The sequence below is a fragment of the Drosophila hydei genome, unplaced genomic scaffold (assembly GCF_003285905.1).
Source record: "Drosophila hydei strain 15085-1641.00,03,60 unplaced genomic scaffold, DhydRS2 tig00008150-arrow-arrow-pilon, whole genome shotgun sequence".
In the NCBI taxonomy this organism is placed as follows: Eukaryota; Metazoa; Arthropoda; class Insecta; order Diptera; family Drosophilidae; genus Drosophila; species Drosophila hydei.
In genome coordinates this window covers 201,245-336,362 of record NW_022045854.1, presented here as the reverse complement: position 1 = coordinate 336,362, position 135,118 = coordinate 201,245, and the positions used below count along the sequence as shown (strand labels likewise).

The 135,118-nt window shown below is 36.4% G+C and overlaps 8 protein-coding genes and 1 long non-coding RNA gene across 26 annotated transcripts; all 9 read left to right on the top strand.

Moving 5' to 3' along the window:
* Positions 1-15,763: 15,763 nt before the first annotated feature.
* On the top strand, positions 15,764-28,065 carry LOC111592370 (sushi, von Willebrand factor type A, EGF and pentraxin domain-containing protein 1). Its single transcript, XM_023304536.2, has 15 exons — positions 15,764-15,799; positions 17,314-17,469; positions 22,479-22,741; positions 22,802-23,276; positions 23,350-23,502; positions 23,570-23,719; positions 23,788-23,964; positions 24,021-24,316; positions 24,650-25,058; positions 25,122-25,301; positions 25,372-25,498; positions 26,062-26,174; positions 26,231-26,584; positions 26,662-27,177; positions 27,236-28,065. The coding sequence occupies exons 2-15, from the start codon at positions 17,337-17,339 to the stop codon at positions 27,367-27,369; spliced, it is 3,480 nt and encodes a 1,159-aa protein (XP_023160304.1). The 5' UTR covers positions 15,764-15,799; positions 17,314-17,336; the 3' UTR covers positions 27,370-28,065.
* Positions 28,066-29,162: 1,097 nt separating this feature from the next.
* On the top strand, positions 29,163-31,802 carry LOC111592356 (fibrous sheath CABYR-binding protein). The gene is made up of 6 exons (XM_023304512.2): positions 29,163-29,402; positions 29,465-29,568; positions 29,630-29,701; positions 29,768-30,407; positions 30,477-31,255; positions 31,329-31,802. The coding sequence occupies exons 1-6, from the start codon at positions 29,312-29,314 to the stop codon at positions 31,704-31,706; spliced, it is 2,064 nt and encodes a 687-aa protein (XP_023160280.1). The 5' UTR covers positions 29,163-29,311; the 3' UTR covers positions 31,707-31,802.
* Positions 31,803-33,394: 1,592 nt separating this feature from the next.
* LOC111592352 (serine protease gd) lies at positions 33,395-36,103 on the top strand. The gene is made up of 5 exons (XM_023304509.2): positions 33,395-33,624; positions 33,679-33,829; positions 33,886-34,063; positions 34,168-34,764; positions 35,257-36,103. Exons 1-5 carry the CDS (start codon positions 33,415-33,417, stop codon positions 35,765-35,767), a joined length of 1,647 nt encoding a protein of 548 aa, XP_023160277.2. The 5' UTR covers positions 33,395-33,414; the 3' UTR covers positions 35,768-36,103.
* Positions 36,104-36,139: 36 nt separating this feature from the next.
* Positions 36,140-36,964, top strand: LOC111592353 (protein twisted gastrulation). The gene has a single exon (XM_023304510.2). It carries the CDS (start codon positions 36,158-36,160, stop codon positions 36,875-36,877), a length of 720 nt encoding a protein of 239 aa, XP_023160278.1. The 5' UTR covers positions 36,140-36,157; the 3' UTR covers positions 36,878-36,964.
* Positions 36,965-37,781: 817 nt separating this feature from the next.
* On the top strand, positions 37,782-98,159 carry LOC111592349 (voltage-dependent calcium channel type A subunit alpha-1). 16 transcript variants are annotated; one of them, XM_030225918.1, is made up of 38 exons: positions 37,782-37,857; positions 38,043-38,143; positions 38,235-38,468; positions 43,748-44,066; positions 44,777-44,916; positions 48,108-48,208; positions 48,644-48,799; positions 48,881-49,101; positions 49,170-49,273; positions 51,300-51,415; positions 52,581-52,640; positions 52,711-52,815; positions 55,328-55,525; positions 55,597-56,110; positions 57,660-57,995; positions 59,349-59,912; positions 63,546-63,689; positions 63,926-64,127; positions 66,275-66,439; positions 66,901-67,011; positions 67,604-67,687; positions 69,604-69,609; positions 72,911-72,913; positions 75,548-75,730; positions 77,895-77,989; positions 81,415-81,696; positions 82,452-82,654; positions 82,722-82,930; positions 83,858-83,869; positions 85,568-85,627; positions 88,931-89,142; positions 90,352-90,361; positions 93,430-93,551; positions 93,658-93,821; positions 94,642-94,842; positions 96,951-97,102; positions 97,703-97,929; positions 97,988-98,159. In XM_030225918.1, the coding sequence occupies exons 3-38, from the start codon at positions 38,236-38,238 to the stop codon at positions 98,136-98,138; spliced, it is 6,165 nt and encodes a 2,054-aa protein (XP_030081778.1). In that variant the 5' UTR covers positions 37,782-37,857; positions 38,043-38,143; position 38,235; the 3' UTR covers positions 98,139-98,159. The 16 variants fall into 16 exon arrangements, with proteins under 16 accessions (XP_030081778.1, XP_030081775.1, XP_030081776.1 ...); XM_030225915.1 differs by lacking the exon at positions 48,108-48,208 and adding an exon at positions 45,534-45,634 and having other exon boundaries at positions 90,352-90,388; XM_030225916.1 differs by lacking the exons at positions 69,604-69,609; positions 72,911-72,913 and having other exon boundaries at positions 90,352-90,388.
* LOC111592351 lies at positions 39,443-43,047 on the top strand. Its single transcript, XR_002750935.2, has 3 exons — positions 39,443-39,845; positions 42,836-42,920; positions 43,027-43,047. It is a non-coding gene; the product is annotated as an uncharacterized LOC111592351 (long non-coding RNA).
* Positions 98,160-104,344: 6,185 nt separating the features above from the next.
* Positions 104,345-108,321, top strand: LOC111592360 (PDZ domain-containing protein 8). The gene is made up of 8 exons (XM_023304518.2): positions 104,345-104,805; positions 104,865-105,107; positions 105,183-105,375; positions 105,441-106,716; positions 106,779-106,928; positions 106,987-107,580; positions 107,645-107,879; positions 107,941-108,321. The coding sequence occupies exons 1-8, from the start codon at positions 104,641-104,643 to the stop codon at positions 108,157-108,159; spliced, it is 3,075 nt and encodes a 1,024-aa protein (XP_023160286.2). The 5' UTR covers positions 104,345-104,640; the 3' UTR covers positions 108,160-108,321.
* Positions 108,322-117,202: 8,881 nt separating this feature from the next.
* LOC111592363 (leucine-rich repeat-containing protein 20) lies at positions 117,203-122,258 on the top strand. Of its 2 annotated transcripts, none has more exons than XM_023304524.2 (4): positions 117,203-117,663; positions 121,589-121,732; positions 121,803-121,970; positions 122,039-122,258. In XM_023304524.2, exons 1-4 carry the CDS (start codon positions 117,366-117,368, stop codon positions 122,188-122,190), a joined length of 762 nt encoding a protein of 253 aa, XP_023160292.1. In that variant the 5' UTR covers positions 117,203-117,365; the 3' UTR covers positions 122,191-122,258. The 2 variants fall into 2 exon arrangements, with proteins under 2 accessions (XP_023160292.1, XP_023160293.1); XM_023304525.2 differs by lacking the exon at positions 117,203-117,663 and adding an exon at positions 120,540-120,845 and having other exon boundaries at positions 122,039-122,256.
* Positions 122,259-125,303: 3,045 nt separating this feature from the next.
* Positions 125,304-134,046, top strand: LOC111592369. Of its 2 annotated transcripts, none has more exons than XM_023304534.2 (7): positions 125,304-125,396; positions 129,229-129,414; positions 131,048-131,131; positions 131,198-131,335; positions 131,404-131,543; positions 131,607-133,812; positions 133,875-134,046. In XM_023304534.2, exons 1-7 carry the CDS (start codon positions 125,319-125,321, stop codon positions 134,010-134,012), a joined length of 2,970 nt encoding a protein of 989 aa, XP_023160302.2. In that variant the 5' UTR covers positions 125,304-125,318; the 3' UTR covers positions 134,013-134,046. The 2 variants fall into 2 exon arrangements, with proteins under 2 accessions (XP_023160302.2, XP_023160303.2); XM_023304535.2 differs by lacking the exon at positions 125,304-125,396 and adding an exon at positions 125,503-125,690.
* Positions 134,047-135,118: the final 1,072 nt, after the last annotated feature.

The following is a 135,118-nucleotide window of genomic DNA, read 5'->3' as shown; positions in this document are numbered from 1 at the left end:
TAGTAGATAGTCAGGTATTTCGTCAACAAAGCATATGAAATTACCGGGTCACAGACCATTGCATTCTTCGTATTATGAATTGTCTTCGCATGAATTGGAAAAGTTGCGAAACTTTTACTGTGTATGCATATAGTGCACCATTACTATAGTAATTTTTTATTATCTTTTTTATTTTAAAAGATATTTCTACATGCGGACTTAGACATATTATACTCTAAATAATTCCATTTGTCCGTCTGTCTGAAACTATGGATGCCGCAATTTAAAAACCTTAAAAAGCAAAAAAAAGAAATTTCCTAAAAATTTTCTTCTATAGGAAATCAAGAATGTTGCGATTCGTCAGTAAACTTCATTTATTTATCCACATCGGTTTCAAAACAAGATTTACTAGATTTCGCATTTTAGGTCCACATAAGTTGAGAGTCTCCAACTTTTTGACTCCAAAAGCTACGTCACTTCCATAGTGACGAAAACTTAAGGATCCAAGAAACAATTCAGAGATATGATTGATTTGAGAAGCATACAACTTTAGATAAGCGCAAATTTTTATAAATACTGTAATATAGGATTGATTGAACTCATCTGAATAGGTTTCAGAACCTTAACAGTAACTTCAGATTCATTGATATATTGTAAGCATATCTCTTTTTTTGAATATTTTAAAAATTGAAGTAAGTATTAATAAATATTTTGAAAAAAAAAAAAATATGGAAGGGAATGGAAACATTTGAGCGACTTTTAAATAGGTCCACATAAAGGGTATTTTGAATCAGGTCCTAAACTCCAAGAAATAGCTCACAGTATTGATAATTTTCTCGCTATTGATGAAAAATGTGAAAAGATGAAGAAATATGTAGAAGAAAGAGCAGATGAAATCAGATGGAAAAACGGAATAAAGCGAACTATTCGTGGTGCCATACCACAACTCTCTAGAATTTTAAATGTTTTGTGAATCTAAAATGCAAAATACACAGAGTCTCTGCATTTATTACAGACGACTGTAAAATTATCGATTTTTATCGATAATAAGGAAATAGGATGAGTTATCAAGAAAAAACTGTTTTGCGTATGGTATACACGAGCTGTGTTCCCACATGGCTTGATCGACAGGGCTCTGGGTCTTTATTATGAATATACACTTTATGGGGTCTACCACGCCTTCTTATACCTGTTACAAACAAAACCGTTATCCCGTGATTTTTCATGTTAAATGAGCTTATTGTATAACAAGTAAGAAAGCTCTAGTCAGGGTGCCCGAGTAGGAGATACCCTGATTCCAGTCCTATTTGCGTTTATTAATATTTTCGGTAGTTTGTATCGAGTATTAAAAAAAAAAGAAAATAAATAAAAAAACGATATTACGAGACCTGGATTCGAACCTGGATTGTTTGCGCAACGTGCACCAACTCTAGCAACACTGCAACTTCATAATTAAAAAAAAAAACGAAACAGGGAAAAGTGTCTCGTCCCCGCGAGGATTGAACCCAGGACCAACCGCTAACAGACGCCGTCTCTAACAACTCAGCCACTTCATTGGCTGATCAATAAGTTGCAAATTTGAAGTAAAGCTAATAATTCAGCACAATTCACCCGCAATTTCGATTCTTCGAATTGAAAAGAATACTCGCATTTGAATGTTTATGTGCACACGCATAGGAAAAATCATGTTTTTATTTGATAACAATTAAATGCGAATAGTTATCGAATATTTGAAAGAAACTTGACCTGCGCCTACTATACACGGACCTACAAAAAATTTCAAGTGTCTAGCTCTTATAGATGCTAAGATCCACGCGTTCACACACATGGACAGACGGACGGACAGACAGACGGCCAGGGCTCAATCGACCTGATTTCCCATTTTCAATGGGATCAGGGTATACAAATGATAGAAATAAAATAAGTTAATGCATAAAGGACACATTTTTTAACATTCTGTGTATGCTCCCTTATTCTTATAATCTTATCAAGTATACGCACGTATAATAATATCAAGTATACGCATTGGTAACAAATTGAATGTATTTAGTTTTATGTATATTTTATGTAATTTTGATTTTTGTTGGATTTTGGGTACTCCAAATTTCGCCAAATTCCTAAAATTTAAGTTCTACGAAGCCAATAAAATATGTAGAGCATATGCTGTCAATTTCATTAAAATCCATTAAGTAAAACAGAAGTTATTAAACAAAACGTTTGGCCAATTTGCAAAAGCACATGTCAGCAGCGCAACGCGCACGCAGTTTTCCTATGCGTCTGCACACATGCATTCAAATGCGTATATTCTTTTCTATTCGAAGAATCGAAATTGCGATTGAATTGTGCTGAATTATTAGCTGCTACTTAACTTCAAATTTGAAACTCCTCTTGACAGAGGTGTAGTGGGTGCGTTGGTAGTGGCGGCGCTTGTATGCTGCTAGGCCTAGGTTTCGAGACCGGTGGAGATAAAATATTTTTTATTGTTTTATTTATTTTTTTTTTTTGTAAATTTTGAAGTGGTGGTGTTGGCAGAGTTGGTGCACGTTCCGCAAAGAATCCGGGTTCAAATCCTGGTCTCGTAATGTCGTTTTTTATTTGTTTCCTTTTTTTTTTTGAATACTCGATACAAACTACGGAAAATATTAATAAACGCAAATAGGACTGGGATCAGGATATCTCCTAGTCGGGCACCCCGACTAGAGCTTTCTTTCTTGTTATATATAAGTTATCGGTTGCAGCTTAATGATATTATTTATCAGCCAAATATTTTGTGGGTTGATGTGTATATATTGACCAATCAGAAGTTTTAATTATATTATTTGCTTCAATTCCTTTTTTGTGAGGAAGGAAGTTTGATCATTTTTGTAAGTTTTTGCACGTTCATTCTGTACGAGCTTGATTTGGGATGCTTGTTATACATGTAATTCATAATTTTTTATGTTAAAAAATATATTTCTTCGGTTAAAATATTTTGAGTACCTTCCGAATAGGCAAATCATCTCACAGACTGAGATTTCTTTCATCTACCTTGGTATGTTTGAACTGCTTAATATTTTTATTTGAATAGGATTTTAACGAACTGTACGAATTTATATTAAATATATTAGTTATGAATTTGTATTTCTTAAATTATTGTTTTAGTAAATTTGGGTTCAAAATTCGTGACCTTGTGATTTGCATGCTCATTTCTATATCGTCTATGAATTCTGCGAAGTGCTCTAAGCATTGATACTTCTAGTTTGTTGTTGCTGATAGAATTTAGCATTTCGAGCCACTTATTAATGGTTTCTATTATTTGATTTAATTCATTTACTTGTATACTATTTTGTGCCAAGTTGCTAGCTCTTCTCTATAGAGCCTGCAGCATAATCCTACAGCCTACAGCATAATCCTCTAAATAATAGATCTAAGCTACATTAATGAATTCTTTGATTATTCAAATTCTTTTATTATTGAATTATATATAAGTAATAGTATTCAAAATGAATTATTAGCTCTACTACGTGGGCTTTGAGCTGTAAGTAATTGCTTTTCTTTGTGATAGGTGGATTATAGTGCGAATAGTATTATGTTGCTATGAACTCTTTATAAAATCTACATAAACCTAAAAATGATTTAATTTTATTTTGGCTTTTTGGTATTGGGAAATTAATTATGGTTTGAATTTACAGTTGTTATGAAATAACTAAGGAATTTAGTTTATTTTTCATTAATTCACATTTATCGACTTGAATTTTGAGTTTTGTGATGACTTGTGTTCCTTCAGTGAAGTGGAGAATATCATTGATGATAATCTAGGTATACCAAACTATCTTTCTAAAAAAGATATTCCAGAAGATTTTTCTAACATCTTTGCCACGTTGCTGCTGCATTTGTAAGACCAAATGATATACGTGTTAATTCGTAATGATCATGCTTAGTTGAGAAAGGTGTTTTTGATAAGGCTTTAGGATCCTTTTTAATTTGAAAAAGTCCTTTGGATAAGTCCATTGTTGTATAACTTCTCAACTATTTCGTCCATAACTGTGCGGCAATAGTCAATGACTAATCGGAATTTCTTCCTATTGGACGTGTCTGCTTTCCTTGGAACGATCCAAATTGGAACACAAAAGGATGGTTTCGATTTGAGAATCATTTCATTGATTAGACTTCTTCGTCAAATGCTTGAGGCTCTTTAATGGACGTTTATGAATAGGGCATTCGTGAGTGGTTTGAATTGAATGTTTTTTAGTACTAATGATGTCAGTAGTAGGGAAATATATGTTCTGGGATCATCCGGTCTAGATAAGAAATATGTTCTGGATACGAGATAAGGTTCAATGTCACAAAAAAATATATATATCTGGGATCAAAGAAAGTCATCTGCTTTCTTTTGCAAGATCAAGGTCACAAAATGCCGGGTGCGCAAGCTCAAGGTCAGTAAAACAGAAAGCTTGATAAGGGTGGAGGCGTTCTCATCCAAAATAAGAGTGTGGATCGTGGGAACATTTGGGGGTGATAAGCATGTGTATATACATACATAATACACCTTGTTATTTATTATAGTTATAGTTGAACAGAGCACTTAAAAAAATAAAAAAAGAATTAAACTGATATATACTTATGAAATGAAGAAGATGTACATTGAAGACTTTGCATTTAATTGCTGCTCAAGTGTGCAATATGAAGAAGAGCAGCTCACTAAGGAGTGGAGCAGGACCCTTGCTTCGCAGAAAAATTAGATTTACTGATCGACGAAAAGATAGTAAGCTTCTTGGAAGATGTTCATGTGAGCCATCTGATGAGGAAACTTGGGGAAGATGGACATGTGCGACACTTTTACTTTAATAGACTAAGTATGACGGCAATGTATAAAATTAGATTAAATACGAATTTAAATATAGGAAACGCAGAAAATGTAATTTCACAATATAAAATGTATCATAAATATACAAAGAAATTATGTAAGTATTTTTAAGTCAATGAAATAATCTGAAGTTGAGCATACCTTTGCTCTCTCAACAGTAAGGAAATACATGATATAAATACAGCATCCGCAATATAGCGCAGATCAGTTTAATTTAAAAGCTGAACAGCACAAGATATTAATAATCTTTTTATAATTAAAAGAAAAACAAGAAAAAACTAACAAAATATACTTACATCTAAAAAAAATACTTTTATAATAAATTGAAAAATATATAATTTTTTTTATTTGTTGCTCAAATGACATTTTTATTAAAATCATTCTTAATTCAAGTAATATGTACTTCAGCATAATGTCGTTGGCCCTCTGAATATGATTAAATACGAAGTGGCATGCGCATGTGTTTGGATATTCAGTGATTTCTTTTTGGAGACTTCCGCAGCAACTCAAATGCCTCTCATATTGTGCTCCAAGAAATTCTTGGTATTACGTTGCTCCCCTATCCGCAGGAGGAATAATATCCTCAAACCATTCTAAGAACTCCTCGATTTGTTGGATGATGTTAAAAACCATTTCTTATTCCTTTGCAGCTACTGAAGACGATGTACTGAACCGTTAAGCGGATTGTATTCAATTAAATGATCATGCATAAGAGTACAATAGGCTTCAGTATTTGGTGGACTTGTAGTTGATGATAAGTTGATGGAAATGTGTACGTCAATGGGGCCACTTTTAACACTTTCTTGCTGATGCGATAAGTCAATAACAATAATGGGCGCGTTATCAATGAATTCTTTGGGACTCAAGAGCGGTTGAGGCTCTTTCATGTGTAGCTCCAAGTGTGTTGTGTCCCATTAATGAGTGATGGATTCATATAGCAGTCCCAGCTACGGAATGCCGTAGGCAGGGAGCTGTGAGCTGCTTTTAATAATATTAAATATTTTTAACTTCGTCTGATCGCATAATGTTATATGTGGCATTTTCCATGTTATCTTGACAATATTTATTTTATGTTATTTTATCTTGAAAATATTTATTTTATATTTTATATATATTTATTTTATATGAGCTTGCACCGATTTTACTCTCGAAAGCATTCGCCATATTTTTGCTCATAAGCAACATTAGCTCGTGCTTACAATTGAGTATGAGTTTGTTAAAGTCTTCAGCAAACCCTAATAGCAATTTAAGTGGTATGACGAAATTGAAATACCCCTTGTCATTATGATCTGATAGTTTGTATTTATCTTGATTAAACCACCCAGCATATTGAAGCATATTACCTTCATGTTTATTTAGTCACTAGCTACCGAGGCACGTCCAGGGGTACCCAAACCAAACTTCGATCTTGGTGGATAGTTATCCAATAATGATTGATAGCTATCAATAGCAGGAGGAGCTGTAGATGAGCTTCCATTCTTAATTCGAGTGAAGACTGAAGAACGACTAATATAGCTTGTACTAAGCCTATCTTATAGCAGGCAAAAAATATACAATAAGCATATATTTTATCAAACATGTGTGGTTTATTTTTATTTTATTTTATTTTTTTTTTTTGTGTACAATCTTGCTTATTATGTTTTCGTTTTTAAAATTTTAACAAAGAGCAGATTAAATATTTTTTGGGGTTTCGTTTAAAATTCTATTCAACAGCAGATTTTCGTCTTTCTGCCCTTTGCTGGCGGCAGCAACCACTCTATATAATATTCGAAAACATTATGTATTCACGTAGATAGGAAGTATCTTCATCATGTGTATATATTGTACGATATTCTTCCATTGGGGATTATTTCTGCATCTGCATTACCCCATTCCCCTTCTCCCCTGTATCTCCTTCAGTCACTGTTACGAGTAGCGCCTTCGTAGCTTGTACCAACTAGTGTAATACATCCTCCGAGAACACTAAATGTAACATGCTGACATTGAGCGAATGAAAAGGTGACTGGAAACAAAAATGGTTGCGTTTCCCCACGTCTTAAAGAGAAAAGAAGAGTTTTCACACCCCCACGGGCGTCGTATACACCTGAAGTAGAGGTGCTATAGCTTGCGCTTGAACAATTTGAAATGTTTCCCAACCGCCCGAAATCCGTTGAATCCAAAACATGTTCTGTGTGTGCGTTTCTGCGATCGCCGAAGTGGACTTCATGAATATCAATGAAGTAGTAAAAACCTTAAGCATAAGTGTCCGCAATTATAACCATCAAATTTTTTAACTCTATGATAATTGTATCGTATATTGTTACCCAAATATTGTATGACCTCCATCTAGTGGCTGCAAATTTCCAAAATTGTCGAAATAATTTATTTCATTACCATTTTTAGTGTAAGCTACCCAGTGTGTACCACCCCCTCTTGATGAATCTTAATTAATAACCCCACATGCATTTCTCCATTGATCTTTACTCTAAAGTAGGGAGTCCCGCATAAATACGCCCCTAAAGTTCAGCATGTGTTTACGAGCGAATTTCAAATTATCAATATTTGAGAGAGGTTTGTTGGGTAGCTGCCTTAAAAGTTTTTTGTCGATGTGGTCGAAGGTAAAGCCCCTTTCCTCCATCTTTTGATTGTGTCGTTTGTTGTCCTCCTCCTACCTGCAGCTGTTGCTCAATCCCACGCTCGCTCTTATAATTGTGGGTCCGCTTTGTGTCGTTCAGCAAGCTCTTTGTTTTGGGAGTAAGCTATATCGTGTTCTCTACAGGCAGTATCCAATGGGTTTATACCCTTATCACCGCCTTCTAAACGCTTTTTAAGTTTGGTGCCTGGTCCACAGAATTGATAGCCAGGTATATGTAACTCGATGGGTAAACTATTAATAAGATTATTCACTAGACCTCCACCTCTATAGTGATACGTTTACAGTTTACAACAAAAACCTCTGGAGACCAATATTAGAAAGCAAACCGATTAGAAGTGTCGCAGTGAGCAGATCGTCATCATCATCATCATCATCACCGTCCTCATGTAGGAGGGCACTTACAACTGCGAATAAAGTGTTTTTAAAATCATTGGAGTTTAGTCTTCGGCGGCGGTAATGGAGAGCAATATCTTAAATGTGCGAGAAAAACCTTACGCTGATGATAGCATAATTAGCAAACAATATCACACTTATGCACCCTATCACCAATCCTTCAATCCTAATGATGAAGTTCGAATTACCATTCAAAATCAGGATCTTTATGTATTACCTCATGACAGCTTCCTTAATGTTGAGGGTTCAATCAGTTTAACTGATAAGAAGGTGGTCAATACGGGTGAACTCAAAAATAATTGTATGGCATATTTATTTGATGAAATAAAAAAGGAGCTCAATGGAGTTGAAATTGATATACGCTTCGATGGTGTGACTTCTACAATTAAAAACTACGTTTCCTTAAATAAACATGAATTAATCAAGATAAATACAAACTATCAGATCGCCATGACAAGAGGTGTTTCAATTTCGCCATACCACTTAAATTGCTATTAGGGTTTGCTGAAGACTTTAACAAACTCATACTCAACTGTAAGCATGAGCTAATGTTGCTTATGAGCAAAAATATGGCGAATGCTTTCGAGAGTAAAATCGGTGCAAGCTCATATAAAATAAATATATATAAAATATAAAATAAATATTTTCAAGATAAAATAACATAAAATAAATATTGTCAAGATAACATGGAAAATGCCACATATAACATTATGCGATCAGACGAAGTTAAAAATATTTAATATTATTAAAAGCAGCTCACAGCTCACTGCCTATGGCATTCCGTAGCTGGGACTGCTATATGAATCCATCACTCATTAATGGGACACAACACACTTGGAGCTACACATGAAAGAGCCTCAACCGCTCTTGAGTCCCAAAGAGTTCATTGATAACGCGCACATTATTGTTATTGACTTATCGCATCAGCAAGAAAGTGTTAAAAGTGGCCCCATTGACGTACACATTTCCATCAACTTATCATCAACTACAAGTCCACCAAATACTGAAGCCTATTGTACTCTTATGCATGGTCATTCTTTCTTATGCATGTTCCTACGATCCACACTCTTATTTAGCATGAGAACGCATCCACCCTTATCAAGCTTTCTGTTTTACTGACCTTGAGCTTGCGCACCCGGCATTTTGTGACCTTGATCTTGCAAAACAAAAAAATGTTGTTGTTAAGCAGCTGACTTTTTTTGATCCCAGAACATATTATTTTTTTTTTTTTTGTGACATTGAATCTTATCTCCTAATCGGCCGGATGATCCCAGAACATATTTCTTATCCTAGAACATACATATCCCTACTACTGATGTCAATGAATCACCTTCGCGTTAGTGAATATAATTCAATTCAAGTAAGATATTCTACATTTAAATGATCGGGTCTGTACTTATTGATCTTTGCTAGTTTATTAGTAATGACAAAGTAGGTTTGTAAGACTCCTGTTGTTAATGGATCCCAGCATTTAGGTTATCTAAAATGGGTCGCTTATTCACCTAACGTTACATAATCTTCTGCTCAGCTTATCTGTGCTTTGCATACTTCTGGCAAATTTCGGAATATAATATTTTTGATGATAGACAAATCATGATGGAGGCTAATCCAATTGCTTCTTTGAATCAATTATACCATTTATATTGTTGAAATTTATATTATTATAAGTTTTATAGGGGAGATATTTCTTCGCATGATGTGTGTCCAAGAGCTTGTATTGATACTGCATTTCAGACTTGTATTATTCATAATTGCTCCGATGAATGAATGGGCTGTTTCTAACATTTAAGGCAAGTTGATCAGTCTTTTCCATTGTATCTAGTCTACTAGCTCCACTGTTACTTTCCCTAAGTCTTTTCATAGGCTGGCTTGAGGTTTTATTGTAAGAATAAATTTTCTGCTGATTATTCACAGAGTTGATTTAGCTCTGCTGAAATTCCTGATGCAGTTGTTGACTGTCTTCTTGACTATTTTGATTTTTTATTTTGACAACTATTACTTGAATTCCGGCGAGTATTAATCGCAGAAGACTTACCTTTTCTGGTTAGTTTGGCTTTAATTGTATCTTCTTGTTTAATACATTGTTTTCATACAGCCCTTTCCTTTGATCTACTCATTTAGAATATCTAATCTAGCTTATATTATAATATAAATAATATATTTTATTGTGGTTTTGAGGCCATTTGTATATAATATAGTATTGTTTTGGTCGCTTGCAAGACTAAGTTTGTTTGCTATAATGTAAGACTTATTCTCTAATTCTTCAATAGGCTTACGAAGATTTCAAGTGCAACGAATGTTGTAAAGTCGTGTTCTCAATACTTCATATGGCATTAGCGCTCTTAGTTTAATTTGCCTGTGACAACTGGGAAATTCTTCAAGCTTCTTTAGCTAATTGCATCTCGATGTGCTGAGATTTTGTGAGGTACCGTCATAGGTTGCCACATGCTACAATGAGGACAGCGCGTGATTTAAATGGGCTACTGAGATCTCAAAATTCATCTTCAGTTTGCTGCTTATTTAGTCTTGAAATGTTGATAATTTTTGATTTTCTTTCATGTATGGTATTGTGTTGAAATTCACTTTGCTTTGCACACATATACATATATATATATATGTGTTTATATAGATAATTATATATGGGTAGATATGTATTCGAAATCGGAAGTGGTCAAAAGAGAATGAGAGAATTTGCATAAAAGAAAAAGTAAAATTTGAATTAATGCGTGCCGTTAGCAATAAGCCAAACAAAGAACAAATGAAAAGTAAAAACAAACCTCGACCTGTCTTGCGCAGTATACCCTGGGCCCACTTAGAAAGGTAGACTGGGTATATTGGCCGTGGGCAAATGTATGTCACAGGCAGGTCAGTTCGACCTGATACAACATAACTGTGTCTGGCTGTCTGAGTGGTGCATCTAACAGCAAAGTTAAGCCAACCTAAACACAGTCGTATGGAAGGCTAAGAGGACGAGTCGAACAGTGAGTGTGTGTGTGTGTGCAGTGGCATCTTTTCAGTATTTTTGGTATTTTTTGTATATTTATATTATCCAACTTACTCAGAGAAGCAATCCAAAGTAGAGCTGGACTTGGGAAAAGACGAGATAAATGATACTATGTTAATGATCATTGAGCTAATCATAATTAAGTAAAATGTCCTTAAGATACTAATGAATAAGTTAATAGTAAGCATAGTGATAACTAAGAACTGTTAATAATAATGGTAATGACAATTATTAAAGAACGAATGAGACATTTGATGAACTGATGAGACATTTGTGTCTGTTTATCTAATAATAAATGTGTCTAGTATATGTGTCACAGATGTTATATAGAAAACCAAATTCGAGTACTCCAAAAAACCTTCTTTGTCTTATGCTGCATCCCATTTTATAGTCCGCATCTCCTACGTTGTCTAGTTGAGCTTTTGTTTCAGTATTACTGCGTCCAGGCTTCAGTTTTTCTACCGCAAAGCCTTTTCGGCGCTGTCACTGACTGCTCTCCAAGCATCGTTGTCTTTGCACATTTGCTCCATTATGGTCTCTACCTTGATTTCACCGATAGTTTGTGCCAGGTCGGTGCCCCCTTCTGTACACCTTTCGCAATAGAAGAAAGTCTGCTCTCCGTTAGTAGATTTATAATGTGGATGATGGCATTGATAATGATATTCATGTGAGTGATGATAATCATACTGATTACAATTATCTAACTGATAAAGTACATCATGATAATTAAGTCGTTTATGATAATAATGATGATAATGATGAAGATAATACTGAAGACCTTAGGTGCTAGAAAGATTTTGTATTCATGATGAGCATCATAATCAGCTTTAGATATAATTTCTCAAGTAATGTACACAGCTTAAAGACATGTTGATGGGCTAAGGGTATCTTTAGGTCGGACACTCCCTACTAGAACACTCTTTTTTGTTTTTTCTATTCATTATTGTCTTTTGCTTTTGTTTTTATTTGCTTTTTTTGGCTGCTTATAAGTTGCATCATCGTCATGATTGCCGGCCATGCTCACGCACGACTGCCGATTGACACGATCTACATAAAGATAGTGTATATATGGATGTATCTATTTCAGTTATTTATTTGTATATATGTTTATGATCTACTGATTTGTTGTAGCCATAGTTGCCTCTGAGTTCTTGCTGTTCTTATGCCATATTGATTTTGTATATACATCTTAGATATACTCTTAGATTCTATATATACTAAATTTAGTTAAGTACTCGCGACTAGAAGATACCCTGCACCCACTAGCACTCAGAGCTGTCGTAACACACAGTTGAACTTTCTTTTATACATACAAATATACATTTGTATATACATATATACAGACATTCTTTCTCAAACACACACACACACACACACACACGCACACAGAGGCACGCACGACACAAGCTGCGCCACTTTATGCAGCGATTGTACTTTCTCTTTCCTATGCCCCAAACTATGGGACATGCATTCTTTGGTGTTTATACATCCGATCATTGTGAAACTTCTGAACATGATAAATATCCAAGTTAATTGTCGCCTCAAACACTGAGATCTTAGATTAAGCTTACAACTGCTTCATTTAGACATCTGAAGCTTGATCGATTATTCTAGTAAAACTCTGTTCAGATCTGTTTACCTGCATCTCAATTAGTTAGTATATATGATTATCATTGAATATATCTGTTTAGGTATATAGATAGGCATATACATTTCCCAATGCGTTCTAATAACACAGAAGTGCACAGTATGTTTGGCTCGGAAGCGGTCAAAGCAGAATGACGAATCTATAAAAAAAGAGCTTTATTTTTAGTGCTCGCCGTTAGGAATAAGCCAAATAAAGAACCGACACAAATGAAAACCACAAACAACTAGAGCTAGAGTCTTTGACTTCTGCTGTACGTCCACTCGCTGGCTAGCACCGGCGCGGCGTTGGTTGCATCACTCCGCCGTAAACGCTGGGCGACAGTCGTTGGCCATTTGGGCTCACGCGCGATCTACTTCACACACACACACACACATGCAGACGTACCTATTTGTACATATATGTGACAATGTATTTGCCACAGTTGACTGCGCTTACCTTTATTGACCATGCCAATTAATAGAATTAAACAGAACACGGCTTTTACTGTACTCCAGTTCATACAAAGTACGGTTTTATTTTCTTTAGCTCATTTCAAGCTGCTCTGTGAACTGGACGGCAGCAACATAAGCAGTAAGTCGGCTCTTGGCGGGTATGCGCGACGCAGAGTTTACCTATACCTTATTTTTATTGCACATTGAATCGTACTATGCGCTCTGTGTTACTTTTCTTACTCATACACGAAGTGAAGGGAGTTATTGATTGTGTGAAAGGCCCGATATTTGTCACATATAATCATATATATACGTTTGTCTTGTTAAGCTGCGACAAATCGGGAATTGGCATGCCTTTTAGAACGTAAGCGCTCTTACTTAAAGTCATTTTTGAGCTACAGACTATTCATTTAAGACATCATTGGGTACACAATCATCAGATAGTTAGAGCCCAACATATTTCTTTTGAATCATAGTAGACTCAGTACTCAAAATATTCTCTGAAATACACATATGTATAAAGCATATACGTCTGCTCCAGATGATATGAAGCCGGCGTGCAGAACAAACATACGAATATCATATAAAATTTATATAGGTCAGAAGAAGCTTCCATTTGGCTTAGTGCACATTAGCACATTTGCAAAGCTTTGAATACGCCCGGTGATACGCGTTTTAATGGGTACGGAGTATTAACACAGCTACACTAATAAATATTGTGCAAGTGCCTGGCAAGCACGACCAGTCGATGCTCTGTAAAATGCTTGAAAGTGTTTGAGCTTCATACTCTGCCTGAACCTTGACAAATATATAGGAAAATAGGCACACCTATAGAGGTGGACGTACCATATAAAATGAGCAAAAGACAAGCATCGAATTGGATTAACTTCTGAAGATTATCTGGAGGCTATGTAAGGTATTATTTAGAACTTTTTTTAGAATTGTTTAGTTAAGGCCCATATAGCCCTTTTGACCCATTTAAATGATTAAAGGGTATAAGCGAATCATGTGATATTCGAATGGAAAATACCCTGCATTCGTATACGTATTCCTCATTGTTCCCACAATGTACTAAGATTTTTCAGGAAAGATCCATGAAAGCTTTTTAAATTAGTTTTGCAATATTTCTATAATGTATTAAGTTAATTCAATATTGAAGCAGTAAATCTATATATGACTACAGATTGTAGAATTACTTATCATGTGAAACAAGATAATAAATGGATTGTTAGATAAATTCAATCTAATGTATATATTCTGTTATCTACAATGCTTATATGCTGTTTGAAGCCATCTGGCGCATACAATTGGTTATACATCATCTGTTATAAGCAACATGTCTTACAAAATATATTATATGCAGCCTGTTATATATAATATCTGTTATATAGCATATTTTATGCGCAATCTGTTATATACAATCTTGTATACACAATCTGTTATATACAATATTTTATACATAAGCTGTTATATACCATATGTTAAATATCTACAATCTGTTATACACAATCTGTCATATGTAAAATCTGTTATATACAATCCGTTCTATACATTCGTTATACTTTCTCATACCCCATATGCAGTATATGCAGGGTATATACAACTTTACGTCGTTAACAATGGGGTAGCAATGCCGGCACTTTTACACACCGGTTGCTTCAGTAGTTGCAAATGTGCTTGATGGAGGTCTTAGATATTACATGGTAAATACAAACTTAACATTTTATAAAAGCTAAGCTTTTAAAGCTAGCGTACTTTAAGAGCAGCAAAAATGTTTTATTATCTTTTGCATTAACGTCAAAGTATAATTAAAAGAACCAGTTTTTGCTGACTAATTCTACAAAAAAGAATAAAACTGAAGGCTACTAGTACAAAGTATAAGCTGAGTAGTAAGTATATTTATTTAAGAAAAAAAATTTAATTACTAATACTATAGATCTAAATAAGTGAAACTTATATTCTAATAGTATTAATAAAATAATCATTGATTTATTAGTGGAGAAAATTTTATTTAATTTAAATTTGAAATTTAATTAGGACTGAAAAAGAAACTGAAAATATAGTTTCAAAATGACTAATATTGACTGATTAATACAATTTGAATAAGCTTATACATTAAAAGGTAAATAGCTTTTATTTTTCTTTGTTTATATAAAATATTTCAAAGTTTTTCCTGTTCTTTAACATTGCACATTGCACACTCACATATCCATAAAAAATGGCAATAACTTATGTTACGATCCACCCTCGAACAAATTGTGTAAAGCTTTGCGATTGCGCAGCTTGCTTGTATTTCACGTCTGCAACAATGCCACAACAATGACAAACAGCTAACCGACCAACCGAGCAAGCGAGCTACCGGCCACCCGACCGCCCGACCGCCCGCACGACCGCATCAACAATCGTCCGAACAACCAAACGAACGACCGAACGGCCAATCGGCCAACCAAGAAACCAACAAGCCGAACAGCCATCAGCAAACCAATCAACCTTATGGTGACGGTGGTGGTCGGTCGCTCGTTCGTTCGGTCGCTCGGTCGCGCCGTCGGTCGCTCGGTCGGTCGCTGCACACGCGCATTGCTGCGAACTTCTGTAAGGCAAGCGCCAGCAGAAAACCAGTTATAAGTCAACTTTCATTCCAAGCAGACGTGTCAGGCGTACGGATCGGAGCGCGTTTTAGTGTGTTGTGTTTGGCAACAGCGAACTCCGTTAAAAATACATATAAAAAAATATATATATATATATATATATATATATATAAATTCATATATATATATATATATTGTATATGTAAATATGCACATGCATGTGTATATACACGTTTAATAAATTCACGCTCATAGATAACCATTCATTTCAAAAGGTGCTCGCCAGTCCAAAAAGTATCTTTTTATTTATTTATTTATTATTTTTTAAGTTGTTTTTTTTTCGTGCTGTTGTTAAATGAAACGACTTGATCTCCCACACTCAACCTCTGGGAAGAGTAAAAGTAGAACATTTCAAGAAAGCGAAATCAATAAATAGTATACCCATATTTGTACCTGGTATATAATCATAAATATATCTGCATACAATATGCGCTACATATATATATTGAAGTGTGTGTGCGTGTGTGAATAAGTGTGTGTGACATAAAAAAACTGAAATGTGGATTACGTTTTGAAGTGAATTGCGACTAGTGACTGTGTGCGTTTGCCTGGCTCGGATATTGGTTCGGATTCGTATTCGGATTCGGAATCGGAATCGGAATCGGATTAAGTTTTGAATTCGGCTTGAGCGCATTGTACTTTCTCATATGGATTCAATTAACACATCGTATATCGAATTCATGAAACACTAACCAAAAAACTAATGAACCACAGAGACTTGTGGGGTTTTTTGGCCAGTAGCTATCGACGCACAACAAAGGCAACATCGTTGATAATTAGTGAAAGATACTAGTTAGATGTAACGAAAGTTGGAGAAACCGGTCAACGAAATGCCTAACTCAATAACAATTTATGTATAGATATATATATATATGCCTTCGCAGCTATTGCAAGTGATCTATGGCTGCATATGACAGGCATTTCCTTTTGTTTATTGCCTTTTGACCTATTTCTAAATGTATAGATATATATATACATATATATATATAATGGATTTCTTGAATAGACCGTTAGACAATAATCATATTTCGCTTGCACAGCCTTGCCGCTATGTCAGACACAAACAAACATTTGAAGGCCATAGGTTGAGATTTCAAAATAGACTGCAAAGAGTTCAGACCATAAACAGCCAACTTAGCCAAGAATGTGATTCCCATGGCAAAATACAGAAACAAAAACCACAGACGCTGCATAAAGTAAATCCAGTAAAGTGGTTTTCAGGCCCCAACATTCACATAATGCATAATATCTATGTAAGTGCTTCCCAAGCCAATCTACTATTGGGGAAGCCAACATATATTCACACACATGTGTGTGCGTGTGTATATGTTAATACGTATGTATGTATGTGTGGCTGCACTTACATGTTGAATGAATTTTTGGTTTCAAATAGTTTTGAGCTTCAAAGTCATTGCCCGGTTATTGTGATTTTCCTCTGCTTCTTCTTCGTGTTTAAATGCATTTGTTGTTGCTTTTTATGCACCATTACATACACACACACACACACACTGATACACTCTTACACATTCATATTCATGACTATATCAAGTGAAAATTTCAGTGTGAATGCAAAATGAAAATCTTGTGAGAGAGATCAAACTCATGGTTCATACACAGCGAGGCTTAGTTAGTTGTTGTGAATATTAATTAAATACATATGCTGCACATGCAATTACATACATAAATAAGTTGAAAACTAACTGTATATACGACTGCAACTAATCAACAGCTAATAACAGCAAAGAGCAAGCCATGTTTCGCTTTAGCCAGAGGTTATTGTTCGACTCGTCGGCAAACGATTTGCATAGAGCCATGGCCTCTACGAAACACTCACTCCTGGTAATGATGATGATGATGTCGCTAATAACATACGGAAATTGTCACGGTAAGTTCCTTATCAGCAGCGATGATGACGATGATTAAATGATTGAGAAAATAGTTTTATAACAAAGCAAAATGCAGCGAAGTCCTTCAATTATTATCGACTATTTAATTGCTGTTAAGTTTGCTGCATAAATATTGTAAATTAAATACTTATTGTCTACAGATTTCGAAATAAATATGCAATATTTATAAATCATTACAGTTTGATTAAGATTCTGAAATTAAACATTTCCAATTTCATTCTCAAATATTTAATTGATCTAAACATATTTTGGCAGAAGCATGAGCCAGAGCCAAATCTAGAGCAGAACAATTAGACACAATTCATATATATAATCTTTATATATGGATATACATATAAGTTTGTATAAGTCAAGCCAGAATTTGACGCTTTTCAATCAAGCTCACAAACCGCAAATCAATTAATGCTAAATTAAAAATCAAATCAAGTCAAATGCTATATATATCTATATATATACATATATTAGTCGAATTAGTATGTATTTTGATGTACAGCCAGGTCTACGCATCGAGAATTAGGCCAGCAAATGTTTGGCTCCAGCAGCTAAAACTGCTTTGTTGTTGCTGGCTTAGGGGCCAATAGCCCAGACCTAAAGTACACCTGCTTCATCTATCTATAGAAAATTGGCAAAATACACTTTCCTCTATTACTTATACAAGATGCATTTTTCTTGACCCATTTTGTTGTTCGACTTTTTCCAATTGTTCAACATTATTTAAATAATTTTTATAACGCTTATAATTGCCTGGGGCAAACGCATTTCGAATTTTGTTGACGACTTTCAAACATTGCATACACCTATGTATGTGATATGTTTATAAATGTCGCTTTTGTGTCGTAACGGAATTTAGATTCAACCTACCTACCCAGCTAGCCAGCTAGCTAACTACCTGGCTACCTCTACCTGTGCTGGCTGCCCCAGTTAGCGCAAATGTGAAGGTAGTTCATCTGTCTTTCAGACTCGTTCACTGAAATAAAAGGGTATATTAGCTACTTGATTCGTTCGGAAAGGCATCGCCGTCTTAGACAGAGCTCGATAATTATCGATCATTATCAAGTTGCTCGACAGATCAATCCAAATTTGTTTGTTTCCATAGCTACTTATAGGTATAGCCACTCATGTATGCATATTCACTGAACTCCCCACACATTTCGTATAAAAACTTTAATTTCAAGTCATTGCCATATTTGTTTGATTGGCCAACAACACATGCCAACAGGAATTGCTAATTGAAACGTATAATTTTTATTTATGTTTTATTTTTGTTTATTGTATCGCAATTTGATTGATCTATTACGTCAAGTTATAGGGAATTTGTCAAAGTTATTATCAAAGATTTCGTATCTGAAAGAAGCAAATAGGGTCGTAAACCTAAAGCCTATTCTAGTTTCCAGCTAAGATTCAGTAAGCCAAAAATACTTTGAAGTGCAAGCTTATTCTTGGCTATCAAATTTTATTGACCTTTGATTTTCTTGGTATTCAATAGGAAACAAGTCTTATGCTCATTAAATCTTAGGTCCACTTATATCTATTGATAAGAACAAGCAGCTAGGACGATTTTGTCGTCATTCTTTCTGTTTATCCGTCTGCATGAACACATCTTTCGCTGATCCTAATGGAGCTAAGCACGCGCTTAGATAATCGATAACTTGAATGAACTCGATGAAATCGCATAGGTCGAATGTGGCATGACAATTACCATATTTAGTACTCAGAGTACTTCACTTTTTGCTTAACAACTTGAATCCGCAAAAATCAGAAAAACAAACGTATTTTTAAGCAACGACGCGCGGTTCCGGGTATCTGCTAGTCGAGACTGCCTCTCTCCCTGCTCGCCGCACTCCGACTTATTTAAAAAATAGATGAAGCCAATAAAAATTGTGGCCAGTTCCGTCCAATTTCACGTGTACGGGTTTTACATCTTAAGACTGTGGGCCGCATACGAATAATTACAGTAATTATAATTGCATGATCTGATCTCCGCTGCTCTCGGGCTCTGACATATGGCGACAAATATGTAAATATTTTATAACGTATTATTTGAAATTTTTTCTTCCTTTCATAAATTTGCAATCGCTTTGTGAAACTTACAAATTCCGATTTGATGAATAAAATTACTTAAGTGGACAATATTTTTTGAAGCAGATAAAAAGGAAAATGGAAAAGACTGATTTAACTGTTTGCCTAGAGCTTTAATACATTTTCCCTAAGCAAAGTTAAAGAAATTGTTATAAAAAGTTGTTCAAGTTGAGGAAGTTAAACGGACAAGGAAACAACTTTTATTACTCTCAAATCGTATCATACACATGCGTCCTATATACATATGCCCACACAAACTGAAAGACCCATTGAAGTCATTTTATTACGTGTATGTATAATTGTTTAATCTAGATTTATGCGAGGTCTTCCATGAGTGTTCAGAGTTCTCTAAAAGATTCTAATGGCAGCGAAAGGAAAATGGTTAATAGACCAAAGATCGTAACTAGCTAATTGAAGTGAAGACTTCTTCACTTATAGGTCTAAAACGGAGAGTGAACGACCCTTGAGGCTATAAGTCAGATGGATATATATGTGGATATTAGTTATAAAACAGAACTCGATTTATTTTCAAGCTGTCCAGGTCTTATAGAGCTGAATAATTGCCTGGGAAAGGAATAGAGCTAATTGCGAATGATATGTCATGTGTTTTTATTGCACGCACAATGCAACTGGCAACCCTCGTATAAGTATGGATATCATAAGCACTGGTAAAACCGGATAAAGGCGATTGTTGTCTCATAACAATAACTGCTTTTTATACGGCTCTTGGGCATAAGAGCGAAAAATAACAAAATCATTGAAGTTAGCAACACTTTGCACAATTGCAACGTCGAGAAGGGAGAAACCTGACATCAACAGCTGCAACAGCGAACAACAAATGAAAAATTGAAACAGCTTAAAAACGATGCCAAACCCAGCCAAGGAACATATGCATATCAAATTTAAATACATTCAGCAATTGATGATAAAATACTCTATTCTCGGCTAAGCGACTTCATAGCTCAAATCAGCCTTAACTTTTGACCTTTTCATCTTGTGCTCGCACTGACATGCGATATCTTTTGAGGGGCTTATAGCTAATAGATATTCTAGCACGGTAGATCGAAAAACTATAGGAGTTATTGATGGCCATATGCCAATTCCGTATCATATGTGAATAATTTAGAGTTTGATCTTGGACTGGACGTTGATCGTGCCAATTATTAATTATATATCCACTTAGTCTCTATATTTGTATGAACGACAGCTCATATATATATAGATATATAAATAAACACGTATGTAAAAATATATATATTCATATATTTTAGATATTTCTAAGAGTCCAACTCGGTTTGTGTGTGTGGGAGAAATTTCGATTTGTTTTCGATCAAATCGAAGCTTGAAACTTGTTTTCTGCTTTTGTAGGAAAATGTTGATGGTAACATGAAATGCGGATTCCAGATGGTATGGGAATGTTTTAATATCTTAATGGGCATAAAACCCAGCTGAAGTCTAAAGCGAAAGAAAAGGCGAAAATAATGTTACAGTCGGCTGCAATTGCCAATGTAATATTTGCACATAATATCTATGCCAATAATAGGGCCCATATAAAGCTTGTACATATATACATACATACATATATATATATATATATATATATATATATATATATATTTGTGTATATAAGGTAGATGGTAGATAACAATAATGAGAGTTTTATTCTTAAATTGTTACAAAATTTGAATAACAAATTTTCGGCTGGAATTTATAGGCATACAAACGTACACATAAAACTTGTGAATATTTTAGCATTATGGGAAAACTGTAGAAAGAAACGGAAAAACTTTTAATTTGTTCGTTTACAAATTATGGTCTCTGGGAAAAAAGCCCAAATTTAAGTGATTATATATTATATGCAAATTAATTGAGTTCTTGTGTTCTAACAAAGGGAAATCAAGAAGAAGAAAAATGGGTAGGCAGCTACTTTCAGGGCATTGTGAAATTGCTGGACATTTTTCTAGCCATAAAGTAGTCGAGTGTTCAAAGCATAACTCCATATTTCTTATTGCTGTTTTTTTCCAATTTCTTATTTGATATTTGACTTTATTTCTTTAGTTTACCTTTAGACCATTTCTGTATTTTCTCTAAATTTTCAGTATTGGAATATATTTGAGCTCTTACTATATAAATATAAATATATATAGATATAGCTTACATATAGATGTAGATTGCATAAACCTGAGAGCTTGATGCATAATGATACTCATTTTCATATAAATAAAAAGATTTGGCTAAAAGTTTAAGTTATGCAAAGGCTCAGCATATAATGCATATAATACCTTATTCAGGCTCTGCTACTAAATGATTCAAAATCGAAATTCGATCACCGAAATGAACGAATTATAAACAACTTTTGGCTTTACAATTTCAACAGGCAACAAACCAAGACTTACACATACAAGCAAATAAATATGTTGTAAGTGTAAATGTTCATGATCGACTTGAATATGGTTTTAAGACGCGTCAACTTTTTGATACCCTTTCCAAGTAGCATGATGTAAAAGCTTGCACTTTGTGTGAGCGCGACAAATTTTTTAAACATTTTGCAATACTCTTTTCTCCAAAGGGAAGAAAAGGGAAGAAGAAATTGTGCACAGCTGCTTGTGCAAATGTATGTATACACGCATACATACACTTGAGAGAGAAGGGAGAGTAAGAAAAAGAAAATGGTGCATTGTGTGACCTGATGAGAGCATCGGATCTCTCGCTCGATTGCACGACGGTAGAAGAGTGTCGGCTTAGCCTTCGCTTAGGTGAGAACGCAGGAGAGAAAGGGTCAGCAAATACTGAGTTGTGTCATGTTTAAGAAAGTGTGTTCTAGTTGTCGCATCTATGCTTGAATATACATATGCACATATGTAAGTATATAAGAGTAAATAACGGCCTTTTGTGTATATATTTTTAGTATGTGGACCGCCGGCAGTGCCGCTAAATGCCAAAGTTCGGACAGTGTCCGGTGAGACGGGCATATCGGAAGCCCATTACACATGCGATGCCGGTTACGAGCTGTTTGGATCGCCGACAGTCAAATGTGACTCGCGAACCGGCTGGGAGCGAGAGCTGCCCTTCTGTGGTGTCAATGTCGCCTACCGGAAGCCAGTTAATCAGAGCTCCTATACGCGCAGTGGACCGGCCAGCTATGCAAATGATGGCAAGCCAGGCAATAAGGTAATTTATTATACATATATACATAAGTCAAGGCTGAATCAGACGTGGTGTATCTCATAGAACCCAGATGGGCAGGAGTGCTCAGAAACGCAAAAGGAACCATCGCCATGGTGGCGTGTGGATCTCTTGGCACCGCAAGCGGTGCATGTGGTGCGCATTACAACGCGAGGCTGCTGCGGCCATCAACCGTTGCAGGATCTGGAGATACGTGTGGGCAATAGCAGCGCGGATTTGCAGCGCAATCCACTGTGCGCCTGGTACCCGGGCACACTCGACGAGGGCATTGTGAAGACTTTCACTTGTGCCCGACCGCTAGTTGGCCAATATGTGGCCATACAGCTGGTTGGTGTCGAGGGCAGCTTGAGTTTGTGTGAGGTGGAGACATTTACAAATGATGAATTTTCGGTTGATCGCTGCTTGAGTCCCAAAATTGGCGTTGATACCGTTGTGACAACATTCTCAAAGACATGCTACGACTTTCATGTAACGAAAGGAGAAAGCTTCGAAAAAGCTCAAGACATATGCAAGCAAACAGGCAAGTATGCAGCTGACAAAAACTATCGATAAAATTATTAACGATAGCCGCCATCCTTTTTTCTCTCAACCAGGTGGCAATCTCGTGCACGAGTTTCGTGGCGCTACAAGTCAATACATTTTATCGGAATTGGAGCGTCGAAAGTCCGAGCTGAAACCGCAGTTGGTTTGGATTGGCGCACAAAAGGAACCGGGCATTACGTCTCGCACCTGGAAATGGGTGAATGGTATGACATTAAAAATAACTAACTTTTCCACAATGTATGCAACACCTAATGGCAATGCGAATTACAGGTGAAGTAGTGCAGAAGCCGGCATGGGGCAAGGACCAGCCAAATAATTACAATGGCGAACAAAATTGCGTTGTCTTCGACGGCGGACGCAATTGGCTCTGGAACGATGTTGGCTGCAATCTGGATTATCTGCATTTCATATGCCAACACAGTATGTTCAGCTAAATTTGAACAGCCAGCAACTGTCTATATGATTTTTCTTCTATTTATTCTATTTAGCACCTTTGTCCTGCGGCTCCCCGGATGCGAAGCAAAACACAACGGTACTGGGCAAAAAGTTTACACTGGGCGAAAAGATTCAATACGACTGTCCAAAGGGCCACTCGCTGCTCGGCCACGCAGAGCGCGAGTGCAAAACCGATGGCACTTGGAGCAACTCGGCTCCAAGCTGTAAATGTGTGTAGACCTCACTCGCAGAAACGACTCGATGTACTAATGCATTTTCTTGGCAGATGTTGACTGCGGCGCACTGCCAGAACTCAAATTTGGCTCGATACATCTGTCTGAGGATCGCACCAGCTACGGCGTGGTGGCCACGTACAGCTGCCACGAAAACTACACGTTGATTGGCAACGAAAACCGAACATGCTTGCAGGATGGCTGGAATGGCAAGCAGCCCGAGTGCCTGGTCGACTGGTGTCCAGATCCACAGCTGATAACGGGCGGCCATGTGAAGTTCAATGACAAACGAGCTGGCTCCACGGCCACGTATGTGTGTGAACCGGGCTACGTGCTCGTTGGCGAGGCCGTAAGTAGCTCAAATTGAGTCAGTATAATTACTTTATATTCACGTTCACAATGTGATACGAGTGTATTGGCATTGTCCAATGTACGTCTTGCCGTCCATCCGATTGTCCAGAGACTGCAATTTCGGAGTAGATGCTCAGGTGTTGCCTGCTCTTATAAGGTCTCATTTACAATAAATGATCAAAGCCAAAAACTGTGGCAATTGCTGAAACTATATCTCCTCTGCAGCATCTGCAATTTTTATGGATGATCTCTGCTAGACCTATAACTAACATTGGGTCAGCGATCTTTGGTTTTCCATGCTTTTATGTTCATATATGTTCATATATTATAGATCATTTCCTGTGGATTGGGTGGCGAATGGTCGAGCAAAACGCCATCGTGCAGATTTGTTGATTGCGGCGCACCCGCTCGTCCGGATCGTGGTATATCGATTCTACTGAACGGCAGCACGACCGTCGACTCTGTGGTCAAATACGAGTGCGACGAGGATCACTGGCTAGACGGGCCGTCGGAGCTGTACTGTACTAGGGACGGCAAATGGTCGGGAGAGGCGCCCGTCTGTGAGCTAGTCACATGTGAAACGCCGCAAGTGCCAGCCGGCTCCTTTGTCATCGGCTACGACTATAATGTACACTCGAAGATACAGTACAACTGTGACCCGGGCTATATAATGCATGGGAATCCAGTGCTTGAGTGCCTCGACACTGGCGATTGGAGCTCCGACGCGCCCTACTGTGAATGTAAGTATTCCGTATTACGGTAATGCAAACAGAATTTAATTTGCCTTATATCTACTGTGGCAGATATCGACTGCGGCACCATATTGCCCATACCCTATGGCACCCTCAAATATGTGTCCAACACAACGCATGTCGGCTCAGAGGTGATTTTCAGCTGCACGACATCCCACAAGCTGAGCGGCCCGCTCAAACGGAAATGTCTCGAATCGGGCATCTGGAGCGAATCCTCGCCCAAATGCGAAGGTAGCACTCACTATGGAATCGCATTTGAACACACATTACATTTAATCATGCCTTTGTTTATGAACTCTAGAAATTCGCTGTCACGAACCAATGTTGCCTACGCATAGCCTGTTGTCCGTCACCGGCAATGATCGCATGTACGGCCGTACTCTTATACGGACAGCAGATTCCACACAGAATACGGCCCAAACATACAAGTGAGTTGTCAACTCGGGTGTGCTCAACTAGAAGAGATTCTAATACAGTAACCAACTATGGGAGCTAAATGACCCTAGATGTACGACTTTAATGAAATTGCCTAAGTGCAAGAGTCCAAGCTTTCAAATTAATAATTAGTAATGAGAGAAGCTATCCAAAATCTGAAATTATCATTAGCTTTGCACTCCTTACAAGAGCTCACAGAGTAAATTTAATATCTATAGGTCTAGGATAGAGTTGAAGTTGAAGAAGTTGACTAGGCTGACTCAGCTCGTTCTCTTGATCGACAATAAGCCACCTCTTTCTCTGGCTGTTACATACATTATGGTCCGCTCACTCATTTTCAATGAATAGAAAGTTCGTTTCATAAGATGAAGCGAATATGAACTTTAACATTCATCATGTTTCTGTGTAAAGTTAGGCTATCGACAGCAAAATCATTTTGCTGAAAATAACATTTGTATACAATTTATATATTGTCTCACTTTGAATATGGAATTTCGCGTGAAATCTTGTATTGAAACCTGTTTGCTGAAATGTAATCAAGTTGTTGGCATTTCAGAATTGGAGCGCTGGCAAAATACCGTTGTGAGCGTGGGTATAAAATGGTGGGCGAGGCACTGGCTACCTGTACGGATAATGGCCAGTGGAGCGGCATAATACCAGAGTGTGTTTGTAAGTATACAGAACAGAAAACATAAGCGAAATACATCATCATTGAACACTTTCAGATGTGGAGTGTGGAGCTCCCGAAAATATAACAAACGGCAAGGTCACATTGGCAACGAATGTCACCTACTATGGAGCAGCTGTCCTCTATGAATGTAATGTCAATTACAAGCTGAACGGCGTCTCGCGACGCTTGTGCACAGAGCATGGCAACTGGAGCCACGAGGCGCCCAAATGCGTGGAGGTTGTCTGTGATATGCCAAATGTAAGCGATAGTCTAATTGTTGAGGCAGACACTCGGGCTGTCGGCTCGATGGCTCTGTTCAAGTGTGCCAAGGGTCGCATCTTGATGGGCAATGATACGCGCATCTGCCAAAAGAATGGCAAATGGTCGGGCAAGAATCCGACATGCAGACGTAAGCATTATCGATTTAGCTGTTCTGTGCTGTCTTTACAATTTGTATTAATGTGCTTTATTTACCAACTGAAACAGCTGTCGACTGCGGACGACCATTAGCCATTGACAACGGTCGCGTCATCGTGGTCAACGATTCCACTCTATACGGCGGCTCTGCTGAGTATCACTGCATTCCCAACTATCAGCGCATTGGCCAGTATTTGCGTAAATGTACCGAGGAAGGTGCTTGGAGCGGAAAACAGCCGCATTGTGAGCTGGCAGCTGTCGAGGGCCAAGAGAGTTCGGAACTGGGCACAGGTGTGGCAATAGGCGCCACAGTTATCGTCGGCTTGCTCGTCATCTTTGGCCTCATATTCCTGTATCGCAACAAGGCGAGGCCGGTGAAAAACACAGAGAATATTCAGGCAGCCGAAACGAAAGATGAGCGCAACGCTGCCGTCATGTCCTATTCAACGCTGGAGGCAAACAATCGCATGCACATGGATAACAATCCATCGGCGACATTCAACACATTTCAAGGGGGAGCTGCGCATCGGGGAGCTCGCAGTAATGACAACGCAGTGGACGGCGAACGAGTGAACAATCGCTCAGGTGCCTATTAAGACAGTTATTCATAATTATTTATTAACTTATTGAAACGTCTTTGCAGAGAACATTTACGACCAAATACCAAATGAACAGTTTTATGATGCACCTTACGAGATGCGAACCAATGATGAGGTATACGAGCCTGAGCCAGTATCCAATAATGTGATCACAATCAATGGCATTTCAGTGCGATAAAGAGCATGTAACATAGTTAGATAGATGGCTGGCTCGTTATAAGCATCAATATGCGCATGCATGCATCATTAATGTTAACTTGTGTTTATATATGTATATAGTAATTTTAGAAAGGACGTGAATAATTCGAAGTATTCGAATGACCATTTATCGCCTACTACCCATGCCAGACACACTAGACAACTGTCAACTCTTGTAATTGTAACACAATCTAGTGCAGGATGCTTCTCTGACCCGATACTATCTAATTTTTAATCAGACATGTGCACATGTCTGTCCGTCTGTCTGTTGTTTAAATATTAGCTAATGCATTTGGAATGTATTGCTTGCAGTATTGATAGTTCCTTTCACTATCCAGTAATTGATTACTTAAGATCCAGATCGATTTACATTCTGCGCTCTTATCTATACCACTCCGCTTTATCATAAGCGCACATTTGGGTGCCATATTTAAGCCCTGAAGACTTGGATTGGACTAAAAGCTAATGCTGAGAGAAGAAGATCGAGAAACTCTGATTGTGTTTATGTAGAAATGGAATGCCCGTCTGGCTGGGTACAGGGTATCTGTTAGTCGGCCGCCATCGACTAGAGCACTCTTATTTGTTTTTTTTTTTAAATTATTACTATATATAAATTTACATATATATATAAAGCGAAATATGTATGATCGGAATGTACAACTTTGTTATGCAATGTGTAAGTACTCGCTAATGCTTAAGTGAAAGAAAGAAACTATGTTGTACTGAAATAAATATGTGGTTAACTAATTTATTACGGGTCAGATAAACTGAATGAATGCATATGGCCATAAAGATAACATAATTCATATATAAAATAATACATATTCAATACTGGGTCACAAGGCAGTATCTGCCAGATTTATCGTTCGCGAAATGAGCTTCAGTGTTCGTCGATCTGTTTTGAAATTCTACAATATAATATGTATACTCCACGAAGCAAACAGAGTTTATTGGTGCGTCTTGTCCAAGCGAGCCATGCGGCAAGAGACTTGAAATTTGGAGCATGTAATTTGGCTGGTTGCTGGTTGGTGGCTTCATCTAATAAAGGCCGTTGAGGGGCGTGGCAAATAGGTAACTGGTGTATAAGAATTGCGATTGCTTAGGACGTTAGGTTAATGACATTTCTAATGCTGCCCACTGCCCTTGGGGGCGTGGCAAATCGCTTAGGCTGTAGCAAAAGCACTCCCAAAGTTTGACCAAAAGGCCGTGTCTGCGTCTGCTCACGCCCCCAACGCAAATCGAAAAACAACTATATTTTACTACAGACTCAAAAAAAAAGGCCATGAACGAGGCTAATGCAGTTGCTGGTTAAACCTTTTTGCCTTCAAGTATATTGAGACTATATAGTTATGTCTATTCAAGGCAAATCGGGCAAGTCTCCGGATAGCATAGTTGGTGTTGGCGTAAAGGAATAAAACCTCGCACCTTGAAGGTGAGGCTGAGAGAGGGAAGGCTTTGCTCCTACAGTTCTATAGTTGGTGCCCTATATGGACAAATAAGTTAGTAACCAACCGGAAGGTGCTGCAACCGAGGAGCCGTTGGCGCCTGAAAGACTCACGTCGTGGGCTAAGGCTGGCCCTGACTCTACTGCCCTGGTTAAGCTGCTCTACAAATAACCCCATGATGCCCATCGAATAGATGGGAGCGTGAACGAGCATCTTGCAGTTGCCAGGACTCGACTGCATCGCTTCTAATTGTTGCGTCAGGCACTTTAAACAAAATTGTTTGATCAATATTTCCTTGAGAAAGTGCTGTGTAGCTGCTAGGCCTGTGCCCAGAACAATAAATAGTTGTTCAGAACACACATTTCAACTTACAATATGCTTGATGCTAACAGAAATTTGGCTCTTTTTCAAAATTATTCTAAAGTATTTGGATGTTGAATCGCTTATGTATAAGTTTGGACGTAGGCGGAGTAGACCATGGCGAGGAGAGCTGGAGCACAGCAGCTGCAAACTGAAATCAGTACTGACGAAGATCTTGAGAAGTTCCTAACCCGCCCGGGACTGCTCAGTATATACATATATTTATATGTAATAGCCAGGAAGTTGTATTAATCTGATATTGATTTGCAGTTTTGGAAGTCTACTCGGAGTGGTGTGGACCATGTCTGGGAATGGTTGGCACGTTGCGCCGAGTTAAAATGGAATTGGGAGGCGATTTCTTGAGCCTGGCAATTGTATGTAGTTGCAGACCTCAGTTTTAACAATTGATTAGCTTAGTAAAGCCATTGCCCACAGTGTAAAGCAGATACCGTGACAGCTCTGAGGCGCTTTTACAAAAAGAGTGAGCCGACCTGGCTGTTCGCAATGGTAAGTCTAAGTCTCTTGCACTCGTACTGAATGATGTCTAAGCCCTGTCTTTGTTGTCGTCCCAAGAATGGCAGAGCTGTTAATTTGTTCTACGGGTCCGATGCTCCAAAACTGGTCTCCCTCATAATCAAAGAGTTAGAGAAGGCGCAGGCAAACGTCCCGCGACCAACTTACTCCATTGACGCCTTGCAGCCGATCGAAGCGGAAGCACTTAAAATCAAGAATGATGCAATTGCCAAGGCTGATCGGATTGAGCGGGAGAAGCAACATAAGAAGCGATTGGATTACCTTACCCATTGTACGGATCTCATAATGGAGAATTTGCCAGATATTGGTGTGACAATCTTTGGGCCACAAGTCTCTCGCGATATGTTTAAGAAACTCGCCGAGCCAGCCGATCACCTTAAGATGCAGTGCAAGGATCGAAAGTATCTTGAAGTGACCGCAGCGGACTTTGAAATCATCAACTTCGCTTGCAAGAATCCGTTATCGACCGACATCTTAGAACAATTGTATGGCAAGGAAATGCTTATATGCTTCTGGAAAATAGACGAGTCCGCTGGACCCATACCCCATGTGCTGGCGACCTATGCCCATGAGCTAACTAAGGAACGCGTGGCACCGGCCGATGATGATCACCCTGCGCCTTATCCAATTCCACCTATCATCTCCCCCCTGAAGGTCAAGTTCGAGGTGGAAGTGGAAGGTATGTCGATCGGGATGAGTGAAACTTGCGAAATCTATTTGTTTTTATTTTGTATATTCCTTTTTGCAGACGGCGAAGTGTGGGTTGAGGAGATCAGCTCCTCAGAGGAGGCCAGGCAAAAAGCAGCCGAGAAGAAGGCGGCTGAAAAAGCAAAGGCCGCTGCCCAACAGGACGAAGGCCGAAAGGAAGAAGTAGAGGACGATGGCGAGGAGGAGGGTAGCGAGGAAGAGGAGGTTGTGCAAGCTGCTCAACCAGCATTCCCGGGCATGCAACTCGACATGGATTTGGGACTGGACGATAACGTTGTCACCGAAGAGGAGGTCGAGGAAGAAGAAGAAGAGCCCCCGAAGGCTCTAACGCGCACAAAACGAGTCAAAATACCGCCCATATGGGTGGCTAACAATCGTCGCACCCATGCAGCTTTGATCTATGTGTTCTTCCGCAGTCAGACAAACGGATTTTTGCCTCCGGATCCACCACCAGAGCCACCACACATCATAATGGCATTCGAGGCGTCTAAGCGCGATGATATTTTGGAAGTGATGGAATCCATAAAAGAAGATGTCCCATTATACGGCTTCTTCACGAACGACACGCCCGGCGACGCGAAACTAATAACCAACTCGATATTCCGATACGACGAGAGTAAGGAGCAGACACCAGCCGACCGATTTGTCCTCAAAGTTAACAAGGTGCAATCGTATACGATGCTCTCGTTAGTTCAGTTTGAGCCGACCTATTGCAGTAGCAATGTTGAAAGTGGTCGTTTGGATGCACTCAAGTTCTTCCCGGAGGACTATAGGACTGACGAGGAGATACCACCAGACGTGACGCCGAAGCCGAAGAAGGTAAAGTTTATTTGCTTTGATTTTGTTCTTTCTTTTCTTGACTAACTTACCCATTTGTCTATACTTTGTGCAGCAAAAGAAGAAGCAAATGGTCGCAGAACCAGAGACCAAGCCACATAGATCGCGTGATGCATCTAGGGTGAAATCCGTAATAGCTCCAGAAGCTGAGGCTGCGGCAGCCGCATCAGAGGCTGCATCCAAGCCACCAGATGGTGAGGCTGCACCAGCCGAGGCACCCGCGGCCGAAGCGGCGCCAACTGATGCACCACCAGCCGCTGAAGCGGCGGCACCTGCACCAACAGAGGACGCACCACAACCTGCCGAAGCAGCACCCGCACCTGCACCGGAACCACCCAAGGAAGAAGCCCCTGCTGAGGCACCAGAGCCACCTCCAGCAGAGGCTCCAGCCCCACCTCCAGAAGCCCCAGCCGAGCCAGCACCAGCCGAATAGTTTGTCTCACATAAATTAATATATTTATATATTCATGTGTTTCGTGGCGGTGTACTAAGCTTATTGTCAACAACTTGCAAAATATTCATGAAATAGTCCATATCTATATTGCTACTACCTTTATTCAAGTCTACTACTATTCCTGTCCAGCTACTCTTATTATTGTGCTGTTTCTGGTAGTCTACTACTATTCTCCCACTATTCGAGTCTAGCTACTCCTCGAAGTCGTGTTATTCCTGTCTAGCAATTCTGGCTCTACATCTTAGATGACTGTTACTAATCTGGCCTAGCTAGTTACTCTTCTTACTCTACTCATCCTGATAGTCTACTGCTATTTCTGTCTAGCTACTCCTGGAAGTCTCCTACACTTTGAGATCTACAATTATTCCTATTTAATTGCTCCCCTTACTTTACTACTCTTCGATAGTTAATACCATTCGTGTCTACTACTGTTCCTGAAGTCTATTAATATTCTTGCCTAGCTACTCCTCTAAATCGATTCCTGCCTAACTTCTGTTCTTACTCCACTAATATTTTTACTTTATTTATAATGTTACTCAACTACTATTCTCACTATTATCTTCAACTGATATCTATTACTAATCTAACTGTAGGACTAGGTTTCCCGTTTTAATCTACTACTCTTTTTTCTACTAGTATTCTAACTCCAGTAATATTCTTATTTAACTACTACTCATTCTCTACTATTACTATTATTCTACTACCAGTCTTAAGCTACCTATGTTACTGTACTAATACATATGTTACTGTGCTAATACTGGATTTTTACTGCTATTACCTGTCTACTACTATTCTACTACTATTTTACTACTATTCTATAACTACAATTCTATTATTATTCTACAACTCTTTAACTACTCTACTACTATTATGTTACTATTTTTCTACTGCTCTACTATTTTTCTACTAATATTTTACTGGAGTTCTACTACTAGTAGTATAGCTATTATACTACTATTCAACTATTCTTTTACTACTATTCTAATATTATTGTACTACTTTTGTCATTTTACTACTACTCTTTTACTAGTACTACTATTCCTTAAGATATATTTTTTATTCACAATATCCAATAAAATTTAAAGCACTCGTTTCCATTTGTTAATTATATACAGGGTATAAGAAGCGTCATATAAAGCCCCTAGATTAAGTGAGTAAACATCTAATGATCCAATATTGTATGCATGTATGTATGTATGTATGTATGTCTATTATGCTCAAAACGTAAACAGAGAACGAAGCACGCGGTCCACAGATAATAGGTTTTGCGAATAAATAGGCTGGCTCATTAGGGTGGCTCAGAATTGTGTGACATGTTAAAGCTGAAATGAAAAATATATAATTTCTTATTCATATGTTACTTGATTTAAGTTAAGTTAAGATGGATGTCAAATATTTTATTGAACCTTGAACGAATTGAATAAAAATAAATAAATAAATAATAAATAATAATATAAATAATAAATAAATATTGTTTATGGAAATGACGTTTTTAAAATTTATTTCATATATATATATATAAATATATATTTCAGTAGATAGCAAGACTTTCTCGTTCGTCATAAATTAAAAGGCAAACTGCTGTGGCGTTGAGCCACCCTAATGCATATGGACGCGCTGATGTGAATATGAATGCAGCGCGAACAGAGAGAAGTGAGAAACGCATGATAAAGACGAACAGGTGACGATGAAAATGCATTTCACTACAATTTTACTGATATGCATCGAGCAATTTACTAAGGCTCTGGCCCAGGGCATGCCGGTTAGTCCGTGTCCGAAGGTCTTTCAATACAGGTTCGATGGCAGCGAGTGGTTCGGTCTCGCAGCCATACGGAATCCGGATGTCCAGGCACTGCAGATCCGCATAACACTCTCCATGCGCGGCAAGCCAACGACGGTGGGTGCTTGAGATGCTTGAGTAGTGATTCGAATTCAGTTTGCTGCCTTTCAGAACTACCTAGGTGAGATTGAATTGCTGACTCGCGGAAGGTTTACAAGCAATGCGCCTGTGCTCTACAAGATTCGCTTTCCCAAACATCACTTTCCACCCAAGCTGGTGCTCATTTCGGCAAATAATCAAGTTATCTGCATTGGATCTGGCGGTACATAGTATTACGATATATACACATATGTGGCATTATTTATAGTCTATCTATAGATCACAGCATATTTATGACTCAAATTCAATTGGAGCACACGCGAAAGCTAACCTTTGTACCCGAGAGTAACTCGTCGGGTCTCATGATGCCGCCAGCCGTTGAGGGAGACTTTGGTATGGTTGTTGGCAAGGAGTTGCCGGGAAATCACAAGCCTCTGCCGCCCATTCAGTTCAAGAAGTATGCATTAGGCTCGTGGTCTGTTAAATGTATATGTGTACCTGTAGTCCCTCATGCAGCGTGCATGGGAGATTACAACTAGAAGTGCCTTAATATCGTTGCAGAAAAAAGTTTCATACTCCGGGCGAAGTCTGCGGCCGGGTGGATGAGACCCTTGACTTTCGTTTGCCTAAGCGAAGGCAACGGAAAATGGTCTCAAGTCCCACTGCTGAGCCACACGAACTGAATCATACGCTTCGCTTTGAAGCTGAACAGTCCGGACAGCTGCCAGTTTTTGACTCGGACTACGACGACGCTGTGGATGAGGATGAGGATGAGGATGAGGATGATTCCATCGTTCTTGTGGATGGTCAAAATGATGCGACTGGCAATGCGATGCTGCCCTCGTTAACGCGCGGTGCTTGGCCCTGGCTGGCGGCGATTTACGTCAACAATCAAACATCTCTGAACTATCAGTGCGGAGGTACTCTCGTCTCCGCGCGCGTTGTCATTAGCTCAGCCCATTGCTTCCAGATGTTCAATCAGCGGTACACGGCCAACGAGGTGCTCGTCTTTCTGGGCAGGCACAACCTGAAGAACTGGAACGAGGATGGCTCCCTGGCAGCCCCAGTCGATGGCATCTACATACACTCCGACTACAACGGACAGTTGAGCAACTACGACGCGGACATAGCTGTTATTCTACTCAAGAATGAAGTGCGGTAAGCGGTGATCTCGCCCTCTCTCCCCTCTCTTTCTAACTCTAACTAATATAAACTAATAATAAATAATTTAACCATCCCTAGCTAGCCAGCTTATCCCAGCGAACTAGTCGACTGCATCATGTCAAAACTGTAACAATTTCTAAGTCAATTGTCAGGTATAACTTGTTCGGAAATATCCGACTAGGACATACCTTCTAGGGCACCCCAATTCCTCTTCTTATTGATAGTATATTATAGTATAGATATTTATGATATCTCAAGCTCATTTTTATTATAACTTAAATGAATTTGCTGCTTTAATTTGTATAGTCTTGAAAGTCATGTCTGATCGATAATTAGTAAATGAGCTGAGAAACGAGGTCGGACGGACAGAAGGACATGGCTGAGACCCTCATCTTGATCATGAATATATATATACATGTCTGCTTTCTGTCGATCATTTGCTCAAAACGTATATACCCCTTTTGTGATATATTGTTTTCGTTTTAGCTTCAATACATTTATACAGCCCGTCTGCCTGTGGTCGGGCTCCAGCAAAATGGAATATATCGTGGGCGAGCACGGCATTGTGATTGGATGGAGTTTCGATAGATCTACAAATGAAACAGCCAACTCGAAAAGTCCAGCATCCACAGCTGAATCGAAGTCCATACCAATTGTGGTAAAGGCGCCAATCGTTGCCAATGCGGATTGCTTCAAGGCCAATGAACACTTTCGCAGCCTCTCGTCGAATCGCACTTTCTGCGCGGGTTTCCTGCTGGGTGGCCACCGAGTGAATGGGCGCAAGGAGCTAGAGAGGCGCGGAGCTGGCACGGGTATCTCTGGTGCCGGACTGATGATACTCAAGAACAATCGCTGGATGCTGCGTGGCACAGTGTCGGCTGCCCTGCCCAGCGAAAAGAGCCCCAGCGGCGCATCAGCTCAATGCTGTATTAGTCAATATATAATCTACGCAGACGTCGCCAAGTTTATTGATTGGATAATGGCTTTTGTTATTTAATTTGTGTATGTATGTGTGAGAGAGTCTCTGGTCTAATGTAATGTAACGTGTGCCCGATTCAAATGCTAAGTTGAGTTTGAAGTAAATAACTGCTGTGATAACCCTCGATGGACGACATGCTACCAACTTGACACGTGATCAGGGCTACCTTGACCGCCCTGGGTGGGTTCGCAACGATCCCTTCTTACCTAAACAAACAAAGCCTGGGCTTAACTTCTTTTAAATTGCTTTTATGACCAGCTAATCCACTACCTAGCAAAGCCACAGGCCCGCGGGTTGCTTTACCTGACTGGGCACTGATTGTCAGGTGTGCGGTTGGCGCATATATAAATTTGAGTCGCAATATCCAATATTGCATCATTGTTAGTTTGAGCCTTGATTACTGCAGTAATGCTGAAGTTGGTGTTAATAATAGTTGGATTCGTTTCGGTGGCCGCCAACGATGATGGCTGCAATGAGATGGTCTGCGGCTCAGTGGTATCCAAGTGCCTGCTCACCCAGAGCTGTCAGTGCAAGCTGAACGACTGCCATTGCTGCAAGGATTGCTTGAATTGCTTGGGCGAACTGTATACGGAGTGTTGCGGCTGCTTGGATATGTGTCCGAAGCACAAGGACGTCTCGGCCGCATTGACGCTTCGCTCGGAGATAGGCGACGTCGATGGTGTACCCGAGCTGTTTGACACCCTAACTGCCGAGGACGACGATCAATGGTCGACCATTCGCATACCAATGCGTGTTGGCTTCAAGCAGCGCATGGAAGGTGAATCCAATCTGATCAGTCTGCCCAGGCACCGGCCAGCCGACACCGTCAACTGCACTGTCATCTATGTCAACTCGTGCATCCGATCGAACAAATGCAAGCAGCAGTGCGAGAGCATGGGTGCCAATAGCTATCGCTGGTTCCACGACGGCTGCTGCGAGTGCGTGGGTGCTCATTGTCTGAACTATGGCATCAACGAGAGCCGTTGCAGCTCCTGTCCGGAGCAGGATCTGCTCACAGCGGATGCTGCCAGCTCGGATGCTGAACAGGATCTGGAGCGCATATTTGGCTTTGAAGATGATGCGCCCAACGACATGTGGGACTATGTCGAGGACGAGGACATGGATTAGATTATGCCTAGCTGTTTCATTAACTGTTTTCTACTCATTTACACTGTCCAACAAATTGTACATAACCAAATAAACCAAACTTTTATCTCCTGCATATTGTATGAATGTTCTTCGTTATGTTTTTATAGCTAGAGACACACAAAATTTGTATCGGGCATTGTCAACTTCGAGCTAAACGGCCAATCTGGGCACATAATTGGGGTGTAGAGTATGAAGAAGTGACAGAACACTCATGTATTTCATATATATTCTTGAGCAGGCCAAGCTGAGTCGCTCTGACTGAAGCATTGAGGAATCATAAGCATAGATTCTTATGGAGTGCAAGCTTATCGCAGTCATTTTCTTAAAATCGATCAAAAATAGATAAAAATCGATAAGAAAAATTGATGAAAATCTATAAAAATCGATATATCTAATTGGTTTCCAGAGTATATCTTGAAAATTATAAAATATGAAGCTAATTTCATGAGCTATCTGATTCCCTTTATTCATACTCAAAAATTTGATTGACGAATAAAAAAATTGAAGTTTTGATCTTTTCAAATGGATATTTAATGAGTCAGTCAGTCAAAATTTATCGAAAGTCTAAGATTATAGAACTTATATATATATATAAATATATATATTTATATTGTGATGCAATCGATTCATTGAAACTTAAAATTCGAATCTGTCAAGTTTCGCTTTGTTAATTTGTCATTCGTTTTATTTTTTTTTTTATTTTATTATTACGTTTAATTACCTGGCTTTAATTTAGGCTTTTGCTTAAGTTTTAAACTCAGGTCACATAAAATAAGTAGCACAAGCACTTCCAGGCGCTAACTAATTAATGCGCATATGCTCGATGCTATCGAGCACGTCATCCTCCGCATCATCATCTGCTGTCCTCCGTCTGTTCGCTATTGTCATCATCAAAGCCCGCTACGTACATGCGCAAGTCTATCTCTATGTCTGTGGCGATGTGTGTGTGTGGGGCTCAGGTAAGTCGGCATGCCTTGCTGTACAGGTAGCACATCAGTTGAGCCCGAAAGGTGCCAGAGAATGCATCCAGCATCGGTCGCGTTTCAGATACGAATATGTTTGGTCTTTGGCTAAGGCTGATGCCAGATGCAGATCGTTTCAGTGCCTAAAAAATTATATTAAATATTATGATGTTTGGCAAAAGGGTTTTGGCCAGTGCAGTGCGTGGTACGTGTAGCAATAGTCGAGAACGGGTTCGGATACTAACGCATTGATCTCGGGGCAGGGCTTCCTCTATAAGAAACAGTAAGCTCTGTCATCTTTCATAGTCGTGTTGTCTTGTAATGTTTAATTAGTTTGGGGTGCGTGTGTGTTTTTTTTTTTTTTGAACTGTCAGGATGCTGGGTGGAGTGGGTGCTCGACGCGGTAGGGTCTCATCCCCGATGGGACGTTTGGCAAACGCAAATACCTTTAGTCTGGATGACAACATTGCCATCATTGGAGATGGCGTCACCAGGGGCGGCACACCGCCGGGTTCGCACCCACTTAACAAGCGCCGACGACCCCTAACAGCCGCTGGCCCGGACAATTGTGCACCATTACCAGCGCGTCTCAATTTGGGTGATATTATGTAAGTATGATCCATTTTGCCTTAAAACCATCCCTAAACCTACTGTGATTGCATCATATTTTATTAAAGATCTCGAATCCATTCGGTCGATACTTTGCTTCGTATATTTTTTACTTGAATCTCGTATATTTATTTGTTGAATATCGTATAATATCGTATATTTATCATTAGATTATGTTTCATTAAGCCCAATGTCTCAGTTGAAGTTGATCGACTTTTGGATTTCAATTCTAATCTAATTGAACAAAACTTGAACGTTCCAGGGATTTAAACTTTTCCAAAAATTATTACAAAATCGTATGAAAACTATTCGAATCTGTGCAAAAAGCAACCCAAAATAATAAATTCAAATGTTAAAATAAGAATCGAAAGCTTTCGGAACCAAGTTTTAGTCTAAGCGGTTAGTTAAAATCAATTTGATTTTTCGAAAAATATTTGAAATCTCAGTAAAAAATTTGAATTTTAGAAATAATATTTTGCTATTGGAGGAGCAGCCTTACGTCAAGTTAAGAATCGTATAGTTATGTTTGTACGTGGCAAATCGAATAAAACTATATCTTCTATAGTTTTGGAACTAGATCAAGCGGATTAAGTGTAAACCTCCCCTTTGTAGACTTCCATTACATAAAGTAATTGTTACACTCTTCACTATGCGCAGATTTCAAATTCACAAATTCTAATACATGACAAAGTTGTGTTGTTTCTTCATCTGAGTCAGATGGTCGACCCATTTATATGAGTTTGTACTGTACATTTGTTAAGTTTTGCTTTTGGTTTTTGGCAAATGGCCAAAACGCGCCACTTAACTGAATCTGTAGCTTGCAAGTTTTGCCAATAGATGGCGCCTTAGCATCAGCAGCCCTGGCCGAAAGTTAGTTGAGTAAATCGATAAGCGACTAGCGAGCATAATTGCTTGCCAGCTGTCAACATGCTTTGTTTTTTTGTGTTTCCTTTTTTGGTGAATCGTATGGCGTTTAGAGAGACCCTAAAACTGTGCGCCGAATTGCACGAATGGTGGATGAAAGCATCATGCGAAAGCTTAAAGCTCACGTCAATGCCATATGAGCAATAGAACAGGCACTATTGAGCATTGCTCTCGGGAAAGAACGCACAGCTATAGTAACGGCTCATATATGCATCTCTTTTGGTCGCACGCCGCAACGAAGACAGCGTCTTGGTTACATCAAGTGATGTGCAGTTTATTTGCGGCGGCAGTGCCTGCAAGTTCCGTGTGAAGCTTTTTTTTATGTTCGATCCAAAGCGCAGGACTGTTTGGTTAGCTGGCTGTGCGTGTAGTTGTAGTGTGTGTGTGTAATGTGTAAAGTGTAATACAAAGTCTTCATCGACTTGCGTTTGTTAAGTTTTTTCGTCCAACTGGTGAGACAAAGTCGGTAACTGGTCCGGAAAACATAGCGGTTTTTGTTTTTTATTTTTTGTAAACGAAAATCGAGCCTAGATAACGTCTACAGCCGCATTTAAAGTGCAAGATAAATTCATAAAACAAGCATTTTGGCCATTTATTTTAATTGGGGCTGAAAAACTCGACTTTTCGTGGTGGCATGTAGTCAAAAAAAAAAAAAAAAAAAAAAAAAAATCGGGTCGAGTGGTGAATATAAAGTTAGAAAAAGTTCAACCGAATAATTGCGAAATTGAAATTGAAATGGAAGCCATGAAATATACCTATGTATATATGAATATGTATATGTATATGTATATGTAATTGAAGTGAAATCGACGGAGAAGTGAATCCAAAGAAAATCATGCATTAATAATATTCGCTCGCCGCCCATTAAACAGTTCACAACCGCATCCATACACACACGCACACATACACTCACATATAAACCCAAACACAAGCACAAGCACAGCACCTGCTATTCCGAATAGCCGTAGCCGTAGCCGTTGCCGTTGCCGTTGCCGTTGCCGTTGCCGTCGCCTTTGCCTTTGCCGTACATCTTCAACAATGTTTGTCGCGCATCGTTCGTTGGTGTCGCTCAGTTGCTGTAATTGTTGAGTTGTCGCTAACATTTACAGTTAAATAGCCTCAATATACGCACTTGACGTGCATATATTCGTATATATATATCTATATATATGCCCACATATTTATGTATGCATATACATACATACATCCAGTTACAAATGCGGCTGTGAATGCGACAGTATGTGCGCGCATTTCCATGTGTGCGTGCGTGCCAGCCTGCCTGTGCGTCTGTGTGTGTGGGTAAATTGAGCTTGGGACTGGGTCAGCGGGTTGGTAGCACAACGGGTGGAATGTTGCGTGGGTGGTAACGGCGTCAGAGCCAGCGTCAGCGACAGTTTTTGACAACGCCAAGTGAATTTTTGTTTCTGTTTCGGTTTCTGGTTCGATTACAGCGGTTTTATGTTGTGACGCGTATGCGTCGCAAGGTGAATGAATTGTATTTAGCACCAGCAAAAGCAGAACACAAGCAGCAGCATCAAATTATTTACATTTATTACATGTATAAGTGCTTGTCTCTAAAATGGCTATAACCTATTTATATACATATGTAGTACATGTTCACTCATACATACAAATGTCAATATGCTAAGAAGAAGAAGAAGAAGCAAAAGAGTTAAGGCTAATTTTTGTTGTTTTTTGAATAGCCTCGAGAATGAAAATTGTATTTTCTGTGCTAATGGGATTTGTATAGCCATACAAATACACGCACATCCAAACATACACACATGCATACGTACATACATATGTTTACGTACATGCATACATACATAGATGTGCAGAAGCGCGTTAAATGAAAACAAAATTCAATAGCTTTTTCTGGCATGAGTAGGAATGTTATTATATATGCATTTACACTAGACAACAAGGCTGCGCTTGCCAAAATGTTAAATACTTTTTCCAGCGATTTTGCATCAAAGCGAAACGCGAAAGCGCAAATTGGCACCGTTACGTTTTTACATGCATATGTTTGTATGCGTGTGTGTATATATATATATATATACACTGCCCACATGCATATAAATATGTACTTGTGCATGCGTGCTATATATGTATGTATGTATGTATGTATGTATGTATTTATGCCTGTATGTATTTATGTACATGGTTGCAGGAGCAGTTGTTTGTGTTTATTTTGTTTTGTAGGCTTAAGTTGTTCTCTCTGTTCTGTTTTTGCCATTTCATGTTTTCTCGTTTGTCTTCCAGAGAAAAGGAAACACACAAAAAAGTAGATAACACGATGACGTCACTAAATGACATTTATTTGGTATTTCGTAGCCAGCATAGCACAACGAATTAGCTATTTTTAGTCGTACACTTAATATATGGATAATTCCAAGCCAATTATTTGCCTGACAATTTTCAGAAACTTGCGTTAGGAACTGTTAAGTTTTGCGCTCTATTCCAGTTACCAGAAATACTTCAAACATGAAGACTTCAAACAACAGAGAGAAAAGTAAAGTCTACTTTTCAGCGCTGGTATTTGATATAGAAAGTATCTCAATTTATCACTAATTTGCCACTTCGACAAATACCATGTACACATCAGTTAATAGTTTCTTCTTCTTCCTCTTTGTATATATTTAAATTTTTAATTTACATAGTACAAAGATTGCTTACACACGCATACCTTATTGGATGCAATAGTAAATTCTCTATATGGCGACAATTATTGGAAATTTGAAGGCATATTCGTTTTTATATTCATGTTCTCAGCATATATATGTATATATGGGTATATTAAAAAGTGTTAATTATAGAATTCATCGTTGTCCAAGGCGCCGCTGCTTATCCAAGCTCTTCCTTCATGCTCGCAGTAGCAGCGCAGTCACAGAATTTTTTTTCTGTTATTTACCATTCCACCCAACTCACCACAGCGTGTTGAACTTTTTCATGACCACACTTACGTATGTATGTACGTATGTCTGTGTCCGTTCGTGTGTCTGTTGGCGTGCTTGTGTATGGGTATGCAAGTGCCGAACGTTTCATCCCCTAACTTTTCATTCATATCGTGCTCCAGTAATAAAATGTTATACTGATGCCTCAAACTTTATTTACGTACATACAAAATTATACAGTGAACCACAAAACAAAAAGTGAAATGTTTTCTTATTATGAATTGATTTCATGTTATTTTTAACTGTGCTTGGACTCACACATACATGTATACATAATACAAAGCCACTCACATGCGTGTATTTTTGCAGTCTGTTCATGTGTCAAATGACATACATATATGCCTGCATATATACGAATGCATGCAAACGTGCATATACATATGTAGGTATGTATGTATGTATGTAGGCAAGCCTGCATATGTTTGGTGTGTGTATTTCGATAGGTCATGAACTGAATTGACCCGAACAAAAACAAAACCATCTTGCAGCGTGACATACTCATTAGTCCGAGTGAGCTGTTCTTCAATAACAAAAGGGATAAATAAATAGCTAAGCACAAATAATCAGAGCAATGTGATTAAAAAACCAAAACCGGTCTAATATCTGTGAACAAAAGTTAATGAAATCCAATTTCATTTGAAAAAATTCAATCCATTTTATGTGTCTCCCTGCAAATTAGCATTTCGTGCGATGATATAAAATATTACAAATAATAATAGTAAAAACAAGTTGAAAGCAAAAAGCAATAAGTAAATAAAAAAAGAAAAAGAAAAGTGAAGAAAGAGAAACAGGAAGAGAATATTGTGACCAAAAAGCTGACGAGTGAAATGCGCCTTGATATTATTACATATACGTACATACATACATAAGTACACACATACATACACACGTGTATATATATATATATACATACATATATATATATATATATACATTTATATATATATATATATATAAATATATATGTATATGTATATGTATATGTATATGTATATATATATATAACGGACAACCAAACCGGCCATTGCGAAATTATTGTGCAGCCTTTGGCTACCCAACTAAATGTCCGGTTGCCACATTTGTGCCATGCGGACGGCGTGTCACATCCGACAAATGCGTATTGTTGTTCATCTTGTGTAATATAATTATGGCCGAGCGGTCGTTACAAAAGTATCAAAAATTGGATATAGTGACGGTATGTATCATCAGCCGACAATATATATTATAGTATTTAAGGCAATGTTCTCTAGTGTCCCTAGAGATCTGTGAAAGATCGAATGCAACTTCATTCCTTAATTGTTTTTATCTTATATATATATATATATGACATAAATATATATATATATATTTATATACATATATATATATATTGAATGACTTATAAATGTGTTAAATTGTAGGTTGGAAGCAGCTCAGGAAGCAGTGCTAGCAGGGCATCAACAGGACTCCTTAGGCGGGGGGCACTTGGGTCGAAAGGGAGCCCATCGCTTAGCTGATAGAATGGGTGGCCCGAAAAAAGAGGAAAACCCACCAGGTGGTGGTCCGACGTCATTGTTTATCCTAACCGAGGATAACCCAATTAGAAAGTACACACGATTCATCATTGAATGGCCGCCCTTTGAGTACGCTGTGTTATTGACAATCATAGCCAACTGTGTTGTGTTGGCATTAGAAGAGCATTTGCCAGAGGGCGACAAGACAGTATTGGCTCAAAAATTGGTAAGAAATGTCTCTGTAATTTCGTTACGTAAATAATATAATACAAAACAAAAACACTAAATAATAATAATAACAATAATATTAATCAAAATTATAATAGCCGTAGTCATCATCGTAATAATATGTATTTTATTTATACATATCATTAATTCTCTGAATTCCTATGTTAACTATATATATTACTTCATTTGTGTATTCCTCTGCTAAAATTCAAAATAATAATAAATATTATTATTGATTAAACGTTACTCGACCTACATTTATGATACTTTTAAAGTATTCCTTATAAAGCTTAAAAAATTTTAGATATTAAAAAACTATTTTACGTTATTTTAATAATATTAAAATTAAGATCCATTAATACTTATAAAGGAAGAAAAATACATTTTGCTCAAAATTTCTTAAAAAATATTTTATTATGATTTATTTATTATAATTAGTTTATTCACTCATAATCAATATACAACAATTAAATTAAAACGAAAAAAAAATATAACAAACCGAAATATATAAATACCAATTAAAAAATACGAAATATAACTAATAAAGTAGCAGATAATATGATGTATATGATATATATTATATATATGATATACATATATTATATTTTATAATATATATTATATAAAATAACATTCGATTCTGAAATTCAAATAAATTCTCCTATAATTCCGAATATATACATATATTGTTTTTTAATCTTTGTTTAGGAAAAAACGGAGGCCTATTTTTTATGCATTTTCTGTGTAGAAGCATCGCTCAAGATCCTTGCCTTAGGGCTTGTTCTGCATAAACACTCCTATCTCAGGAATATTTGGAACATCATGGATTTTTTCGTTGTAGTGACGGGGTAAATATGTATTTTAATTGCTAAGCAGCAACAGCAAAACAGAACCATATATCTCTTAAATAATTACTGGTTCTGGCCATTATCAATTGTGGCCAAATCAAATGCAATTATTATTTCTTATTGTTAATTATTGTTTCAAATGTATTTATTCAGTTGCTCTTTAATAATTATTAAAATCAAATCAAAAAAACATTTCAAAACGCGCAACGTGGATAAAGTCGATATATTTATGGATATTAAATAGCTTGAAATGCCAGGATCTACAGAATCCATTATAAAACTGGGCGGTTTTAAGTGGTTTTTATTTTTAATTTTGAAAGGATCTTAAATCTTATTCGAAAGTAAATCAAAAATGTATAGTTTATTATAAATAATTTGAATATTTTTAAGAGTAATTTAAGAAAAAGCAAGCATTAAGAACTTTCGGAGAGCATTCTGCCACGCAAATGAATATGTCGGGCATATTAAGAGCTATCTCTATAAGTTAAGAAAAGTAGCATCTTTGCTGTAGTTTGACCCATTTGAAATGTGCAGCTTGATGGCTAGTTAATTAATTTGTTGTTCACACATATATATGTATATACCGACTTTTATATGGCAACTCCAATGCCGAACAGCGCCATGACGATATTTGCCGAGGCCAATATTGATGTTGACCTACGCATGTTGCGTTCGTTTCGTGTTTTACGGCCGCTGAAACTTGTATCCCGAATACCAAGTAAGAGACACTTTAGCTGCCGAATATATAGATTTAATATAACAATCAAATAACGATTCCTTAGGCCAGTTAAGTTTTATATCTGTCATTTAATGCAGTTAGTTCTCATGTACATTCAATTAGAGCTATAGATAATTTAGGAGCTAGTCAAAAAACAAATGACCAAATATTTTATTTTAAATGTTATCTATTCATATATATATATAACACATATTGGTTCCCTGGAGCACTTAGAGTTATTAGAAGCTCCAGGGCTCTACTTTATTATGGGTAATGGAAAATGTGTGTTTCATTGGTTTATAGCTTAGATAGCAAATTGGATAGAATTGTTGACTGCTTAGTTAAGTTACCCGAGTTTCTAAGCGATTGCCCAGTGGTGCCGATGCTGAGCGGAGTTTCGCCGCATACACTGTACTACATAATTCAAATTCTCATTTTCCTAAATTTGTTCAATCAAGTGATCAAAAGTGTACTTGGTTGACGAACACCAAATAGAGAATATAATTAAAACGGTTTCAATGTAATTCTACACTATACTACATATTTCAAATTTTCGGCTTCCTACATTCGAAGAGCGCTAAATATAGTACTTTCAATGACTTCAATATACGTATACACTGTACTGCATAATTCGAATTCAAATTCTCATTTTTGTACATATCTTTAATCTATTGATCAAAATTCTGCTGGGTCGACGAAGTATTTCTGAAGTATTTCTTCTTCATTTCATTCACTGACTGGACTCGGAAACATTGCCTTTTTCATAATAAGCAACAATTAAGAATTGTATATATATATAGATATATATATTATATAGTTTTAGTTCAATGTTAGAGTCTTAATTATTCATTTTCATATGAAGTTCTTAATATTCTTTTTTTAATTAACAGAGCCGTTAGGGCTTAGAGTGAAGATCTCTAATACACAGGCTAGCCAGATTTCGTAACCAAGATTGTTGTTGTTCTGCTCAATCTTTTATGAAATACAGTGAGATCAAAAATTAAGTTAAACTCAAGTAAAACTTTTTTGGTGTTTGAAAGATTAAATATTAGTTTTCCAACAATCTTGATTGTTGCCAGTTGCCTCGCATTTGGTAACTCTTTCCAGATTAGGAGCAAAGATTTTTTGAAAGATATTTTCAAGCACACAAATCAATGTTTAAGATAATATTTAAATACATTTTATCATGTCTTTTATCTAGACGATACACAACCGCAAAATTTATATCAAAAATATAGAATTACTCAAGTCCGCTTAGAATTCGGGCACGTTAAGAAACCATTGAAAAAGGCATAGTCTCATTATTGGCTTCTAAATTTAGACTCAATTTTGTTGGCCTGTGTACTATCGTAATATCTTTTTTTGTTAATATACTCTTAATACATATATCAAACTATTTCTACTTAATTAACGGAATGATAAACGAACAATGTACGTCTTACAGTCCGTATATATAGTATTACGTGTTTCAGGTTAATAAAAATAACTATTGGTAAATTTGTAATATTATAAAATAGATATCTGTAAACTCTGTGTATAAGTTTTCTATTTATCGATGGAGGAGATACGAATGTACTGAAACAAAGCTTAAAGAGATCTATCAAGTAGCATTCGATTACTTAATACAAATTAGCTGATAAGAAAATTGTGCTAATTAAAGAGGTAATCTTAGTAAGTGGGTACATACAAAGTGGGCACTAGATTAAATTTAGAAAGACATTAAATATTTATTATTTTAGATATAGGATTCGCATACATAGATGTGACTAATATATTATTTATACGTTAAAATTTAGCGAATATTAAGAACTAAAAACATTAAAAAATGCTTATTTTATTAATTATATTTATATAAAGTTACAAATAAATTATATATTACTTTTACATAGAAATATTTCTTTATATATGTTGATTCAGTTCAGTTGATTCCTTCTTCAAATCGCCGCTAGAGTTTCCTATATGAAAAAGTTAAGATATTTTCATATACGAAATATTGTTTATTTCCTTTTCTAGTAGAACCAATTGGAGCTACTATTTTTTATTTATTGATCATTTTAATATATAAATCTTGTATAAACAAATTAATTTGTAGAAAAGAAAATTTAAAAATATTTCTATAATAAAATACATTTTAGCATTTGTTAAAATACATGAATGTATTTATGTATATATACGATATATATATATCTATATGTATGTATATATTGATGTATATGAGCGAGTCAAAGCATTATACTTGATTTTACTATTATATATATGTTATATAAATTTTATTTTAATTTATGCTATGTTTAACGTTGTTTATGTTAATTAGTTATCGTAGCACAATTTAATGTCAATTTGATAACAATGTCCCTTCTCCTGTCCCCTTCCCAACTGCCACTCCCACTCCCACTTCCGATCCCTCTTTAATTGATTCATTGGAATATTGCTAATGAAATGCTCGCTTTGATCGCTTAACGTCTGCTAACAGATTCATGACACAGTACCCACAAATGGGGCCCGAGGTAGATCTAAGAACACTTAGAGCCATTCGTGTGCTACGGCCCTTAAAATTAGTGTCTGGAATTCCTAGTGAGTAGTCATACATTTTGTTCTTTTTACTTTCATAATTGTTAACAAAAACATAAATATATATATATATAACTTACGATACGGCTTAGCGTATGGTATTAGATATAAAAAAAAATAATAAAAAAATAAAAGCAAATAGTAATAAAAATTCTTTTTTTTTTGCATGCGCAAATAATGTTAACTTTTTGCATAGAAAAATGTATTATGTATACATGAAATATACATGTTTTTATTGTAGTTATTAGAGCTCTCATACATACATATATGTGAATATATATGCATGTATGTGCTACAGCAGTAATCTCTTGAGAAAATGTATTTTGATTCGTTTTGTTTTAATCAAATTGACTAATTCAATTCGTGTTCTTCCCAACTCTGCGTCTGCGACATCCGTGATCATGCGCCTTTGGAACGACGATCACTAATAATCCATAGGTTTACAAGTAGTTTTAAAATCTATAATCAAGGCGATGGCACCTTTACTGCAAATCGGACTCTTGGTGTTGTTTGCAATCGTAATATTTGCAATCATTGGACTCGAGTTTTATTCGGGCGCACTGCATAAGACTTGTTATAGCTTAGAAGATCCAAGTATAATCATCACTTTTGCCCCATTTATTTCCATCGAATTGCGAAAATAACATATTTCGTTTTCGTTCCCCACTCGATCAGACAAACTAGTGAAGGAAGGTGAATCGGAGACACCCTGCAACACTGATAACACCACAGAGAAAGCGGGAGGTTCCTATGTGTGTAATATTACGACAAGTATGTGTCTGGAGAAATGGGATGGACCAAATTCAGGCATAACAAGCTTTGATAATATTGGCTTCGCCATGCTGACGGTATTCCAATGTATTACCATGGAGGGCTGGACGTCAATACTATATTGGGTAAGATCACAATTGCATATAGAAGATTTCGATATATATTCTTATCGTTTTTTTTTTATTTTTTACAGACCAACGACGCATTAGGTTCATCATTTAATTGGATATATTTCGTGCCTCTTATAGTTATAGGCTCATTTTTTATGCTCAACTTAGTTCTTGGTGTCTTGAGTGGGTAAGTTGGTCCTGAAACCTAACCCTCGATACACAACACACAGTCTTCTGCCACAGTTTTCGTTTGAGTTTTTGATTTGATATCTGATTTCAAAATATATGTATGTATAAAGATAATTTAAAGAATTCCTGTGTGAAGTGAAACTTTGTGCTTCTGCAGTTAGAAGCGAATTACTCCAATTCGAACAGAATCCATTTTCAAAATGCTCTCGTCTCAATGTCAAAGTTGTGTATAATGTACAAAATACTTCATAGTTGTACAAATGTAGTCGATAACCGCACACTGTACATAGATATAAGAGCTGCCGGATGAGCTCGTTCGAGCATATTCAAAAAATATTGTGGCAAAATATTTGATGTAACTAAGAATGTTTCAACACACATTGAACTGCATACGTCTAATGATAATAACTTACTTGATTTCACATTTGATTTATTGATATATATACATATATAATTTGTATTTCTTCTTTATTGTTTCGAATTTTTGTTTTCGTTTTTAATGAAATGCTTTTGTTTGTTTGGAAAATTCAGAGAGTTTTCAAACGAGAGAAACCGCGTCGAGCGTCGCATGGAGTTTCAGAAATGCCGTTTTCGTGCTATGTTTCAAACAGCAATGGTCTCATATCTTGATTGGATAACGCAAGCAGGTTTTTAAATTGCAATTTAGCCAAATGCCATAACTATTCGTACAATCACAAATTGGCCAAATCTGTCATATCCTTAGACTATTCGAATCTCAACAAGAGATTTGCCCAACCTGTACCTCCTTCAACTTAGAAACGTTACTAACCAACCCCTCAACGTATATATCTCTACATATATATATTTACATATATACATATATATACGAACAACAAAAATAACTTAAATAAAAACTAGGCAAATACAAATACAATAACAATAACAATAACAATAACAATGTGTTAACAAATTAATACGATAGTTACCTATGATATTCTTAAAACAAAATAAAACCGCAAGCAAACTAATTCCTTCGGCAACAACATCATCTTTTGCTCTTGTCAACTAGTTACAACAACATATACTATATACTTTATATATATATAAATCTGCTGCTAATTGAGATAATGCAATAAAACTGTTATACGAAATGCTGTTTGGTCCTACCACCCAAAAGTCCCCATATACAAACTTATATAGAACAGAACCCAGTTCGTATTACATGCTACATATGTTAATTACTTAATTCTATGCAAACCTAGCTAATACAAACATACGTTAATCCCCATTTAACTAACTAACTACCTAACTAACTACCTATATAACTATATATCTAGTTTAATCCCAACTTCAATATATACATATATTTACTCTACAATCATACAAGGTACTTCCACACCAGTTTGTTATGCCATTTGCAATTATTGTTATCGTCTACTAGCATTAAATAATATAAACGATCCCGTATTTAACAATATCGACGATATGCTGCTGTGCTATGGTTAGAGAAACAAGTTCAGACTGTTCAAGTTTTCACACACACACATAGACTATATATAGATAGATATATCTACTCGACGCGTACCTCATGCTGTACTCTGGCTAGCTCGAAAAGGATCTGCGTCATATTGTTGTTTTTTTGTTCTTTTCGATGACACTAACATTAAAGCATATATGTATGCAGGCTACCGCAAGATGTATGTCTGCTATGGACCCACTCCACAATGGCATTCACATACTCAACTGTTGTCTTGGGTATTATTTTGAAACTGCTAAAGAGTTTTGCACAGTATGCTACCAAACTTACTTCTTCTATCTTCATTTCCACTTTGACTCTTCTTCTGTTTGTTTTCATCATGTTTACATCACATTCAATACATATAATATATATATATATGTATTTGTTTTTATTTGAATAATACTTACACTACTTATATACAAACAAATATCTCGAAAGGTAACAAAATGTGAAAATTGTTTTTTTGTAATGCAATATATCATATTTGTTCATTGGATCGTTCCTGTTTTCGGTTTATCATATTCTATTTAATTATTTTTTGTAGTGAATTCGCAAAAGAACGAGAAAAAGTAGAAAATAGACAAGAATTTCTTAAACTTAGAAGGCAGCAGCAACTAGAAAGAGAATTAAACGGCTATGTTGAATGGATTTGTAAAGCTGGTATAGTATTTACCCCTTTCTTTTGTAATCTATATAAAATATATATCTCTCTCTCTATCTCTCTATATATATAATTCAATTCCTTCTGCCTAACATACACCAATGCATACACATACACTCATACCTTTAAATATACAAACTATTAAATGTTATAAATAAAAGCAAGTCGAAAAGAAACCACGTAAGGCGGCTTTAGGCGGAAGTGCCCGACTAGCAAATACCCTGAACACTACAGGGACACATTATACAGCGGATTTTCTAATTATGCTCAGTTTATTTGACTATTGAATAACATATGCTCTTAACATTACATCTAAATCTGCTCTAACTGAAAAAGATTGTTTTGTAATGCTTGGGGCAATGGATGGACTTATCTAAATTATAAATTAATCTTCATAGGCTTGAAATCTCGATTGTTATCAATTATTCTCAAAAAGAAAGAGACGCAAAAGAAAAACTCTCTGTAAATACTCTTTGTAAATAAAAGAAATCTGAGACCGTACGAGCAGCCGCAAGCTGAAAAGATGTTGCTCCTTTCGCTCTTATAAATATTTAAATTGAATTTTAACATTTGGTACCTTTGATTCTCTCTTAGTCAAGACAAATACTGTGTTGCCAAGCTGATATTATCTAGAGCTGGAAGTCGATAAGTATCGATATGTATATAAACAATTTTTATTTGTCAGTTGAATTATTCGATTCTGGAAAAAATAAATTTGTTACAAGGGCTTAGCCACCTAAGAGTTGCTTCTGAGCACATTGAGCAGTGCCTTCCGTCCGGGTGTCTGAAAGTCGGGAGTGATGGACACAAAAGCTTTTCGACTTGCTTTCATAGTTAATACAAAAATGCACTTAAGACACTTTTGCTAGTTCCCTTATATAAAATACCAATCTAAAGAGCTCAAACAACAAACTGATTTACAGACACCACCACACTTAGTTATACTTCACACTTGCTTCCAACACAAGTACACCTATATACACAAGTAACTAAATAAAATGTAAGCTTCATGCTATACATGTACTCGAGAATCACCAGTTCATAGTAACATAAATACGTTAATCCTGCTTGTTAAAAAAAGATGAAAAACTCAGTCGCAAATCGTTTTTTTTGAGCATGCCATGAACATTTGACAATCCGTTTATCGTTCAAATATACTTACAGAGGAGGTTATATTAGCCGAAGAACGAACAACCGAGGAGGAGAAAATGCATATTATGGAAGGTTTGTTGACATCTCAGCTATGTAATTCTATGTAATGTGATTATCTATATATTGCCTTGTCTCGTTGTAGCTCGCAGGCGAAATGCAGCTAAGCGAAAAAAGCTGAAAAGCTTAGGAAAGTCTAAATCAACTGATACTGAAGAAGAAGAGGCTGAGGAGGACTATGGCGATGACGGTAAGAATAGCACAGATCGTAAGACCTACTCAAAACATAACAGAAACTTATATATTTTTATGTTTTTCGAGTGAAAAGAATTTTTGAAACAATCTACTTAGGTCTACTATGCTCTTTTGCCCACTGATAACGTGGCTAACAATTGCTAGCAATAGCTGATCTTTTCACAAATATATTTCAGTCACTGCACAATTTCTAATTAAAATGGTTATTAAAATTCAATTAAGAATTCAGGCGAATCCGAAAGCATAATACCCGGTTAAAGAAACCTTAAACTTTACAGATTAGAGGATTCATCTGCAAAATCTTACAAAGCTTTTCCTATGTTCCACTCCCTTCGGAATATATATATGGAGTACATATATAATGTTTATGGATCAGGTTTTCTTCTACGTTGTGCTACGTTCTCAGCAATGAGAAGTAGGTATAACTTTTAATAGGATATAAATATGAAATTTCTGATTGTGTTTATTCTCAATGCAAAAATATATCAGAATTTATGCATTGCAATGCGTATAGAAAGTTTTTCTTTTTTAGCTGCATCATAAATATTATGAAACAGCTCATTTCTCTCTTGGGTCAAATACAAATAGATTTGGTAACACAAACTAGACAAATGTTTATGTACAATTTTTCTTTTGTGAGCGTTATGTTATTCTGGTCCGATTTGATCTGTTAAGATATATATATATATATATAAATGATTTAGTTATAATTAATATTAAAAAATATTTTTATCAAAATCTTATTGGGGATGCTTATGTGGGATGTAGATACAACAGAATATTTTGTGGCTTAATACTTAACCAGGCTTAAGTTCTGTGGACTCTTTTTTCATGTACAAATATTGTTATACTGAAAACGTAGATCATAATTTCTGTGAGTGATTCTGAGATTCAGAAGATTTCGTGTTTGATGTGGGCTTCGCTTTAAGTTGAGTTCGAGCTGCGTGAATTTATCTAAAAAGCTTAATTAAGTTATTGTGTTTGAAACATATGTTTTAAATCGAATTAATTTACATTTTTCATTTTTTCTTAATTTGAATTTATGAATTTGAACAAAACGAAATTCTATATTGAAATCTATATTGAAAATGTGTAAGTAAACCACCACAATTCGATCAATAACTTGATTCCTATACAACTCAACATCATTCTCACAACATGCATACGGTAGCCATATAAATGTATTGAGCATTTTCAATGTATCAGTAACTGTATGTACATACACACATTGTACTAACTCTATGCCCATGTCGGGGATGTTGTGCATATCTCTCATATCGATATCATCTATGCTAGGCTCATAGTCTCTAATGGTTGTGCGTACGTATATGTATTTATCGTCCTATAAGCGACAATGCAATTCAGTTGCACTTCTCATTTATAGCTAAACTACCCAAGGCACCTTAACAACGCTGAGGCCCCAAACCCATGTATAAGATATATTATCATCTAGCAACTATTAGTCGGGAATGTACTGTTGAAGCCCGCCAGATGTTCTGCGATGCAAATACATTGAAAACTGTTCTAATTTAGCTATTTCCAGCATCAAGGTCAAAAGCATTTCAGAGGGATATGCCTACAAAAAACACCAAAATATCTTATTTTCCTATTTCTTAATGAATTTATGGTATATATTAATATATTGACTCGAGTACTTCTCAGAGTCACATCTTTCTTTTTTTTTTCATTTTGGTTTTCTTTATTCGTATGAGTGATAACTTGGGACAGTCAACTTTTCACATATAAGCAACATAATAGTAACCTTAAATGATCTTAACTATATATGCACTAAAATATCCTTTGCTCTTGGTGATTTAAAGCAAAATGGAAATATGAAAAGTAATTAAATTATAGCCTAAACACAAAATAATGTTCTGATGGGACAAACTAGAGATATTTGCTGAAATATAGAATAGTAATGCATAGTTCTATAGAAAAGGAATGTCGTAAAGGAAGATAAATTAACTATATCATTTGGATATTTACTGAAAGTATTTTAATGAATGAATCTCATGTTTACAATGCCAGACTAGAAGGCAACCGACATTCAGGCTGGAGTTGGCTTGATACATGCTTTCATAGATAGATATATATATACTTTAATACAGACGCATAATACTCGCTCAATAAGTCTACAGCTGTCACAGAAATTGACATTTAAAGGCTTGTCTCAAGCAGCGGTTAATCGAGTCTCTGTAAATTCAGAACTATAAAAATAGTATTGGAAATCGAACATTTCATGTATGTGTGTAATCATACTCGTAGATTACTGTGCTTGTAGTTACATCTTGTTCAGCGTATAGATATCGAGTTTGTATATACTAACTAGTACCAACAACAACAGCAACAACAACTACCACGATTATATCACAACGTACTCATATGCAGGATACACAATATATCTATGTGTGGCAATAATCGAAACACTTAGGCATAAGACTGTATACATATAGATAAGTTCATTCATCATGCAGCCTTACTGATCATACGCCAATGTCCTTTGACAGGTTACCTGAAAACCCGTTCAAAACCCCAAGGCAGCTGTACAGGATTTTGGCGAGCCGAGAAAAGATTTCGTTTCTGGATACGACATACAGTCAAGACGCAATGGTTCTATTGGTTCGTAATAGTGCTCGTCTTTCTCAACACTGTTTGCGTCGCTGTCGAACACTATGGCCAGCCAACATTTCTCACGGAATTTCTGTGTAAGTAATTGCTAAGGGTCTCGAGCTGTTGCTGGGGATTTACGATGATGTAATGCGAACTTTCATTGCAGACTATGCGGAATTTATCTTCCTGGGCCTGTTCATGTCCGAAATGTTTATCAAGATGTATGCACTGGGGCCACGCATTTACTTCGAGTCGTCGTTCAATCGTTTTGATTGTGTCGTCATTAGTGGTTCGATATTCGAGGTGATCTGGTCTGAAGTTAAGGGCGGCTCGTTCGGTCTGTCTGTGTTGCGTGCCCTCCGGCTGTTGCGCATCTTCAAAGTGACCAAATATTGGTCATCCTTACGTAATCTAGTTATATCATTGCTGAATTCGATGAGATCCATCATCTCATTGTTGTTCCTGCTCTTCTTGTTCATACTGATATTTGCATTGCTTGGCATGCAACTGTTTGGTGGGCAATTCAATTTGCCAGGAGGCACGCCCGAAACAAATTTTAACACATTTCCCATAGCACTCCTAACAGTGTTCCAAATCCTAACCGGCGAAGATTGGAATGAAGTTATGTATCAGGGTATTATATCGCAAGGTGGTGCAAAGAAAGGAATGATTTACTCTATGTAAGTTAACACGAATATTTATAAATCTTTTCGTTCTGTCGATATCTGATAAATTCATTGACATTACATATATTATTATAGTATTGCTAAGAACCATCGTAATGTAGAATCAAATAAAGTTCTTACAGTCGGTATGACCGACTATGCTATATTCGGCTCACAGTATTTTGTTTATCTTCTGTATTTATCTTATGTATCATTGAATCAATTACGAAAACTTGTTATAATTAATTCATACCTTTTACTTTGTAAGGCTTGAGCTCTTGCGTTTCTAATCAAAAAGCTACCAAGGTTCAACACACAAATCGTGAACAGCTTGTCTGTATAGCTGATTCAAGGACCTTCCGGTTCGACTGCTGCTTCGTCGTCTTCTTACTGAGCTGTAACCATTTGAGAATTGTATGGCTGCAGCCTGTGCAAAGACTGAGTGAGGCCAGCGTCCACTTTTTGTGTGTTTACCGAATGGCCAATGGCGTATAGCTGTGAAGTAAAGTGAGAGAGCTGCCATGAAATCCATTTTCATTTATAAATTCAATTCTGTTTTGTTTATGTATGTACAATTCTTATCACCAAAATCTAGATTTAATTTTGCTGTTTTACTATGTGAACCGAGTATACATCTTCTGGCTTTATCAATAGTTTAAGGAAGTCTGCTAGAAAGCGGGGCAATATTTTTTTAATTAAGTTTTTAGCTTGATTTGAAAATTGGAAAATTTTTATTTTATTACAAGTATATTTTTGTTGTTGTTTTTTTAATGTATATATGAGATTGGAAGGGGCGGGGTAATGTAGTTGGTATTCATTGAACGTCGAACCATTAATGTGTGCAATCTACCATAAAGATCCGGAACGTTGGAGTTTTGGTTTCACAATATATATATGCACATATATATAGATGTGAAAAGATTGGACTTTAGAGCTTGAAGAATTTAGTTTAGTTCGATTCTGAAATTCTGAAATTCTGCAAGCCAAGTCCATCCGGGTTTTCCCTAGTTGATGCAGTCTCTCTGCGTACTCGCTCGCAATCGACGTATAACGTAAGTGTATTTATTTAGATGTGCTAACTTCATTGATATCGCCCTTGCTTAACTCTATCTATCATTCATTTCTTTCAGCCATGCTATCTTTTGGATTAATTGTTGGCCTAACGGCACAATTGCTTAAGTATTATAACCGTTGAACACTAACTGCAATATATCCGCTACATTTTGCTCACATATATTAGACATGATTAACAATTAACTTCGGTATTCTGTTGAGATCAGTTACTGCTCCTGGTATTATCGACTGTACTCGCACTTGTGTGGGGATATATTCCACTTACTTGTAGCTGTGATCCGTTGAAACCCATTTGAAACTCATTTGATACGAATAGCATTCACACAATTATGGATTGCTCACAAAATTATTGACCACCAACACTTACCCGGATGCAAGATACAGAATAGAGTTTGGGCTTTACATCGAGCATTATCCAACATACTTTTAGCTGTGTTCGCATCGATTTGCAGTAGATCGCACTAATCCATTCGTGTTTCTTTTCCAACAGATACTTTATCGTTTTGGTACTCTTCGGTAATTATACGCTTTTAAATGTGTTCTTGGCTATCGCCGTCGATAATTTGGCGAATGCTCAAGAACTGACAGCAGCCGAAGAGGAACAAGTCGAAGAAGATAAAGAGAAACAGCTCCAAGAACTAGAAAAAGAAATGGAAGCCCTCCAAGGCGACGGTGTCCATCTGGAGAACGGCGATGGGGCCGTAGTCACCAGCAAAGGCAAAGGCAAAAAGAAGGAGGAAGAGAAAAAGGAGGAGGAAGAAGTCACCGAAGGGCCAAAGCCAATGTTGCCGTATTCCTCAATGTTCATATTATCACCAACAAATCCGTAAATATTATTCCCATATATACATCCAATCTGATATGCTATCTAATTACAGGGTGCCAGGGTGGCGGGGTGCTGTCCGGCGTTGCCCGGTCAATTTAACGTTGATTAAGTTAAAGAATATTTGAAGTAGAAGAGTTAAGCTATATATTTCCAAATGATATAATCCCATTATATCAAAAGCGACCTACTGTAGAATGTAATATCTTAAATATATGCTCAGACTACGCTTCAGTCAGCTTGAGTCAGTCCGTGAGTCGAGAACTCATAACCCTACCGAAGTCTGGCTTGACAGCAAAAATATATGAATTCAATTTAACATGCAGTGTAATCCATCAAAAATATATTCAGAGTTGTAGATAAATTGTCAACTGCAGCTGCTGAGTTTCAGGGGAACGGAAGAGCTCCACGGCGTGGCGTCAGTTGGCTAGGCAGGGATACGAATAAATATTGTCTTTGATTTCAGTTGCGTAAGTCTCGCATAGGTTCGTAAATGAAGGTTAAATCGTAGAACACTTGTATATATGATCCACTAATTGTCTTAATAACCGATAAACTTCTTTTTAGCCAATGATAATGCCAAATGTACTAACTTCTTTCACTTCTTTTTCTTTTACTTTTTCTTTTGGATTCGTTACAATTTTCTGTTGCACACTACAATGAAACAAATCAAATCGAATCAAATCAAATTAAATGAATTGAACTAAACTAAACTGATCCAATTTATATATATATATATATGATTATATATATTTGTAAATATTTGCACCACAAATATCGACGAATACTTCATTTGTATCCTCTATACCTTCAACTCAATCACCTTCATCACGAGCAACTGCAATTCATCTTATGAACCTCATCATCATCTTCAACTGTAACTTTTACAACACAACTACAACAACAAAACTACTACAACTACAACTATAACAATGACAACGACAAAACAAAATTTATAATTACTGCAAATAAAACCCGATTAAATAACAATTGGAAAACAAAAAAAAAAACAACTTCAATTAAATAAAACGGTTGACTAAACAAAAACGCAAAACGCAATCGAAAATCCCAAAAAAAAAAAAACAAACAAAAATTGATATCTATATAAAAATTGAATAACAAATGTAATAAACGAATTAATCGAATCTTGCAATTGTAAACGATAAACCAAAACAAAAACAAAAAACTTAATCTGAACTCTCCATGGCATTTATCTATTTATTGGAAAATCAAAATCAATCGAAACAAAAATTCAAAACCAACAAAAAAAACCAACCCAACCACCTATTGGTACAACAATCAATCAAATGACCTATATATATATCTGTCTGTCTATATATATATATGTATATACAGCATACGACGTGGCGCCCATTGGGTGGTTAATTTACCATATTTTGATTTCTTCATAATGGTCGTCATATCAATGTCATCAATAGCATTAGCAGCCGAAGATCCCGTTCGTGAGAACTCGAGGCGAAATAAGATCTTAAATTACTTTGATTATGCATTTACCGGCGTATTCACGATAGAAATGTTGCTGAAAATTGTAGACTTGGGTGTCATCCTACATCCTGGCAGCTATTTAAGAGAATTCTGGAATATTATGGATGCTGTGGTCGTTATATGCGCTGCTGTTAGTTTCGGTTTCGATATGAGCGGTAGCAGCGCTGGACAAAATTTGTCCACTATCAAATCGCTTCGGGTGCTGCGCGTCCTGCGTCCATTGAAGACAATTAAACGTGTTCCAAAATTGAAAGCCGTCTTCGATTGCGTCGTGAATTCATTAAAAAATGTTGTTAACATTCTAATCGTGTACATATTGTTTCAATTTATATTTTCTGTTATTGGTGTACAATTGTTCAATGGAAAGTTTTTTTATTGTACGGACGAGAGTAAACATACTTCCGAAGAGTGCCAGTAAGTAAACCTTTTCTTTCCGTATTCAGACATTGACAATTGTTTTAGTTTTCCTTTGATTTATGTTTTCTGTTTTCGGTTGTTTGTGTTCCTTTTGCTTTTCTTGTTCCGTTTCCGTTTCCGTTTCTTGTTGTATCTTTATTCGTTTGATTCTGTGTTCGTAAGCCATACAAATTGTTGTAAACGTTTAATTTATATAGTTTCTATTGCCTTATCATTTCATAGATCTTGTAAGCCAATTAATTATTTCTATATCTCTTAGACGCGTTACCCATTCATTTCGGTGTGGTCTCATATCTATGTATATGTATATGTATATGTATATGTATATGTATATATATATGTATATGTATATGTACATGCATATATATATATGTATATTTATATATAGTTTTTCTATACTATCAAACACTCTTGCTCTCTCTCTCCTTCTCTGTCTCTCCCACTTTTGTATTTATCTATTCGTTTCTCTATCTCTCGATAAACATGCATTTGAATGTATATATATATATATATATAAATATATATGTACACTTATATATATCTATACATTCATATGCTTTATATATATATATGTTAAATTAGACTGTTTCATATATATATATATATATATATATATATATATATATATATATGTATGTATATATATATATATATCAGTTATTGTCTCTGTGCTCCAATCCTTAGCTTGTTACAACTGTGTCTACAAAGCTTTTAAATACCTACATACATAACAATAGTTAATTGTGTACATGCCTAGCTTTCTTAAATCACAACACAAGTTACAATTTGATATATGTCTAACCTATATCTATATATATATATATTAGCATTTTAGGTAACTCTAAAGACTGAACATACATAGATGTACCATTGTTGTCTAAACTGTCTGTGCGTGTGCGTGTGTGCGTGTGTCACGGTGTGTGTGCGTGTGTGAGTGAGTGAGTGAGTGCTTGCTTGTGTGTACCGCACATAGGATGTGTTAACTAGTACTACGTTAGCTAGTACCTTGTTGTCTCTATGTATGTATACATCTCGATCCCTTTTATATATATATTTATATATGACTACTTACTCTACAGCATTAACTACGCTTGTTCAAAGAGCTAATCCGTTATACAACATACATACATACATACTCGTCCTGTTCCAACAGTTACCTCAGTTTACCTCAGTTCAGTTCAGTTGAGTTGTGATAAATGTTCAGATCAAACGGGAGAGTGAGCTGCAATCTTAAGTCAGGGAACAAGATTTTGAGCATAAACTGAAAGTTTGTCGCTTGCCATCGAATACTATATGCCTATATATATATACTTATATATATGTCTATATTGATGCAAGAGTGATGTAACTTTTTTACTCTTTTTGTTCGTTTTGGTCTCCTAACTATATCTTTTCCGATTGTTCATTATTTGAGTTAAATTTCTTTTTCTTTTCGGTTTGTTCTCATTTCGGTTTCTTCTGCGTTTTTCTGTTCTAAGAAGACAAAAAAGGTGCACTGATTTTACAGAATGTAAGAGTAGCATTTTAAAGTTTCTCGCCCAGTTTTCTTGCCTGAATTGTGCTTCCACCACAATCAAGCGAGTAAAAGGGCCAAAAACGAAAAAAAAAATTAAAAAAAAAAACAGAAGAAAAACCCAACGATAAACAAAAATAAATGATCTTAAAATTAATAACGAAACAAAAACGAGCGAATTACAAACAGCAAAAAAAAAAAAAAAACAAAACTCAACAAAAAAAGAAAAAAAAAACAGCAGCAAAAAAAATATTTAATTCATAGATCAGAACTGAAATGCGAAACTACAAATGCCACCTGAATGAAAGACCTTTCTAGTTTTATTCTATATAATTTTCTAGTTAATCCGTTAACTCGATCAATGTATTTTTCTGTATCTGTTGCCTTCTAACTACACAAAAATCCAAAGTCCAAAAATCAGACAAATCAAATCAATTCAATTCAATTCAAGAGTTTTCTGCCGATCGCGTTTAGCATGTAAATAACTATATATATATCTATATTATTTCTTAACAATTGGGTATTTTGCAATACCAAAGAGTCCATATTACTACCAGAAGATTTCTTAATAAGTCTGTATACGCGTACACGTACCAATAGAATCACAAATCGTTCAATTTTATGTAGATCTCGTCGTGTTCCAAGACAAAAAATCGTAGTACTACTCGTATATCATATGCCCCACCCCCAACCCTGATTGATCATATCGGAGACTAGCTTTCAATAATCTGCTCCCTGTGTTTTTTTTACCATTTCTCTCAACTTTTTCAATTTTTCTAACGTCTTTTTATACTTTCTCCATACATACTAAAATATATATATGTGTTTTCTATCTAATATTTCTTTATAAATATTATATGTTTAGAACTAGTCGCATATACAACCGATAAGCAGATTACAAAACAGTTCCCACACATAGTAAATAGTATTTACATTGGCAACGGGTCCAAAAGAGAAAAGAATGTTAAAACGCCTACGTTGAGTGTGCTGAGATCGAAATTGTCGAGAAGTGCGAATAAGAGAATCTTTTTTATTTGATGCTGCAGCTGTGCTGAGTTGCTCCCGACTGATTGACATTAAAATTGATACAAAAATGCATTACATATGTACACGAACATTCGTCTCATGCCCAAACATATTTACATGGATATATACTTACCTATATATGTATATCTGTCTCTCTCTATCTCTCTCTGTTCACGTAAATACGATTAGAGCACCTGTAGATCACGCTGATCGCTATGCAAAATTGCTTTTCGACCTCGTAAGCGCAGCTTTCTTGTTACACATCGCCGAGCAAACAAGCAGCCAAAACAACATTCAAACTACGAATAAGCTATACACTACCAATGCCAAGCCAATAACACTCACATAGTATGTAATGCGTACTAGCTTCAAGACGTACAGCAAAGGTGTCTGTGTCTGTGTCTGTGTCTGTGTCTGTATCTGTATCTGTATCACTATCTGCATCTGTATCTGAAAGATATGCTTTAGGTTTTCGAACATTTCTTTTATTTGTACGCCTTCTGAGATTGTGCAGTGTTGATTTGTATTGTTCTGGGCTTCAGCTAGACAAATTTAAATACTGTTACAAATACAATTGCTGAATACACGAATCACGCATCAACGGCATACATACGTACATAACTACCCACCTACTACCTACTTACCTACCAACTTACATCCTACGTACTACATGCAAACACAATGTTTATATTTTTGTTGTGCAATATTTACCTAAAGATGTCTCATCATTATCTTAATAGAAACTTATTTGCGCTATGTCTACTTAGATTTATGTATATATTCACACACACACAAACTCACACTCTCACACATAACTACTGAACTTTAGCAAATGTCTTTTCACATATACAATGAATGTTCTTCAATTGAATTTGACTTCAAGTTATTCAAACACTTTTATTTTATATATGTAGTGTGTTTTTATTTTTTACTTTATTGTATCGAATTTAATTTTTTATTCCGAATCCAATTAAATATAAAAAAAAAACAAATAATAACTAAATTCGATCACACCATAAACCAAACATCAACATATAATATATATGCAATCCATTGACAATCCAACAATCAACTCAACCCGAAAAATAAAGGGGTTCGTATTTCAAATACGAGGAAGATGAGCTGCTGCCCAAACAGGAGATGCGCGTGTGGAAGCCACGCAGCTTCCACTACGACAACGTCGCCGCTGCCATGTTGACGCTGTTCGCCGTACAGACCGGCGAAGGATGGCCACAGTAAGCTCCGTTTGCTCTAGTTGTGTCTAAGATTTGTTTCCTCTTTTGTTTTTGTTTATTATTTTTCCTGTCACTCACTGATAATTATAATGATAATGATAACGATAATGATTATGATATTGTGCTGATGCGTTAAGCAAGTGCGGATGGTGAATAATGAATTGTTACTTTTACTTTTTTGTTTGTTTTGTGCTATCTTCACACATAAATGTTGCTAAATGGTAACCGTCAAATAGGGTCTTGCAACACTCAATGGCTGCCACTTATGAAGATAGGGGTCCAATCCAAAATTTCCGGATCGAAATGTCCATCTTTTATATAGTATATTTTATTGTATTTCCATTCTTCTTCGTCAACATATTCGTCGCCTTGATTATCATAACATTTCAAGAGCAAGGCGAAGCTGAATTGCAAGATGGTGAAATTGACAAAAATCAGGTGAGCGAGTAAATCAAAATTTTTAAAAACAAAACCAAAACAAATCAAACCGAAATTCAGACAATGCTTTTATGTGTGTGTGTTCCATGTGTAATGTACTTACTCGTAAAATTGATAGTCGTTAACAATTATCTTTGTAACTGCACGTAAATGTACACACATACAACGATACCCATACATGTATACCTCTACTAGATAGTAACCCATACAAATATATATATATATAGATGTATGCGTATGCTAGCCAAACCTAAATACAATCAGTTACAATCAACACACAGATCGGCAAACATTGATTGCTCTGCCTAGGCTCGGCCTGCCCAACACCCAAAAATCGTTCCAATGTCTACCTTCTATATGCATATAATGTTTTGCCAACGCTACGATCTTTAACTATTGTCCAATCTCTCTGGCCCCAGCCCCTGCCCCTGCCCCTGCCCCAGACCCTGCCTCTGTCCCAGCCACTCGGATACATATTAGATATTGCGTTTAACATACGAGAGTTGTTTTTTATATTCGAAGTCCTTTGACAATATGCGATATCAACTATGCAATATTTACATATAATGAGACATTGAAAAATATAATATCAATGTATGAAATTATAAGGAACAGTTCTCGTTTGTAAATTCCTTAAGGAACTAAACGTAGCTTAGAACAAATAAAAAACTAATTTTTTGTTGTAATTTATACAAAACTAGTTTTTAACTCCAGATGTAAATACATCTAGCTAGCTATCATGGCATAGGCCTTAGGGCACATATAGTCGGGGTCGATATATCGATCGGAATCTGTATATAAACATCATTAGAGACCCTTTGAACATATATAGAGAGTGAACATTTACCGGAAAGTAGAGATTTTTGATAATACTCACGATAGTCCTTAAATATTCAGCATTGAATATTTAACGATTAATATCGTCAAGTCATAAGCTATATCAATTCGTTGCTGAATTTACAACACTAACGACACTGTAAGTATGCCATAAAGCCAGCAATATCTCCTATAAAGGCGACACCCGACATAATCAGTTGATATGCATTTCTATTATTTATTAGCTCAATTTCAAAACATATTAATTATTATTTCCAGTACGTATGTACATATAATCTAGCTAGTAAGGCACCAATACTCACATCTGGAATCGATTCAGCTATTGCACAACAAATGCAAAATTTATCCACTCAGTTGATATTGTTTTGATTGGCATGCATTTCATATAATAAATAGCTTATGAACAAACATCTTAATTAGGCAGATCAATTTTGCGTAACACTCATTAGCGAGCAGACTTTCCACATTCATGTTTATGCCCTGCGTCCACTGCGAATGGCTTCAGAGCTCGTTGCTATAAAATATAAATATTGAGTCCCAATCTGGTTCAACTGTCGCGTCGATCTAGCTATGAACTGTCTTACTATAGTAACTTTGTGCAGGGTATCTGTGAGTCGGACACTCCTTTCGATTTCGCAGCGCCAACAGAGTAGAGCGAATTAGTTATTAACTGACTGAAAACATGATTTCTCATCTTTTTCACTACTAAATGTTTTATATATAGATTTCTTCTGTAGTCAAACGATCTTTAATTTTAAATGTATTTCTATTGCTTAGGATTATCAGACGTGCGTTGTGAACTCAAAATTTCATTTAGAACAAAAGTATTTCAAAGTAGCTCTTAATACCGCGTGCTAATCTAAAATGAGCGTATTGAAAGTTGGATGTGTGGAGATATAGTTTTGATCTAGACATGAATATATATACATAAGTGTGTACTAATTCTGAAGAAAAGTATTTTTATTTTTTTAGAAAATCTCATGTTCACATTGCTTTGCAAATCGTTTAGATCAATCTAGGACTTAGCAGATTTTTGTGCCTGTAACAATTGTTTTGAATGAATTACAAATTGGCGGAGGCATTTACTATAGTAATGAAGTTAGTACTTCGAGTCAGACCGATGTATGAAGATCGACGTAGACTGGATTAGGAGGTTTTGTGGCCAACAACTAGACAAAGCTTTTATCACTCAGTTGTCCATTTGCAGTGGATGCTGGAGATAATCTATAGAAAATTGTAAAATGTTTAGCATTACACAATTTGGTATTAGTTATTATATGGTATTATTAATTGTTTTTCCCTTCCCACAGAAATCGTGTATTGATTTTACAATCGGAGCTCGACCACTGGAGCGATATATGCCCAAAAATCGAAATACTTTTAAGTATAAAGTGTGGCGTATCGTTGTCTCTACACCCTTCGAATACTTCATAATGATGCTGATTGTGTTCAATACGCTGCTGTTAATGATGAAGGTGAGTTTCTGAAGCCAGGGCCATACAAGTACAATATAGACGAAGGTATTCTGATGAGCAGCCCTATTCATAGCAATCAAAATGATTAAGTCTGTAGATAAACTGTCCTCTGTTGCAACTCTTTGAGCTTGTTGCTTGCTCTAAGCTTCTAAACAACTATTAAGATATTTAGAAGATAGATCCCATTTATAAATAAACTCGTTGAAATAGAAATCGAAATACGATTGGCCACAGCTGTGCCTTTGCCAAATCTGAATCTTCCATATATATATAGATATATTCCGAATGTATTTTAATGAGAGTCCAGAGTCGAACTGATCGTATTTGTAGTCAATTCAAAAATGTATTCAGGGCCTACCACAAAGACACACGACTTAGCTGTGCATGTCGACTTCTGAGAAGTAACAAAGTAGTGAAGGTATTGAAACTGAACTAATCATATACAAACATCATCTCAACAGTATCATAATCAAAGCGAGATGTATGAAAAGTCACTGAAATACATCAACATGGGATTCACAGGCATGTTCAGTGTTGAAACTGTTCTAAAGATAATTGGATTCGGTTTCAAGGTGAGTTATACATTATTCAAATCACTATTACCTATATATATTAAGTTTTATCGGAGAGATTGTCGAAGACAGAGAAGCTGGGTTCAAGTTAACCTGTACTGAAATAATATTCCAGAATAATTACAAATAGAATTAAATTCTATATATTGTTATATTTTACATACATTTCTTTATTGTTGGGAGTGCCTGACGAGAAGGTACCCGGTATTTCGTCCGAGCTCAGTCATACATATTACTCAAGTAATCTGATCTATATTGATGCGAATTGATATAATGATATCTGGAAAAAAGTTACTGATGGTCTGCTGCAAAGCTGGAGCAGACTCAGCTATAGCTGGACTTACAAATACAGCTCCTATGCAGACGAACAGACAGGCTATCTCTAAACTCTGATCTATGCTTTCTGATCTCTGCTCTCTGATCTCTGATATCTGATCTCTGCCCACTGTTCTCTGAGTTTTGATCTGTGATCAAGTATTAATAGACTTTAAGTGCACGGCGACGCCTCGTTGGGTACATGGGGAGATCTTTGATTATGCCTTTACCTTAGCAACTGTACGTAAAATAATATCTCTAAACATTTGTTTTGTAGAACTTTTTCAAGGATCCATGGAACATTTTTGATCTAATTACGGTATTGGGCAGCATTGTGGATGCTCTCTGGATGGAATTCGGGGTAATTATACGCCGTTGAGCAAGAGCTTAACCTATGAGCCATACATATTATTGTTGTGTTCGATTTATGTAGGCCGTTTTGCAAGACAAACAAACAATGTAATTCATAACTTAAACAACAAAGTATATATATATATTTTTCTTGGTTTTTTTGTTTGGTTCTTTTGCCAAGATACTCGAACCCGAACACGATTCATATGAATACCAAAAATCACAAATATGCAAACATATACACCCACACAAGATGTATATTTATATACACACGTCCACATATTAATGTGAACATACGTGCATATGTATTTAAGCCACATTTATATGCAATATACGGACTAGGGGTCAAGCGACTTATGATCTTAAACGAACGGACCAGAATACATATGAGTGAGAGTATATGACATATGCAAAATTTAATTTCCTATGCAAATTTTAAGTTGATTATTGATGAAAAACTGAAGTTGATTTGAGCCGATTGGGATTGTGGGTCAGAGTATATATCTGAAGCTTTGAGCCACGCATATACCATTTATATGGACAATATCAATGGAGGGCCAAAGCCTTTTTGGGGTAACTTTCTTGCGCATCAAATCGTAATTGCATACTAAATATTTTGGGATATGAGCGAAACAAAGGATCTTAAAGTGTTTATGTTATAGATGGACGTTTGAACTGCCTACCGCAGGGTTACTTGCAGTCCTTACGCCTTCTGTCTTCACAAAGGGACATAGACTACATCTGACACTGCCGTTTATATATGTATCTAAACACAGGCACACGAGCAATTGTTATTAACAAATTTACATTTGATTTGACACTAAAACAAAAAGCAAAAACAAAAAGAAAAACAAATAAAAAATTAATATTTCTTTTATAAACTCCCACGAAATACAGAAATTAATAATCATATTTCTTTTTGATTTCCTTTTTCATATTTATTTGTGTACGAAAACGAATACCAAATACGAAATGTGGTCTCAAAATCGGGAAAACCAAATCCGAATCAATCCAAAAAAAACCAAAAACAAAACGATGAATGCAAAAATATAATTAAATAAAACACTCACGCAATCAAACAACAATTTACACCCTTCACATATATTAATGTATGAATTATGTAACACATGCAAATCTATACGCCTTTATCACATGTCCATATATATATATATATATATATATATATGTATGTGCGCTATGTACATGCACATATGCATCTGCATGTATGTGTGTCTGCACACATATGTGCACTCATATATATGTATATATGTGTGCGTATGTAAACATCAATTATATTATACAAATGCCTCTATCAATAAATATTCCCACCTATAAATTGGCCATCGGGAAACAAAACATCACGTTTATCACTGCCCAACACGATATCAATAATAACAAAAATTATAAAAACGAAAACAAACAACAATAAAATAAACACCCACACATGTACTATGTAATTACAACACCAATGCCAAATACCAAATACCAATTACCAACTACCAAATGCAATGAATATGCAACTAACTCGTTCATCACAATCACAACTTGTATTAAACAAAAACAAAAACAAAAACAAAAACAAAAACAAAAACGAAAACGAAAAACAAATTCACCGAACAAAATTAATTGAAACAAAAAAAAAACTACCACAAAATGAAATATGAAACGAACCCAATCAACAAATTGAATTGTATTACAAACATGTTGTCATCCAACAATTACTGCTATGCATGTGTGTGTGTATGTGTATGTATGTGTTATCCAATGCACACACCAAACGACACACACATATGCATACGTATATATCTATCTATCTATATATTTATATATATATATATGTGTGCATATCTCAATATATATATATATATATATATATAACTCATCAACAACTACATCGACATGTACAACAAATTTCAACACCAACAGCACGATGTAAGTACGAAACACAATCTACACAGAAATTGCATTTTTCAAATCCTATGTGTAAAAAAGTCAATGATTTAGCTTTCGCTTTTACTGCTAAGCACTTTTCACTTACCTACAAACTAAGCTTTTTAGATTTTATATTTTCCCATTACATTTCCTCTTCATTTTCTCCCTCACCCCAACGACAACAGTTTTTCCACTCACATTTGTATTAAAGAGTTGCATTTATTTCTGCTATCATTTACCTGCGGCGAGTCTAACAATTTAATACTAACTTGCGTATTGCCCCAATTAACAAATATATTTAGCTATATTTCTATGTAAATGATTCTGATTCTGGTTCTGATTCTTAACTTTTATATTGCTTTGAAAACGAACTTAACTAAAACTTTTAAAGCTCGACTTATAAGTTCTTTATAAAAGATTTTCAGATCTCAAGAAATCTGTTTGCTTCTGGCACAAAAAAGTTCCATTGCCATATATATAGAGCTATATAATATAAGTGAAGCCCTTCATAGTTGCACTGAGTCAAAGACTTGATCAGAGAAATGCATTTTATATATTTCCAGTTTTGTTCTTTCTTTCTTTCTTAGTGTAGAGCAGCTCTCAAGATCAAAGCTATGCAACTTGGCATACATAACTGTTTAAATGTATATGATTGTAGGGGTATTTGGATTTTCGGTTCACCGAGGATAGTTCGTTCGCCTTGTTTCAATCAACTTCTTTGTTTCCTTCCGTTGCGCCTATATATATTTATATATACATAGTATATCTGTGATTTTTCCCATTTTCTGTTGCAAAGCACACGAATTGCGATTGTATCTACTTCTCTTTTAAATTGCGTGTCTAAGTCTGTAGTCAAGTTGGTAGATAAACTTGTAAAGCGGCTGGATGGGTGTCACTTTGTTTAGTTCTTCATTTCTTTATCATACTTTCTTGATTTGATTGGAACTTTGATTAATCAACTGCTTTGTGACGACTTGCATAACCTTCACACTATACAGAATAATGTTAATATCTAGACATTCAGTTAGCAGAAGTCCGATGCATAAGAAGAACAACAGATCCGAGGGTCTGCTGTAAGCATCAATTGAAACCACGAATATATCTATATATTTCTCTCAAGCTTCACTACAGTATTCAATCTGATTATTTATGAACACTCTCTTTGGCACTTGGCCAAAAGAGAATAGATAAGCAATTCAAATAAATATGTTAACAAATTGAAGACAAAGAGTAACTAAAGAAATGAAGCAGCTTTTCAGGCGTCTTACCTATAGTTCTGTGAAGTTATGCAACAGTTGTTATATTTCACATTCTTTTGCTCAGTATTTGCGCATGGATTTGATTGATCGATCTAAGAAACAAAACAAAAACTGCATTCTTTTGTTTGACATGATAAGAAACATGAAAACTTGCAATAAAAACTCAAAAACTCGAAACCTCGAAACTCGAAACTCGGTCAAAAGCATTGATGACACACCCACCCACATACACACCCACACACACAGAAAAAGCAATACTATACAAAGCCATAACTGAAACATCGATCCATTCAACAAAGATTGATTCGTAATGCGAACACGAACTCGATTGTGTCTAAGTGTGTAAGTGGAGTTATCTAGCTGACGAGAGTGGTGAATGTAAGTAATAGTAACATTGGCCGGCAGAGCAATATCTAAAGGTACTAACAAGGATTTCAGTTCTATGTGCACTCACAGACTTTCTTCAAATACCAAACATATACTTACGTATAGCCTCTATAAACTGTATATAGCAAACTTGTTCGCATGATGTAATGTCCATATGGATACTTAGAGTGCCTGGCTTCTCAGCACATGGCAAGAATATGAACATTGTATTCTTGCCTATTCTAACTACTTTTAACTACTTTAACTAGGTGCCTCGAACGTAGAGCTTTCCACTATCTCCTCTTTACCAACTACGGGTCTACAACCCCTTTCATTCTCTATCTCCTCTGAAGATTCTACCTCTACTTGACATACTTTCTTCAATAAGCCTGAACACGTTTTTTGCTGTTTTCATATGCCAAGACGCGACGGGACGAGACGAGACGATCGATCGATCGGTCCATCGAGCTGTTGGCCGATAGTAGCTAATAATAAACCGTAGTCCATAGTCTTATGTTATGATGCAAGAAGCATTGCTTAGATTGCTACGATGCATGCTGCAAATTGCTAAAGTTCTCTCTGAATGTACGAAGTACTCAATGGCAATTGAAGGCTATTGGGTGCTGTTAGGCTTATGCTGCTGCTTACATTTGCTTTGTTCACGTGATACTTTAAGAGATTCCCATACCTTCTATAGATGTATATGTATTTTTCGACAACTGCCTCAGGTATGTAAGGTTCATCATTCGGCATCATCATGTGATTCTAAACCCCTCACTAGATTGTAGGCAACACTCGATTCAGAGCCAGTTGATAAACAACAATACAATTATGCATACGTAGTATAAGCCCACGCTATATGGGACTGTAGAGACATACAAGGCTTAATAGAGCAGCAGCGTGAGAGAACTAAAAAGAGAAGCATAAACAATATTCTCGAAACACACTATACAACAAAACACACGAACACTAATTCTGTTCACAAATTTTCATTGATTTATATATATCTATATATTTGCAAACTGCAAGAAATTCAATTCAACTATTATTACTAATTTTCAACTCTACTTTAATTATTTCTTTGTTATTTTTTTCCTTGGAAAATAATAAAAATACTTAATCGACTGTCCTTAACGCCGCCAACAACGTCGTATGAAAACCGCAATTCGATTAAAATGACATAAAAAATATACCAATACGTACTCGTTATGGCAAATAAAATATTCTATATAATTCAATAATAAAAACAACAATTAAATGATAAAAAAAATAACACTTAATAAAATGAACAACAACAACCAAATATACCCATCTATATTACAAAATGAATCAACGTTCGACCACACTGCAAACACTGCAAATCACACATTTCATTATCGTTGAAACTGTCTTGAATCGAAACTCATCCTTTGGCTGCTGTCGAAATCGAAACCGAAACCGAAACCGAAACTTGAACCGAAACACTAAAAACTATCCGTGCAAATTTTGGATTTGCCGTTCTCGATATTGTTCCGAAATGCAAACAACTTGTCAACTTCGGTCGCAATGCGGTTGCCATGAGTTCTATAAATTGATTGTTGATTGATTCATGAATACCGAATCTGAATTGAATCTGAATCTGAATCCGAATCCACACAAATTTCAAATTGAACATGGTTTCTCTGACAATCCAACAGGATGTAAGTAAACAAACCAAAACTAAAACTAAAGAAATCTATTTCTTTTTTTGATTTTTTTTCCAATTATATTAACGTATCTATGAACAACAAAACCCGAAAAAAAAAATTAAAATCAAATTATATTTATTAGCAAATTAGCTAAACTTTTGCTTTACTATATCCAAACTATTCCAAACTATATTCACATCGCATCGTTGATGTTTTCTCTTCCGTAGTAAATCAACTAAATTCTTGATAATAACGAGAACACATACATATATATATATATACATAAGTATTGTATATGTATTTAGCTGCTCATTAGCTCAACATATTCTAGTGAACAGAAAATATCATAAACCTTATCATTTATCGTAGTGCTGTTACCCTTGGATATGGATATTGGCCAAGATACAATTAATGCCAAAATGTATACGAATCGTATTACTAAATATAGATATTTTTCATTAATAATGCTTACTTATATCCCATCATGTTAGAGGAGAATCGAATCGACTCGAATTTAATCGAATCGGCTCGAATCGAAGCGAATCGAATCCTGGTTTTCCCTTCCAATAGGCATCGACTAACTCTTTCCATGCAGATATTTGCCCATGTTTTTGAGTGTGTATACAGCGAACACATGCGTACTGCGGTTCGTCTCAATCTCAAGCTTAGTTTTCTCTCTTAATGTCATCATCTCGCACCATCTTCCTAACTGCTTCACTATAGCGATAGCAACAGAGCATTGTTGTAAACTACATCTATGTAAACACACCTGCATATACATATGTACATATTTATTCAACGACAATTGTACTACACACATACACTCACACACACACACACAGACGTTTATATATATATATATCTATAACTGTTTTATTTTTAATCTTAACTACTTACGTAGAGGCCACGTCGAGGCGGTATGCGTCCCCCCAGTCAGCGGGTTGCCAAAGCACTTATCCATACAAACGATCTGTCACGCTCACAGTCACTGCCACCGTCACAGTCACGGTGACAGCGCTCATAGCTGTGACTGACACGTTTGCATGTATCTGTGCATTGTTTGTAAATTATATTATGCAACAACAGCTGATTAGTAAAATATTTTGGTCAAAGTTTTTAAATCGGTTTTTTGTTTTTGGCCCCTCAAATGTCTACGAACACCGAACTAACAGCTTATCCATACTTCTTGACTGCTCTCTACATTCTTACATAACAAACTTACTTTTACACAAAAACAAAAAATGAATAATAATAATTTGAATAATGAAACGTGTACAAAAACAACAACAGAGAAGAGAAAAAGAAACAAATGAAAAAAATGTACATACAATAAAAAAAAAAACAAAAAAAAATATATATGGAAAGAAATTTTTTTTTAGTTTTTATTCGTAATTAAAATTTTCTTTGTGTATCTTATTATATCCTTATGCTTTTGTCTTTTTCCATTGCAATAAACTAAAACTCGCCCAGATAGTTTAGTACAGTATAAAAACCAAAACCAAAAACAATTTCAAATTTTGCTTAGAACTTTTCAACCCAAGGCCCAAATACTTGACACATTTTCAAAACTGTTTTGTAATTAGTATCAGCATCTTAAAAAACCAAAATACAAATGCACATGTTACGCTGTATTGGTGTGGTAGTCAACACCCACACACACACACACACATATACACACACAGACACAGACATACAGAAACAGACTACAGTTTACTTAAAACTGATACAAGAAATTTCTTAATAGTTTTTTGATAAAATTCAACACAAAAATTAAAAAAAAAACAAAAATTTCAATTCAATCAAAACATATGTATATTTGCATTTGCTGTATTTTGATTAAGGTACAAACAGTTCGAAACACATTTTATTTAGCATTTTGTCGGAAAGAATCTAAATTTTCTTTTATAATTATTATTATTATTATCCTATATATATACTAATATATATCGGAGTAAATATACCTATTATGCAAATTTGATTGTAATTATTTTGTAATTAATTCTTATATATATACATAGAAAAGGTAAATTTAAATTTCAACATTTTTACTAACCAATTCAAAATTAATTCAAATTATTCTTTAACGATTCGGTCATTGCTAACCAGTCAAACTACCCTATTAACTACTAATTTACTTAACTACCAATATGTATATGTATGTACTTTTTATTATGTACTAGCTACTAGTACCACCAACTACTAGAACCTACAACAGCTGCTACTACTGCACCACTACTAATATAACTTTTATACTACTAAAACTACTACTACTCTAACTAATACTACTACTACTACTACTACTACTGCTACTGCTACTGCTACTGCTACTACTACCACTACTACTACTACTACTACTACTACTACTACTACTACTACTACTACTATTACTACTACTACTACCACTACTATTACTATTACTACTAGCTGCTACTAAGAACTAACGAACCTATTTGAAAAAAAGAAGAAACTAAACTGAGACTATATTCGAAGGGTGCCGCAAGGCAGCTCGTCTCGAATATATCGTCTCGAATATATCTCATCGGTTTCTCAACGATACACCATCTCTCTAATCTACTCTCCTTATGTTGTGTTTTTCTGTTTTTTTTCTCTCTCTCTTCTCGCCCTTTGACCAATAATATTTTACAGTCGAACTCAATCAACGTTGGCTTCCTGCGTTTGTTTCGTGCGGCGCGTCTTATCAAATTGCTTCGACAAGGATATACAATACGAATTCTCCTGTGGACCTTTGTACAATCATTTAAAGCACTTCCATATGTTTGTTTGCTTATTGCAATGCTATTTTTTATATACGCCATTATTGGCATGCAGGTAAGTCTGTGTGTCCGCTCGCAAGCTCAATTTGTCTTTCGAGTGTTACGAGAGTCGAACCAAAAAGATAAAAAGAACAAAATATGTGAATCGCAAGTGAAACACGAATATATAACACATTAGAAAAGTTGTTGCTCATTATCAGATTTCGGGTTATATAGCCAACATCAGACTTGGGATCTATTGGGACACAGCCAAAGTCAGGAGACATACATGAGTTATCATTTAATCATCGTTTGGAAACACAATAATTTCTCTTTGTTTTCTCATTTCTTAAGACAAAAACAAAGATCGTCTCACTGCCACCACAATCTAATTTATATTTTTATAAGCATCATACAACACCTAGCAGTTAGTCTGAAATATTACAACCAAATCTAACTAATTTTACGAATACAACCTCTATGTATATAGCAAGATACGCACAATAGGGCGTAGAACCGATCTGTCAACATAGGAGAAGCTGAAATTTTTAATTAGGTTAGAGCTTAGCTGTAGTGCTTAGTGTTCTCTTCTTTGTTTCGTTTTTGTCTAGGTTAATGTTAGGTGTAGAAATATATTTAGACCACTCCAACTCCAAAGAGCCCATTCATTATATATATATACGTATGTGCTGAGATATATGTATATATGTAAATGATTTCTATTTGCTAAGACACATTTGGAATTGGTCAATTTAGGCCAACTTGACCAACTTGAAACTAGTCTTACAATATGTAATAAATAATCTAAACCAATTATAATATCTCACAAACTGAAAGGTATTCGGCAACATAAAGTATGATCCGGACACCCAACTGAATCGTCACAATAACTTCCAATCGTTCTCTGGAGGAATCATGCTGCTCTTTCGGTAAACGAAGAATACGGTTGTACCTTAGTATAACTAACTCTTAGTGTCTATTAACGATGGCACAACCAACAGACAAGCGCATACCTACATAACTAATTAACTCATTCATGTATTAGTGAAACTGTAACTTTAACTGTAACTATTATTAGTTTTGAATCGAAATCAAACTGAGAAGCTCAACACGTCCAGGAGGACATTCTCGTGCCTTAACTACTAAAAACATATGTATATTTATGCTTAAACAGTCAACAACAGTTGATTTCATGTTGAGCAAGTCACAAACGGTGAATGATTACCATTCGATATAAACAACATTTCTCACTGACTCAATCTGCCGTCCTTTGTGACTTGGGATGGCTGTAGTTAGCAACATTTATATATCTTACACTCACAAGCATAACTAAGTAATTTGACATCCATATGATCTGATGACACAATGCTCATTCATCACCAGCTTTATCTGTATGCAATCGTTGGAATTGAAATTGTAGCTACAGTTGTAGTTATAGTTATAGTTCTAGTTATAGTTATGGTTATAGTTATACTTTAAAGTTCGCGGTAGTTAATATAGCTAACTAGTTAGTACGATATCTTATACATCTTCATTTCTTATAATATTATTGTTGCAAGTTCTGCTCACAAGCATTCGTTCGACATTCAAGCAGTACAAATGTATAATACACTTGAAAAAATCAATATATGCCTAAGTTGTACAGCTGTACGAAACACTAGTTAAACATTTTACGGTTCGCTGCCTGCGGTTTGCGCCAGCTTTCACATTTGTAATCAATCTAGTGACTTGACATTTGCCAATTTATTATGTTGCGTTAGAATTCGGCTCAAGAAACCTCAATCCACATATTAACCCATGCAATTTCCCCGTAATTCATAGCAAAGTTCATTCGAGCTCAGTACGATTCAGGGAGCACCTTTCCAGTATCTGTTTTGATTTGTTTTGATTTACCCGCTAGAGAACATCTTTATGTCCATAAAAACATTTACATTGATATCATCTGCATTAGGAACCCTTGAACCTGTATCTCTGGCTAACAAAGCCTGTATTATATTCGCCCATTTCGTATGTAACGAGAGAAACTTGAAGTAGGTGGCTATATGAGTAATATGTTTCAGCAACTGTGGGTCACATACCTCCGATACAAACGGAGAGCTATGCAAGTCAATTAGGACATATGTGTGATATATTCCAAGGGCGAAACTGTGTTATGTGTTCCAGGACATTTTCATATCTTATAGCTACAAATACACACTCAAATAATTAATATTACTTACCGATATTTAAATCGTGCATAGGTATTCGGAAATATCAAACTAGGTACAGTGGAAAATTCTATTACTAGGCACAACAACTTCCAGTCATTTGAACAAGGCGTCATGTTGCTTTTCAGGTATGTAAATCTTAAAAACATTTCCGACTAATCGCATAGACTTAAATAAAACTAAACTGTTTGTTAAGCAAATTTTCGATTTTCCATAGTTAAGACAAACAATAAGTATACCTATTTATACCTATACATATATCTATATATATAGCTTATAGTATATATATATGTATGTATATGTATATTCATATACATAGTTATATTCCCACATTTAATATACAAGCTACCTTAGCATTAATGAATAAACATATAATAATATTTAATAGAATTCTGTTCTCGTGTTACACGAGTCGTATACGTGATGCAGTTGGCTGGCCAACCCCACTGTAGTATTTTATTACATATATTTCTAAACTATTAATGGGAAACTAAGAATTATTCGTTCTAGCATTAGATAGCATCAATTAACTTAGGCAAGTTTATCCTAAAACTTAACTTAGATTCTTAGCGACAACAAACGTGGTCAGGTGTTAAGCCGACAATTACAATGACAAGACGCCCGCCACCCACGCCGAAAAGCAATAGAGTACACAGAGTAGTCGACTCGATGGGATGTCAAATTGTTGTACATTTCGATCCCTTAACAAACTATTTATCACTGCGACAATCAAACCTTTTTGCCAGTGCGTAAGTAAACTTAGCTCGGTGCAAACGTCTTGATTGTGTTGGGCAGTGTAGCCGTAGTAGAAGTTTCATCATGCAGCAACTATATATATATATAATGTACATACATAACTAGATTTCACATCCAGCTTTACTTTTTGTTTCTCGTAGTAACTAATTTATACTCAAAAAACTTAAGTAAAAGAAATGAATCAAAACATACCTCGGGCATTTACCAGCTCTCTGATCAATAGCTAGGGACAAATGGTTATTCTGCTAGACAAGTGATTTGCTAAGTCCGAATATGTATTCTGAAGATACGAAAGACCTAAACTGAAAGCCATTAGTCTGAGCTGCTGTAACCTCTGTGCCCATGTTCTCTTAGCGATATTAAAGTAACTGAAAATACTACTCCTGCCCATTAAATATTTCATAAAAGTTTCTCTTTGAAAATTTTTACCAACTCAATGAGTGAGCAGCCAGCTGACCCTCGGCAGGCCTGTCTCAGCTAAAAAGTAATTTGAAAACGTATTTCAGATCTGTATAATTGAAATCTCCGGTAGCATAAGATTCCTTTTGATATTACAATTCTAATTAGATATATTCTATAATTTAAAAATAAAGAAATACATTTTATTTCTTTGCTCAAATGTCGCTCTTCCGTTTAAGCTTTAGCTGCATCAATTGAGGCTGCTCAACTGGGTTTCTTGGCCAGTTGAAAGCTCGTAAATGCCCCCAGCATAAGCCTCTATGTATGTATGTACTACAAGGCAGTAAATACTATTCGTAGCAACACAATTCCGGCAAGTCGGACTTATGGTAGCTTGACTATAATACATACATACATAACTGTATACTAGTAACATGAGAGCTCATTAGCCTTCGACAGCGCATTTCCACTCAAGTATCTTTTTTTATCCTTTTTTGTGTTTGTGTGAAAGGAGTCGAAAGTTGAGGACTTCAAGTGATTTGAGTACAATTTTGATTATTGCAAATATGTTAGAACCAAAAACCAAAAATAGTTGAGAATTTCGTCCCTGTGTATATAGATCATTGCTAGCGTTGTTTCAGATATGGTATTATGTAACCAAACTGTTCCCCTGTATGTATGTATGTATGTATGTGTGTGTCTTTCCAAAAGCAAAAACAAAAACAAAAACAATTTATCAAACGCAATTTTAATTGGCAAAGTTCTGCACTTTTATTGTTGGCGTTGCAGTTGTTGCAGTTGCAGTTGCAGTTGCAATTAAGTTGATTGAGCTAAGTTATTTTTAGTTTTTGACAAATGTTTCTCACAGTAGTTATGCTAAATACTTGGTAACTGTATGAACAGCGAGGACAACACCCATAAAATAATAGAAAAAAAATAAAAATATATAAATATAAGTAGATGCATATGTATGTACATATATACAAACAACATAGACCTACAAATACTTACTGAAACATGGCTGTCCCCCCAGATCTAAGATACTTTAAAACTGGGCTCATGCTATCTCCTAGCCGAACCTTTGAACATTCCAAACAATAGCAAGTCCTTTAGTTTCCTCTATTGTCCTTTATAAGGTCTAAAGTCAAAGATAGCAGATTTTCTGTTACAGAACTCGTGCCTAGATGTGATAAGTTCAGATTAAGATTTATTTCTATTGTTTCGGCACTTCAAAAATGTATTTTATAGTTAGAATTTGACTTATTTAAATGCCACATGGCTTTCGTATTATTTTATAGTTCTTAGTGCCATATTCTAAAATCAGACAAGTATAAATATTTATCAGTTTCAGCTTTAAGAAGCATATGCTAATGAGAGAGAATGAGGATTCACAACTACCTAGATATAATCGTATACATCTGAAATTGGTTCTGTTTTTTTCTGGCTGAATAGGAAAATAAAGTTCTTATATTCAACATTTTCTTGAATATAAAGTTGTTCGCATATAGAGGAATAATTATTAAAGTTGTAGATTAGTGTAATCTTAGATCTTATAGCAGAACAAAACTATGTAAATTCTTGATCAAACCCAATGAAAGTTGAGCTTTTTCGTAGTGAAGTATTTATTGACTAGATTATTTTTTGCTCTAAGCAAGTACGCATAGATATATAATCTATTTACATTTACATATGCTTATAATATACCTATATAAGAAACATTTTATCGAAAACTTTGATAGACTTTAATATTATCTGTTGACTAAAGTAAGACAGGATTAAAGTTGTAGTTGAAAACTTTTCTAATTAGAGTATATATGTGTAAGTAAAATGCTCGACTAGGATATATCCTATAGCCAATGATAAAGTATCCTAGAACACACATAATCACTCACATATATATATATATATATATATATATATATATATTTATGTATATATCTATATATATTTATATATATATATATATATATATATATATACATATACTACATTCATCTGTGATATATATATATTTATTTATATATATATATATATATATATATATATGATATGTATGTATTGCGTATTTAGTATGTATTCAAATTATAATTATACAACTATATTAAACAAATTGAGCATATACGTATGTATGTATTGAGTTAACTGTAAATACACATGTACATACACCCACATGTATAACATGAGAACAAGCGAAAAAGCAAACCAATACGTACTTAGTTAATTACTAAATGCCACTATCATGCATACATAAGTAAATCAGCATTTACGTAGAACATACTATAACTGACTCGAATCCTCGGGAAAGGCACGATAGACATAAAAATTGATTGCAATCTTTTGGTATACTTATCGTTCACGTTTGCTCTCACCTGTCGACGACCACCTACCACCCTCGAAGATGTGCGACGGGCGAGGCGTGGCCAAATATAATGCTGGCCTGCCTGAAGGGAAAGGCCTGCGACGACGATGCCGAGAAGGGTGCTGGAGAGTACTGCGGCTCGACTTTGGCCTACGCCTATTTCGTATCGTTTATATTCTTTTGTTCGTTTCTAATGTTGAATCTGTTCGTGGCCGTCATCATGGATAATTTTGATTATCTAACGAGGGACTCCAGTATATTGGGTGCTCATCACTTAGACGAATTTGTGCGCATATGGGCGGAATATGATCCAAATGCGACGTAATTATCAGTTTAATATATATATGTCTAAATATATGTATATAACTACATTCATTTCTCAGTATACCCAACGATAGTTCCCATGTGATTTTCCTTTCTTCCGAACCTAACACCCGAACCCCGTTTAATTTCGTTGATTTTCCTTTCTACTTCACACTTTTACACTCGATTCGCACTCTCAACAAATATTAAATGATTATTATTTGATCGTATTTGTTTCATATCAATTCCGTTCGAGGGTCTTAACACAGCTACGCGTGCACACAGATAATTATTTCTATTTGGTTAATACACAAGTCTCTCGGACTCTATTATAACTAAACATCTGCAAATTGATATGACTAAATTTCGATATCGTATTTCGACTTTGGCTATAATGCCATAACTTACCCTGCCAGCAGTAACTGTCTTTGTCTTTCGTTTAAATCCTTTTACTATATATCAACATTTGATCTTCAGAGATCGACAGTCCCCAACAGTGTTTTTGTTTTTTTTTTCGCCTTCGAACTCATTTGTTTATTACAGAAACTTTACAGTCTATATTTTGAGTTTTCGTCCCTCTGTGTCTCTGTTTCGTTGTTGATATTGTTGTCCCTCACAAGACTCTTGCAACAAGATCTTGTGTTTCCGTGTACTTGGGGTTCGGTTACATCGAATAGATTGTCTTGGTCTGCCCATTTGAAAGTGAAGAACTGATTATGTTTCTTTCTGATTGTGCTGTTGGTTGGCAACACATAAAAACAATATTTATATAGTGGTAGAATTCATTACACGGAAATGTATGACATGCTGAAAAATATGGATCCTCCATTGGGTTTCGGTAATAAGTGTCCCAACCGGCTTGCCTACAAGAAACTAATACGGATGAATATGCCATTGGACGATGAATTGAGAGTCCAATTCACGACGACGTTATTTGCTCTGATTCGGGAGAATCTTAGCATTAAAATGCGAGCGCGTAAGTTGAAAGAGAGAAAAGCAAATATATTTCATAAAATATTTCTATTATTTTGGCTATCATGTAGCTGAGGAAATGGACCAGGCGGACCTAGAGCTCAGGGAAACCATCACCAACATCTGGCCATTGCAGGCCAAGAAAATGTTGAATCTGCTCGTTCCACCCATCGATCAGTTGAACAAGGGCAAACTGTCAGTTGGTAAAATCTATGCAGGTTTTCTCATATTGGAATCCTGGAGAAATACAAGATTCGGCCAGATTGATTCAGGCATGCCGGTAAGTTGCCCCATATCGTATATACCTAAAGCCAAAGACCGCGAAATTCGTACTCCAGCTACTTAGCCTAACAATAAGAGCAATCAGCCCAGCCCAGCGCAGCTCAGCCCAGCCTAGCCCAGCCCAATGGTTGCGAAAACAAAAAGATTCTGCTTGCTTAGCCTTATGATTTCAATGACTCGCAGGGCTAAAGTATCACAATATTCACAGTCACCTGTGATCAAGTAACAATACGTATTTTAAGGGATCTGTGCCTAGGTATAAAAGAAAAAACTTAAGTTTCATTTCCAAGACGTCGTCAGATGTCGCTTTACTATATTATATCTACAATAAATTACAATTACGATTTCTTTTGGCTATTTATTTCTGTCACTGTTACACCATCATTCAAGATTGTGTCCTGTCTGTTTAATTGTCATTAATCAAGTATGAATATATGTACACACAGCTGTATGTATATGTGTATAGATTATGTCTAATCACTCTAAATGAAATCTCAACTCACGCTCAACGCAAAAAAAAACACTTTAGGCCAACTACAAGGACATTGCATATTAATAATAAAAGAGAACGATTCAGCTTGACATGGATTGGATCCTCTATTGATATGTAAGCTCTATAAGCTCTAATCTTAAATATCAAGTCAACTAAAACACGAACTAAACGGAAATCCAACCAAGTAATTCAATTCATTCGTAAAATTCATTTGACTTATGAGAGAAATCCAATTATAGGATCCAATCTAGGCCACTGAGTCGACTACAAATAAGCACATTTAATTCAATGAAATATTTGATTAATAAATATTATGATTTCTCTTCTCATATGTTTTTAACAATGAACTCTCGAACATAACTTAAAACAATACAATTAAATGTACGACAACAACAAATACTGATAATTTTGCTTAACTAATAATAAATGCAGAATTGGAAGGAGGTATATAATCAATTTATATGCAACCTCACGCTTAACACATTTGTAAATGTATCTGTTGAGACACATATGTATCTAATCTAAAACAAAAAAAAGAAATCAAAAAAAACAAACAAAAAAACTTTTCGCATACTTTTCTTTTCAAACCAAACATAATCAGCAAATGCAACGAAATGAAAAATCGATAAGCCACACAATTAGAACTTTTTCCATCTCTCGATGAACTTTTGTGGTTCATGTGATCCGATCGATAATAAAGTGGGAAATCGAAAGTCAATTAAAAATCGATTGCCACAAATCTATTATTCTGCAAAAAGAAGTTGAGAGCGATTAGAAGTTTCTCTCTTGAACTTTTAGATAGCAACACTTCAGCTTCAACTTCAGCTTCAGCTACTTTCGACGTTCGAGACCTGATAAAAATTCAATTTCTCACAATTTTAGCTAATTTACTTCAGATATCTTCAGTGCTCGTTATCACTTCAACTATTAATCTTTCGTGTTATTTCCTGAACTGAAGAAAATAAATTATTTTATATAAAATTTAAAAATATTTTTCAGAGAAAATTTGCATTGAAATGAAAATAAAATCGATGTATTTTAAATATTTATATTCAAAATTTTAATTTATTTTCCTTGCCAGTACCTTAAAGCAAAATTGAGATTGAGTTTTGATAATCAATAATTTTTCTAATTAAGAATTTTAAAATATTATTTTATTTTAATTCATAATTTAAACTAACTCTAATTTGCTTTTAATTACACAATTTAACACAATGTTCTAGTAAGAAATTCGTGCAGTTCTTAAACATATTTATTTATTATTAACTTAAATTTATATTTAGTTTTTATAAAAAAGAAAGAAAGAAAATTTAATTCTTTGATATCAATTTCCATATGAAATTTAAAAAATGTTTTCCAACGAGAGAGTTTCCTCCTTCGACTAGGAGAACAAAACGAATAAGAAAAAAATTGAGCAGCTGAGTGATGGAAAAAGTCGTGTGCTTTTCTTTTGCGTTTCACATTTGTGTTTTTCCCCAAGTAATGCACTTTGGCTGCACTTGAAGGCAGTCGCATTGGCTAACGAAAAGATAATAATTGATATGAAAATAAACGTGGTGCATTTTTCGGAGAGAACATCATTTGGCTACAAACATTCGATCCAAACTGATATGAATTGAAGCGAAAAATAATTATTCGTAGTCAAATACATATATTGGTAGAGTTAAAGAGTTGATATATATTTGATTGTCAAGTTTGTAACTGACTCTCGTATGTTTGCTGTTCTTTTAGGTAACTGTAGAATAAATTAATTCATTACTTGACTTAATCCATAGATTAACAATTATCAATATTCACTTAAGTTATTTGGGCTAAGACCAGAAAAGCAAAAAAAAAAAAAACAAAAAGATTCTCAGTTTCGTATATTGCGTATATTTCGTATATTTATTATTTTTTTTATGATGGTTGATCACGTTCCCCATAGAAGGCATATGTAATTGTAAAGTCACAGTCCATTCATTAAAAGTATGAAAAATCAAGAATTCGTTGAGCGCCTTAAGAGAGAAACAAAAGTAATTAAATTACATACATTGTTTTATTCTTGTTAACTGCACAAACAATCGAAAAATTAACACTGACTAATTGACAAAAATTGCAAATTGTCGTTGAATACTTGTAATTGGATAATTGGGCAAATGATAGCGGAAGAAGCCCGAAGATGATGATGATCGTAAATATAGCCCAACGGCCGTCGAGGAGCCGGTATATAATCTATTTAAATACAAAATATCTTTCGCTTGATTTTACTTTGCCTTTTATAAGCTCCTATTTCACCGTTTTGCCATTTTACAACTTTCTGCAAGTAACAAATACCAACAATTTCGGCTAGAGGCATGTGTACATACTCGCATAGGAACGTGCATAACTAACTAACTATATATAAATATAGGCATCAACATACACTAGTTTACATGCATTATGCGATACTTTTCTTCATAGACACCCAACTAATTTCTAAATATCTAGTTATCAAAACAAAAAACCAACTACAATTACAACACCTATGTAACAAATCTTTACAATGCAATGGTTATGTTTTCGCTTACAAAACTCCACACAAATTACTTTTTTGCTCCACTCACTCGCTCACCAATCTAGGTTCGAAATAAGCTTCAATTCGGGTTCGAGACCTTACCAACCCTTTAACAATAATCCAATTGCCAATTGCCAGTTGCCAATGGCCTAGGCCATTCGAGTCAACTCCAACTATCTGAATTTTTCAATTTCCTCCCCGATTATGATCACAACTACGTATAGTTAACGAATCGATGTACAGCAATCAAACTATATACACATAAATTACCCTCTGTGCAAACAACTTGAGTAAAACCAAGATACAAGAAACAAATCAACTGAGCTACCCTTGCAGACCCCACGCAAGCGCTAACCTGCTCCAATTCATACTTTAAATTTGTATGGTGTCGGGCGTAGCCGACTGCCCAATACTCGTTCGAATTGGCTTACGTTCCATAATGTCTGTTCGGGCCAGGCAATGTAGAGCATCCAGATGCAGGATGAGCACCTACTGAGCGTAGCTATATGACATTGATATTCCTATATGACAATTCTTCATTGAAATTCCTAATTTCCCACGTCTAGCTAAAGACGTGAATATCTAACAGATATGGGATCGGTATATATCGGATGATTTATACATATACACCCATTTAATCCAAAAGGTACAGTAATTACTGATGTACCACGCCCCCAACACCTGGGAGTAATTTCAAGTCTCTAGCTTCAGTAGGAATGCCCTGTGTGCTCGTGCAAAGACTGATGACGCGGATATACTCTCTTTGACTTCGTGAACGAGTACATCGTATATATATATGAAGATCTCAATGCGTAGCGCACCGTCTTATATAGTTCCAAAAAGTCGTCTGCAAGGGTAGGCCAGAGTACACTATTGAGTAGAACGATAATTATCACCGGCTTGACGAATCTTTTTTATAAATATGATTTTCATTTGCATAACGACAAAATTCAAGTTGAAATTCGGTATCTGAATTGATTTTAACAGTTTTTTGACAAATTTCTTAATCGGAATCGAATTGAAATCGCACCTAAACCCATTTAGACTTAGATCATTCTCTACCCCACAGCAAGTATGCCCTATCTCAGATCTAAGCAGCCCTGGGCTGCCTAGAGCAGATGTGAATTGCTGTTTATAAGTCCACAATGATTATAGAATTGTTTGTATCATTTCACTTTGCCGATTTGCATTCGCGAGTCTTGTTAATATCGCACAATTTAATCCATTTTCGAATAAAGTTCTGCACCGTTTCATATTTGTATGCATAGAGCGGCATTGTGCTGCAACCTATTAACCTATATACCTTATATATATACCCACACAAATCAGTATATCTAATTAGGATAATTCCAGTCTAAGCCCTATATATATATACATATAGTGCTTAAGATGGCGGCCATCAAAATACATTTGAATACAAGCGAAAGCAAACGCAAATTACATAACGAATTAACAAAATGATTAAATAAAAAAAACCAAAGAAAAGAAAGCAAAGAAAACAAAAAACAGAGAATCTAAAATGAAGTAGTACGAGTAGTTGTTCGAACAACAGAACAACAATGGCAAATGTCCTATATTTAACATATATTTTTATTTGATTCACAAGTTGTGCCGTTGAGTTTCCTATACCATTTTATATGACGATAGGCATGCAAAACAAAACCATCTACATAAGTCTTAAGTTAGGTAACAAATTCAACTGTTTGCATATCTAATCTAACCATAGAACTTAACTAAACTAAACAAACAACCTTGGCATGCATAAAAACCAACAATAAAAATAAACTCATAATAATTATAAATAAGCTGGAAATGTGATCAAAATGCAACCAAAAAACTTAGATACCTTTTCGATACTTATCTTTTGTGTTGAACATTTACCATCTACTAGACACCCACACCACGCTAAGCAAAACTCAATAACAAAAACAATCTAAAACGATAAATGATTTTCTTTGCAAATACAATATCAAACTCTATTTACTTGCCCGGTCCACCTTTCTACAAATTGGCACTCATAATTCTCATACTCAAATATATACACAGATACTTCTTAGATTTTCTTCAAAAACCTAGTGAGTTGTAAAAATGTTTGCGCATGTTTTTACCACATCAATTGAAATATAAAAAAACAAAAACAAAAAATTAAACAAAAAACTCTCTTGATATGCGAAAGCATCACACACACACACACATGTACACATTTCTAAAATGCATAGAGCTTTAAACATCTCTAAATGGTATACTCTACTACATATACGTATCAATGAAATCAGCAGAAAACCCGCTATTTGCCCATTACTATAATATAAACATATGTTACTTATATATATATATACATATATATCTATAATAATACGTAAACAAATATACTTTTTAGAATATAAAAAAAAACAACTTTTATATTAATATATATATATTTATATATAAATATATATATTTTCATATCTGTATATATATATATCTATATATAAACTTAAATCTTTTTTTGTTATGTATCTCTAATTTGTTATGTAACTACTTATTACATTTTCAATTATTCTATAATAATTCTTACATTCCATTTTAATGCTTGAACACAAATCAAAATCCTAATGCGTTGCAATGTAACATGACTCTTTATACTCACCACTCACCCAACAAATCTACAATGAAAACTGAAAATTGAACTTGCAACAACGTTTGATCTCTACATACAACCAACGAACCAACCAAACCAACAATTGAAACAAATCGAATCGAATCGAATCGAATCGAATGAAAATACAATTAAAAATCAACAACAAAATAATAACAAAATCAAAACACACACACACACTTACTCGAAACTGTCTCTATACTCATGAAACAATCACAAAATAACAAACAAAAATGATAAAATCGAACCTCAAATCTGGCACGAACGGCACTGCAAAACGAAACAAAACAAAACCAAAACCAAAACCAAAACCAAACGAAACGAAACAAAATAGAAACAATCATTCTTTAATTGCCTGCTCGATATGGCAGCCCTTGACAAAGGAGGATCGCGACAGGGCTCGATAAGTTTTGAGCCAAATGGGGAAGGAGGCGCCAACTCACAAACACATTTGTTAGCAAGCACTTATCACGCTAATGGTGATGTCGAACACAACAGTTTGGCAACACTAGCACGTCGGAGTACGATCAGAAAGCGATCAGTTAGGTAATTTAAAAACAAACAACACCTAAACTTTAACATGTCCAGTGCATAGTATTGCTAACGTCACTCTTCATTCATCACTCATCATTCACCCGGTATCAGTCATTAGTCATCAGTCATCACTCTTCAGTCATCAGTCATCAGTCATCAGTCGTCATTCACCACTCATCGGTTCAGTCATCCCAGCATCGTATGAGCCACAAATTTACTTAGCTCTTGTACATTTATGACCCTCTTGTTGTCAAGGTCATATCCATACGTATTGCTAATTAGAAGCTCTCTGATTCCTACCCAGATGTAATACCTGAAAAGAAGAGCTTATCGTATACCCTGTATATTTTCAATCCTTCTATAAGGCATAATATATTATCAAATCTTTTGGATATTGATCTTAAGTCTTAGAGCCTTTGAGATCGATAGTTGGTTCACTGAAGGTAATTACATTTTCAACTGAAATCAAAAGCCTTGCCGAGCCCAAAAGTATGCCACAGCTCTGCAATTTTCTAGGAAAAAGTAAGACCATTTGCTGAGCAACAAGTGGACGCGGCACGTGCCGATCTCAAAACTTACACCAAGAACGTCCGAGTTTTCTCACTCCAGAAAATAATTTTTTAGAAGCTCCCATGATCCCTAAGCCATTTTAAAAATGTAATTGGCAAAACTAAATTCTTGATTTTCCGTTCGTATGGAGCAGCCATGGACTCATACAGGAGTTCTGTGCATTTTAGCCAATACAACTTATATTATAAGTGAAGATCATTCTTCCAGTTTCGGTATTCCAAAGCTTTCAATCAAATGTTCTCTAACAACTGGCTCTACATGACGTACACACACATACGCCAGGCACATACATACATCATAAGTTATATATACGTGTTTCTGTATGCCTCGTACTCATCCCAATCGCACATTTGCCACACATTATACATATATAAAGTTAAAGAACAAGCATGCTACATACATATACATATATTTGATGGATAAATGAATTCGAAAATCAGATGATATGATATGTATAGGTCTGCAAACTCTAACGACTTTCTTTGTTTTCAATGTTTGATTTGTTTCCTTTTTTAACTCACAAAATAACACAACAACAAACGCCAACAAACACCAACAACCACCAACAACAACAACAAACACTAACAACTTTTTGTGCTTTGTACATTTACATAAGTAAATTGTTTTTTTCTAATTTTTAAATAATTTCAGAAACAAAAAGGTGAATAAGTTTGATAAACTCCAAGCGGTAAACCAAAAAGAAATTATCAATCAAATTTAAAAACTTAAACAAGAATAAATAATTGTGTATATTATCTATGAATATATGTGAATACTCTTTGTGTCCATAATCCGTTTCCGATATAAATGTTGTTCAAAAAACCAAATTACTTAAGTCGAAGTAAAACACTAGTACCTTTGAAAGTATACGCTCACTCATCTACATACACAAATATACACATGTATATATATATATATATGTCAATATGTATATATATATATATGTGTGTGTGCGATATATGAGTTAATGTATGTATGTAACAGTATAAGTATTAATGTATGTACATCTAGAATCTAAATGTGTGTACATGCGTGCGATGTAACTTAATTTAAGCAATTTAGCAACTTACATACATGCCTTAACATATACATGCGTACATACATACATATATATATATATAAAGAAATATATATATACATATATATGTATGTGTTGCATAGCCATTATTGAACAGTTTAGAGAAGCAAATCTTCGCTTAGTATTCATACTAAATGTTGTAATTTGATCGTTGATCGTTGATCGTATGTATAAGTACTTAATTACTTACATGTACGTAAGCATTCCTTCGGCAATTTAACAGAGTTTCGCATCGCATTGCTCTAAGAGCGCAATTGTCTCTTTCAATATCATGGAACAATGTTCAAATTGCAATTAAATAATCTATAGTCCAAGAGGCCAGCGCGACTGAGCAACCCATGCAAACTCTGATAAAGCACAAAGAAAAGAAAAACAAGTAAACTTATTGCAGTCGGGTCCAACCGACTGCATGATACTCGTTCACGCTCGAAAACTAATTTTTAGAAAATTTAATAAGCATCGATAGGTCCCATTCGAAATGTGGAATATATAGTTTCATAGCAATAGACAAGATCGACAGTGATGTACTTATTTTCCGATTTGCCACGCCTCCTCGACTAGGCGTATGCAAAAAACTTTGATGCCTCACCTTTGAAGGGATCGTATAGTTCGAGTTTCCGAGTCTCGTGTCACTGATATACAAGCTGTTAGCATAGTCTCAACCCTTCAGAAGACGAGGATACGCTCTTCTATATATTCCAGATATTACTAATTCAGCTAAGACGACCCATATGATCTCCTTGATTGCTTGAACGAGTATAACAAAATACAAGGGAAGCACACTCGCAGAACAATTGTGTAAACGTTTTCTGACTTCGGGAAGTTCTAGTGTTAATATAGAGTAATGTGCTTAGGATACTTTAAAGCAGAAGCATTTTATTCATTTAACTATAGTATATGTTATTGTGTCCCAATTACCATATGGAAAGTAAATTATTCTTCTTCTTTTCTATTTTTGTGTTGATAACTTAGGACCTTTATACCGTACTCTTAAGTAGTTTCAAACTCAAAACACGTATTCAATTTGCAAAAAAAAAAAACAATTAATTACTTTTTACTATTATTTAAAATTTTCGTGCCGATTCGCACACATCTGTCCCAAGATAAGAGAACAAAGTTTTTGATACCGAACTGGTATCCGCCCTAAGGCAGAACACACTAATGAAGACTCTACTGAATTGTTTATTGTTTGAAAGTCCACAAAGTAGGTTAGTTGAAGCGTGGTAAGTAAGTCGGGCTCATTACCTGACCGATGGACATTTGGACAGGTCACCCGCTCAGCTGCACATCCACCAGAACTTGAAATCAGAAACCAACAGAATAATCTTATATATGTACCCCACAAACAAATGCACACAACTAGAACAACTATCCGTAGAATGCATGACATATATATAGATCTATATATTTATATATATATGTATACTTAGATCTGTAGTTGCTGAAATGTAAATATTCACACACGCTTAGTTCTTACATAACTTCTATCTGTACACGCTGCTTGGATCGAACTATCTTTTCTATTGATGTATATTTGTAGATAAGTCTCAGATAGCACACTGTACATATTTATTTATTTGTAGAATATCTGTACTGTAAATATATGTGTACAATTGCAGTATTAACATCATTTGTCAGCTACAATAGTTATAATATTTCTTGACTTTAAGTTTCGTATCTTTCACATTTACTTATATTTGATTCAGTTGAACAATATATCACTTGGTTTTACATAAATATAGGACAATATGTAGATGAATCTGGGTATTAAATGATTGGCACATCAATAAAACGAAAAGTAAAACAAAAATGAAAAACTCGAAAAAAAAAACAATAAAAAAACTTACTTAAATGAGCTAGAAAAACAAATAGAAATAAAAATACAAACAAAAGAGAAACAAAAACAAAATCAAAATCAAAAAAAAAAAATGATCTAAATTAATTTAAAAGTGTTCAAGTATGTAAACATACATGTATACTCTTAAGTAGTGTATGGAATTGTTTAAATGTTTCACGCCCTAAACTAGGTAATCCTGCATTTAAGAACCTTTCGATACTTCAACCTAGTGCAATTGAAATTCGCATTTGGATATGTATTTTGTTGCAGTGAAGTATATATATATATATATACATATATATATATATATATATATATATATATATATATATATATTCTTCTTTTTTTGTTTTTCTTAACATATTATATGTATATGTATATCCCTTTACGAATACTCACGCAAAACGAATATATTTACATATTCCAATATATGCATATGTGAATATATTTGATTTGTCGCTTTTGTTTATACGTATATATATTATATTATATTATATTATATTATATTATATTATATTATATTCCCTGCGCTCCAGTACGGAGCATTGGTAACATTTGTAGCTTTTATTGTATACCCAAAATCAAATACAAATTATATACATATATACCCCATTGAAATGAAGGAATGAATGAATTCATTTGAATGTCGTCAGCTTGCGAGAGACACAAGTGCCCCCAATCAGATCCAAAAGAAATTCAACTATTAAATATTTGAATGTTTATTCGGGCGTCCATGCCGCGGCTGATTTCAAATGGTATCATTCATTTTTATCCCGCTGTTTCACTAACTGACTTAACTACGTTTCTTAACTAGATGCTGGATCTGCAAGATTCGTCGAGACATCCATCGCAGGAATCGCTGACCGGTCCCGATGCTGGCCATTTACATCCTGGACATTCGTATATCAATGGCCATCGGCACTCGCCTAGCTTGAGGTTAGTTATTTTGCTATGAGCACACATTTCTCCAAAAGATCAATTCTAAGATTGGAAACGCTGGCTGGAAACTGTGCTGATGACTGGCTTTCATAATCTCTTACAGACACAACGGCTCTCCTTTGGCCAGATCGCCAAGTCCCAGACGACGCGGCCATCAATACATACATCATGATATCGGATTCTCCGATACCGTATCTAATGTTGTAGAGATGGTCAAGGAGACTCGACATCCTAGGCACGGCAACAATCATCCACGGTATCCAAGAGGTATTTAACAATCAAATCACACATTCCTTTATACTTATCTATGTATGTACTATATTATGTATGTATATTTAATGCACTTATGATTTTTATGTGTGAGCCGATCGCTAAAACTAATATATATATATTATTTGTTTTAAAGCGCTCCATTACATTATTTTTGATCCCACTACAGAAGATAAGAAAATAAGAAAGAAAACAGAAAACCAAAAAATGTCTGCCGCGCTTAGAAATGTGTTTTTACAATTGCCTGAATAACTTTTGTTTAAGATTCAAATTTGAAATTCAACTATACCCAATAAGTTCCCTTAGGTGTATCAGTCCTAACCTTAACCTCAATATCGTATCGAACGAAGACAGCAGATTGTGTATGAACTCACGTCTGAGAAGAGAACACTTATGTTATATATAAAAGTGCATACATTCGGATTCGGAGCTGCCGAAGTTTTATCTAAAAAATGTTGTAGTATCCTAGTAAAATACATCATTATGATTATATGTCTACAGTTAATTAGCATTAAAAGATGACTTTTATTCCATTTGATTTCTTGATTTTCTGTACGTTTCGTTTTCGGTTTTCTTTTTCTCGTTTTTAAATACCAAAATTAGATATGAAATTTTCATTATGATAAAACCAAAAACAAAAACAAAAACAAAACAAAAACAGCTTTTTGCAATTAAAGAAAAAAGAAAATAAAACAAAAACCAAAAACAAAAACAAAAACAAACACGATACGATTTTTACGATACGTAAACTGTTGTGCCCCGACATCCTTAATTATTGTTGTTTTTCTTTATTATTGTTGTTATATGTACAATATAGGTTCATGGTCAGCATCGACAAGTCCGGCCCGTTCGCCCTCGCCTTCTCGTTATGGTGGTCATTTGTCTCGCAGTAAACGCACTCAACTGCCTTATCCCACATATGGGACAACAAGTTTATGTCAAAGATCACGATCGCCGAGTCCCGCTCGACTTCAGGAGATGCGTGAACGAGACAGACTTGGTTATGGGATTGATATGGGTACATCTTTGGCACATGTTAACTAAAGCTGACAATTCAAACAAAATCAAAATCAAAATCAAAATCAAAACCAAATCAAAAAACTACCAACCACACCACGAAAAACAATCAAAATCAATAAGAAAACAAAAAGAAAAACACACACTCACACAAATAAAAACATAATTAACATGTTTTCTATATAATGCTAGTACTTTCTTCTACACAAATTTCTTCAAACATTTCTACATCAGATATAAATATCAAATATCAATTATCAACTATCAAATATCAAATATCAGACATGCTTACTCGTACACAGCTGCTAAAATGCTTAACATGTACATGTATTGTCATGCCATGAGACGTTCCATTAAAAGCTTTCAATAATCAAATAGTTTTCTATTCTAACTAATACAACTACTACTACCACTACCACCACTACTACTCTACTACTACTACTACTACTACTACTACTACTACTACTACAAAAATCATAAACTTACACTCAGCTCTCAGTTTTGTTAGCGTTTCACCATTTGAACCATCTGAACAATATACCTTTGTATGTATGTATGTATGTACTTGTACTCGAACTCAAATATTCGTATTAGCAGCGTTCATTTCATAACTCCATTTCTCTAGTGCCCATACACTTAATTACAACTACAACTATAGCCACAACTACAACTACAACTACAACTAGAACTATGTACAAACATTCATCCGCATCAAAAAACACGAAAACAATTTGGCAACAAATAACTTTTCACTAAACGGTTGTAAGATATTATATGCATACAGCACAACTTTAAGACTATATATATATATAATTTACAAATTATTTCGCCATACCAAGCATAGAGATAGAGAGAGAGGGAGAGAGGGAGAGTGGGAGAGTGGGAGAGAGGGAGAGAGGAAAGAGGGACGGGTGTTTTTTGGTTGAGCCGTCTTCGACTGACGACGAACAAGCCGACTGCTGAAATCCATTTGCAAATTTAACTTGGGTTGATTTTGATCATATGCATACTTATGGAGTTTACTTTGAGTCTATGTTAGGGCAGTGTTCGTCTTAACTTATCTTCAAACTAAGCCCAATCAACTGACCAAGAATCTATGTGCCTCAACTTTATATTAATTTCACACTGATTTATGCCCGACGACAATATGAAAAGTATCTAGGCGTCTGCTACATTAAGGGGATTCCCAATTTCTCATTTCATATTTTTTTGTCCTCATTTCGAGTCAAAGACGTGGGTGGATTTGTTTAATGTTTAGTTGTTCTTGTTGTTGTTGTTGTTGTCGTTGTTGTCGCTGTTGTTGGTGTTGCTGTTATTGCCGTTGTCGTTTCCACTCGCAGAAGAAAAGAAAATTTAAGAAAACAACAAATTTAGTTTACGATTTGCATTCATGGTTATCATTCAGGTTGCAGTTGTTATATATATACATATATATATTTATATATATATATATATATATGTCTATACATGTTGTATATGTATGTGTATACACGATCATGTATGTATATATATGTATATCTTTCGTACTTTTTGCACTGTTACGTTTATCCAAGTTTCATTCTTTCTGTCTGGAATATACTCAAAACTCTCTCGATTTAAAACCTGTATCTATAGCTCACAGTCATGCATGCAATCGCAATTGTTTACTTTTACTCGGAATCATCTTAAGTATATCTGCATCTTGATGCAAAAATAATACGTAGCACTCATTTTTTGTGTTCCACATGGACATTCGATAAATCAAAACATAGTATATATAACATAACATATATATACATCTTGTAGTATCTATTTAATGTCCATTTAGGTTCAGTATGTGCGAATGTTCAGAAAGCTAACTAGATTAAAACATCAAAATATGAAATTCTTAAAGATATATAAATATATATCATTTCGTCAGCTGAACATTCGAGCAAAACAACAAACACTCAAACAATATATTTTCATTATATGTTATGTATGTATGGTTTCAGACGACTATTGCCCTTGTTAGACTTATTAGGCTCATACATTGCTTATATCATGACATTTTGATTGGTTACAAACTCGCCGATCTGCCATAAAAACAACTAATATGTTTTCGTCTCTGTGTGTCCCCGTTTACCTTAGGTGGCGCCCATGTACAGCACAGCTACCCAACGTTGGCCTCTCGTCGTGCTGGCATCGGACGACGCCTACCACCGACTCCGAGCAAACCGTCAACCCTTCAGCTTAAGCCAACCAACATTAATTTTCCAAAGCTGAATGCGAGTCCAACCCACGTAAGTGCAAATCACATCAACTAGCGATCGTTGCCACGATCAGTTGATTACTTTTACGTAATCCATAAAAAGGTAGAAACTCTCATTTATTTTATATTATCAATACATATCAAATTTTAGATTGATTTTTAAGGAATATCTTAATGCTCATAAAAGCTAGCTAGCTCAAAATGTAGTATTTCGATTATATAATATAATATATAATATTTTACTCAATAAATAAAAAAGTTTTGTTCGAATCGTAGAATCTTGGTCTTTGGAATGCGTACATTTATATTCCAAATTTATAACTTGAAAAGTTAATCAAAAGCGTGCAATCTAGAAGCGAAGTTGTTAGGGAACAAACAGCGTCAGCTGATGGTAGCAGCAGAACATGGCGCAGAGTTCAGGGTATATCCTAGTCGGGCACTCCCTATAAGAGCCCTGCGCTTAAATTTAAAGCATATCAATTTAAAACTTATGACCTCTCAAATATTGCATTAGTATTTCGAAATGCTTGGAGCAAATAGTTTTCTATTTAGCTCCAGTCAGTTGGAAGGAGCACAGCAGACGGTTTATATGAACCATTTTTAACGTTAAATTTATTTAAACTGTTTTCAGACGCATCACTCAACACCCCACAGTGTTCACTCGCTGCCGCATCACCGAGATCTTTTGCGGGATCCGAGAGACGTGTATTATAGTAGTAGAGAGCGAGAACGTGATCGGGAACGTTTCAGAGATCGAGATCGGTTGCACGAGTACGACGTGCGTTACGAGTATCGGGATCGGGAACGAGAGTTGTACGAACGTGAACGAGACCGTGAGCGGGAAGTGGAAAGAGAAAGGTAATATCGGATCAATTTGATTTTCTCATAATTATCTACAATTGTTATTTGCCTTCAGACTGGAATATATAGCACCGTTGTCCTTTGAGCAAGCGTTAGCTATGGGCCGAACGGGTCGTGTACTGCCATCTCCAGTTCTAAATGGTTTTAAGCCAAAGAGCGGACTTAATACTCGACACTCCGATTCGGATGAGGAGGATTGGTGCTAGCAAAGGCTTTGATTGCGATCGCGTAATCCAAACGAACAGATCTGGGTATAGCATCAGGCCAATTGGTCATCGTTATCAGCACCAAACTTAGATCACAATTTTGATACGATACGAAATAAATGTATTCGACATACAGCAACACAAGGAACATCAGAAGCAAGAGCATTCGATATGAATCCAGCTCCAGACAGCACATCAGCATATGCTTTGAACCCAAATCGACAGCCGCAATCGCAACAATTCTTAACACAACAACAGCAACAACAACAACAACAGCCAGACACATGCTACAAGTACTCGCATAGCGATGCTTCACTGCTATCAATGCCAGTTCCAATGGCACTGTCCTTGCCCGGAACACGAACAACATCGCCCCTATCGGATATACTAGTAAGCAGGAAATTACGATCAGCAACAGCAACAGGAACAGGAACAGCACCAACAATACCAATAGCAATACCAATGACACCAACTAATCAAAGAATGATATTACCAATTTCAATACCAGCATCAGTTGCAGCTATTCAGAGAGTTTATTCAGATAACGATATTAACTATAATGCAGTCAGTGAAAATTATAGATTTGCGTTATCTGGCGATACGATCGAGCAACATTATTGCCAACATAAACCTTATCAAGATCACGAAGACCAGCAACAACATTCGTATCATACACTTTAAATGCAGAAGCCCGCTTAACTGTAAACAAGATCTTCAACAAAAGAAAAAGAAGAAGAAAATGAAAAAGAAAAAGACGAATAAGAAAAAGAAGAAAAATAAAAATAAATATACAAATAAATAAAGGATTAACTCGAATGTCATTAAAGTAAAAGATGTGAAACGTATTGTATGTAAGGCGTAAAAATATTTCGAATAATTGTAGCATACATAGTCTAAGTAGGTAGTATCTCTCTCTCTCTATAGATACATACATACATACACACACATATAGGTAGCATGAGTGTATATGCATGTATGCATGTGTGTATGTATGTATGTATGTATGTATGTATACATGTGTAGGTACACGCATACATCGTAAGTTATTTAGTATATATTTACATACATAACTCGATGAATCTGTAATCCATTTGCAAGCGTTTTTGTCTTGTTTATATTTAAAGTTAATAATTCAATTATGTACATTTAAATGCCGAACTATCTTTATTATTATACGATTGTGCATATTATCAAATATTATTGTAGATATCAAATTTTTGTATGTAATGTATTTATCTACGACTACGACTACGACTACGACTACGATTATATTATAGCTAAAGCTAAACCCCCAATGCGGATGAATCGGATATTTAATGCCTGAAATACTGTTATGTGCGTGTGCGTGTGTGTGAGTGATAGTCTCAATTTTTTGCAACTGTATGTGTGCGTGTGTGTGTGTCTGCATATAAGTGTCTTAAGATCCATTGTTATTATACTAAAGAATAGAAAAAGAAAAAAGAAAATAAAATTCAGCTAGATTCAATTCCATGTGCATAATAGTAATAATATATATATATATATATATATATATAGAAATACGTAGCATAAGGTATTTCCAATTTATGTTGCTGGTCTACAAACATTATGGCTTGATCGATTTTTGTCTTCCTTTCTTGCATACCGAGATAAAGCGAATGCACTCTCAGCAGATTATATCTATGTTTCCTGTACATATGTATAGATACTTCAATTATTCTCGGGTATTCCATATGAAGTTCTTGAATTTATTTCCTTTTCTGTTTCATATTTGCATATATACATATTTTTCCGATTGATATAAACTATATATATATGTATAGATATATATATGCTTGGATAGAAAAACATATTACGATATGCATGCATATGTATATAAGTATTTAGGTACATAGACAGCCATGACATTATTGAGCGAGTCTGACAATAGATTTTCCCTAGGAGATAACCAATAGCAACAACAGATATACATACATATATAAAGAGCCTGCTGACAAAATATAAGAGACATTTAGATCACATATATATACATATATATATATATATATACATATAAATATATATATATATAGATATATATATATATATATATATATATATATATATATATATATATATATATATACTATGTACACACACACTAGAAACATTCCAAATCAAAAACAAAAAAAAAAAAAAACAAAACAAAACCAGTTAGCGTTTAGATAGTTCAAATCTGTGAATCAATATGTAGAAGTTTTGGATGTGGGAGGGGATATTGAAGAGCGCACAAATATTGTAATTTAAATAAATGAATCCATAACTTAAGTTAAAATTAAAACCGCTGAGCATTAATGCGAATTTACACAATATATATATATATATATATATATACATATATGCATATATACATATATATATATATATCTATATATATATATATATATATATAAATAGATGAAAGTGTCCTGCGAACACCAACAAAAATGTAAGGATCGACTTTAAATAGTGCATACGATACGATATTTAAATAGTTTGTATGTATGTAGGTTAGTCTAATACTACTTTTACATTATGAACACACACACATACACACACTACTTGAAAGAGAGAGAGCGAAATACGTACATACATAAATCAAGCATTAATCTTTTTTAGACTTCAACGCAGCTACGTACACACATACAAACACTGCATACATGCTAGCATATTTAACTATATATATATATGTATATATATATACATATATATATATATATATATATATATATATATATATATATATATATATATATGGAATGGAGTATAACATAGCATCCATAGCTAAATCAATCCTACTTTATTACAAATTTACTGTTATGTAAGCAAACAAAGAAACAAACAAAAATAATGGCATATGACCTTTTGCCTTTACTCTCCAATAATATGTACATTTACATAGATCTATGGGTTACCATTTACCTCTCAACATTTTTATTGTTATACTTTAAATGTCTTAACACGGTTCAATATATATATTTATATATTTATATATATATAAATATATATATATATACTCTCTTTAGTATATCTACAATGATATGTTCATGCATGGACATTCAGCTAAGCATCATTAATCGAGTTCACAGTTCGCTCGCAAACGGCTTCATATTAAATAATTAGCCCAAATTTAAAAAAACAAAAACAAAAATACACGAAAAAAACAAACAATCTGCAAATCCATGCAGTCACCTAAATGCCAAAAAAAAAAAAAAAAAATAAAAAATTAAAAAAAAAACTCAAGAAGAAGACAAAAACATAAGAATCGACCTATTAAGTACAAAATTAACAACTATAAAATCAATTGACAAAATTCAATTATTTTATTAAATTAATTTTTTAATTGATTCTTAGACCATCTAAATATTTATTTACCTCTTTTTTTGTAGTAATATTGGCCTAGTTATATTTATATATTTTGTTTTTCTGTGAAACTTTTCTGAAACTAATAGCTGATGTTTTCGCTAGCCGTGAACTCATTTTTTTCTTTCTGAAAAGAAAGTTAAGATCTCAATAGAAAACTTTTAGACTCATGTTATTAGATCTCTGATTCATCTAGGAAAATTGGTTGAAAGCAACGTCCATATGCCCTTCTTGCCATGAGTTCGAGTAGAACGCTTAAGTACTTAAATATCTTAACATGCATATTTGACATACTCGAGTTCGGTTTACTCTTCCAAGCTCCAGAACTCCAGAACTAAGCTCTCACAATTTGTAAATACCAAAGAAAACAAAAAAAGAACATTTCGTAATTATAATCAGACTAATCGAACCAACAATTCTGCCAATTCATTTCGATGCTTTGTACCTATTGATATTGGAATACCTATTGATCTGGAATGGGTATGCACTCTAGTTCTGTGCATATATACGTCTGCTACAGACAGAATAGAAGCTATACTTGGCGGGAAGCTATACTGAGTCGTCTGTCTGTCCGTCCATGCGTCTGCACAAGTATGGGAAATAATATATATCTGTGCAGAAATCATGTTTATGCTTCTTTTTTATAATTTATCAAAACTTGGAAGATAGCAAGAGCTACTGATCAGCGATAATCAGATAAATAGAGATATATAAAACATGCTTTTTCTTTTGCTTTTGGAATATTCACACACTTGGCTTTTATGTTCTGAAAGTCTGAAACGATCCAGAGTTGGGAGAAGAGAGTCACATCCGCTTTAAGAAATAATATCTAACTGTGAACTTGTGTGCATGTGTGTGTGTGTGTGCGTCCGTATGTGCGTGTGTGCGTGAGTGTGCAGTGTGACGTAGTAAAAATGGAACGCTGATAGGTAAAGGACAGCAGCTCATAGGTGGGTACAGGGTATCTGCTAATCGGGTACGCCCGACTAGAGCAATCTTAATTGTTTCCAAATGTTATTGCTCATCTGATGGCGTTAGTGTATTATGATGTTACGAGGCGATTCGCGATGTTTTTTTCCTACTATAATTGTAAATTTGGCTTGTTCAATAAATGTCTGCAATGAAAGTCACATGGGAAATCTAAAATTAAATCTAAACAGCTCTTCATTTTTACAAGAAAAGTGCAACATAAAGAAAAACAGTGAAGTCAAGGAAATCGTAATATAGATCAACTTAAAATAGTAAAGGCAAACCATTTAATTATAATAACTATATATATATATATATATACATATACATATATATATATATATATATATACATATATATATATATATACATATATATATATATATATATATATATATACATATATATATATATACATATATAAATTATCTTAACTGAGTACACTAAGTAATAATGAAGTTTAAATATTAAATATAATATTAAGAAACGCTAGAGTAAAAGATAACTGAAGTAAATTTAATAATTAATAATTATGAAAGAAAACAAAACCATAAGGAAAAAACAAAAACAAAAAACGACTTGTAATTTATATACAAGATATACACAAACAAACATATAACATAAATACCTGCCTTCAACAAATTTGTTAATAAAACCTATTAATACTTTCTTATTTTACACAAAGTAAAGGAATTACATAATAATAAAAACTAAACAAAATGAATGCCAGAAATTACAAAACTTAATTCAAATTGAAGTATTTTCATTATTTTGGCCACGAATATGAACCGAGACAGTTACAGAGCATTTGGGATTGGACACGGAGTAACATTTCTTGAGCCACTGAGCCCAGTATCAACCGGAGTTCACTGGTGTGACACTGGCCAACCAAATTTGACTACCAATAATCAGACTGTAACTGAAAACACGAATCTGAGACGGAAAAGCCAAGTTTTCATTTTTGAGTTTTGAATACTTAGCCAAGCGTTTTAAAGAAATTGGTTCGGTATCTGAAAGTAATCCTCATTACCTTCAAAACGTGTTTCGGTTATTTTTTAAAATCATATTTTGTCGCTAAGATATCGTCTATTAAACTTATTTAGTAGCTTTCGTATGCTCTCCCTTTCCCACTTCCTTTCTGTCTCCTTCACTTCTATTTTCTTAACACTCTCATTTCCTCTTCTGTCTTATTCTTTTCAATTTTTTCTCTCCCTCTCTTTCTCTCTTCTTTCTCAACTCTATCCCTTCGGCAAGTGATTTTCAGCAGAATATTTCCCGAGGCAAAAATAAGATTTTTGACATTTTTTTTAACTTTTATTTTGAAACTATTTGAAACTCTCTTTTAAAGAAATGAAGTGAAGAATGATTTTTACAGAACCCAAAGTTCTGGAGGTCAGAAATCTAATGCAATACTTCTATTCTGGGTTTATTGCCAAATAAAGCGAATAAAATATTTTCGGGGAAAGCAAAGTCTGATAATTTTAACTGTGCGCACCTAGGAGAGAGATGCAATATATACCAGGTAATCCCGTCTAACTTTATTGATTGAAATAAGTTTTAGTTCAGTCCAATCGACTTAATACGACCTTCAAAGCCTTTCCTAAATTTATAGAAAACTTTATTAGATTTTTGTACTTTTTTCAGAAAACATCTATAACATCTATATTTTCTTTAAATAAATTGCAGCTGAGGAGAAGTTCTTGACTTTTCTGGAAATTTTATGGCTATTTGCATCTGCTGAACAGCTGTTTGGATTGTACAGAAAAACAAAAAGTGGTAACAATATAGAAAGCAGCTGACTTTAAGGGACATGCGCATTAGTAGGATAGGATATTGATTATTTAAACAGCGCATTCAGTAATACACTAAGAAAATAACTGAATTCCCCATTCGTGTGGGGCATAAATTTGACAAGAATAGTCCAAGTTCGAGGCAAACTAAAAGGCAAAAAGGAAAAAGGAAGCATCTAGCACTCCAATGGATGGAGTGGCACTCGTAATACTCTATAGTCGACCTGTGTACACATTGACGACGATGTCTGATACAGTTGTATGTACAAACAGTTAGACAGGTGTAACTGAAAAGACTGCAACTGATTACAAACGGGTTGACAACAAAAAAACAAAACAAAACAAATAAAAAACAAGATAATTCTTCAGACGATAGTTCCAACATGGAGATACCCATTTCCAATGTGTTGTTGCTCTGCCTGATATTCCTGCTAATCGGCGGAGTCATTATGATACTTCTTCAGTATTTGCTTTTTATCAAATTTTCCAATTTGCCCGATGAGAGCGAAGAGCAAAAGCAAATGAATGCCAAGTACACCTTGCCACTGGTAAGCTGATTCCACAAGTCCTACAATGCATATGTACCAAAGCAGTTTCTCTCTTCTAGAATATTAAGCAAACCGCTCGGGACTTGAATACGGCGCAAACTGATGGTGGAGCCTGTGAGATGCATCCGAATAATGATCACGGCTCGTCGACTTTGGTATCGTTGAATTTCGTTATGCAGTTCCTGTTCCATGAGTTCAAAAACTCGAATCGTGTTCGCAAATGGTTCTACCGAAAACTGTCCATTGAGCTGGATGAGCTGATAACAAAGACAACGACGGGCAAGCTATTGGACAAACTGACGGTGCGGGCAATCAATTGGGTGCCAATCAATCAGTCAAATTGGAATGAAACTTCATTCTGTCCGTTTTTCTTTCAGATCAGGGAACTTGAGCTGGGCGATCAATTTCCAAATATCAGATCCCTTTCAGTGCATAATGTGCAGCTGGACGACGCTGAGCAGCGTATCGAGAACTTAGATCTACTGCTGGACATCAACTATATTGGAAACTTCTCAACATCGATCGATGCGGATATGGTGCTGGGCAAGAAGGGTTCCATAATGCTGAAAGGTAATGTCCACACAGAAGTATTTAACTGGATCGATAGATTGATTGAATTCCGCTTTCATCAACAGTTAAACAACTTTCGGGCATGGCCCGATTGCAGTTCACTCGAAAGCCTTACACACACTGGTCCCTCAGCTTCTTGGGCGATCCAGAACTCAACTTAGTCATCGAATCGAAGTATCAAGGGCGACAAATGCAGTCCAATATTACTAACCTCATTTCGAATCAAATACGCAAGGCAGTGCGACGCAAACATACCCTACCCAACTATAAGCTACGCTATAAGCCCTTCTTCCATTGGGCGGCCGACGAGGAGATAACCGACTGTGACATACAGCCTAATGGAGGGCTGACTGTGCGCGTGGCCGAGCTGTCGCGACTGATGGCCTGGCCGGGCACCAGCAGCGTCTACTGCACGATTACCCTGGCGCCAGTGCCATTCATTGAGGCGCATCAGAAGGACCATCGTCACGTGCTAATCTCCATGGATGTGATCATACACAAGGCAAAGAATCAACAGATAGGCATTGTGTTCAAGCAAAGCAGCAGCCAGGTGGTCAAGATTGAGTCCATATTGCCGAATACGCCCGCTTGCAAGAGCAATCTAATGTCAGGTGATGCGCTTGTTTCCATCGAGGGCAAGCAGGTGACAACTATTCAGCAAATTGCCAAGGTGGTAAAGAGTCTGCAGTCGACGGTCTGCTGCCTGCGCATCGAACGCATAATACCGGGCATCATACGCAACGATGCGATACTTGAGGATCTGGAGAAGTATGACGATTTGTGCGATATTCCTGCAAGCATTAGGCATGAGCCCGATGAGACCGAAGCAGTGTCCAAGCATTTAGCAGCTAAGGCCAGTCATAGTCGCAACTCCAACGAGTCCAGTCTAAGCGCCACACCAACGAACTCACCTAAGAAGTCTAACATCATTGCGAAAGCCATCAAGAAGACGATTAGCCGGGACAGCGGCGATAGTCAAAAGGAAAAGGACAAACCAAAGCTGGATGAGACGCCGGTGAAAGTGTCCTACCAGAGCCAATCCGACGACAAGTACCCCAGTGCAAGCGACAGACCACTGGATGAAGTCAACTATTTCTATCAGCACTCGACAATCGACTGCCCCTTCAGCCCTCTCATCCACATGGATGATCTGTCCAACTTTCAGCTGGACGCCAATAGTCGCTATCTGAATGTATCCGTGTTCGGCAAGTGCGCAGGCGAGAGCATACTGCTTGGCTACTACAACATACAGGTCAGTCAGATATTGGTCGAGTGCAGCGAAACGAGTCTGAATCAATGTCTTAGGCAGATAGCCATAAACCCAGCAACCCTTTTGCCAGTGTGAGTTGCAAGAAACAGCCTACAAATTCAATATTATAATATCACTTGACTCTTGTCTATAGTAAATCACATCCGTTGTCCAATCAATCTGGCTTCAATCCCAGCCTTTGCTTTGGAGATATTTTGTTTGGCTTCATTTGGAATGGCAATCCAAATGCTACCACCAATGAGAACACGATTAGGAATACATCAAAGTCCACATCGACAGCCAGGTATACTTTGATACTGAATCTAATTGCATGAAATAAACATTTCTTGTTTTTGGTAAAGTCAATCAATGACCAGCGACAGGCAGCAGGAGGAGAGCAGCGCAGAGACAGCGTCATTGAAGTCATCCAACGTTTCCAGCGATTGCTCGACTTCTGGAGTTGGTAATACAACGTCAGCATCGAAGGCTCACAACTTTATACGCACGCACTTTCAACGTGCCACACAGTGTGATTTTTGTGGCAAGAAGATTTGGCTAAAGGATGCCATGCAATGCAAAGACTGCACCATGTGCTGCCACAAGAAATGCATTGCAAAGTGCCAGAGCGCCACGGTGTGTGGGCCTGTTGACTACGGTGGATCGATACCAAATACGCCCTCAGCATTGCCAGTGGTGGTCAAGCCCGAGTTTACAATCACTCAGCCGGAATATCTTGACGTTTCTGCAAGTTCGCTGCCAACGGAGGATATCGCTGAGCAGATGCCGCAAGCTAATCTGGATGTGCACAGAGCCAGTTTGACGGGCATGCTGACACAGGGTATAAAGCGACAAGCTAGCAACCTAGATATACCCGGTATAGTCTCGTCCCTTTCCGGCAATAGCTCGCAGATGAATTCGAAAAGTTTGCCGCCAAGTCCTCAGCATACGCCATCGCGGTGAATATACAGCTATCATATTAAAGCTCTAACTTAACTATAATTTGAATTTTATACGATTCAGAAAGCCATCGATATCAGAAGAAGTCAGTCCCAATCCCTTTGTGAGAGTCACACAGCATTTAGAGGCCCTGCCCGTAGAGTGTTCAGCCTTGAGCTTTGAGCAGGTGATGCTGATCACGGAGCCAATCATTGGACATTCTCGAAACGAGGACCTGATGAATCTGGCCAAGAGCGACAGCAAGCTGCTCTATGCGGAGATACCGCCCAGCGAGAGGGTTACCAAAATAAATGAACTGGTCAGTCCAACTCAACTGCTCTCGAACAATTCCCATAACCGTTTCATCTCTCTTATTAAAGCTAACCAAACTGAAGGGGGCATTGGATGCGGAAACAAAGGGCTATACGTTGCTAAGCTACACTGAGAAGGCGACTACACACAGAATGGACACGGAGTCGCCATGGAAATCAATGGCCACAACGAAAATCAAGTCCGAAGAACGCGTTCAGGCCTTAAGCATCATTATGCTCTATTTGTGCACGGGTCTGCAGCATGCACAGGGCTCCGCAATGCAGTAATCCAAAGGAGCACCGTAAATTACATATAATTAGTATTTGTTATGTATTTGACTGTAAATGTGTTAGTGAACCTATGGGCATTTTTTAATTGTGCTACGGCACTTAACATATTCTTAAGACGATTATTCCGATGAAACAAAAACCAAAAACCTAAAATAACAAACAAACTATGTATTTGCGTGTTAGAAAACTTGTCAAATTAATACAATTTCACTAAGCATATAAGAGATATCAATGAATTATACATAATTATTTTCAACTTTGATCGAAGTAAACAAGTTTTTTAAACTGCTATGATACACTTTCAATTTAGACATCATTTAATCAAGGAGTCGCCATGCTTCAATGTTATCATTTACAGATATTTAATATTATTATTATAGTGGACATGGTTAGGAGTTACTTCAGGACCGAGTGCTCCTGTACTACACGTTATAGAGCAACCGAAGGAAGATCGATTTTGGGACCAGACCTCTGGTTTCGGAGGCTGAAAAAGATACCTTTATCTCTATTTTTAAAACCCCTGATACCATTTAAAATGGGAAATCAGGATATAATGGTTTTGTGCAAATGTATGTAACAGGCAGAATGAGGTGTGGCAGAGCTAGAGAACTAGAGATTTTAAATTAGCTTGTTTCAAATATTCGATAGCTAATCCCGTTTTATTGTATTTATTTATTTATTGTATTTAGTTTTATTAATATTTTATGCAATTTTGATTTTTATTGGATTTTGAATAGCTGCTCCATATTTCTCCGAAAATCTAAGTTCAGTTGGAAATGGGGCCAATAGTTAAAGGAGTTTGCATTTCTACCAAGCCAATGGAATATTAAATCATACGCTGAACATTTCAATAAAATCCATTAAGTAAAACAGAAGTTATTAAACAAAACATTTGGCCAATTTGTAAAAGCACACGTCAAACAGCGCCAAGCGCACGCATTTTTGCTGTGTGTAGACACATACATTCTTTTCTATTCAAAGAATCGAAATTACGGTTGAATTGTGCATGAATTATCAGCGCTACTTAACTTCAAAATAGCGACTTATTGTTGTGGCGGTGCTGGTAGAGGCGGCGCACATAAGCAATAAACTCTGGGTTCGAGCCTGGCGGCGAAGGAATATTTTTTGTTTTTTTTATTTTTTAATTTTTTTTTAATGAAGTGGCGGTGTTGTTAGAGATGATGCGCGTTGCTTAGATAATGTGGGTTCGAATCTTGCTGTCGTTTTTTTATTTATTTTTTTTTATTTTTTCTTAATATTCGATACAATCTATGAAAAATATTTAAAAACGCAGATAATACTGGGAAGAGGTTTCTCCTAGTCGGGCACCCCGACTTGAGGTTTCTTACTTATTTCTTTTACGCATACAATGTGCAAGCCATGCTACCCTGCCACACAAGCTTTTAGAGGGTATCGTCTATAAATATCTAACAATATATTGCGTGTAAGCTTATTGAGGAAAATGCTTGGAAATGCTAAAGCACAAAAGCATTCATCGTTTCTTATACCCTTCATCGGAGAGGTATAATAATTTCATCACAAACTCTGTAACGCATTATCCATTAACTATTTTTATACAGATCCAAGTTCCTATTCATTCAATTCGTATATACATATATATATATATATATATATATATTTATATATATATATATATTTATATAGCTTTTCCAGTTGGCAGATTAACATATTCACATACATATATCATAATTGCATCGAATCACTAGTTTTATTCATATTTTATTAAATGACAAGTACCTGAACATTTTGAATGCGTGAAACGTACGTTTCACGTTTCTATAGGTATTTTGATCAGTAACAACTCAAGAAACAATCGCTCCGATATAAACACATCTCATAAAGGGATGGCAATGCACTATGCCTACAAGGGCTTACGTATGTATATATGATCTTAAGCGTTCCCTACTAGAATATAGGCAAGAGTATGTGTATATGTCTATACATACATATATATGCAATGACATTTGGCAAGTGTGCGGAAAATGTATACAATAGTTCCGTTATCCAAACATCGCAATTAATGCGTCAGAGCTTCGGCATATATACATAGATATATTCATATATATGAGTATATTTTGAACGAATACGCATCAATTTCGCATTGATTTATTGTCTCTCGCTCTAGTTCGCGCTCTGGTTCTCGCTGTCGCTATCGCTCTCGCTCTTTTTTGGTCTCTCTATTCCTCTCTATGTTTCTCTCGATCCCGATGAGTTTGAACTTTTACACTTTTCCGTTGTCAGAACCGAGTAGACCAAGAGAAAGACTGTTTATAACAGGGGGTATTGCTCTTACGATGACAAGACAAGATTTTGTAGTATGCCATATAATACCCTCACTGCGCACGAGCCACAATGCTATGACAGTATTTATGTAACAGAACACGCAGGAAACGGCAATGTAATATCCCAGGCCGATTTGAATGACTTCACATTATATATGTATAATAGAACATCAAAGCAACTTATGAAAGTCTTATGTCAATCAATATAATAATTCAAAATTTAATCTAATCCCACATTTTTTTCCGTATGACTGGCACACATACAAATTATATGTTTTCCAGTCCTGTGGTGACTGAAAGTTAGGTTGAGAGGCGACTGTGCCTCTTATTGCTGGCCTCGGGCTCAGACAATGAAATAAGCCATTTAACGAGCAAATGACGGAGTGAATATTTATTTAAGCGGTTTACTGGAAGAACGCTTTTTAACCCTGCTTTTAATTGTTCTTTTTTTGAATAATCGAAACAGTTAATTTTATTGGTTTTTCTTATTATATTCACTATTTTTAGTTTTACTTATATGACACCAATTTTTAGCATGTCCTATCAGTACGAGTTAAAACACGAGACTGATCTATATTTTTACAAATCATAGCCTCACCGGCGTAAGTAGAGTTGCTCTTGCCAGGGCTGTTCCTTAACTTGTCTAGCACCCGATAATAAGTGTTGAATAATACCTTATATTAAGTGTTATAAGCTAACTAAGTGTTATAAGTTAACTACCCCCCCCTCAAGTGTAAGGTCGTCCTCGACCGACCCAATTCCAGCGACGACTCCTCGCAAGTGCTTCGCGGACTTCTTTGCGTCGATGATCCACCAAAGAGTGAGGCCAATGCAGATTAAAGTACAGCATATGGCTCCTCTTTCGGAGTGCCGTACAACGACACATCATCAAAGTGCACCATTTCGGTTCCTTGGTCGCATATTAGCAGCGGTGACCAGCGAGTCGGTGCAGGTGTTCTCGAATGAAATCCGCAAGTCGTTCTCATTCACATTCAATACGGAGCAGTATGAGCAGCGTACTGATTCTTCGCTATCGCCGTTCAGCAGGCGCTTACTAAGCTTGCTCTTGCGCCTACGTATGTGGCGTCTGTTGAAGCTGTTGGTGCCCGACGTGGACGTGAGCCTTGGCATCGGATGATGCACACCAAAGTTGTGCAGCTGCAGCGACTTGAGTGTGGCTGGCGCCGTCGATGACTGGCCGTGCACGTGCCCGTGATGGCCGTGATGACTGTGTCCCACCACTCCAGCGATGCTATGAGCCGTTACTGGACGAGTGATGTGTGTAGTCTGTTGGCGCGCTCAGCTGGCGATTGAATTCGGCCTTGCGGCGCGTCAAGTCCGTCAGGCAGTATTTGTTCAGATGGCCGTTGCTGGAGACAGGGCTCTTGGGCGATGATGCCAGATGCTGCGTATAGGCCGAAGGAGTTGCTGCTCACGCTTAGCTTATTGCCGGCGTTGTGCAGCAGATTGTTACAGTTCTTGCCGCTGATCTTGGCCGACTTTTGCCCGTCGTCGGTATCGTGTTGCTGCTGCTGCTAGCCGCCCTGTACTCCTTGTCGTCGCTCTCGCTGCGCACCGATGCTCGATACGCAGGAAATGTCTTCGTCTTGCTCTTCAGAGAGCCGTTCAGCAGTAGCTGCTGTTGCCGTGCGGCAACTGCCGACAATGCCGGCAGCTGCAGTTGACGTGATGCCGCTGCCGATGAGGATGAGGATGAGCCGGCAGCCGTGGCAGGTGTCGACAGAGATGGGCAGCGGTTGGAGCAACCTGTGGCTGTGAAACTTCTTGAATTAATGCAGTTGGCGGTGTTTTGGGGATTTCTTGACTTGGTTCTAGTATGGATGAAGAGTCGCTTGGCTCTGCCGCCGCGAAGAGTTCGTTAGTTGTTGCTGGCTGATGAGCTTCTACTGTTGGTGGTGGTGCCGTGAACAAGGGGGTTTCCTCAACGATTCCGCTTGTAGATTTGCATGCTGTGGTTCTGGCTTAGCATCCAACTATGGGGCGAATAGAGCTGTTGCTGGTTCTTGTGGACGACAGGATAAATCGTAATTTTTCTGCAGGCTTTTTTAATTTTTGGGAATTTGGTTATAAAATGTATAGTGTTGATGGATTCCTCTAGCCAAATTGATTTTAAATCTGAGGAGTCCAAAATGTTTGGGCTAACAATGAGCCTTCGCGAGAGTAATAGCAAGCATTAAACTTTGCAACTCCATCGTCCGCATTCTGTTTCTGGACAGTGTTTCAGTGTTTCAAATAAATAAATCAATAAAATCAATTTGTGAGTTTTGGCTATCCCGAGAACTCCACTGACAGCAAATGTTAACTGGTTAAGTTGGTCTTGAACCTCAGTGTTTACTTCTATCCGTCTACTGTTGGCATTCATTAGTCGCATTTCAGTGGACCTAGTCTGCTCTAAATCACCAGCATCGGGTGTACCCGCCACCAAAATGTTTTATAAAAACTATGCCAAGTGGCTAAAGGTAAATAGAAAACTATATCTAACTTATTCGAAATTGCCTAGCGGCTTAAAAAAAAGGTGTAATAAAAAAAACAAGGGAGTCATCTTAGGTTGTCCTTGTGGACCACCCTTCCTTTAATGAGGACCTCGGTCCCCAGGTCTGCTTCCACGGCCTTCTCGACACATAAAGGTGTGAGTTTGTTTCCGAGCCGTCGGTTGGACTTGACCAAAACCTTGTCACCAACATCGAAGACTCTATTCTGCCGCTTTGCGTTCTCCCTAGCTCTGAGCGTCGTCTGAGCGTTTCTGATCTTTTCTTCTATCTTCTCTTGTGGCTCATCAGAGTGCGCCTGAACCACATCAACTGGTCTCTGGTCGATGACCGAATGGATCGACTTATTGTATTCGGTTGTGGCCAGTAAAATGACTTCTACGGTGTCATTTATGCCTTTGTCGATCTTTAGGCATCTGGCTAGCTCTAACAGAGTGCTGTGAAAGCGCTCAACCTGTCCATTCGATATGCTATGCAATGGTGGTGCATTTGAAATGCTGACCCCATAGTTGTTTGTGAGCATAGTCATGATGGTCTCTGAATTCAATGACGGTTCATTGTCACAGTAAATGGATCTGGCTTTTGGAAAAAAATTCATAAGTTGCATTACGGCTGGCTTCAGATCCACAATGGTTCTTGAAGCGACCGGTTGGACGATAGCAAACTTAGAGAACTTGTCGATGCAAGTGAGAAAGTATTTCTTGTCAGTGGAGAAAATGTCTATGTGTAACATCTCTCCTACATGTGAGGGGATCGGTGTCTCTCCAAGCTCTTGTTTTTTGGGGTGTCTATCATACTTAGCCCTAGCACATGTTTTGCAGTTTTGTACTATTTCCTTGGCAATTTTTGCCATCCGTGGAAAGTAGTACTCGGAGAGTACCTGCTTAACATTTTCCTGTGCAGACCTATGGGCCCTATTATGCTCGACTGTGAGGATTTCCCTTCCTTCTCCAACCGCAAATATGTCCACTACGCGATTTTTGCAATGCCAGAACTTTGTGGCTGGGTATCTTCGCACCAATGCATCTTGTATCATTGCAAGCGTGTGTAAATTACAGTGGAGAGCATTTACGCATTTGGGTGAGACTACATCTTCGAGCTCGTCTAGCAGCGATTCGACGCATGTATAGCTGATCAAGTAGCGTTTCTTATTTCCAAAAAGAATAAAACTTCGTTTTAAGGGGAAACGCGCCTCTTCTAGCACTATCTGGTTTTGAAAACAGTTCAAGGGTTTGTCTGTCGTCTCAATGGTGTTGGTGAGAGATACCTCACTGTGGATCGTTGCTGCGCAGGACTCAATTTCTTGCTCATTTATAGCGTTGAGCTGCTGTCTTGACAAGGCATCCGCAACCAGATTGTCCTTGCCAGGTTTATAGAAGATACGTGCATTAGACTCGTCAATGCGCGCTTTCCACCTTTTGATTTTCGCATTTGGATTAGATTCCGAAACTGCGAAGGTCAAGGGTTGATGGTCAGTGAAGATATTAATGTCTTTCACCCCATACAAATAGTGCCTTAATTTGGCAAGTGACCATACAATGGCCAATAACTCTCTCTCATTGGTTGCATAGTTAACCTCACTGTCCTTCAATGTTCTTGAAATCATTGTTATAGGACGACCCTCTTGAGACAAAACTGCACCTATGCCGTGAGCCGAAGCATCGGTCGTTAGATCGAATGGCTTCTTAAAATCGGGGTACCTGAGCATTACATTCTCGGATGACAAAATATCGCGCAACTTCTGAAATGCCCTCTGCTGCACTTCAGAGAATTGAACCTTTATATTTCTGGACCTATGCTTACTGACTGTTCCATTTTCACCCTTTAGGATATTCGAGATGGGTCTTGCTATTGCGGCGAAGTCCCTAATGAAACATCTGTAATAACTTGCGAGGCCTAGAAATGATCTAACCTCGAACAGCGTTTTTGGTTCTGGATACTCCTGTATTGCCCTAACCTTTTCAGGATCCGTCGTGGTGCCAGTGCTGGTGACTACGAAACCAAGAAAGTTCACGCTTTTCTTAAAAAAACGTGACTTTTTGACGGAGACCCTCATGTTTGCTTTGTATAAGCTTTTTAGGACCCGATCCACGTGTTTAATGTGGGATTCCTCATCTTCTGAAAAGATGATTACGTCATTGACATCAACATAGCAAAATTTGCCAATCTGCTCTCGCAGTATGTCGTCGATGGTTCTTTGAAAAATGCTTGCTGCATTCTTTAATCCAAAGGGGAGTCTTTTGAACTCGTATTTCCCCCCGTTCACAGAGAAAGAGGTTTTTTCACGGTCGCGTTCAGCGAGTATGATCTGGTGATAACCAGACTTGAGGTCTAATGTTGAAAAGAATTTGGCTCTCCCCAAATTCCCCAATATCATTGATATATTTGGCATAGGGTATTTGTCCGGCACGGTTTTTTCGTTAAGTTTACGAAAGTCCATTACCAACCTCATTTTCCTATTGCCCGCTTCATCAGTGCCCTTCTTGTCTACTACCCATATTGGGTTATTGTAGGGAGAGACGGACTTTTGAATTATATCATTCTTTAGTAGATCTTTGATTTCTTTATTAACGAAATCAGCCGCTCCCATTGGATATGGGTAAAGCTTGGTATAGATCGGTTGCTCATCTATGGTCCTAATGGTAGCCACGACTGATGTGTTATACGGCAACGTCTCGTCTGGGTCTGCAAAGGCCTTTTGTCTGGTCTTCAGCATTTTCAAAAAAGAACTTCTAACTAATGGGGATGCATCTGCTATTTGTTCAGCTAACTCATTAATTTTTTGAGTCCATGCATGCTCCCTCTGCTGGTTTACAGCAGCCTGTTCGGCTAAAGCTTTGCTGATAGCCGTCCTTATTACTTCCGTAAGCTGATCTACATCCATTCTACCTGATGGTGGGAGAACTGCACAGTCGGAATCTGAGTCGCTAGACTGCCTGCGAGGGTTTCTCTATTGGTTGAACCGAGACATGCGCAGGTCAGTGGTCGCGAAAAATAAAACGGACCGTCAGAAGATGGGTCGAATTACGTCACAGCTCTGAACTACGAGAACTGCATGCACAACTTCAGACACACAGAAAGTAACACAATGTAATTTTATTGACGATCTGAATGATCAATTGCTGCCACTAAAATTCCCAAAGTAGTCACTCTCACTTGGTTCTGATCATTAATTTTTTTTTTTTTTTTACATGCAATTGCAATATAAAATACTCGCTAGTCCTAGGTATTTTTTTATAAAATAAATTTTAACACTTTTTGTGTTTGAAGAAAAATTTTGGCTAGAGTATCCACTTACAAGATTCAACTAACACAAAACAAAAAAAAAAAAATCCCTTTATAAGATCTGTCAATTGCAGCTCCCGCGCTGCTGTCTTAATTGTTGTTGGTTGTGGAGTCCGACCACTAGTTGGGCGCCAATTATATGTTTTCCAGTCCTGTGGTGACTGAAAGTTAGGTTGAGAGGCGACTGTGCCTCTTATTGCTGGCCTCGGGCTCAGACAATGAAATAAGCCATTTAACGAGCAAATGACGGAGTGAATATTTATTTAAGCGGTTTACTGGAAGAACGCTTTTTAACCCTGCTTTTAATTGTTCTTTTTTTGAATAATCGAAACAGTTAATTTTATTGGTTTTTCTTATTATATTCACTATTTTTAGTTTTACTTATATGACACCAATTTTTAGCATGTCCTATCAGTACGAGTTAAAACACGAGACTGATCTATATTTTTACAAATCATAGCCTCACCGGCGTAAGTAGAGTTGCTCTTGCCAGGGCTGTTCCTTAACTTGTCTAGCACCCGATAATAAGTGTTGAATAATACCTTATATTAAGTGTTATAAGCTAACTAAGTGTTATAAGTTAACTTACACACATATATCCATATATTACCACATGCTAACTTACAAATTTTAGTTGTTTTTACATGCAAGCTAAGGTTGTTTTTGGAAAGAGTATAGATATGTTTCCTGTCGATTGCAGTCCCAATTTGTTGCTTTTCTTGCCATTTTATTTTATTTTTCATTTGTTTTGTTGTGCGCAATTTTTCTTTCTTCTTCCGTGCTATAAAAACCGAAAGTAAAACGAATTTTCAATATTTCAATGCGCAAGAGAGTGCCGTTCAGTTGGTTATTGAAGAGTTCGCGATTTTATTTCAAAACTGTTTTCCTTTAATTAAATTGCATGAATTGATCGTGTTACAGCAATATAATAATAATAATAATAATATAAAATACCCAATCGAATCACTGAATTGTTTTTTTCCTATTTTTTTAATTGAAGTTTAAGTGAAATAATTGATAATTCCGGTGACAACAAACCAATTAAAAAAAAAAAACAAAAAACATTGTTGACTAAAAAAACGGAATCAATAAACAACTCTGAAATATGCGCCCTTTCGGCAACGATATCACAAACATCTCCAATAACAATGGAGCTGGCAATGGTGAGGATCGGTCAAATGGCAATGGAAATGGCAATGGCAACAATCCCGTCAATAGAGACAGCGTCGAGTCAGACTCCAACTCTTCCACAAATGAGTTAGCCTTGGACACAGAAACAGACCCACGCATTCCTCCACATATAGCCAGAATAGGAGGCATTGGCGCATTCCCGCCGATCGCCGGACGTGGAGTTATACGAGTGGTGCGCCGTTGCGAGGACGCCAAGGAGAACCACAAGCTAGGTAAGATCGACGATCAAAAGGCTTTCGATTATTCATTCTAGGCAATGGGTGGACTAACCACTTACAATTGGCAGTTATATATGGTCCACAGATATACCACTTGACTTCACTGATTTGCTATACCACTTAACTATGGAGTATATAGGTAGATAGAATATTTGTGAAAAGTACATTTATGTTTCATTTATACATTTGAATTTCGACTTTACAATATTATACATAACTATTTATACTAGTGTGTATTTTCATTTTTTTTTTACATTTACATTTTATATACTTCATTTCAGTGTTATTTTCAACTTCATTCATGTTTTTAATTTCACTCTGATTTCTCAATATATACAAAGAAGAAGACTGACTAGAATATCCTGTTTCAGCATATGTTATATATTAGAGCTATTAGAGCTCCTATCTAGGTCTCTAAATCATATGGATATACATATGTATGTATGCATGTCGATACATACATCCATATGCATGTATATACATACGGCCAACTCTAGCCGTTACACATTTTTGTTCATTTGTAAAATCACATGTACATATATATGTATATATTTTTGAAAGCAGATCAAAAATTGGCCAAATGCCAATTTCAGTTATTGCGCACTGAGTTTTGTTAGAATGATAAACTATATAGTAGATGCGTAGATAGATATAATATGTAAATGTCTATAATGTATATATCGTCTGGTTTCTCCTTCAGTGGTCCAGAGTGCGTCGAATTAAATTAATATAGAACGCATTACATTGTTAATGTTGTTTACTTATTTATTCCAATTAAAAATAATTAACAACAAATACAAGCAGCTCGACAAAGCTTAAATACTCTTCTGCATATGCATATGGTCCTCCAAAAATATGAATAATACATATAAAATAAAAATGATTCAATATACACATCCTAATATGGTGTTGTAGTATTCATATCGAATGCTTTTAAAATGTTTCTTTTTGTAATACATCAGTGCAGTTGTACGAATTCTATAGGCTTATCAAAGCTCATAAAGCGTTATCAAAATGATATTGCCAAACCGATCACAACAATAACATTTAGCAATATCTGCTCATTATCTTTGACTTTCATTGATAAGTCAAGATAATTGAAAGAAACTCACTTAGCTACATGTGCATGCACAACACACACACATACATATATTATTACGATAAAAAGTATTAATCATAATGAGTGTGAATCATAATGATCAGTAGTAGCAGTAGCTAACAAGTAAGAAAGCTCTAGTCGGGTTGCCCGACTAGGAGATACCCTGATCCCAGTCCCATTTGCGTTTATTAATATTTTCCGTAGTTTGTATCGAGTATTCAAAAAAAAAAGAAAACAAATAAAAAACGACATTACGAGACCAGGACTCGAACCCGGATTGTTTGTGCAACGTGCACCAACTCTGCCAACACCACCACTTCATAATTAAAAAAAAAAAAAATAAAACAAAAAAAATATTTCATCCCCACCGATCTCGAACGCTGGGTCTAGCTGCATACGAGCTCCGCCTCTACCAACGCAGCCACTGCACCTATTGCAAGAAGAGTTGCAAATTTGAATTGAGTAGCAGCTGAGAATACAAGCAGTATTCAATCACAATTTCGATTCTTGGAATAGAAAAGAATACACGCATTTGTCTAGCTCTTAAGACGTTCGAGATATAATTTATTTACTGCATTTCAATAATGTTTTTATTCGATAACAATTAAATGTGTATAGTTATCGAATATTTGAAACAAACTTGACCTGCGCGTGCTATACACGGACCTACAAAAATTTCAAGTCTCTCGCTCTTATAGATGCTGAGATCCACGCGTTCACACATACGGACAGACGGACGGACAGACAGACGGACAGGGCTCAATCAACTCGGCTTGTCGTCCTAGTCAAGAATCTATATACTTTATGGGGTCTGCCACGCCTCCTTATGCCTGTTACATACATTTGCACAAAACCATTATACCCTGATTTCCCATTTTCAATGGGATCAGGGTATAAAAACCAAAACACGTCTATAAACTTAGAGCTGATACCAAAGCACATTGTTATTTATACAAACATACGCATACACACACGCACACACACACAGACACACACACATATTCGGTTATGTGTGCCTTCAAGTTGTACACAGAGAACAATTAAGTTTAACTTCCATATGGATTGCACTTGGTTTTGTTAACCAAAACAGAGAAAAGCACAAAAATTTACCGTTTTATTAGTCTGGAGGGCAAGGAAACAATTGAGAACACAACATGGTGGACTGACCCATTCATTTATGGGTTGACATTTGCTTCTGTATTAAGTTTATTTAGTTCAGTGCAAGTGCCAAGAGACGTGTGAAGATGAGATAAAAGAGAGTGCAAATACGTAATGTTGATGTTCAGTGTTGCCTTGTTCGCTTTTTTCCAGCTAGATTTTGTTTCTAGTTATAATCGTTGCATGTCAGGAAGTTTAGTGATATTATGATTTTATTTTTTCCGTATTTTTATTATATGTTAAAATATTATGTATACTAATACAAACCCAACTTCAATTGTTGACTGCATAAAATGTGTTATAAGCTGTGATAAATTGCTTATGTAGCTACTCTTCATAAATAAATAAATAATTTTTTTAGCCGCCAAACCAGTGCTTCCCAACTAAAAGCCAAAGTAGCTTTTTTAATGTTGTTTTGTTTTTCTCTTTATTAAATGTCATCACTGATAGTCTCTGTGCTGGCTGAAGATTATGTGTCTGCTATTCGTTGAGTTTGTTGAAAACTCATGGCTCACTCTTTCGCGATCTTGCTCTCTCTCTCTCTCTCTTTCTCACTCTCTTGCAGACATTCGCTTTGCGCTGTGGCAATATCAAAATATTAAGCATTTTTAGTGCTTGGCAAGATTGTAGGGCGTTAGGTGCTCTTCTTCCGTTATGGATAAATTGGCTTGCGGCTAGCGGCTATCGGCTGCTCGCTGCTGACACATGCGTGCGCATATACACACGACTACTCATTTCAGTAGATCTTCCCGCATTTATTATTCAATCACATTTGTATAAGCAAAAGTGCAGAGCAAAGGCAAGCGTGTGTGCAGTGAAACATACATATGCGCATTTCGAACATATGGTACGGAAATGGCGCACTTGGTGGTTCAAGTAATAGAGCGGTGCGAAAATGCAACCGAAAATGCACATTTAGGTAAGGGTTGACCTTCATATAATAATATATACATAAATAAATATATATAGGCACATGCCTATAGGCATTTGAATGTTCACGTATTTCTATAGAAATGCGTGTTGTGTATGTATGTGTCATAAATAGCTATAAATTTGGTGGCAATACATACATACATACATACATTTGTATGTATGATGAAATTGTCGTGCTATATACTACATACATGTAATAAATTCATATTTATATACTTTCATATTAGATACAATCTTTTATGTAAAGGTCTACGTAATATTAAAACTTAACAATATTAATGTTCCACATGGGTATGCCTGACTAGAGAATACCCTAATTCACTGAGTGCTTTTATTCTAAGAATGCCTGACTAAAGAATAATTCATAGAGTACTCGCTGTCGAACTGTCTTAGAATGCCTGACTAAAGAATACCCTAATTTAATGAAATCTCGTTCCTTTTGAGAATGCTAAATGCTAGACTAGAGAATACCCTAATTCATTAGGTGCCCACTGTCGTTGTACTATCTGAGACTGCCTGACTAGAGAATACCAACCTAATGTTTTTAGTTATTATAGCTTAGTAATAAAAGTTTATATTACATTCCATCAAAATCGTGTAATGCATAGTATATTCCGTAATCACGTTATATTTATATTGAATGAACAAGAATATTATATATAAGTGTGTATATAGTCTCTACATAGGTGCGTACGTCATATATTGATCAATTTGTAATTATCTTTTCAGATTTATCACAATGTGAACTCATGCAAATACCAGATGCAGTGTATCACTTGATGCGGAATACAGAACTACAAACTTGTAACCTTAGTGGCAACGTGCTGAAGAAGATGACGCCAAAGTTTGCGCTGAAGTTTAGCACAATTACGGGTAAATATTCAGATTAATATATACATATATTTATAATGCAAAGTTTAATCGAATTTCTTTTCATTTTCAGATCTCAATCTCTCATATAATCAGTTGACAAAGCTGCCAGACGAATTTGCCAATCTGAGTGCCTTAACCAATCTAAATATCTCTCACAATTCGTTTATTGTATTACCTCAAGTCATCTTTAGGCTTCAGAAGCTAGCCACTTTGGATGCTCAGCATAATGCCATTTTAGGTAAGTACTTAGCAGCACCACTTAGCAGCAAGAGATTCATAAACATTTCTGTAAATTGCCCATTTCAGAGATTGATACGGACGAAGCAATTAGCAGTGACTGCCTGGCTGTGGTGGATCTGCGCAATAATCCGCTGAGCAGAAATTGTCGTCGCAAATTGGAAGATTTCGTCACCAGCTTTCGCTTAGAGATTTCACAGGAAGTTGAGGACGATTGGTGATCGACTGGGAATATTTTAAATAAGTTCATCGTTATCTATAGAAGAAACTACTTGCTGTAATGTTTTTAATCACTTTATTAAATTCGTTTATTTAATGAATTCAATTAGCTAACAATTAATTATCATTCTTATAGCAAAGCTGGCTTGAACCACAAACTCGCAGATATCCATTAGATTAGTTTCTATGAACTGTTTGGAATTAGACATACTCAAAACTAGGACCTAATTTCCAGACTGCGATCACATAACGATCATTATCATCGTTGATCGAACCTCTCGACTTTAATTATATTGGGTGGTTCACTTTTGACCCTTAAACCTAACTCTCCCAGTCTGGGATTTCGATTCTGACTCTTTTTAATTTGCATAATCATTATGATTGTATGACAGTCAAATGACTTTGAAGCTAGATGAATCTTGGAAAAAGGTAAAATTCATATGCAATATTTACTGCATAACATACGTAAATAATACTTTCAATATTAGATTATTTATATATAATATCAATTTTACCTTAGCGTTTGGAGAAATCTTTATCATTTATAGGGTTACAATTAGAGTTTTGAATAGTTTCGATAAAGATCAGAATAATTACGGCTATAATTCTCTATCCAGAATTTTGAATGACATGGAAATACCACAATCAGCTCAGTATTTTATTTAAAGATTTATATATATTTCTACTAAATGTAATGTCAAATAGACTTTTAAAAAAAGCTAGAGCTTCCGCTATTTATACTGCCGTCGGGTTAGGCTCTGGTCATGCAATATAGCTCGTCAACTCCAATTGATACAGTTCAGGTGAATGTGTTACTTTGAAGTATTGTAATCAATTCACACCTGAATCTTGTGCCTGCGTTTATACTAACTACAGGAACTGAGAGTCTATTCGGAAACACGCCTTACATTTAACACCCATATATTGGTCGATCCCCGATCCCCGATCCCCGATCCTCAATAGCAGAAACAAATATATCACTATTACTACTGTTTCTACTTTACAAAACTATAATTGGTCCTGATTGGTATTAATGAGTGCAGCTCTATGAAATTGCTAGCCAACACAATAAGCAATTGCAGGTCTCATAAGCTGCCGAGCCACTGGCCACATTGAGCGACCAAAGCCACCCTAATATAAAACCACGCTTCAAAGGATGAACTTGCATGCAGAGACGAGTGGAAAGGCTACATTCAGCGTAGTTCATATTATGGTTTATTTATATATATAAAAATTACTAAAGTTATACGATATTTATATAGTTAATTTTCAAAGTTACTCTCACGCAATTTGGAATCATGAAATCAAGATATTTATTTAAAATTTATCCCATTTTGTTCTATTTTTTATACTCTTTCACGATGTGCAGTGCGTAGATTGGTTTTATCCAATGTCCGCCTTACTGTCCATCCGTCTGTCTGTACAGAAGCAAACCATTTCGTTGTTGTAGCCAGAGAAACTTGGAAGATAAAGTGTTAAGATTTTCTCGATACGCGCACTAGGGACGTGGCAAATTGGGAAATACCAAGTCATGTCATGAGTCTTGGGGGCATGGCAAATCGGGTAGAACTGTATCTCCAACAGCTTAAGCCAAAATTTGGCAGGAGGGTTAGGGTGGGATTTTCTATAGATTGACGAACAAATTATATATTTATGATCACTCGCTCGTGGGAAATCATATTTGACTATATAGTATTTTGTACTAATATTAGTGTTAGAGAGTTGAGTACAACCAACAGCAACAATGATATAGACTGTATATCAAATACACGAGGGCGCAACGAGTGGCAACCAGTAAGAGTCTAAATCTTCTAAAGTTGTAGAGATCGATGGAACAACAAAATGTAAGTCCCTTTGGGGCGTGAAGATATAGAAGATACCAATTTCTATATAGAGTTTTATACAGTTCATAGTTTATATGGTATAAAATAAGTAACCACATTTGACAAACTTTTAAGTCGAAATTAAATAGATGTGATAAAATTACATAAATTATGTATTATATTAAAATTTTTGTAAGAATATGTAAGCATCATATCTAAGCAGATAAATGATTGAAGAACTCTATTTGAAGGAGAGACAACATATACAATTCCAATATATACTTTCCACTACATGGAGAAGCAATAAACCAGCTTAGAGTTAGACTTTAAGTCTATAAAAAATGTAATCTTAGTATAGACTTCTTGAAGATACTGGAAAGACGTTTTCGTCTGATATTTGTGGAATGAATGCGAAACTGGGTATGTAGGCTTTCTAAGAAATATACCTATGACTCAAAGCAGAATTGAACTCGGGAAGTGAGTGAGGAATGCTGTCATTAAAATCGCATTTTAGTCATCACTTCATAGAGTTACTGGCAAAGAAAACCTTTCTGAGAGCTGAGCTGAGCTGAGCATCGACATTAATTGTAGCTGTGTCTGTGCGCATTGTCTGTGCTCAATGAGAAGGAAAACTTAACAACGTGGCGCTCACACTCAACAACAGTCGATGCCTTGCTCTTTTGCAGCCAAGTTGTTATAAGCTCTCAGCGCGGCTGAGCAGTACACAAACGGCTCTCGGCTAGCTGAAGCCAGAGACAAAGCCAGAGACGGAGACAGTGCCAACGCAATTATTATAGCGAACATAACAGGTTTGGCAACATGCCGAGAGAAACTTGTACAGATACTGAATCCGATGCTGGTGCCGAGATACCCAACCCTCGAGCACAGCGCAACTCAGCTCAGCTCAGCACAGCTCAGCTCAGGCCAGAGTCTCGCGGCTAGCCGATCGCAAGTGTGTAGATGGAGGGGGGACGAAGGCCAGCTTTAGCTGGTTCTGGCTACAAAAATTCGTTGCGCTCCGCTGGGCCAAGGGCGAAGTAGGGGCAAGACGAGCAAGGGGGGGCGAGTGGACGCGGGAGCTGAACTGGCGAACAAGTCAAAAACCGCGTCACTGAGCAGAGAGCAACTGAGAGTCGCAACTCGAAATGATTAATTCACACACACACACGAGCAGACAGAGAAGCAAATAGATACACACACACTAAGGCATGCATAAACAGATACAGATACGTGGGCAAAGCTCGAATGTTGGTAAGCCAACCTGGTTAAAGGTGGGAGCTGGAGCCCAAGCTGAAGTGGGAGCGGAAATGGCCGACGCTGCGGAGCAGCGCCAACCGCTCGCTAGTCGCCGTCAAACGGCAAACGAGCGCAACAGTCGCAAGCAGGTAATCTACTAGAGCGCGTTCGGGCCCGGACAAATTATTGGCCGCTTGCAAAGAATTCACAAAAAAATTAAAATAAAAATAAAAATTTAAATAATAATAACGAACGAATAAAAAACAAAACAAATTTCGAATCGCGACGCAAAAAAAATCTTTATAAAATTTGAAACAAGAAAAGCTTTTGCCATATTCGGCCCGCAATACCGTTGCGAAATTCTGTTGTTTACGGCTTGATGTTCATATATATATATATGTATATAACTAGCGTTCAATAGAGTACAGTGCATAGCAGCTAAAGTGAGCATTACATATATCTATTTGAACATTCAATTGTGCTCATGCGATTGCATGCAATTGGGCTTTTAGTCTCGTTTTGCAAACACCTTCCTTTTTTTTATGTGTGTGTCTGTGTGTGATTGTTTTTTTTTTTAGTGTTTCGAAAACTCACATAGTAACATACATGTATGCACATCAAACTATGTACATTCGTTGTGGCTAACTAATTATGATTTATATATCTATGAAATATTTGATAAGTGTGTCAATGAGATGTAAAACATGAGACCTAATAATTGTTTTTTTTTATTTTTCTTTTCGGTGTTTTATTCGCTAAAAACTCATTATATAATGAATGCATACATATCATACGTATGTGTATACTATGTATGTGCATATAGTAAATCGTAGAAGTTAATCTCTTGAGCAGTGCATAGAATTTTTCTCAAACTCCCATTGTTTTCTTCCGGATTACATTAAAGCACAATGCGCATGTATTAGTAAGCATTTGAGACTGTATTAGTTAGGCAGGTGAACTGCTCTCAAGGTATACATACTCGAATCGTACGCTCACCGTTATGCTTAGGGCCTGATATTCGGTTAATTGTCTTGGTTCCCAGCGTATTTCTTCACTTAAATATGGCTTGATCTTTGGAAATTTCCTTGGTGTTTCAAATACAAAATATTTCATTTGTAAAAAATACTTTTTACATATTTATTTTATTCATGAACTGCAAATTAATATTTAAATATTTCATTTATTGAAATTTTAATAAATCTTCAAATATTTCGATTTTCTAAATATTTAATTTTATTTGATAAATATTTGTAATAAATTGGTTTTAAAACATTGAACTTAATTACCAATATTTTATTTAATGAAATTTATTTAGAATTAATTTTGAAAATTTTCAAATATATATTTCAGCATTTACTTTAGATATTTAACTTTTTACAATTTGTTAGGATTCACGTAAAGTTTTTAAATTAGCCAGAAAAACACAGATAGTCAAGCTCAAATACATGGATGTACATACATACAGTATGCATGTGTATGTGTTTGTATGTATGTGTGCGCAAAAATGTACATACATCAAGTTCAGGGAGTTGTGCTGCGTGGGCTAGCATATTGGCGAAGCTGCTGTCTGTGACTTAACGTGAAGTTGTTGCTCTCTTCTATCTCCGGCCTTGGCTTACAGGCAGCTGAAGCAATTGTTGTATTAGTGTTGTGCAGAGTTCAAAGGGATAGTTGTATGCATATATATATAGTATATATATATGTATAGTTTTTGATTTGGCACTGCAGCAGCAGATGTACTTGAGTCAACCATATTCGCAGTCGCTAGCTACTCCCGACATATTTTCATCAGGTGTGGAGGCAGCTACTTTGTCTCCCGCGTCACGTAATCATTAAGGCAAGCCAGTGCCCAGTGCCCAGTGCCAGAGCCAGAGCCAGAGCCAGAGCCAGTGACAGAGCCGCATAAGCTGGGCTTAGGTGCGAACGCGGACAGAGAGACGCGATCTACGGCAAGTCAAAATACCAGTTTTACTCGAAATTGCCGTCATCTGAGCTTATTGTTGCGCTAAGTCTTTCAATAAGTGCGACGACATACCGTGTATGTACATATGTGTATGTTTTTAGGTACTTATATGTAGCTGTAGGTACGGGTTTTCGTGCGAGTGCCATTACAACAATGTGCAGGTACAACACTAACTTGTACATAACAATGTACCTGAATATGCCTTAATGCACACTCACACACAAATATATATGTATATGTATATATATCTATATATATATATATATATATATATATCTATTCAGATATGTGTTTGCGCATTCTTTTCAAATGTATGTTGCCATACATTGTATCTATTGTTTTCTAATAACATTATTGATAGTTTGTATTTTTCTCTTTTCGAGTCATATAAATTTTAAGAAATCTTTGATTGCGTGACAGTTAAATTTGTATATATACCTATATATATTTATCTGACAAATCATATAAATTATATGAGTACAAGTTCTTTTGACCTTCGAAATATATTAAATTAGCATTATGACTAACTCGAATCTGCAAAAGGCAACTAATGCAAATATAACTGAAAAAGCCAGTTTCGATACGACGATATATATATATATATATATATATATATATATAGAGAGAGAGAGAGAGAGAAAATGCGTTTATCTGAAGTCTGGTGTATATATACTAATGCAATTCAATTGATTGGCTTTTACCACCAAGGGATTTCAGAGCCAAAGTTAGAGCTCGAGCACCCAGACAGAAAAAAACGACTTAAATTAAAATAATATCTTGCTCCAAAGGCTCTCCTACAAGCATTTGCAGCTATACCTGTATGTGTGTGTGTGGGGCTAAAACTTGTTTGGCCAACAAATGCTAAAGCCAAGTAGAATTTGAGCCACAAAATGCCAACAATTTGCTCGACGTTGTGTGTTTTCTCGAGTTGCAGCTGCGTCGGCTGCTTGCTCAAGGCGATTGTCTGACAAATATGGCGAAATTGTCGTAGGAGTCTTTTTTATGTGTCTTTTGTGGATAAGACATACTGATGTAAGAGCTCCACTCGCTCACACAGACACGCATATGTATATATATATATATATATCGATCTGCTAGTCTGGCTTATGCAACACAACCATACAAAGCTTACAAGCCAACTCACTTGAACTGGCTTAACCATTAAAAGCGAATACGATCAATGACTTTTTCGACTATACCACTTTCGAGAGGATTTGAAATGAGTCTCCGTTTTATCATCATCGTAATCTGGACAGAAGACAACCCTTTTAAGTGTCTTTTTTTGGTTGTTTGCCATTTCTAGTACTATCTTCTGTTGGTATCTGAAAGCTGAAGAAAGCGCTGGAGAACAACAAAGTTCTGTTGAAAGAAGCCGATGAGAACTGCGTTCTTCTTATTTTTCGTTTTTATTGTTAAAGACCGAAGAGAGAAACCATTGGCCAAGATCTCTGTATGTGTATAGGTTTTTTATTTTGTTTAGTTTTGTTTTGTGTTTTTTTGGAACACTTGGTATGAATTGGGCCGAAGGTCGTTGACAGAGGGTCATTGGCAATCGGCAGCTAACGGTTCGAATATCCGCAATGGAAGTCCATTCGAGAAAATAGTGCAACTCTCAAATGATCCATATCTATTTATTAGCCAACGATTGGCCATGGCCAGAATCACAATCACAATCACCATCACAATTAACTAGATGCAAGCCCTAGTTGAGCCAAACTCGTGTAACCCCAATTTGGCAAACTTGACGATAATTGACCGTAATGCCAGCCGGTTCAAATGCAGCTGCAACGATCTGTAGCCGGAGATAACAAACGATTTGGGGTCCGTGTGCAGCTGCAGCTGCAACCAGGCTTACTCAAAAATTCAGCACGATCGCCACCTGGGGGCCATAGCTGGGCCTGCGTCTAGTATTATGTGGGCTTTATTGTGTGCACACGTTTCCATTTCAGACTGTTGATTGTGCTAATTTAAAGCATTTTCTTTGCCTTCTTTTCTTCTCCGCCCTTTTCGCCACTCAGATGCGTTCCAGCAAAATGAAGTCCGACCCATGGCCGCTGTGGTCCAGCCGCCTGATCACCTATGCTGCCATCCTTTGCCTGTTGTTCGGCGGCGAGGCTCTGGCCCAATCCAATTACGTGCAACATGGCGATAGCGGCAACTACTCCACAAACGGATTGCCCGAGGAGGCGACTCTGGATGGCAAGGTAAGTGGCACATTATTAGCCCTCCGGTACGTACCTTTGCCAGCAAGCAAATGTGCAGATATACGAGGGCTGCACCAAAGCTTGCACTTCATTGGTGTTCCATACAATTTTGAAATATCTAATTTTACTGTCTTTTAATTTTTAAATGGTTTACTAAATTAATGTTCGATTTGAAAGAAATAAATGCTCAACATTTTATTATTGCTTTATTTAATTAAATAAACAAACAAATTTGACATAATTTCATTAGAACTTAATAAAATTTTTTTTGTGCAAATATACTTTGAATATTTGATTTGCATTAATTATTAAATAAATTATTAAATATGTTGACTTGCGTTTTTTCAAATCTTTTGATTAGTAGAAAAAATTGCATTTTTGAATATTTCTTTATTTATTTTTAAGTTTTGAAATATGCTTAAGGCAAATCAATTTTTAAATAAAATTTTAAAATTATGAACAAATTATGTTTGATGATGATGTGATGATGTTTTGAAATTTTAATTAAATTTATGTGAGTTAATTTTAGATATTTTCGTTTTAACATAGTCCTCGAAAAGCCTCTGAATAAGTCAGAAAAGCACAGCTATTAAAGCGCACATACATGTATGGTGTATGTCTATATATATAGCATACATACTCAAAGACATTCATATGAACACACACTGAGTTCTGGGAGTCGTCTTTCGTGGGTTCACATTAGGCAGAAGAATCGCAGCCGCTGCATAAGTTGCGTCTGCATTTGGTGTGCGTATAGATGTTATGTCTGTATGTAGAGAAGAAGATATGAACCCCCTGAGCAGGGTATTTGCAAGTCGCGTACTTCCAAAAGTGGATAATAATGCTGTAACAGGAGAAGTTCGGCCACCATAAGTGGAGTAGAGTTCAATATCATATTTGTGTTGTGGACGCTAAACAAAGAAGTAGTGCTTCGGAATAGGGCCAATTCGAAACGAAACAATGAGAAAGCAGTCAGTAATTAGTTTTTAACAACAATAACCTCATTGCTTAGGTTGAGGCACTTGAATGCCTTTGAACCTGTATTGTGGCAGTATCGAGGACACATTCAATTCAAGCACAACGGAAGCAACTGTCAGTTGACGCGAGCCCACACTAGTAGCTTATATAATATGATAATCCATGGAAGCGCAATGAATTGTCTCTGGTTGAGGAGCTTCCCACGCCATGTGTGCATGTGTACAAATGCGGCTAATAGGAAGGCAAGTTATTGTCTTATTAAACTAATTTCACACTCGTTCCAGTATTGAAAAGAGTATATTGGTAGAGCAAAGAATATGAAGAAATGAAACTGTTTCAAATTTGAACGACTCATCCAACTTTTAAGTAAGAGCTGAATAATTTCGGAAAATTGTTGACTATAGTGCTGTTCGTCCTTTTGTTATTATTACTCCGTTCTATACATTGATCAAAATTATATTACAAGCATCATTTGGGCGTGAATCGATAGATTCTACATATTCCGTTTTACAGCGAGAAGGAGGAGCTTCTCCACTGTTAGACTTAATAATTGTAGAGGCAGACCACTGTGGGTAATGCCAACCGATGAAAACTGTATCTTTTCACCTAAAAGTATAATTATATACATAGTATATAAAATATCGATTCTTTCTAGGTAACCAAACTCGACGACATTAGCCCGTTGATTTTTTTGAATCGCACCAAAGCCGCGTTGAACTGCGCAGCCGGCTCAATGCAAGTAAGTGTCTTCAGATACATATACAGCTGAGTCAGAATGAAGCAATGAAGTCTTTGTTTGCTACAGGTTGATCTCAAATTTAATGATCCCTTCCATGGCATCATTCAGGCTGACTACGATCGTAGCAGCGCTTGCCGCGTTAGCGGCAAAGGCGCACTTAGCTATCGCCTGGAGCTACCGCTCAAGGGCTGTGGAACAATACAGGTATGGATAGAATTAGTTTGATGTCTTGACCGCAGATCAATGTCATGTCTTTTGTCTGTCTTCAACAGAATCCCACACGCGTGTTCACCAACAACATAATTGTTCGCTTCCATGCCAATTTGGAGATGGATGGCGATGAGATCATCACAATAGTTTGTCGCTATCCGCCGCCTGTGCCTTCACTGCCACCCGCACTGCCAGCGCCCATGTAAGTGGTTAGCTGGTTCGTTAGAATTGCAAACAAATTGTTATCGTTCTGGTTGCTTTGCAGTTTAAATCCTATTGCCACGGGCTCTGTGCTCCAGCCACCATTGAAGGGCATACAGATCTTGATGATCATTTGCGCCATCATGTTCTTGACCCTGTTGCTGTTGGGTCTGGCCGTGTCCTACTACTGTTTGCGTAGCCGTCCCATACCAATTGTGCGACGGTTGCCCATGAGCATGGGCAGCGGCTCAGAGATCACTAAGCTTAGCGGTAGCAGTGCTGGCAATATCAGTGCATTTGAGGGCGTTAAGATACCGCGTGCACATGCTGCTCTTCAGGCCGTCTACAGCTCGTCAGGCAGCGAAGGCGCTTTGATACCTTCGGACTATCCCAGTGAGTCACATTCGGAAATCGAGGAGATTGACACACGGTCGCTGCCGTTCAGTTCTGCAGGCAGCTTTGAGAATCGAGCATTTGTTCAGGAAACGTCCAGCATCTACAGTGACCATTATGCTCCAGCTCAGGAAGTACCTGCGGCCAATGCTGTAATGTCCACTGTCATGCGACAAACTGCTTTGGTGCAGGAGCCGTTGGCTGGTTCGCCCAAATTTGATGTCCAGGTGAGAGTAAAGAAATCGCCTCCGCCAATTCCATCACCCGTCACTTCCGACACGGAAAGCATGGCAACGATCAGGGGAGATCGCAACAATTTGTCCACTATCATGGAGGGCTACGAAGATCGAGAGAGCGTCATGACCATGGACTCATTGCCGCCGCAAGTGGAGACGATGCAATCACAATTTACGTACGTGCCTGAGCTACATCCGGCACCACAAATGCCACAGCCACACCCGATTCCATTGGTCGCCGAGCCCAAGTTCTCTGTTTATACGCGCACCCATCATGAGGTTGTCGACGGTCGTCCAGAAACCTGGTCTGACTACACCGACGGACCAGAACCGAGTGAGATTACAGATCTATCTTCCGAGGCACCCGAGCGAATGATCGTCCATGACACTAATCGCGCCGTGGACTCGATGCACTACTACGAGGACGAGTATGTCCCAGCGGAACCAGTGGTGCTAACGCCGCCACCGCTGCCTGTAACCTCCCATACTGTAGACGATATATATTTGCGTACGGTGACTGAGAAGAAGACTATCGAGGACATTGAAAGCCATAAGCGACGCGTTACCGAATACAAGAGCAAGCCGAAGGCACCACTGCCGCCACCACCACCGCCAGTGGTTGATCCTACGTTCGATGTAAAGGTGCGTAAATATCCGAGCGAACGCGAGCAGCAGCAATGGGAAAACTTCTCAGATATCTCGAGTGCCTCTGGGCTAACACTTACACCGAAGATGTCACGCACTGAGCTAAGTCTGCCGCCAGCTGAGCCCCCAGCTCAGATACACGACAATAAACTGAAATTGACTAGTCCCGAGCTAGTTGGCAATATGAAACCCATTGAGGTGCCACCCCAAGACAAGGATGTGCCAAACTGGGACGTGCTCATACGCATTCTCGAGGAGCCGGAACTTTCTGAAATTGGCGACGATACCAGTTCCGTGCACAACATCAGCTACGATGACAGGGCCAAGTGGAAGGAAATCATTACGACACAATCGTCATTGCGAACAATGCTAACCGAGGCGGTAGTGCGTGAGGACTTCGAACGCATTCGCCAAGACACACGCTATGAGCGCATGTTCGAGCCACAGACTTGGGACGTCATCATACGCATCCTGGCACCACCCAGCGACGATGAAACGGACGTCGAAATGCGTGCACCCAAACGTGGCAAGAAGGCACCTCCGCAGCCGTGGGACACCCGTTCCAGGCGCAGTTCACTACCTACGCTGTACGAGTACGACAGCGACGGTGGCTCCAGCGTGCGAACCATACGCAATGATCCTACACTGCCACTGCACGGCGGTCCGATAACTGGACCTGGCCCCTTCAATACGCAGCGATCGCGCAGGAGTTCACGCACCTCATACCAGACGGATCACAACGACTTCCGGTCCATGTCCGAGGTAACTGTCGACTTCGGCAGGCCACAGCCGGATAATCTGGACAATGTCAGCGATGCTAGCTCGTATTACCATATGCAGTACTACGATGATGAGGACAGGCGCTCCTTCCACCGCTCAATCAGCCATCCATCGCTAGCTCGCTCGGCCAGCGAATTCACCGAGCACTGGACAGCACCCGACGACGTTGAGGTCTCCTCGCCCGAGGGTACACCCCGCGTCTACAGAGCTCGCCAGGTGAGTACCCATTATGCTCTACATTTCTAGCATTCTAATTTTTTGTTGTTCAACATTTGCAGCCATTGGCGCTAACTCAGCACGTAGCGGGCCAGCCCGAGGAGCGAATTGTCTCCCAGACGCAAAGCGAATACGTCGAGACGCATCGCAGCGTCTTCCAATCAGAAAAACCACTGCCAACGCCATCGCGAAAATGGTAGACCCATAGTTTCCCTCTTTCTATCTCTCTCGATAAACAAGTCAATTTTATTTTTTTAATATATATATATATTTTTTTTTTTTAATGAAACAAACTCACAAGCGGCAAAATATGTAACGGAAGGGTTAACAGATTAAAAGTTAGTGTTGCTTTTTATCAATTTGAGTCTTCGACTTATCGAAGTAATCAACATTTCCGATTAATAACTAACTTAATCACCGAAAACAAATGGAATATTGCAGCAGCGTGCATCCCCATCTTTCAATCTCTATCATATATTTTATATATATATATATATATATATATATAAATATATTACTAACAAAAGTGCCAACTACAATTGCCTGATAAAAGGTTCACAAATTGTTTTTCAACGTTAACAACAAATTTGAACTCACAATCCGAAACTAACGACTTTTTTGTGCATACATAATAGATATATCCTTAACAGTTGAAAGCCCCAAACTGCTTTCTAATATATATATAAATATATATATATATATATCTTCATCTTCAGCTTGCCAAGGCCAAGCTCTATATATATCTATTCAAGACATCCCTCTACTGCCACAAAAAAAATAAACAAAAACTCAAAATGTCGAAATGAAGATATATAGATGACATTACTTCAAATGTGTTGTGGATAGCTTACAGACTTTTTGAAAGTATTACTAAAAATAGCTAGAAAAAACAAATACTAAATAGAATTTGTGGTTCGGGTGAAGGAATATTAACATAACAGACATCTCTAGTTCAACTTGAGCTTGTAACTGCATCAACGTGCACCGTAAATGCTTTTGGGGATTCTAACTTAAAATAAATATATATATATATATTGTAAGGTACAGTATGTATATATACATATATAATATCACTAAATTACTTTTTTTTATAAATAGGCCAATCCGTCCAAGAATATAATGCATATATATAAATATTATATACAACAATTAACAAGAAATAATCTCTTTTTCTTCGGAAAGCCGAAGATATAACAATTCTACAGGTTGATGATGGATTGTTGTGAATAAACGTAGTTAACTTTGTGAATACATTTTGTGTTCCAATTACCTAGTGGAACATTTCCAATATCAATTTTTTATTAGT

Bases quoted from the DNA above. Each gene is read 5' to 3' on its own strand.
- LOC111592370 (XM_023304536.2), top strand. From the start codon at position 17,337: ATGTTTCGCTTTAGCCAGAGGTTATTGTTCGACTCGTCGGCAAACGAT. The intron at 23,277-23,349 runs GCAAGTATGCAG...TCTCTCAACCAG, and splicing joins AGACATATGCAAGCAAACAG to GTGGCAATCTCGTGCACGAG. The intron at 26,175-26,230 runs GTAAGTATACAG...GAACACTTTCAG, and splicing joins CATAATACCAGAGTGTGTTT to ATGTGGAGTGTGGAGCTCCC.
- LOC111592356 (XM_023304512.2), top strand. From the start codon at position 29,312: ATGGCGAGGAGAGCTGGAGCACAGCAGCTGCAAACTGAAATCAGTACT. The intron at 29,569-29,629 runs GTATGTAGTTGC...CATTGCCCACAG, and splicing joins ATTTCTTGAGCCTGGCAATT to TGTAAAGCAGATACCGTGAC. The intron at 31,256-31,328 runs GTAAAGTTTATT...TACTTTGTGCAG, and splicing joins TGACGCCGAAGCCGAAGAAG to CAAAAGAAGAAGCAAATGGT.
- LOC111592352 (XM_023304509.2), top strand. From the start codon at position 33,415: ATGAAAATGCATTTCACTACAATTTTACTGATATGCATCGAGCAATTT. The intron at 33,625-33,678 runs GTGGGTGCTTGA...GCTGCCTTTCAG, and splicing joins TGCGCGGCAAGCCAACGACG to AACTACCTAGGTGAGATTGA. The intron at 34,064-34,167 runs GTATGCATTAGG...ATATCGTTGCAG, and splicing joins CCGCCCATTCAGTTCAAGAA to AAAAAAGTTTCATACTCCGG.
- LOC111592353 (XM_023304510.2), top strand. From the start codon at position 36,158: ATGCTGAAGTTGGTGTTAATAATAGTTGGATTCGTTTCGGTGGCCGCC.
- LOC111592349 (XM_030225915.1), top strand. From the start codon at position 38,236: ATGCTGGGTGGAGTGGGTGCTCGACGCGGTAGGGTCTCATCCCCGATG. The intron at 57,996-59,348 runs GTAAATATTATT...ATGTATATACAG, and splicing joins ATATTATCACCAACAAATCC to CATACGACGTGGCGCCCATT. The intron at 93,822-94,641 runs GTATTTAACAAT...TGTACAATATAG, and splicing joins TCATCCACGGTATCCAAGAG to GTTCATGGTCAGCATCGACA.
- LOC111592360 (XM_023304518.2), top strand. From the start codon at position 104,641: ATGGAGATACCCATTTCCAATGTGTTGTTGCTCTGCCTGATATTCCTG. The intron at 105,108-105,182 runs GTGCGGGCAATC...TTTTTCTTTCAG, and splicing joins AGCTATTGGACAAACTGACG to ATCAGGGAACTTGAGCTGGG. The intron at 107,880-107,940 runs GTCAGTCCAACT...CTCTTATTAAAG, and splicing joins TTACCAAAATAAATGAACTG to CTAACCAAACTGAAGGGGGC.
- LOC111592363 (XM_023304524.2), top strand. From the start codon at position 117,366: ATGCGCCCTTTCGGCAACGATATCACAAACATCTCCAATAACAATGGA. The intron at 117,664-121,588 runs GTAAGATCGACG...TTATCTTTTCAG, and splicing joins CAAGGAGAACCACAAGCTAG to ATTTATCACAATGTGAACTC. The intron at 121,971-122,038 runs GTAAGTACTTAG...TGCCCATTTCAG, and splicing joins TCAGCATAATGCCATTTTAG to AGATTGATACGGACGAAGCA.
- LOC111592369 (XM_023304534.2), top strand. From the start codon at position 125,319: ATGGCCGACGCTGCGGAGCAGCGCCAACCGCTCGCTAGTCGCCGTCAA. The intron at 131,544-131,606 runs GTAAGTGGTTAG...GTTGCTTTGCAG, and splicing joins CCCGCACTGCCAGCGCCCAT to TTTAAATCCTATTGCCACGG. The intron at 133,813-133,874 runs GTGAGTACCCAT...CAACATTTGCAG, and splicing joins GCGTCTACAGAGCTCGCCAG to CCATTGGCGCTAACTCAGCA.